General features: G+C 28.0%; 1 protein-coding gene and 1 long non-coding RNA gene across 4 annotated transcripts; one reads left to right on the forward strand and one right to left on the reverse strand.

The window, feature by feature from the left end:
* Positions 1–3,304: 3,304 nt before the first annotated feature.
* Positions 3,305–55,252, reverse strand: LOC136969996 (homeobox protein Hox-B4-like). 2 transcript variants are annotated; one of them, XR_010879905.1, is made up of 4 exons: positions 54,375–55,252; positions 47,040–47,932; positions 36,872–39,761; positions 3,305–3,726 (listed from the first exon to the last, which is right to left on the reverse strand). XR_010879905.1 is itself a non-coding variant. In XM_067264356.1 (2 exons), the coding sequence occupies exons 1-2, from the start codon at positions 55,105–55,107 to the stop codon at positions 47,523–47,525; spliced, it is 1,143 nt and encodes a 380-aa protein (XP_067120457.1). In that variant the 5' UTR covers positions 55,108–55,252; the 3' UTR covers positions 46,538–47,522. The 2 variants fall into 2 exon arrangements, 1 of the variants encoding a protein (XP_067120457.1); XM_067264356.1 differs by lacking the exons at positions 3,305–3,726; positions 36,872–39,761 and having other exon boundaries at positions 46,538–47,932.
* A 1-nt stretch (position 55,253) lies between these two features.
* LOC136969999 (uncharacterized) lies at positions 55,254–92,816 on the forward strand. 2 transcript variants are annotated; one of them, XR_010879912.1, is made up of 4 exons: positions 55,254–55,371; positions 72,079–72,253; positions 88,969–89,093; positions 92,466–92,816. It is a non-coding gene; the product is annotated as an uncharacterized lncRNA (long non-coding RNA). The 2 variants fall into 2 exon arrangements; XR_010879913.1 differs by having other exon boundaries at positions 55,276–55,400.
* Positions 92,817–141,722: the final 48,906 nt, after the last annotated feature.

Here is a 141,722-nt window from a genome sequence, read left to right on the forward strand (position 1 = left end):
TGCGGTGGAAGTCTGCATAGCGCGATGAGAGGTTACACTGAGTTGAATTGTCATTCCGGACTGATTTGTCATATACCAGAGCGTGACATTACACATACGTGAGCATGAAAATTCAGACGTTGAAGCCCGTATCCGCCATGCCTCTATATGCCGGGTGTGCGACTGAGAACAGGTTGACAGAGTTAACGGCGAAAATACAAGCTGGCAGGAACTGGCGGCTGGATAAGCGGAACGTGCTGTACAGGAATAAAAGCGAACGGGCTTATGCGCGGTATTAGTGTGCGTACTTTGTGTGCCCTATGTATGGCGGTATCGGGAAGTCAGCTCTGGGGAGCATGGGGTGGTACGAATTCCCATCAACTGATTCGTGACTCGCACGCGCTAGGCAACACACGGTAAGGCTATCGACGGTGAACGCTTCTGGGGATATTAATTTTAACGGGAAATTTTAAAAAAACTTTCATTCGGGGGTGTTACATTAAAATATTTTATCAATTTAAGCGTATATATTTATACAAAGTAAAATATAAATGTGTGCAAATTTCTGCTTATAACTTTTAAATTTAGGGGGAGACTAAATACAAACGAACCAATAAGAGAACACGTTTAAACTACGTCCTATTGGTCAGAGATTAACCAATCTGGATTAACGCAAGGATGTTACGCTTGTATTCGTTTCCGCAAAATTCAAATATTACTTCACAACAATTAGTGCTTCATTTAATTGATTAACCATAATGAATAGTGAAAATGTATTTTAGAATCCCCGAAAATCAATCCTAATAAAACGGAAGAAAAAATTAGTAAAGGAGCAAAATTAAGTTAAATGAATTAGAATAAATGTATGTTGTGTTATTGTATTCATTATACTTAGGAAGTTTAAAATCACTAAAGGAAGTTTGTCACTTTAAAAAATTCAAAAAATGACCTATATTAATTTAGTTAAACAGTTCTAGTTCGCTTTCAGAAGTTTGAGAAACTTTAATCTCCTGTCGGGAATATACTGTCACCAGGTGGTCAGGAGAGACTCGCTAATCTGCAGCTCTTATTAAAGCGACGTCACTCGCTACAGCTCCGGGGAAGGTGAAGTAGGGAGGAAAGGCAGTCAACGCTACGTAAACAAACCACTGTACTCCACAACGGTTCGTCTCGGCCTCAACACTACCTCCTTCATCTGGCGTGTGATTTATGGACAGTGGAACAAACCCGATATAAAAGCCATTAGGAGGATTTGGTTCTGTCCTGGTGGCTTTCTAAACTTCCGACCGTTTAATGGGATTGTTTGTTAAGGAGTGTCGTACATACCGAGATTGGATTCCGTCTGGTTAGATAGAACGGAAATTTCGTCGACAGATTCGTTTATCGTTTGCTGTTTATTGATAACTTTATTTTATATTAAACTAAAAGATTCTTTGAAGTTAGGATCAAAGGACAAATTCCTTGGTACGAGTAGGATAAAGATTCTATACGGATACCATTTTAACTGAAAACAACTCTATTGGTTTAGCTTTCGGTGGAATTTTTGTTAGGTTATTAGACTACTTTTAACTAGAAAGCGCCAATAAATATTATAACTACCAAAAAATTACCTCAAACTCCATACAAAAAGAAATAGTATAACTTAAAACAATAGACAAACTTATGCTTGTAAGTTTTATTCAAACAATTCAACCAATAACACTAAAATTTAGAAAAATCTCTAAAAATGAATTATGGTTAGTTTGGTAAAATGACAAATTCCAGTAAATTCGCTTAAAAATCTATTAATAAGCTATATTTTAAGTTATTTAGCGAAATTTAAAGATATACACACATTCGCCAACATTCTCAGAAGCCGCTAAAAACGTCTATGATAATTTCAAAAATAAGCACAGCATTTTAAGCATTTTAAGTTTATTGTCCACATCAGCAAGCATTTATTGTCTTACTTCGTTTATGATACGTCAAAAATATACATAAAACACACACATTAATAAAAATTCAAATGTATCTGTTTAAAATTAATAAAGTATTTATATTCTGCAGATAAACTTGATATTATAGACGATTACTAAAAAATTTCGAATTTTAAGCTATATTAATGGCTACTGTAGTGTAAGATATGTTATTTAGTCATTATATAAGTCTAATAAAATTAGATTTAATAAAATCTATGAAGTCTGTAATACATTGATCACTTCACTTCACTAAGGAAAAATAAATTAATGCTTACTATTACATAAAAACACTATAGAAATGCCATTATAACAATATAATTACAAAAATTCTCTCCTTATAATATTCATATCTTACTAAAAGGAAAAAAATAAATATTTTAACTATTGAAGAATGTATTATTAATAGCATTTGTCCATTACTTCAGCATCTAGTCTATTCATAAAGATATGGCGAAGCTATCATGCTAACATATTAAATAAAAAATAAAATCGGAATTAATCATTTATATGAAAGACAGTGAGAATTTTAAACAGCCTAAATATATATGTAAATAAGTATCACGAAAATTATCGCTAATTATTAGATGATCTCATACCGGCGTATGTATGGCAACTTATATAATTTACAGTAGATTAGGGCATTTGGTTTGCTCTTCAAACTCTGCTTTAACAAAATAATCATAGAATATAATATTAATATATTTTTCGAATAATCATAACTGTTTATAAATTTATATGCATGCATAGCATATATTTTTGATTATAAACTAAAAAGTTTTGTAAAAATTAAAGTTAATACAGCAGAATCCTAGAAATATTCGAGGAAACCATATTTATCGACTTTCTCACGTTGTATTTCGAATAAGCTGCAAAGTTAGCATTATATTTAATATAGATAAAATTAATTCGCAAGATAAAACAGCAGTTAAGCGCTTTCAAATCAGTTCAACGATTCCATAAGCCAGTTTCAGTGAGCACGAATCCAAGGAACAAAGTTATAAATTAATTTGATTACATAGTTACATAACCGACCAAATTCATTCTATTAAATTTAGAACTTCTCTCATTAGTTACACATCTTTCTTCTTTAAGATTTGTTTGCAAGAATTAAAGACAAGCTACCTTTGAAGTTCCGACATATAAATTATTATATACATTATTATCAAACTAATTCAAGCGTGAAGACTTCAATAACCTATAATTCTATCGTGAATGCATCATAAAGTTTAATTTACTTTCATTAGAACTTTGAATAGTCTTAAATCTTACAAAGATCACGACGTAGAGAAAATAAGGAATAGATCTACAATAGATCTTATCGGGATATTATTTTTAAGATTTAAAATTAGTAATGAAGAACTTAGGAGTTAGAAAATATGACGTAATATCTTTATTAAGCAAAATATATTAGTGAGTAACTTTTCGCCCATGTTAGAGTTGGAGCTCATTGGGGAAAGCAGGGATAGGTAGGTATGTTTGAAGGGCGTTACAGACGTATCCAGTGAGGGGATCGAGTTAGACCCCACATCCTGTCACTGCAATTTCTAGGAATGGTGCAGCTGGCATCAAGTGTCGAGGTGTGTCATTATTGTATTACAGCAGACACGGCGACAGCTTCATTGTGTTCGTCGTAATTATAGGGCTTGGCGTTTGCAGACCGACGACGATGGTTTGGCCCGAAGGATTTATTCCAAATGTAACACGTGTGTTCTTGTCTTGATAAATAAATCTTTTTGTTTCCTTTGTTATACTTTAAAATCTTTATTGGAATGCGGATGAAGCTAGTCACCTGAAAATATAAATAAAATTATGTGTAACATATACGTCTCTATAGGCCTATCATATACACATAAAAATCAAGATTATCACGAGATAAATAAATTTCGAGGCTTGAAAATATATTAACAATCACAACTTTCTTTTTTTGCATAAATTTTGCAAATTATTTTATTCGGTCAAAGCATTATTATAAAACTAATAATAAATAATATGCAAATATAATCGTTTTGAATGTAAAGTTCTAAACGTTCCTTGACAATTCAGATTAATTTATATAATAAATTTAGTTTTATTTATTTTTTTAATACGTTATCTTAAGAAACATTAAAAGAATATATATGAAAAATTTAAGTGCTTCTATCGATAAAATTTGAAAGATTAATAGGCCTATAGAGTTAATTGAAAAATATGACTCGTCTTTATTTGGGTCTAGACGTTTACTATGATGCTTTTTTTCCTCTTTGCTAGTGATTTAACGCTTTATAACTGTGTAGTAAGAAACTCTACAATAACAAATGATTCTTTGATTTATTTAGCTGTTGTGTCATTGAAAAATTTTATGTCTGAAAATACCATATTACGATGATATAAATAGTCACAAATTGCTGTGGGACCGACTAGAAGTGTCTCAAACCACAACACCGCAGTCACGTACCATTACACATCTATATAACCCATAACTCCATTCTCAGAGGACAGTAAATGCTTTTTTATTCTTTATTGTGCTTAGCTCAGGTTGGAGATAACGTCTGTAATGACATCTCACGGGTAAGTAACAAACCTAATTGAAATGACTTCATTCAAATCGATTAATACATTAAAAAGGTGAAGAGATAAAAGTTACTACTATCATTTGAAATTCAAATTTATTATTCTTGCACACTAAAGTATTTAGATTATTTTTAAGTTTTGATTCTGTGTATTAAATATATTGAAATCATTTTAAATATAGTTCTACTTAAAATACTTTAGAGCTTATCTAAGATAATTTTGAATGGTCCGTATTTACTGTCATACTCAGCTACTTATACAATTTTGGTCAATGAGGTTTTCAACCGCAAAAACTATGACCATCGTCGACTTATAAACTTAAATTAGGTGCATTTTTATGGCACAACTATTAGCTTCTCTCAACAATGACCAATCACGATAAATTTAAACGAAGATCGTTTGTAATCATCGTAGAAAACAACCTGTAATTGGATGCGCCATAAGAAACAAGTATTAAATGATTGAAACGTGGTCGAAAATTGACCATACACCTACGAACGTGCCTTTTGTGACCGTCTTTCGAACAATCACGTAGGAGAGAATGAAAAGATTTATAATTTTGGAGGTGGTCTTCAAATGCGGATGAGAAATTGCGAGATCTAATAAGAAAGTATCGAGGACGTCATTGTTCTCCTTAACTCTCTAATTAAGTCTGTGAGAGTTCCGCACTGATGGGTCAACCTCTTCCCCCTCCATGTCGGTAACCTGATGGTCGACTCTGAGCGATAAGAGTCCTGAGGGACGGAGCGATAATAGGGAGATAGGCAGATAGTAAGAGATCTTGTCAACCTGTTTTTTCTTTTCTTAGTAAAAAGTTCGTTGAAACTCATTAAAGTTTCGTCCAGATATTCAACCATGCAATAGATTTAAGATTCTGGTAAAGAAACACAAATGATTCTTAATGGTAACTGAGTTTCTTGTTTAAAACAATAGAGTTAACGTAATTAGCATAGAAAATTGTAGGCTAATAAGTTGTGTTAATTCAGGAAATTCTTTAAAGTATAAAAATTTTTAAATCGTCGATAGCAAATAATTAAAATGTATGAAATACACATCAAACAATTATAAACAACGTATGATTCAAACGCGAAAAATATTCATTTCCTAGTTATGAATCGCATAGCTTTTTCAATACTATCAAAGAGCATTTATTTAAATAAAATAACAAACTTATAGTAAATTTAGTAATCATATTAACAGCTATTTGTTAAATAAAAATATTTCCATAATTTTTAGATGTGAATAATCATTTTCAAAATTAAACTCTAGAAAAATGTCGACAAAATATTAGCAAAATTTTAATTCATCTTAAAGCTAGCTTTAACTTTATTAAACAGTTTTATATATTTCTTAAACTATGTTATTTCTACCTTAATTATTTTCATATAAATTTTTGTACCAATTTTTAATTTAACATAAAGTCTACAATTCATTCTCTGAATGTATTATATTAATTCATAAATCATGTCTTACGTAAACACATTTATTATACAAAATGTAAGCAAATGAAAAAAGCATTTGCATTAATTTTAAGTACTGTATAGCACAGTTTATAAAATAATTTTAGTATTTTCTTCCATAAGTAATTATCAAATACAGATTATAATTTTACTTTAAGAAAAAATTACAGTATTAATTAAAAACAAATGAATTCCAGGTCACTTAATATCTGGCAAAAATCATTAAAAAATAACTTGAAAAAAAGTCAACTGAAAACATTAAAAATGCATAAAGTTTCTAAGCAAATTATAATTCTTAAAATTTAGTTTAAGAATTAGATTTATAAATGATAAATAGAAGTTCACAGATCCTTATAAGAAATTCTCCACCGTTGACAAGGAAGATAAATAACAAGCGAAAGATGTGTGTTTAGAAATACAGAATGAAATTTTGTAAATCTAAACAACTATTACGAATGTTGATTCGTTTTATTTCATAACTTAAGACTTTCATACAATAATACAAATGAAATTTTCATTAGGGAAGAAATTTATGAATTATGAGCTTTCATCCCAGACTCACATTTAAAAAATTACATTTTCTTTTTATAAGATATATTTTATTAACTAAAATTCTTATTTAGTTAACTTCAAATAAATTTATAACTTAAAAAAATATAAAATTATATATTATTAATAGTAAATTTTATGCTTTAAATTACATTAAGCTAAATAACAGTCAAGTAAACAATTTTTATAAGACTTATTTAACGTATTAAAAAATAAAATTTTATCACATTAGACTTATAAATAATAGGAAAATAAAATGGAAAAAAAAAAAATGGATTAAATATGTTGGCCTATAGTACAACACGTAACAAAGTGCAATGGAAGCTTCGTGTAATACAATACAACAGACTCTTATTGAATAATGCGCGATTTCTTTCTATTTAATGTAAACTCGTCTGCTTAAATGCTTTCACTAATTTATCTTGTAAATTATTACGATTCCTTAAAATTTATAATTGCAAAATAAATTTATTAGACTATCACAAACATTGCCTATAAAGTTATTTTTGCATCTATTTTATAAGATTTAAAAGAAATGATTAGATTTATCCCTTTTATAAGAACAAAATTCTATAAACAATAAAATTATCCTACTACAAAATTTTGACTTCATTTCGCATTGAGTTCTAAGTTTAATATAATTTAAAACTCATTAATGGCTCGTTTAATGGACTTGACGAGTTATGATTTTTGTTTTTCCAAAAAAGAAATAAATTTAATCAAAAATTCTTTACTTTAATGCAATTCTTCCGCAAAGATAATTATTCTAAAAGTGCACTAAAATTTTTCAACAGATGAATAAGACTTTTATTGGTTTTAAATCATATAAAGTTTTTCATCGACATGCTAAATAGAACTACATATGATCTATTGAATTATTTCAATTTTATTGTTTATATAAAAATCATTATGATTCTAATTATAATTTTCTTAAATATTCTTTTTAAGACTGATTTCAATAGTTCCTACTTATAAAATATAATTTTATTTGGTTATATCAAGAACTTTAAAGTTTAATGTAATGTAAAAGACGTTTGGATATTGAAACATTGCTTAATATTACACAAAACTGAACTTAGCAAAAGTTTATTTCAATTCTCTGTAGAGCCTAACAGTTTTTATCTATAGGTTATAATAGATGTTTTATTTAAGAAATACAATCATAAATAGTTTATATAATAAAAGCAAATAATTAAATATAGCCTACTAGCGATACTTTTACGAAGGATTTTTAAAGTAGTATAAATAGATTATAGACTAAAATATATATTAATATTTTTGCCAATTTTAGATAAGTCGACGGACAATAACATTAATTATTTATTTAGTTAATAAATGTTTACTTAAAACCTCCAAATAATTTATAACATATACATGTACTGTACTGTATATATTTCTTAGATATATTAAAAATAAAGAAAATATTTACATATCACAATGTTATCAGCAGATCCAACAAGTTTTATAAATATAAATTAATGAGAAAATTAACAAAAAAAATCTTTGTTACATTATTAATGTGTAATAAATAATGACTAATTATTAATCAATAAGTGACTTTGGATTGAAAATTTGTCATTGGTTTTATAAAATTGTTACTAGTTTTATGACGGTATTTCGTGACCGTCTAACAAAACAAAAACTAGAAGTATTGAAATCAATTTTAATTTAAGATCTGGAGATAAATATAAAACTTAAATTCTTTTCACAAACAAATGTATGATTCTATTGTTTAAAAATCGATAAATGATATGGTGAATCCTAAGTTAAACAGTAAAATGGACGAACATACATTCTAAGTTTCGATTGTGATATTTCATGTTCAAAAGTTTTTATTCCTATCGAATGAGATATAAGTATAGATTTGCATGTAATATAAAATCTATAAATCTATCATTTTTATCGTTTACTATATTTATATTTTGAAATGTATGTCTATCATAATAAAACTGTGCTGTCTGTAGTCATAATCAATATCTGTATTCCACTATAGTGTCATCAGCAAACATTTTTCTATTCTGTAGCCCTTAGGATATTATACTTTTTTTCATTTTTTTAATATTTTTTAATAACTTACAAGTCATTTATTTTAATAAGACAGAATATAAAATATTGCACAGTTAAGAAAAATTTACAACTATTAACGTAAAACATTTATTAGTTTCGCAGTTATTATAATCAAATAATTGTCTCTCATTAAGAGAACTTCACTGCTAATTGATCATTTGAAACTTGCCTGTCTTCATAATCATAAAATCATGTTACGAGTATTTGTATTTTCGTTTAAAAATAAATGATTGGTCTAGCATTTGAATATTAAAGAGTTAGTTACTTTACCCTAATTATAAGGCATTTACTTAATTTTTTTCTTCCAGATGGCGCTAGTTGTAATAGTATAATATGAATCAAATTAATACTTTTTAACTTCTTTTTTCATTTAACGTTCATTTTATTATTACAATTTTTCTAAAATAATAAGACAGTTCGTCGTGTGTTTTCTACTGTAGATGAGAAGAAACGGATTTCCCGTTTGGATATAAACTATTAACCTAAATTTTAATTATTTATTAATAAAAATTTAACTTAGAAGTTCGAGAATATGAGAAAAATCGTTATTTGTGTAATTTTAAGTAACAAATTGTTAATTCTTTATTTGTAACTAGAGCTTCAAACGTGACCTTTATAAGTTTTAAAAATTTGTATAGATTAAAACTTTTAACAAAAGCATATTTTTAAAAAGAAAGTAGAAAAATCTGGCATTATTACAAAAGCGAAGAGTTTATGATATAAAAAAATTGCAAAAATGAATACATTTTGTTTTTTAAAGAAAATTTTCATAAACTAGATAAAAACAAAGTCTGAAACATTGAAAAATTGCAAAAATGAAACGACCAGAGAAAAATTTTTTAAATGTGACTTCATTAAACTACAAAATCTATAAAATTTTTAAATATTTATATTTAAAATATCAATATATAGATTTGACATTGTTCTTAAAAACTAACAATATTTAACCTATTACTTAACCTATATATACTGTATAACTTGAGATAAACGTTAGACTTTTTAGTATTTAAAAGGTTATCCGACACTAGTCTAGAATTACTTTATCTTCTTAAATAAATGAAAATCGTAATTTGTACATAAAAATTTAGCAACTATTCATATTAACTTAAATATAAGCTATATAGAGATAGTGTAGATTGTATACAAAGTAAAATAAAACATATAAAATAGCAAATGAAAGAAGGTCGAATAAAAACCTAAAAATTTTACACGGAATTAAATAAATTTTTATTTTTAAAATGCAAGGTTTAGTTTTTTCTCAGAATTCGATAAAAGTGCTGACTTTATACAAATAATCATTATAATTACGTTACACTGCTGAACTTACGTCGTCAACAATGGAAAACTACTACTAAATATTCGGACAACCAATCATATCTTAGAACAGTTGAATGACATAAGGTGGATTTGTTTTTAACCAATCGGGATTGCTTCTGAAAACATTTTCAAAGGTGTTCTAACAAGACAAATATGTTTTTCCAAGTAAATCTTTTTAATGTTATTTTAATGTTACAATGTTACATAAGTGGAAAATATTTTATTAGAATAGAATAATTCAGTTTTATCATAAAAGTAATAAATTATATTCGATTAATTTCAATAAAGATCAATTCGAAATTTATAAAATATCTTTAGAATCGGCTTATATAACTTATAGCTTATAAATTTTACGAAATTATACCTATACATCATTCTTAATTTTGATAAATAAATTCTTAGTTTGAATAGAATAATGTAAACAGAAATTTTCGTATTCGCATTCCTTAGCATTTTTACATTCCACACAATTTATGGAATGTGAAAAATATTACAGGATATTTGCATTAACTGCACTCATTAATAGCCTTAAATTGTGAAAACTAATATCTCGCTGCAACCTATAATTAGATACAACATAATTCTAAGAAAATAATTAGTCTCTTATTTTATGTTGCGACCGACTAGGCGTTAAGGCTATAAGCATTATTAGGTTCCTGTTGAAATTGCATTTTTTTTTTATTCTATACTTTTTTAGATCGATACTAATGATATGACATCTATTGTTATCAATAAATAACCTTAACCTACTTCAAAGTTTAAGCAAAATATAATAGTAAGTTGGAGTAAATATTTTGTAAGCTGTTCTAGCAAAATTAAATTTGGTTTGGTCTTCTAATTAAAATACTAAAGAACATTAAAGAATGATACTATCGGTTATCGAAAATTTAAAATCCACAGTTCAAAATTATCAAATGACAGTCGTTTTTTATAAATTTATAGAAAAATGTTCAATATTTTGCTTATAAAAGAATATTGGGATCATATTTTTATGGACAATTAGTAATTATTTAGTTAAAAAGGTCATAATTAAACAAACTACGTTTCAAACTTCAAATTATTTGAAGGGAGAATTTAATTTGCGAAATGTTTGAATTTAGAAACTAGAAAAATTTAGACAGAAAAATTATTACTTGCAGTTAGAGCTTAAATTTGAATGTTTTGTAATTATATTCTGATATATAAGCTATTAATAGGTTTTATATAATAATTAGATAAGTTATACACTAACTTATATAAAAATAACACCTTAAAATTTCTAAGATAGGGTCGAACGGATTCATTAAATTCATATAAAAGCAATGTATGAAAATTTTCAATATTCATAGACTTCTATTTATTAATATATAAAGAAATCTATAATTTTAGATTCGTGGAATTACAAAATGTTTTCTACATTTTGTTGTTTGAATTCCAATTCAAGTTCGTGTTTAAATCCACATATAACTTAAGTAGTTCGACTTTTTTTGTATATTTATCAGAAAATATAATAAATTTTATCTTAAGTTTAGATGTATTATATACTGTACAGTGCATGTGAACTGTAGCTTTACAACATATCTACTCAGAGTAGTAGCACATTTTAAAAATAAATTTATCTGTATGCCTCCTGTAAAAATAAAAGATAAAAAATAAAAAAGTCTTGAAGTTCAGAAAAAGATTATTTTGCTTAAAGCAAATAGAATTGACGAACATTGAATAGATTTCAAAATATTTTTTGAGAGTCACAAATTTATACGAAAAGCTTTTAACAGACTGTAAACTTATCTTTGTTTTTGTTTATATAGATTAAAGTTAGAAAGGCGACGTCTTTACTTAAGAAGATAAAAGTAAAGTTGTATGAAGACTGATCAAAATGTCGTCTGATTTTCTTTTTTTCTCTCTTCCATCCGAGGACACGAAAATAAAAGAGGACACGGAGCTGCAGCGACGGGACCGACATAGAAAGTGCGGGGAAGAAAACAACACCTCCCTCCACTCGCTAATTACCGAAGGTTCCGCAAACAGGCCGGACGAACAAGGCGACAGCCGTGCCGGGACCCAATGCAGCAGTAAGAAGACGACCATCCATCAAATTCCGGCGACGAAATGGGAAAAAGAGTGGCGACGGAATCGAAAGAAGAGAAAAGAGACTTGGGTGGCCAGAAAAAACCTTCTTATCGACCCGTCCTTCCTTATGTGCCACTGATAGACATAGGCCTTTCCAAACTCGATCCTCTTCCTATTGCTTTAACCATATACTAACCGAATTATCCATGAAATTTGTTTATATATCACACGAAAATCTTATTTACTAAGTAGTAGCCGGAGTAACTCAACTTATTCTAACTTTATTAATTTTTTATCTATTCAAACTTTTAAATGAATTTGCACTTTCGATTCTAGTTAATTCTCTTAGATGTTTCATCTGATTCTTTATAAAAGTTTTAATCAAATTAAAAGGAACATTTCTAAAACTATTCACTACAAACTTTAAATACTTCATTTTTAATTGATAAATTCAACAATAAGTAACTTACTTAAAGCCTATTCTATAGGTAAATAATGTATTAATTTATTCCTAACAATGCATCTGTTTTATTAGGCTAATAGAAATTTAGATCATACAATTAAACTACATTTAAAGCTTATTAATTTGTTTTTATAAAACCCAACAAAGTAGTTCATTACTGAATAAGTAGCGATCTATGCCTTCCCTACTTGGCTACATGTTTTATTCTTAAAAATAAATTAATCAACTTTTACTCTAATTAGAGATAATCAATCTTTTATAAAGATATACTAATTCATCTAATGCAGTTAACTCATTAAATGACGATTTGTCATAAAATTTTACCGTACTCTTTTGGATTTATTAATGTGCTTCACTTTAGTCTTTATAATAACCATTAAATGAATGCCAATACAATTAACAAAGTTCTGAAGAAGTAAACTATATTTTAAAAAGAAGCAATCAGCATCAATAAACGAATAAAAATTCACAAAACTTGGTAAAATTCTATAGAATATTAAATAATAATTTATTTATGTAACCTTAGAATAAATGAGGAACAAACAAAAGTAAAAAATTATTCAAGTTTTTTTCTTAGTAATTATATTATAATTGACTTCCAATTAACAAAAAAATTCTTAATAAACTATAGTGTAATTACATAATGATGTTTTAGCTTTACTTAATGATTTTAGAAAGCTCAATCAAACTTTAAATATTTATAATTTGTTAGTTTACGTATCAATCATTATAATTTCATATAAAAAGATATACGAATTAAAATAATAAGAATGATTCTGAGAGCGTAAACTTATAATTTGTTTATGCTCGCATGAATTTATACTTGTTGTAGATAAGCTATAATTTTGATTTTTCTCAACAATTTAAATAAATTAAAAGAAAGAAATGTTTCGGTTTACTGCTTTAGAATTCATTTTTAAAAAAACTAAAATTATCACATGAATAAATTAGATTCGAAATTTTATATTAAATAATAATTTAATTCTACAACTTTTTCTGTAACTCTGTTGGAATATACTTTATTATTATTTTGTGTTTATGCAGGCAGAAACATTTGCGAAACATTCTAATCATTTTCTTAAGAAAAAATTGAGAGTTTTTCGAGATAAAATAATGGAACTAATGGAAAACGCTTGTCGGAGTTAAGCTACTGTGCACTACTTTGAGGAACAAAGAACTAATTCAGAATTTGTGACACTCTGTTATAGGCCCTATCTCTGTAACCATTATATATTATTTTATTTCTGTATAAGCCCTACTTTTTCTTAATTTTTATCACAATTTTATTCATTTTTATATACTAAATATTCCTAAAATTTCATAAAATATAGGAAGTAATCAATTAAAAAAACAAATAATTATTAAACATTCGGAATAGATACACACCTAACCTAGACTTACATCAAATAATATTTAAAATTTCGATATGTTTAAATAATGAAACAGACCCTATTTTAAATTTAAAAAAGTTATTTCGAGTTAATTTAAGCTTGCAAATTAAAAAATCTATTAACCAAGAGTTCATAAAAAATGATTTTCTTGTGATAACCTCATTTGAAAATCCCTGTTATAATGCGGTAATTCAGTTGTTTATTAATTGAAAAAATTTATGAAAAATTCCGATCATACTTTTAAAATAAATTAATTAAATAAACCGCCTAAAAAACTTAGATTTATTAAAATTATCAAAAATAAAACTAAATTTATAATATTTTATTTCATCGTTTTTCTTTTTAGAATCATGCTTAAAAATTTTAAAAAGTAAAAATGAATAATATCTTTATATATGATTGGATTCCTTTAAATTTCTTAAATTAACTTTATATAAAGATTTAAATTTTATTAAATTCTAGTAAACTATTTTTAGGAATTTAAATATGAACCTATGTTTAAAAATCATTCGTAACTAACCCAATAAATTGTTATCTGTATTTAAAAATATTATATTTCTGCTTTATAACTTCTTATTATACCTTTATTATTCTAAATCCAAGTTGATATATTTTATGCTTAAAATAATCCTTCAAATATCAGAGCAGAGTATGTTATAAACGTTATTTTTCTAAATGAATTTAATTAATCATTCTTTAAAAGCAGTTTTACGTTGAATAATCATACACAAATTTTATTCAAATAATATATTCTTACATTTTTTATATAAAAGAAAAACTACGGAGGAATGCAAATAGAAATAGAATTGAAAAACACTTCATTGTTTTCAGTTTCATTCTAGACTGAAATCTATAAGGCGTAAGCCTAATATGTTTTCTCAACAGCTATCTATCCACCCGTACTTACTATCAAGAGATGAAAGTGCCACAAAGGGATGAAGAGTTAAATCGATCTTATCGACGTTATGAAGGTTTGTTTCTTCTCTACGGCAGAAACTCTATTGCTATAGTTTAATAATGATTCATGGGATTTTCACATAATAGCGAATTGAAATTACTATTTGATCCTACAGTAATCAAATCTGCGCTTTCCTTGCACTTCTTTTTTTTTTTTGACAAATAACACCACCGAGGAAAATAAATACAGCTCGCAACATAAAGAATGATAAATTTATAGACAGAATCTCTTGCCTTTAGAAGAGCGAAGAAAAGAATTACATCATAATTGATTAAATATAGGCCCACTTAAAATAATTGCAAAATTAAATTATATAATGCATATTTTTTTAAATGAAGGAATATAAATATTATAGGTTATAATTTAGATATCCTCAAGAATAAAGCTGCATTTTAAGTGCTTGCGTAAGTAACATTTTGTGACGAATTATCAAAAGCACTGCAATGACAGTTACGTTTATCCATTTTCTAAAGAAAATGAAGCATCATTTTGCAGATCAGCTTTATTTGGACCACGAAATCATCTGATAAAAAAAAAGGAAGTCCGGCTCTTAGACATTATAGAGATGGTGAACACGTAGCCTCAGGCCAACAATATGAAGAATATAATCTACTTGAAGAATCAGTTACACATAGCCTTTATACGTAAGCGTCCTTTTCACACGATTTTAAAACCGATAAAATATTTAACAAATTCAATTATATTTTTTCCGGACACTCCCTCCACTAGATAAACATAGAATGTAGAGACATGATAACATCTATGTATATTAGGATAAAATCATCTCAAGATATTATAGCCGAGAGGACATCAAACCCATACGTAACAAAATTAACAATGTTCATCGTGTTCATCGCTTGCTGCTTAGACTCCAGTAACTACATTTACATGCTCAACGCAAAATTATTTTCTAAATTATCACTTAATTTTCGTTTAATTGCCAATATTTTATGTGCCTACGCTACTTTAACACAGAAAGAATGTTAACGATGCATCATAGATACGTAACTTGTGTTCAAATAACGTATCAAAATATCAGGATATTAAACCAAATTTCAGCATTAAATAATGTTAATTATTTTATTTAAAAAATTATTTTTGAAACATTCCAAACTAGTGAAATCATGGAACAGTCAGTCTTCATTTGTAATGGTTTCCACAGCGGGCATAACAACAAAGAAAAAATATTTAAGCATAAATCTTTGAAATTATCAACATAATTTTTATATCACCAAATGAAATTTATGCCAACACAAACGTTTGAAATTGTGCAATTAATTTTCTAAAGTTGTCTTCATAAACCGGATAAACTTTAGTGTTGTGTTTTGTAAATAAGCATGAAAGAATTCATTATGAATTATTTAAATAAAATATACATAAAAATATTAATTTTAAAACTTTATCTAAGTATTAATCTATTTAAGTAAATGTCATAAATTTGCATAAAAATTATTTATTTGCATGCTACGCGATGTCAGAAGTTTATTTTTTGAGATATACTTAGTATGTAACCACAGTTGTTTATTGTTTCTGTTATTTTAAATAAAATGTTTAGATTAATTACGAAGTTATATTAAAGCTTAAAAAATTATTATTAAATAATTATAAATTTTCATAATAAGTTATACTTAATAACAGAGCAAACGTTAAGTCTTTACCGCATATCTCATATTGCTACTAATGTTACCAGAGGCTTATTTTAGCATTTAGAGCAAGATTATCAACAAAGATTTCTTCTAGATAATCTTAAATATCGTTTAAATATCAATTATTTTAATTATATGGGTTAAAACACATTAAATTAAACAAAATTTTATTTTACTAGAATGCGAATTCAAACGTTTTAATTCTAAGCTGCATATAAACTGTAGTTTAAACGGTAATTGATAGTTAAATTAGAAACAAATAGATAAAATAATCAATTATATGTTACTGCTTAAGCATAATTACTATAAGTTTAATCTATTGCTACTTCATTTAAATAATGCTTGTTTTTTACTTTTGTAGGATATAAATAGTTAAAAAAGATTTGCAAAGTATTCCACTGATCTAAATATGATTAAGGAAAATTTCATGAAAATCTTATTTTTTCTGTATTAGCCCATTCAAATAGAGTAAATAAAGTTCATATTAATTTTAAAAAATTTAAAATATGAATTTTTCAACTGTTAAATAATTTAGAATAGGCCGACGGACGTACTCATTTTATATAGGTACTGATTTATTTCAAAATGCATAATTTTCTATAATAATAATTATTGTAGATTACTTTTATTATAAACAAATTCTGATAATTTAATTAACCCTATATATTGATAACTGAATTTACACAGAACTTATAATAAAAAAGATTGGTAAGACTAGTTTTAATTTAGTTTATAACCGAATTCTTTGTAATTTTGTATCTACTAGATTTATTCTAGTTTTACATGAAATAATAAAGAATAAGAGAATAAATAATTTAAATTAAAAATAAGTAAATATTTTAACCTGCTCATATATTTTCTTATAACACATTTTTAGGCCTATAATCTAGAGTAGCAAATTTATGAAAAAGCAATTTGTATTCTAGATTTGATTATAGAGTTTAAAATGAATATAAACCAAACACTTATTAAGTTTATAAGAATAAATCAATTTTCTAAAATATACTTTAAAAAATTTCTTTTGTAAAGTCTTTAATTTTTGTCCACAATAACGGATTTAACAAATATAAACTCCTATACCAAATAATCAACTTCAACATTACTTTAACGTTTAAAAAATACATTCATTGCGAGTATCATAATTATTACGAGTTAAAAATAAAATTAAAATTATAAATTTTAAACAGGAAATTAAAAATATTAATATGTAGTAACAATCAGATAAGAGAATCAAACTATTTTTCTGTAAATTAATGATTTCTATATGTAACGTTGTGGAAGCAAAATTTTAAAATTTCTTTTCCGCTATTAAATTCCTATTAAAATGATAAAATAGAACTAACAAAATAACTAAACATTTAGGAAAAAATCGATTCTCATAATTACAAAACAATAAAAGAAACAACGAATTCTAAACATCGTAAAGTAAATATAAAAATAGGAATAATATTAAAATACAAATTTAATCGCTAATAAAATAGACTGAAAGTTTGGATAATAAACAAAAGTTAACTTTATTGAAAAAGTTGAAATTCAAATAAAATAAAAAAATCCTATTGCTTTTATTAAATAAAGTAGTTAGTTAGGTTATTCAATGTACGAAAATTATGTTACTCTATACAAGCTTACATAATATTCATAAGCAGATCTCATTTGCAGAAGAGGTCCCAACAGTCTATGAACTACATGTTCTACTCTATGGCTCTAATATTTTAACAAATTACATTAATTTAAATTCCTACCGAAGTTTAATCTGTCGTACTCTACACCTTATTATTCAATATACTACATAATATATAATAGAGTCTATTATACTTATAAGCTGAGCAAATATGCTATTCTCAACATAAATGTAGCTTTACACATTCTATAATATATTCTTACATTTAATCATTTCTAACACATAAAACTTTTGTTTATTTAAAATGTTTATTTTCAACTATAAATCTTTTAAAACGTCGAATTATCGAAGTTCTAGTAGCTTAAAGTATATTATTGTATGTTTAAAACCCAATAATGGCTAACGAAATTAGCCGAAAATGTTTGTCTCAGTGTACACTTTATGGAAGATAAGAAAAGAAACTAAAACCTTAACTAAGTTGTAATATATTTAGTTGTTTTAAAGATAGAATTTTCACGCCATCTTAATTATGTGGGCAGTAAGATAAGTTTGCTTTATATAGGCCCTATAATTTAAAGATACTCAAAATCTATCCTTATATATCAACAATTATAATATTTACTCCGATAGAACTGTATTTAATTTAAAATAATTGAACAGTTATGATACTCTGATTACTTTTTAAGAGATTTAGTGTAAGTTAAAAGCAATATTCACGTTCATTTTTTCTAAATTAAATATGATTTTAATTATTATTCTAGGCTAATATAAAAATTAAGAAATGTTTAAAGTTTATTTTAATACCGAAAAGATCCAATATTGAAAAGAAATTTATAGAATTTTGTTAGTTCTTTAAAAGTAGAGCTTGTTACATCAAAACTATTGATATTTGTCTATTGGCGGCTTTTATGTTAGTTAGGCTCTAACCGATTGTATACTACAATTACATTTAACAATTTTTTCATTATAAAATCCCATTTATGCAAGATTATGTTAATATTTCGTTTGTATACTAACTTAACGTAAACGAAACGTTCAATACACGTTATCGAAGCTCAATATAATCAATATTATAATAAAACGGATAAGATCAGAAAATATACTTGATTTTGTTTGAAGTTTCGTCCACAACAACATGGTAAATAGTGTAAATCAATATAGTTTCTATTCAAATGAATAAATTGTAACGGTATCTTGATTTGCCTAAAAAATGGTATAACAATTGAATTGTACTGTACATACGATAGGCAAACCTATTCTAAAAGAGAACATGGCCAGCATGACACCAAAAGCTGTCCATTTGAATAATTCAGATCTTGGTAACCGCCTTTGCTTCTGTCAAACCTCCAGATTTGCATCATGTGAAGACAGTATACAACCGACACTGATCGGATAAAAGATGCTTTCAATCTAGGAAGAAACTGTCTCTAATATCAATCGAAACATTGATGCCACTCGATTACATCTTGCTCTTAGCTTGTGAGGAAGTTTTTGATCAGAGCGCGGCTTTATTGAATCTTTATTTCGGTTGGTTTATGTCTCGCATACATTTGAATAGTATTGATAGCAACGTGCTTCATCTGCATGGTACATAAGCCATTGATTATACTTTTATGTCAGCTATACAGACTTTCTAAACAAACCGCAGAATGAAGTCAAGTTGGATAGAAATCTATATAACAAAGTTCAGAAATGAAAATTTTATGGAAATATCCTATGAATATCATAATTTGTTCTACATGAACAGAAGCATGTAAGAAATATTCATAAATAATAGATATAACCATTTTTCAGTATTAATTCGCATAAACAAATATATTCGATATAAGTTATAGGTTACCTCATCTAAATGTACATAATTTTTTAAAACTGACATTTGTATTTCGAAACAAAAGAAATTTGAAATTCTGAACATAAATATTTCCAATTGATACCTCAATATACTTAAGAATATTTATGCTTAAACGTAAGATATTAAGTATATCGAAGTAAGCTATCAATTGAAATGTAACTTTTTTGTAATCGCCTTTTTATAATATTCCTTGAAAATGGCACTTTTCTACACAATTTTAGTATAAAGACAATATATTTACGGTTTAAAAATGATTACAACTAGCATTAAACCATAATCTATTCAGCTATAAGTTATGAAAATTTAGATATCAAAGATAATTCGAATACATTTTAAAGTGTTATCATAATAGAATGAATTCTCACAATGGCTCGACCTTAACAATATTTTTACTTTACACACGGGCATTAACTTTTCTACAGTTATATGTAGCTGAAATTTCTGTAATTATTATAAAATCGAAGAAAATTAGAAATTTTCGTTTGATAATAATAAAAATCGTAGTAAACAGAATGCAGATTTGAAAAATAAACTCAAACGAATTCGTTGTTTTGAGTGAAACCACACGAATTAAAATATAGTTTATATCATAATTAATATTTTGTTCATATTTTTAATATAAAATTATCGTAAAAATATCAGTAATGCGTAGATAGCAAGTGAAATTCTCAGCGCAACATTTACGTAGACTGCTTGTTTCTAACATTTTAAATATCAATCAATACGACACTATTTTTAAATTAAAAAATAGAAAATTTACAAGTAGAATACATAAAGCACTTAAATAAGTTATATTTTTAAAAAGAAATTAAGTCTATTGAGGCATCAATTGGAATGCTCAACGCTTCAGTAGTCAAGACTACGGCCCATTTTATTTTTGTCTATCTTGAAATCGGAACCATTGCGATTGTATGAAAGTATCCTGGGACTCTTCCCAGCTATGCTCCGTTGGGACTGGCTATCCATTCATGGCCAAAGACGGAATAAAGCGGCCATGGACGACAAAGTCAGGCTGAAACAACAACCGCGAAGCCAAATAAAAAATATTGACCGTCAGTCGGAGAAGAAAGAACAAAGAGGAGGAGATTTTTATCACGTCCCAATGGAAAGCGAGATGACAGCGTTAGCATGCTCAACATCCAGCTCTTAAAACTAGAGGTTTCTCGGCTCTCGTCCGATCTTATCGATCATCATCAAGGAAAGTAGCAATCCGTCGTCTCTCCGCCATTAGCCGATTCCACCTCGGGACCAAACTCTTGATATATACAGAGCTACAATGCTGTTTTTGGTTTAACCGTAGTCTCTCAGGTGTTTAAATCAGAAAACGAAAACACATTTAAAGTAAAATCAGGCCGAGTAATCGTTCTGCTTGCCGCTAAATGATATATAATTTCTTTCTGCATGCATTAAAAAGATTTATGAAACTTTGCAGTTAGATACAAGATATTTAAATGCTGTAGCAAGAAAACAGAACCCCCTTCCAATTTGTTCGATTTACTACTAAAGTGTTCATAAATATATGAACTTTTACCAGTGTAAATTCATTCTCATTTACAGAATAATTACGAAATCAATGATCTATTAACGTATTAGATAAAGCATCGTCGATAAGTGCATAATTTATAAATATATGTTATTTTATTTACAGAAAGTTAAAATGATGATTATGTAAAATAAAACTATTTATCCTCTGAGAAATATTTAAAACTAAAAATAAAAAATAAATTATTTTTCAGAATAATACTATTAAAATTTTCTATTCAAATAGAATAAACGGACTTTATGATTATTATTTTAAAAGTATATTTACTATGATTTAATATAAAATTGTTGTATTTACATTCTCTTCAAAGCAACATCAATTTATTTAAGCAAAATATATTTCTTTCTAGGTAACAGTAAACTGCATTTCTATTAAATATATAATTTGATGAAGTAACCTAATTGTATTCGAGAAAACCTCGTTAAAACTTTCATTTTACTCCAAAACTTTGCAACTTAGTCTGATTACTATCAATGAATATGAAGCTTACATGATTAGACGGAAATTAATGATGTCTTTCCAATTATTTTAGTAAACAATCTCATTTCTTTCGCTTTGTTTCATAGTTAACTCAAAGAGAAGTTTAAAATCACAATACTTTTTAAAATAAATGTAATCGAAAATACTAAAAATAAAAAAAAATTCTCTTATCGTATTCTTATCCAAAAATAATCGAGTATAAAATTGAATAAATTCAATTTTATTAATTAGATCGATATATACGTTAAATAAATCTAAATTTATAATAAAAAAAAATATTAAAATATTTAATTTAATTCTATATTTGAAATCCAAATTTAAATTGTAAGGCCGAAACAAGAATGGTATCTCATTACATAAGTCTAACAATTTTTCTGGATCCTGTAGGCCTATTTACAACTCCTCTAGATAAAAACTAAATTTATATATTGATAAATATCAACTATGAAAATATATTTAATTACATAAATTCGAAATAATTTTATATTTATTTTCAAATAATAAATGAAAGTTTAAGATACAATATTAACATTAAAGATGTTTACATATAAAGTAAATGTTTAAAGCTAAAATAAAACACTAATTATTTAGTTAATTCATCAAAATTTAGGCTCGTATCATATTTAAAATAATTTTGAGTTACATCCACAACGTATTCTGAAATGCGGTTTTTGTGTTTTTAAAATTGCCACAAGAGTTCTTATAAATAAATGGAATTATTTAAATTAAAAGAAAATATTTAAAACTTTGAAACTGTACAAGATATAATAACATTTTGAGACTATCGGCAGAGCAAATCTTGAGAAATATTCTTACCTAACCATCTTCATCGGTAGGTCTAGAGGGATTTGATGGAGCAAACTGCTTCGCAGACCGAGGAAAGAGGTGCCTCATGGACGATTGAGGAACCTCTTCCGGACTTAAGTATTCCCTCTCAACAAGGGCCTTGTCCACTGCAGCTGCCCTCGTGGACAGTTAGTCAGAGGGGATCGAGCTTAGAGATTCTCAGAGGGGTCATAAACATGTCAGCGTAAGTCCCTTTGTCCTGCTGTTTCCATAGAATAAGTCAGGGACGAACCCCGTACCCTTTTTGGCCGTAGTTATTAATGATCTTTTGCACTGCAGGGACTGTCAGGATAGGTATCTGGGAATTCGTGACATATGGTGGTCTCGAACAGGGCCCTCGTCATCGCCAGGGACACCTGTCAACTTCTCAAATTGAAACGCCACCCTGTGTGAATGCGGGGAGGGTCTGCATCTGAAGGGATCTCAAGACTTCGTCTACAAGTCAGATATATCAATTTTTCTCCCCAACCTCTTTGTAAGCTTCAAACAGATGAATTATCAATAGAGACGACAAAATTTGTAAAGAAGAATTTCGTTCTTGATTTATGTTTCAAGAACTCTTAGAAATTTTTACGGTACTTGTTTCCAATTCATACAATCCTAAAATTATGAATTTATTTAACGTAATATTTTGTTAGCATTCTATTTAAGTGTCGAATCGTTGAATGAATTTTAAAATTTGCTTTAAAAATACGTTAAATACAAAATAAAAACACATTTCAGATGGATAGTACTGAACAGTACATCTATCTGAAATGCATTTTTATTGAATTTAAGTAACTAAAAAGTATATTTATATATAAAGTTATTTAATAAATATTGCAAGAAAAAATTTTGTTGGATAAAATATTTCAACTGTTTGAAGAAAACAAATATATTCTGAGGTCGATGCATGGCTAAGTTGATCATTATTTAACGATGATGAAAAAAAGGAAAGATGTTAAAACAATTCGCATATAGTTCCGTGTCTTGACAACCAATAAAAAGAATGAAAGCTAGTTTAAAGAAGTGCCCAAGGTCTTTTAAACGTATAGTGATAAACAGCGACAGTGTTGAGGTCTTCAGTAGCTCGGGGAGTTTTAATAGTCCTTGTTCCCGACTCTATCAGTAAGTTAACCGCTCCTTCACTGATGGTGCGAAGACAATTGATAAGAAAAGTTGACGATATTTTCATCCCTTTTCTATCGAGCTTCAAATGAGATTGTTTGTTTCGCTCACTTCATTTTCTATTGATGGCTTTTCCGTTGCCGTACTGATGTTTAGTGGTTATCTCAAGCTTAAATCATTTCTACAGAAGCTCCTCTCGAACAAAGCCTGGTCGTAATGGTCAAACAATAGCTTGGTATCTGTTAGAATATGATCATTGTGTTGTAGAGCTTAGATTCATATGTGTTAATAATAGATACCGTATCTTTTACAAAGAGAATACAATAGAAATTTAGCGAAATTAATTTTGACATTATGCTTCCTGTTTAAATTCGGTAATTGCCAAGATCAAAGCAATTATTAGACTATGAAATGAATTATAAACCATACCTATAAATTAGTTTCATCCATGGTGTTGTCAGTTGCTTTAATTTCTGTCCGAAATAAATACTGTGATCTAATCTTTATTTATTATCTTTAAATTGAAAGATTAAGCTACGCAATTAATTAATACAATGTGTGAATCTATTGATATGTTACATAATTATCTTAATAATAATTTTAATTTCTAAATAAATATTAAATTCTTACATACGAATCAAGTAAGAAAATACTTTTGTTACATTCGAATTTAGAATTTCGTATATGCTTTTAATATTTAAATATATTTTATAATCATATAAAATAATAACGTTTTTATATATTTAACCCTTTAAAAAAAAGCAATTCGAAAAATGCACCTCAAAGTGACGTTAAATCTCGCTAAAAATATCATCAATAGTGGATATTTTTACGCTCTCTATTTTTAAAATAAGGGAAAGAAAAAAGGTTATAACGCTTTAACATTTAATTCTGTCGATATCGTCTTCTTTAACTCGACTATCAATGCAATTTATTCTCGAATATAAGAGTATTCAAAATTCCTTTATCATTTGAAACAATTAGTCTTGACACTGATTTAGAAATGAATGGACTCCAGGCTATGCACAGTTAAAAAACAATTAATCAAATATACAAAGACATAGGATCTATGTTTATTTTCTAGATCATATTTTTCTTGATTTTAAAATTAATACATAATTTATTTCATGGTTACAGTTTAAGTAATTAACCTTTTCGTAATAATTTCATAATAATAAATAAAATTTTAATTTTCATTAGCAGGCTAAGCGCATTCGTGCTATTACAATGCGTAAAGAAAAATGATAATTATCTGTAAACGGCAATTTTTTTTTTAAAAATGTTTTTAATTCCACTCTCACGTTGCCATTTTCTTACAGATGTTATCAATAAAAAGAAAGTTCCTAATAATATAAATTTCTTTCCATTCATTAGAACAATCATCAGGGTTAGGTATGTTACGAGTTAGAAACGTTAAACAGACATCAATGAATTAGTAGCTTTCTAACTTTAGAGGCCACCGACGGCGAAAACATGCGTATCGCGACATGTCCAAGATAAGAGCGATGTGTTAGCAGGAGCGTCGATGTGACTGCCATAAACTACTGAGGGAGAGACACACAATGAACAGTTTGTGTCAGAACGGCGCTGCAGATAAGAACTTGTCCGGATATTGCCAGGCCGGTTGGACCATGCTCTGCCGCCGGGTTAGAAGCTAGCTGACTCGTCCAATGGCAGACTTGATCCGTATTTCGTTGGCTGTGCTCCGAATAATAAATACAGAGCGGGGAGCCAACCACCTGTTACTCTGCCTCAATCTGGATGATGGCTGGGGAATATCGACACCTCGTTTAATGCCCTACTTGTCGGGATTGCTCTTTTTATCGTAAATGCAGCGTTCTACTAAAATAAAAGTAATCTTTATTACCTTTTAAGAGGTTGTCAAATATCGCTCTCGCTCTCTTTAACACTTTCCAAATTAGCGGCATTTATCCTCTTATGACGTTTAACGAAAGATGCTTCCAACTCCCCAACATCCTTCTTTAAACGTCATAAAAGTCTACTAGTTTTTATAATCATTATTCGAAACGAATTTACTTCCTTAATGAACTAATTGGTTAAACGTATTGAGTAAGAAATAAACTGTTTTAAATTTTTAAACAAAGAAAATACTTTTAAATACAATCTTTACATGGAAAGATCAAGTTTTTATAAATAAAATACAAGACACGTTTTTACAATTTATATAGTAAAAACGTATAGAAGTCTTATTATTCTAAAAAAAATTTAATATATCTGAAATAAATATTCCATAGAGAACATTAAATTTCATCAAGATCGGTATTTTTCCTTAATATAGAATTATAAGAAAACTTATTTTAAGCTATACTAAACTTGGAAAGACTTCTTAGTTTTCAATAAAATAAAATGAAAGTAAAATTAAATATATAAGCAAAAAGTAATGAAATAATATATAATTTCTCTTGTTCGACATTTTTAATAAACTTTTCCTAATTATTGTTTATATTCTCTTTCTTCTAAAGAAATATGATTACAGGCAGAGTATCTTAATTGTTAAAATTTCAAGGGATTTCTTTTCCCAAAGGCAATGTTAGAGTTTAATTTATTATTTCTCGAGTTTCCTGTCAACAGTATTCTTCCGTTTTGTATATTTTAAACGATAAAATTTGCTCATTGATAAGGGGAAAATCTTGCGCTATTAATCTCAATATAAGAAATAAATTTATTAAATATAAAATATAATATTGAGCTAGTTTAATAAATTATGATATTTTACTTTATTGTAATAAGTTGTTTTCCTTATAAAGATTTTATATGCGGCTATACTTTTCTAAATTTCTATAATGGATTAAACCAAAGAAGCCTAAAAGTTTGATTAAATAATTTTTTTATAAATTTTCTTTCTATAGCTATTTTGAAAACAGATTATTAAATATTTAAATACTAAAATAAAATATTAAAAGATAACTAATTTACCAAATATTCCTTTAGCAAACTATTCGAAAATATCGATAATTTATTAAAATATATTCATTTTCGAAGTTTCAGTTTGGCAAATTTTACGTTAATTTCATTAGCATTAATCTATGACAAGGAAAGTAACTGATATCACGTGACGGTAACCAGACCGGAAAAAATTGACAATGCAATAGACGACGTGCCTAGAATATAGACATTTCTAGAAAATGACCTCGAGCCTCGACAAAGATGACCCGATTGATAACCATCCCATGCAGAGGGCACACGTGGGACCAATTTCACCCCTTTATTTCTAATGACAGCCGAAGACAGAATATTGTTCGTTAGCCTCACCTACATTTTAAACTCGAGGGAGTCACAAATGAGCAGAGAATTGTATAAACCTAATTGTAGTGGAAAACTAAATACAGACCGAGAGTTTGTCCCCTACAGATCCCTGCGAATTTCTCTTCCTGATAACCTCTTGAACCTCGTGATTTTGCTCTCCTTTTCTGAGCCCACTAATAATCATCGAGAAGTTTCATTTCTTTTTTTTTTCATATATATATATATATATATATATAAGTTATTGCTGAATTCTAAGAATAAGGAAAAAAAAACAAGCCTACATAAAATTTAAGGAGGATCGATAGAATAATAAATGATCGATTTGTTTGACTAGAAAAGCTATTTTTCTACATCTAATATTTATTTTATGATTAATCTAACACGTATTTAGGCTACTGTTATGCCAAATTAAGTTAGCTACTATCGAAAATTAGAATTTGGTAGCGATTTATACTGAATGTCCTACCTTTAACAGTAACGGGACAAGCGGTTCTTGTTACTTTCGAGCGATCGGAACGAGTGGATAACTGGAGAATGTATCTTTTATAAAGGATCTCTCACAATCATTCGCTTAGTGTACTTGGCCGCAAATGGCTCTACTAACCCGTTTCTGACAATATTTATGGTTATTCTGGTCCTCGTGACTCCGTTTCAATGGCACGTCCAAGAACGTGGTTGAAATATGAGACGATGGGCACCTCACGTGGTTCGGGTAATAAACTGCAGAGACGTGACGAGAATAATGAATTAGTGTGAGGAACCTTCGGCCACCTGCCAGTTGGCAAGTCATGGACGTCATAAACGAAGAAGAAAGTATTATGACAGTTTATGCTTTCATAGTTTTTATGGGCTGCTATTTTACTAGGCCAATAAATAGAGCAACACAGCTAAGTGTGGGGAGTTAAATCTCAGCTATTCAGGATTCACTTTAATTTATTATTATTATTTTAGTTAGATCGGATTTAATAATAATCATTCTATTTTTAATAATGCATATTTTTTAAAATGCATTATTAATAGACAGAAGGCACAAGTTTGCTTTCTAAGTTACTTATTAATAATTCACTCCAATGACATTTTTATTGCCTATAGACGTGAAAATAATCAATTGAAATAACATTAATAGCATACTATACGAAAGAAAACTGGCAAAGTAGCGCTTTCCACCTAAATTTAAATTGGAAATGACCATTTTTAGCATTACTTTTTTTTAATTTGAAGCTTTAAAATGCATTATAAATGATCTGATATTTAAGTATGACAATTTATAACGCTATTATAGTACAACTGAGCGTTAAACTATACCCTACAAAATTTGTATTAGTTTAAAAATGACATTATTATAACACTTTGTAATATTCAAAGAAATGTCTTAGAGCTATTTAATTACAAAAATACATTATATAAAACTGTATACATCCAAAACATGTAAATATAGAAGCCTATTTTCTTAATTTAAAGTAACGAAAAATCACACTTACAGCATAATGTTTTGCAAAATATAATTTTTATCATAGAAATTGTAAGCTGTGATTTACGAAATTAAAAATAATTATTCTTATTTATGACAAAAAAATATCATAAAAGCTCTTGAAAGTTCCATTTAATCTAAAAATTAAACAAGTCTATATTTGATTCAATCGCAACGATAAACTTCTGCATTATTGAAATTTGATTAATACCATCGTATAAACCTTAATTCGATAGTTCTAAAAGATTAAAAAAAATTAATTTTCAATGCTTTTTTTTCTTATCCGGATGTGTTTTTTTAATATATAAAAGAGATATGAATCCGCAGAGGAGTTCTCTTCGCCTCTTCTGCTTTAGTACGAAGGAAGACGCTAGGTAGACTTCATCCTCCAAAGATTACATAATCAATCCACGGGAAAATGGGGGTTCTATCGGAAAAGGGGATAGAAAGCCCGGGGCGGATAATTTCATCCCCTTCATCCAAAGGTTCCCTTATCTCCCTCTGCCTTGCCAAACGGAATCTTCGGCGCCCGGCCGCCCGGACGAACAGACTAGAGAAACGTTATCGAAGCCTGTGTGTACCTCGTCACTAGACTGATGATAGATGATTCCATCTGTACGCATCGGTAGGCCTAATTCCAGTTTTGCCAATCTCGACTGTCGGAATCTGCCGGACGATTGTTGCCATCTCCGACCATTTGTTACACCTAAGCCTAATACTGTTGGCAGCCTTTCATTACACAGGGAATCTTAGGCGGGTGAGTTTCACTCTCATCCATACTTTTCTTCCCTAGGATGCAGGGATGCTAGGTTCTTATCGGTGGCTCTTCGCCACGGCAACCATTTAAGAATTTAGGCTTTTGCAAACTACTAAATTTACTTTAATTTGGGTCTATTTATAATTTAAATTATACTAGATATATAAATCAACAAAAAAACAACTGCTATCGAACCGTTTTTAATACACACGTTTAAGTACAAAGTTTATATATCATAATATTGAATTGATTATGAATGTTAATTCTTTTTACTTCTATGTCCTTGTTCTTATCAATTTCTGTTTGTATTCTTACCTACTTGGATCTTGTTTATTAATAGGACTTATTATACTGGTGTAGTTTCCGATTAGCAGGTGAAAATAAAGATATTTTGTTTTGACTTTTTGACTAAGATCTCTTCTATTTACTAATCGGAGACTACACCAGTATAATAAGTCCTATTAATAAACAAGGTCCAAGTAGACAAGGATACAAACAGAAATTGATTATGAATGTATTTAAATTAATTATGTAAATTTAATTTTTCCAAAATACATATATTTTATAACTTTTAATTATTACAAAATCTATTAAAATTCTCGACAGATTATGTTTCAATACAAAATCAGTATCTGGGCGGAAGAATGAGAGGAACTACTGTCTGTGGGAGGAGTATCATATTACATTCTGTATTATATCTCTATGTTTATTCTGTTCTGTTATCTCAGTAAAATAAACTAATGTTATAAAAACTTATCTTTCAGTAGCTGGAAATTATGAGTCCTTACAGATATTATTTTTCAGAGTAACAGTCTAGGATTTAGTTTAAAAAAAAGAAGAAAGTTTCTGTTAGTAGGCGTATACTAGAGGAGGTGTTTATATTGACTGACAACTGAAATCTAACATAAGCTAGACTCTAGTGGGTTTTTTTGTACTTTTTAAAGAAAGAAACAAAAATGATCAATCTTCTGATGATTATACTTTAAGAAATAAAATAATACTCAATAAAAAAAGTTTGTAATGAGTTAAAATACAGTGAACACTACTTATTTCAAGTAATAAAATTGCTTACTTACATTTATATGAATTTATAATGAAAATTATACTTATATTTTTTGTTTTTTAGATTCATAAGCTAATTATAGACTAAGAAAAAATTTCTAGGATGACAAGATGTAGTGTGTTTAATTACATTCCTGAAACTACTCTTATAAAAATAAAATCTATCAATCAGGAAACAGGTTATATATATATACATACATACACTCACATATATATTCGAGAAGCTATTTTGATATATAATTAAATAAGAGAAAGAGGAATTATAGACGAGACAGAATAATATAATCACGTTCGGCAGACGTAGGTTTAGGATAAAATTCTAACGACCTCTTGCGGACAAGGACACACCTTCTTTTTCGCAACACACCCTTTTAAAGAGCCATCGATCAGTTAGGGAGGAAAAGGGCTTGACATCACGTGACGAAGATCTGTGACAATCTGACAGGTTGAGAAGACACGCCAATCACTTTCTGTTAGCATATATATTCTTCAATGTATACTAGAATGGATAGGAAACGAATTTTTCTTCTGTTGTGCTTTATCTGTCACCAATTAACGTGATGACAGTAGCCTGTGCTTAAGCGAATAATTTAACGAAGATTCAGGATAACTATCCTCTGTCACACGTCATAAAAACAGAAACGGTAGCGTAAACACGTCGTGTCCATTCGAATATCATATAAATCTGAAATTCAAAACAGATGTGCCCTCTTGTTAAGTAGATTATATGTAAACGCATCTGGAAAGTGACTAATAACTATAAAAAAATAAATAAATAAAAAGATTTTAAAACTGGTTTCCATCCTGGAAATATGAGTTTTTCACCAAAAAATATGGATCTTATTTGATAATCTTAACGATATTCACAATGTAAATCATATCCAAAGAAATTTTCGAGTTGAGTGAATTTATAAAGAATATTCTATACGTTCAGCAGTCCATCCAAATAAAAGCTGAAAGTAGTGACTGTCACATAATATATCATTTATTCTTCTATAGCTCTATAGCGTGTTTTTCAAATGGTATATAGCAGCGTGTTTCCAAATGTTTTCCAATAAGACCTATTTGAAAATTATATAGCGCGCACACACACACACACATATATATGTATATACAGCAGAGTGTATAGGCCTATATTATTTTGATATTTTCGCTTCGTAAACATTTCTATGAAAATTCAAAAAAGGGAGTACTTTACACAATTGATTTAGCTAAGATTATTTTAAAATTACATTGAATTTTTTAAAAATAACTAAATGAAATACATTTAGATTTTAACTGTAAACGAAGAATAATCCTATTTTTGTAATAGGCTTATGCTTAAATTATTCTATATACTGACTGATATTTATATGAAAAATGATTTAAGAATTATTTAATAAAATTCAATAATTATTACTAGTATAAATCTATATGGATAATAAACTATTTTCATAATAATTAATCAGAAAATTCAAAGTGAATTTAATACAGATAAAAGCCTGCTCAATTAGACAATGCAATAAACCTATCAGAACTTATTGAAATTGCATCTAATACTTAAAAAACTTGATCATTTTTAACACATTTAATTTAAAAAACGTGAATAACGGAAACCTGATCCTACTTTATCATTATACCTTAAATGTTCTCAAAGAATAAAACGAAAGAAGCTACTATTACAGAGTTTACATATGACGTTTCATATAACAGTCTTAAAGGAGATATAAAAATCATTTTACTGGAGTTTATTCCCTTAAATTTGAAACTAATGCGGATTTATAAGTAATATTTTGAATTAGCTTTAGTTCTAAATCGAGAAATCAGCGAAAAATATATAAATAGATTCTACAAATAAATTATAACCGTTGGAAATGCGGACTAAAAGAAGTACCGACCGCACCCAAACTTCTTGATCCTTTTCTCGATCGAAGCATTGGATCGATTTGAAGTACTCAGGAATTAGGCTTATCGTCCTTTCGCACACACACTAGTTTGACGTGAAATATTCATCGTCTTTTCCAACATTCCCCACTTCATTCTTCTTCCCCTTCTCTAGGACACAACACCTGTCTTGGGCCGCAGGTGCACAGCCTACCCAATATCTCTATCTGTACACCGAATGTCGTCCCTCCTGATGTTTTTAAGAGGTGAATGGCCGTAGAAATCGGATTATGAATTAAAAATTTTATTATAATGATAACATATTAATAATTCATCATTTAATTAGAATTAATTCTACATGTATTTGGGCTCCATTGCAACAGTTTTAAAGTGATTTGTAAAACATTTAAATATTAAATTTCAAGTAATCTGATGATATATTAAAAAGTAAATATATTTTTCGGCTTCAGAATTATTTTACTGAGAGCAGGAGAAAAGATAAATATTCCGATTCAACTGTGAAGATGGACATCACTTGGAATGAACGGGAGACTGAATGAAATTAGGAAAATGTGTTGCGTACCATGTAACATAAGTTTGGAATTTTAAAAAAAGAACAACGGAAGTTGTAAGAACTCTACATGCATACAGTACAACGAATTGCGTTGTAACCGTGCATGTTCGCCAGATGACCTCGATACGTCATGGGGCATCACTCCACGTGACCAAAAGACGCCAGGGTCACGTTCCGTGGTCACGTTTCAGGCTGGGGATGGAGCAATCCGTGAGAAGGCACGGCTGCACGTTGTATATAAAGTCTCCTTGGATGCGAATGGTTGAATCGAACAACTCCTTAAAATATTCTGATACATGACCTAACATAGAAATAAATCTAGTTACACTGTGTAGACAGTGCAAGGAGTACTTAACTTTGTTTTAAAGTCAAAATAGATGAGAATGTTATCGGTATCGTGTAATTTATCGAAGTGATATTGTGTATTTAAGGCGTATTTTTTTACTTTAAACATTCTTTATACACTACATTTTATTAATGATTGTAACGAGCCTTTAATAGTTAAAATTTTAACGTTTTTGATTTAAAAATCTCAACATTTTTCATCCGCTTACATATCTTTTTCAATTATAAATAAGTTAAGTGCTAATAAATATATTATCTAGAACTTCTAAAGTATCAGTTCTTAAAGTATAAACTGATCTATAATTATCTAACAAACTTTACCAAATAAAAATATACTATAATTAATATAAAAGCTAAAATTAAACAGGATATAAAGTCTAGTTATTCTATTATAATTATAATTCATCCTATTACATCCCTCTTTTATCATAAATAAAGTAATGAACACTTCCTAATATCACTTTTAGGAAAATTGAATTCTTCTAGCAATTAGTTTATGTTAGCAGTTTAAATAAGGTTTATAGGGCAAATCAAAGAAAAGAGAAAGGAGCCTGTTAGGTAGCCTATTATAAGTTTACATTTACACTGCAATTATATCTTACGTAATTTCGATCGAATATTTGAGTGCAATTTCGCATAAGGCCGTAAGTGGTAGTATCAAACTACTTTTTAATAGGAACATAAATATGAAAAGGGTTAAAATTTCACGTACGACGAAGATAAAAGATACGGCGAGTTTATTATTTAGCCGGTATATTACAGAAAACCAATTAAAGGAGGAAGGAAAATTGTGTGTTCGTGGAGAGTTCAAGTAAAATGTATAAGCTTCAAACAATCAGACACACTGGAACCGCCTCACGGTACCTTACGATTAAACAACGGATACGCCCAACAAGAGGACCGTTGATTCTTCTGACTTAGTCGGCGGGGAGTAGGACGACCCTAGAAACCAGTCTTCCAGATTACCTGTCAGTCCCAAATCCCCGGACATGTTGTACATCCCTTGTTTTCATCACGCCCACCCATCCCAAAGTCCTGGAGTCTAATCCCCCATTTACCCTCACCGGCTTTTGGTCACTGCGCATGCACAGTCGATTAGTTGGCGAATTCCCCGTAGCCTAGCTGTCTCTCACTGGAGGGCCTCCATGGTGCTAAACCGTCACCAACTATGGCACAAATGGAGTTCGTATTGGATTTGACAAAGTGACAATTCGTCCCGCTTCTTTCACTTCATTTAATACCTGAGGGAAATTTGAACGGCCTTTAATTAAGTATGAAATGTTTTTGGCTTTTTGACTCCAGCGAATTCAAGTCGAAAATTTCCAGTTTTCATCTTTTCTTCCTTTATTACATTACAGAAACAAGATTAATACTCGTAGTTAACTTAAAACTGTTTACTTAAACTTTTAAAATGCAGTAAGTCTTTTATTAAAACCTAAAAATTCCCTATTAAAATCGAATAAATATTCAAGCCAGCGGAGATTTTAAGACTCAAAAACAACTATTAAAACTATTTAAAAATTATTAAATAAAAAAAAATCGAATATTAAATTTCTTTATAAAATAATTCTGCAATAGTAAATGTACAGATATTTAAACAATAATAATTTAACGATCAGAATTTTTCACGTTTAAATATTCAAAATAAGTTCTGTCATAGCCCAATATAACCTTTAAAATCCCGTAAAGTATTGCCTAATTATACAGAGACTATAAATTTAAAATAAATCTGTTAATTATTTGCAATCTCTATTCATAAGTCGCCAGAAACTTCGTACAAGGATCTATTTTCCGCACTCAAAAACAGTCAAAATATTTTTTGTTTTAAAATTTCGTAACCCGTACGTAATAAATAAAAAAATAATGAATATTTTCCGTTTAAAAAAATCAATTATTAAACTTTATTAAATAAATTTTAAAATGTTTTTAAGTTTACATTGTACTTTAACTCTATTTTATGTGTCAGATAAAGGAAAATGATCAAAACCTAAAGTGTTAATCTCCATTAATTCCTTGTATATTTTCTTATCTGAAAATTGTGTATTTTTCCTTACTGAATATCGAGACCGCGCTGTCAACGTTATTAGCGCAGTAAATTTACATATTAGTGGTAGGGCAGAGAACAGCTAGAGACAACAACACGCCGAAGTGACATTGATCTATGGATTGTCGGTTTGCAAGAGGGGAGCTGCATGTCATAGGTGTGACGTAAGTCCTTCCAAAGCACATTTTGAGACCAATGCCTCCTTATCGTCGGCTTCAAACGGAATACTTATTATTTATGAAAGTATCGTTGCTTAGAGCTTGGACAATTTAAATTGCCTGATGACTTTATTCTTAGAAATTTCAGAATGATTATTAAATACTCTTTAGCTTATACCATTTAATTTTATTATCTGTGACGGTCGATACAAAACAAAATAGAAACGGTTTTCGCCGTTAAAATCCACCTTTTTATATTATTGACGAAATTGAAAAATCGTTAAAATACTTTTAAATAGATTTATATTTTTATGTAGGCCTATATAAATCCCGTTTAAGTACAAAACTCTCTTATTTATTTATTTTTTTAAATACAGTAACTATCAAATATATATTTTTATGAATAAATTATTTCGCTATACTAAATCTAAATTATTTAATATATATACAACATATATACAAACACATACAGTATATATATTGTGTGTCTATCCATTTGGGCCACATGTCGAAAACTCAATGATAAATTAAGGTTATGGCTTACGACTAGACCAAGAATAAGGACCGATGAAATATGGTTATCTGATTAGTTTCAGAAGATCGAAAGAAAAAAATTGTTTTAAACTTTGACATCTGAGCAAATTGGGTGGGCTTGAATTATATAGACATATATTTCCTCATAAAGTTTCGGATAAAAATGACACAGCGTACACGCTTAAATACATGTTGTAGCCTATGTAAATGCACTTAAACCTAATAAATATTACTCAACTTGTTTTATATAAATTATTTTCAAACTATATATTACATAAATTTTCATCAAAATCTTATTTTTTTTTAATCTGGTGCAAGCAAACTTTTCAAGTATAAAACTCGGAAGATGCTATAGTCTAAGTAAATAATCTTTGTTTTTATAAAAACAAGTCGAAGATAATTTAAATGTATACGCTTAAAATTACGAAAAACAAAACATATGCTCTTTTTATTTGAAATTTTAGGTATTCGTAATTAATGATGTCTAGACCTATAATAATTATGGCTACTCTAATAAGTAGTTTGGATTATGTGAATGTCATAACATAAAATAAAACCATATATATATATATATATATATATATATATATATATATATATTTTAATAAAATATAAATTTATTCGTTAACATTTTAATAAAATTAACTCTAAAATAAACCAGAACTTTTATAATAGGACAATAAAGAAAATCTATAATTTTATTTTGAGAACAAATTTAATTTCATTTAACTTACATATTAATTTATTTCAATTTGGCAAATATATAAGAACTTTTAAAGTTTCATAATGATTTTGCCAAAATTATAGACCTATTTTTGGTCACAATTTTAAAAATTAAAATGCAAAACAAGAACAAAAACTCCATAATTCTTCAAGTTTTACTGTTTAATAATCTGACTAAATATTTATATATATATATATAATTATGAAATATAGAATTTAAATAAAAAAAATACTTACTTTAGTAGAAAAAAACTGGCAAAAATTCATTTAAATGTATGAATCGGTCTTTACTTTTCTTAGAGGATTCTCAACCGCATCACTTGAAGTACTCGAAAACATCAGAGAAAACAGCACCTCAAAGATAATATTTATATTTAGCAAGAATCTTAAACTTAAAATAATTTAAGAAATATTAAATTTTTTCATAAACAAATCCTTTTACTCTATTATTCAGTCTGTATACATATATTTAATACAGTTAAAATAAAACTTACCTAAACAATTCATCACTTAAACCTTTGTGAATAATTAGTTTCATATATATAAAAGAATGTAACGTATTTGTTTAAACAATGGCAAAATATGTCTCGATAAATGCTTAACATTCTACAGAAAGTGTTACGTAGAGTATATATTTTTAATCTATAAATAGTCGTGTTTTAAATTTCATAACAAACAAAATGCCTCTGTTTACATTTTAAAATCTAGTTTAAGTAGACAAGTTTACTGTCAATGTCAAGTGTAAGGTAATAAAATATAACATAAAAGTGTCGTGTGATGACTTACGTAATTTTAAACTTACCTGTGGATTTAGTCTAAAGCTGGTGCTGAAATGTTTATATATGATTGATAAAAGTTTCGGTGAAAACATCATTAATTTCTCTAGTAATCATTTATATTTCCGTTATTTTCCGCACACAATATGGCGTGAGTATAAAACTACCATCTCCATAATTTAGAATGATAATATAAATTCGTATTTAGAAGCGGATAAGATTTTTAAGTTCAATAATATCCAGGTTAAAGTTTAGAATCGGTAAGCTACACGAACAAGTTTCTGAAACTGCAATCGATTAATCTAGTTAGATCACTTTCAATTGAATAAATGTTTAGCTGATCGAAGGAATTTCATTATCGCATCTCGAATCACATCATTAACTTTGTATTGATATGCAAAATTCCTCATTTAATTATAAATTAAATACGAACTTTCTTGACTATAACAAACGTATAATTCATAAATAATTAATTCGTACACGAATATTTAATGTTATCATAGTAAGTGTTAAAGATTTTGCAACATAAAAAAGTAAAAAAAATGTAGTGATAATAAATCAACAAGTTGTCAGTAAGTTTAATGTTTTTATAAGCTGTCTGTCTGTGTGTATGTTATGCGAAAAAAATTGCATCTATATCGACATCGTTTTCAGGAAGTGTCGTTTTTATTGCATTCTTCTCTGAAGAAAAAAAAATACAACGAGTGTAAGATACTCCTCCCAGATCAGATGTACACATACAAAATGGGAGAAGATGCAGTTGACATAAGTTAGACCTAAAATGGGGTATCACTTCAAAATAACACAACAGATCTGTAATAACAATAACAAGAAAATATGGGCGTTGGGGTAATGGCTTGATGTAAATTGGGGGGTCACACAGTCAACACAGCTTCGTAAATGCTGTTGTTGTCGAAACTTATAAACAACATAATACATACATAATTTTGTTTTTTTTTTTCCTTAACCTTTCATCACTATAGATCACTAGGCGTCTAAGAAATTGTGCATTAGACGAAAACAGAAATGAGAAATGAAAATAATTCTTTTTTTCACAACCCTTTGCAACCTTGACAACAATATACAAATGCGCGTAATTCCATACATTCTGAAAACCGTACATAAAATATACAGTACATGTAAATTGATTACATACATACCTCCAGGGGAAATTTATACACGGACAGTCAGGTAGTCAGTGTGAGAATTGAATATTTGAAAAACACACGAACGTAAATCTATCCATACAAACCGGTATGTATGTACTGTACATACATGCATATGTGATACAAAAGCTACATACATACAAATTAAAGAACATTTTTATCTCTTCTTTTTTATATCATCGTCAACTCGTGTAGGTAGATATGCTTATAAAATGTTGAAATATTTATTGACTTTAAAATTAAAAAAGATTTAAACCGTTCCTTTCTTTTCTCGTGAGACTGTCGCCGGAAGGGAAACTTGGGCGCTTGTTTTGGTGCCTCTTTACGTAGAATAGTGCAAGCGGATGTTAAATGTATGAGGAGAACATGATCGATCAGTAACCGCGCGATAAAAATGTCCATTTATATTCAGTAAACGTCGTATATTTGGAAAGCACATATTGGAAAATTCTGTGATGCATGTTGTGTCCACTCAATCCGATTTTAAGCGGTTTGACCAATAGGGCTTCCTATTCTCATACATCCTTTTAAGGGAAAGAACATTTACATAGCTTAAAGTGCGATAGAAAAACAATTTTGGCCGCGATTTTCCCTTGAAAATGTTAAAAATATGAATCTATTTAAGCTACTCTGATAAGTGTTTTTTAGTAAATATCCTTTAGTACAAGTAAGATGTTGATCCCTAAATACATTTTCATCTTATAAATTCCTTCAATAATGCTATCTATATCAAATTTAAATGTCACATATTTTTGAATAAATTTAAAATAATAAATAAACTTCGATTATTTTATCATTAGCATTGGCATATTTCATTTCTAAACAAAAAAGGAAAAAAGACAATTTAAAGTAAATTTATTTTTGACAAAGTTTCTAAAGAAAGTATTAAATCATTCATTTTAAAAAGCGTGGTTATGATCCTTTCATTTAAATTTAGATCCGTACTTAAATGAAAAATTCGCAGCGTGTTTCTAAATATCCTTAAAGATTCTCCCCCTTTTTAAATATACATTTATGTATAAAAAAAAATGTGGTTAGATATAAATAAACCGTTAAAGAAAAAAAAAAGATAAAATTAAATGTAAAATTCAAAAAACAGTATAAAATTTTACATATATTATAAAGAATTAAAAAGAATTTAAAGAGCAACATACCTGTAAAACGAGCTTACTAGATGTAATATTTCTATAAAAAAAGAAATTATTGTGATTTTATACAAGTGAATACAGTGAAAGTAATACATAATAATAATATACATGTCTGTTCTAAAGATTAAAAAAAAATTAAAAATTTAGATAGTGTAATAATATATAATTTGATTTATTGCCGGTCATTAAATCAACAAGGAAATTAAACGCGAATAAAATTGATAAAGACGTCGTTAAAATTTGGTACTTTAGGTAATTCTAAGAATGGATCCATTTAATTTTGGAGGACGCAAAACTTACGTGACAAAATGCATTGGTACGACCATTTACAATGGCTGAACGTGTAATAAAAATAAATCATAGAAAAGCAGAAAAACCAACTCTTTTAAGCTATAAAATAAACAGACAATTTAAAAATAGAATACGAGCCAATTAAAATTATGGAATACGACAATTTTTCTAAAATAACGAAGGTAAATATTGTTTTTAAAATTTCTCGACAAAATTAGAAAATAAAAATAAACGAAATATATTACAAATAAGAAAAACAAAGCATGATTCGATCATATAAACGCAAGAAAACAAATGAACATGAAACAAGACACGTGGGTAGCACGTGGTATATCCATTTACAAGGTCGTAGTTCCTTCATTTCCTTGCAACCTTGTCAGCTAAAGTCATTCGTTTTGATAGTTTTAAGGACGGGCAACCACGGAACACTAGCTGCGTTTTTCACTGATATTGAAGGAAGAGATTAATCGGTTATTTCTCTTGTAGTCGGCGGGTAACGTGGTTTCATTAACACAAATAGGAAGAGAAAAAATGTTACTATCTACTTAATGTGATCTCCTATCTTTAAGAGCTGTCGTTTTTCTTGTCTGTGCGTTAATCATACAGGCATGCTTTGGAAACGATCGCTGTTTTCCGTATAAACGATAATACCAGTAGGTTAGAAGCAATCAAGAGGTTTTATTATTGCCGAGGTTTTGAGAAATGACTAATATCAATTTATTAATTAGACTGTTATAATCCTAAGATTTATTGATAAATATTATTAAGCTTCATTTAACCAATAAAATAAATCGAAAAATACTTCTATAAAATATTCTTCACGTAAACAATGAGAAAGGAGATTTAAATCTATACATCAACATTTTACAATTTTTCCTTTATCTATAACAATGATTTACATTACGTGCTGAAAAAAAATTAATTTTTTTTCCTTTTTAGGAATTTAAAACGTATTTTTCTCCGTAAAAAGAAAACTCAATGCCAAATTTTCAGTTAAAATTCTCAAATATTTTATACTTATAGCAACAAGATTTTTAAATTATTATGAAATTATTCATCTATTGAATGATATAAACGTAGGCCTAGATCTAGAAATAAACTCATTTAAGGAACATTAACATCAAAGGCGAGTAATTCAATCGCTGTTGATGTCACGTAAAATCAACTCTTCAATCTACATTCATTTTCATTTAATGAATTGACATTTCAAGAATATAAAAAAGAAACTTGACAGATTTTAATAACGATAAAACTATCAAGAAAAGAAACTAAAAGTTTCTCTTTTCTTTTTTTTTGCTAGTTTTGAAAGATCTATCTTACAACAATAGAACTATTAGCAGAGACGTGTTTATTTATATTATTGATTGATTATTGATCGAACTGACTGATTGCCATTCAAATAATTATAATTATAATGTTAATTTAATTTTTTTAAAGCTTGTTAATTTAGAAAGAGGAATAATTTTTGTTAAATTGTTTCAATTCTAATTAAAGTAAATGATAAATGTTATTTCTTTACAGGAAAATAATGCGAAGAATATTCGGATTTCTTATATAAAAAAACATTGTTTTAAAATTTAATATTTTTTAAGCACGAATAAGTTGGGAATTATTTTTAAAATCGTATCACTATTTAATGCGGATAACACGGATATTAAGACAAAGTTTACATTATAAACGTGAGATCGGCCTTAATGTTCGTTGGGTACAGTCTTCTCTCCATTAAGCGACGAATATTCAATCAATAGTGTTTCGTAGGAGAAAAGAAGAGGGAAAAAATTTACAGAACAATCGATGGAAGGCATAAGAAGCAAGTAACGACTTTAGACAGGGATGACCTGACCCTAGTGTTCGGCCGCAACTCTGATCCAGGGAAAATAATGAATGGTAGGATCGGTAACCAAGACAGAAGCCTGGTTAATTGTGTCGTAAGCCTGGAGACTTAGGCTGCCATCAATCAAGCCAGTGTGGCTTGTCGTTGATGTTGTCGACTGCTACTTTAAGCTGATGCTTCAGTCACGTGATTTAGTGACACAATGAACAAAGACCCGGAATTTTCATCAATATAACCTATATAGTTATTTTCTACGTTTATTCTGTGCAGATCTATATACACCTTTAGGTCTATTATTCCTTTCCTTACTAAACTCTATAATGTTTAAATGGAAAAACCACTTCTAACTAATTTAAAGTTAAGATTTTTATAAACGATTTACTGGAAGAAAAACTATTTGTCACAAAGATAACAAATTGATACTAAAGTACAAAATAATCTACAACAGATAAAATCTATAAGTCTAAATCACACAATAAAATAAATCATCCGGTAGGCTTTAAACAAAAACTACAACTTGTAAATTTAAAAGTTTAATTTTAGTCAATTTAAACGCTTAAATTTATAAATTTACTCCAGTTAGAATCCAATTATATATATTTTTAGTCTATATTTTTGAATATAGGAGAAGAAATCGAAGGTTAAAGTTCATACAGTTGTTAGCATAGGTTCAGACATCGCCAGTTAATCAATATTATGTTTTGTAAAGATATAACGATGTTTATTATGATTTATAGAACAATGTAAATCTACTCTCAGACTGATTTTATCATGTTATAATTCACACATTTTAACATAAATGTACAGATAAGACTAAATCAGATTTCATGTATTAGTTAACACGATAACCTGTAACATGAAACACACGAAAAAAACTTAATTTAACCCAAATGATTTTAATAATTATAGATAAAATAAATTAATGAAAGATAATTTTAGCGTTTTTCTTCCCGCATGTCAAAAATACAGCCCAAATTTCGATTTTATAGTTGTTAAATAAATTGGATTCTTTAAAAAATAATCGCATAATTTATGTTTAAAGTTTTCTGTTTCTTAATATCGATTCAAACCTATAGATTGTTTAATATTTAAATTTAAAGTTATTATACTCCATTCTGGAGTAGCAGTGAATACATTATTTAGTTAGTGTTCAGTGGCTGGAAATTTCCCTACGCCGAACTTTAGCCATCGTAACTTGCAAGAGGAGCAGGCAGCTACTTATTATGTAAACCATGTTCCGGGGCGGAGGGAGGTTAAAGTTGCCCACTATAGGCTCTACCCAGAGAAGTCTCTGCATTAGAGACGGCCTTTCCCTTCTGACCTCTGGCCCATAACATAAGCACTGAACTATTTCGATAAGTCATTCCACCGAGCCACTTTCAAATTAAACAACAAAAATTTCGACATTTTCTGAAATTAATTTTAATTTGAAGAATAAATATACGCTCAAGTACGATGAATAAACCATTTTTAAATTAAAAAACTACACAAGTTTCTTAACAAGCAAATGAAGCATTTACAATCAATTATACGAAACCCATAGAAAGTAGGAACAAGTGAAAACTTTCGAAGCTGAACTGAAACACATTTTTTGAATTTGTAACAAGGCGTTAACATAATAAGTCGATTCAATGCCAATAAGTTGTCAAGTTTAGTTCCAATAGATTTGTTATGAATAGATTATTCAAGGCCGATTTCCATAAGCCTATCAAATTGCATTATCTGGCTAACAAAACATCGCTACTTCAAAGTATACAACCTGTTTGAATTTAAATGTTGTAACGTATACCTTATTTCATAATCATCGTGTAAGTTCGTATTAACTTGGCATAATAAAAACAGTAGCCCACATCTAGAATTACAAAGAATAGAATCGATATAAAGATAAAAACACCATTCCATAAATTGTAACCTGGATAAGTACTAACTTAATTCCATTCAGATACGCGCATTTACAAGAATTGATAGGAAACGGCTAGAAAATTAGTAATATCTAGTTATTCTTATTCAAATTTTCGATGTTTAATAGTTAAATTTAGAATTTAAGTTATGAAATTGCGAAGATTGAGTATATAAATATTATTGTAAATACGTGGAAATTACTAAACTTATTCATCATTTTTATAGTAAATGACGGCAATTAAAATAACTTACACATGAATCTAACATTTTAGTGTTAAATTTTTATAAGAAACGTCATATATTGCCACTAATTTTATAAAATAATTATAAAAATAAACATATAAACCCTATATATTCTTATACATAGACATAGTTAAAATTACTTTTTAAGAATAATATGTTTTAAAAATAATAATTTATGAATAAATAAGCTTAAAAATGCATATGCCAATGCTAACAGATAAATAATCATCAGAAAATGCGTATTTTTACAAAAATTATCATCTTTTTTTCGGTTTTAAAGTTTAGGGCGTAGTTAGAAAATATAAGTAAATATTTTTTAGGAGGGTAGAAATTTAGATACGTTCAGGTTTATTTATGGCTTGTAAATGACTTGTGTCTTTACAATGTAAGGCGATTTTCGGATATAATTTACGGAATAATATAGGTAAGATATAATAGGTATTAAATATAATATATTTATACTATAAACTTAAAGTATTAATTGTATTTTTATAGAACAAGTTGTAAAAATGAGAGAGAGAGAAAAAACATGGGCGTAGATAAATTTTTCTGAATAGGTCAAAACAAAATGCTAAAACCAACTATACAGGTTATAGAGGTAGTATTTCTAATGTTTCCCTTTCGAGTCACCTTCACGAGAGAAAAAAGGATCGAGTTTAATTAAAAATTAAACAAGAAAACAGTAGAAAGTTTACGAAAGTTATAAAAAATTCTAACGTATATAACAATACAGTTGGTTTTTTTACGTATTTTCAGGTATTAGGCTTACGAAATTGGTCTACTAACTGCATTTTACGTATATTGAGGTGTATTTTACAGTCTTGGAAAAAATACTAATAGTCTACCATCACTCTGGTCTCATCCTGGAGGATTGATGCGTCCATTCTTCAGGGAACTGAGAATTGGCTCTATGAATAAATTTCCACTTGAATAAAACAATTGTTATTTAAGTCGACAGATCAATTTTATCATCATGGGAAGAACAGGAATACTAAATGAAATTGGTAGCACTATATGCAATATAAGACACTTGGATTGGGAGATAACTGTGCCCTACTACAGTACTTTTAATATTTGAATAGTATTAATAAGTAAGAATATCAATGAATAATGTAGTTTGGATTGACGGTAGAGAATGCCATCTGGATGCACAAAACTACATGGAAAATTCACTTAGTAGCCTAAAGGTTTATGTAAATAGTTATAATCTTATATTTATGTTATTATCTATCACTTTGAAGTGGCAAGAATGAAATTTTGATAACCCTCTTCAAGTATATTTTTACGTATTGATCTAAAAATGATCATTCTTTCGATCCTTTCTGTAATGATCCACTAGAGTGATTAAGTTAGCCACACCATCTGTAGTAAACAATGTACAGACCCTGTATCACAGCGGAATTTGCCTGGTGGATACAGACAGAACTACCAAGCATAGAACTCTATAGGCAGGATACGAAACGCGGTTTGTAATAACGGCTACCTTGGATATCCAGACTGGAACGAACTGTAGATAGGCCTATCTGTAAATAAAATCATTGTTGGAAAAAGGTTTCTGTCGACTTCCTTTCTTCCAATAAGTCTTATAATGGAAGCTCATAAAAGCCTATACACAATTATTTTCCTGATAGAACTGGAAGATCTGTATCATTTGTTGATAAACTTGAAAGGAGATGTGAATAGCTAAAAAAGCAGTTATTTTACCGAAGATAAAAAGTGAAATTAGCATATCTTTTCATAAAAATGATAATTTGTTTCTTCTTTCTTTCTTAAAAATATCAAATTTTGATGCACAAAAAGATTGCTAAAACAATTGTGCACGAATCTCTTCTATGTAAATGTATTCACCCCTTGCTTCATCGTAAGGACGAAATTTTTCTCTCCAATAGGCCTATATGCTTTTTTTATTAATCTTTTCAGAAGCAGTCTTCTTTCTTTGCTCGTTAGCTACGGTTTTAGATATACTTGATAGCTTTTATAGTTGAAGAGGGACACTGTTCCCTTTTATAGTACTGCGAGCTCGCGAGACAGAGTTTATAATTCTATATCTTTTCTGGAGTAGGCCTATCGTATCTTTTTATACAGGCTAAATTTATCCGAAATACATTCAAATCAATATAAACAATAGAATAATGAACGTAAAAAATGTATTTATGATAAATTATGCTCGTAAAATTTATGAATATAAATAGATATTTTCTTAACACAGGAGAAATAAATTCTCTTCCATGCTAAATTGTAAATAATTTGAAAGATAACAACTGTTTAAAACATATTAACAAGTAAATAGATCTATTGCCCCATCAAAAATATTTTAACATAGAAATGTAAACAAATGAACGGTAAAAATATTTTTTAACTTTGTATATCGTATACGTTTCGACATCATTTTTAAGTTACACAGGTTGTCTAATCAATAAAGTACTAACAAATGCGATTCATAATCTTAAAGAAAGTTCTGATTTGTACGTATACTTCAAGAACATGGCAGGTCCAATTTATCGTATACACGTGTAGAACATTCTACCCACTTTTATAAACAGGCCTATTACTGCATAGTTTAATAGAGATCACTTCTAATTCGGATTTATTAATCGTATTGCCCTTTCTACACAGAAGTTCCCATGATGGTCATAAAAATACCGGCATTATCATTTAACCGGTAACATGACAAACAGTATCCTACTACAGATTTATGTACAATATAGACCTCCTACAACGATGTTGCTAGAGCACACATAAGTACAACACAGAACGTCCTAAGCAAATACCTGAAGGAATAGATTCAAAAGATACAGCGTTTAAAAGAGAAAGAGAAAGATATAGGCAACAGAGAAATAGATAGATAGATAGATAGACGCTCTGATTACGCCTTTCGTAAAAGTCTCACAACTCGACGAGATTCTTATATCGAAAAGATGATGGTTAAAGTTTTGCTCAGCAAAACTCCACCCAATATAATGTCCAAAATCAAGAAATGGAATCTCTGGAAAGCAACGCGGTTTATATCTTCACTGGATCAACAGATAATCCAGATCTACTTACATATACTCCAGGAGCAGTTATTGGACGACAAGGGTAGAATCTTAGGTTCTTCTATGCTGACCGCTTTGCATTTTCTCCACATTACAAACCTCTTTTAAATAAACAATTTTCTCGTAGATTTTTTACAAAAGAACAATTTGAAATCAATATTATTTTCGAAATTTAGATCTTTTAGCCAAAGTTAAGTCAGCAAAGTCTGAGCCTTTGCTACGACTGTGTCCTGTGGTTCCGCCTGGTATTCATCGTGTAAAATCCCTTAGCGTTATATTCTAGCGACTACAATCTCCTGACGGCGTCACATGCACAGCAACAAACTATTCAGCTTCTGCACTTTGCTCCTGAGTACAGTACACTGCGAAGATATATTGCAGGGGGCGGGAGTTTTGTGGGAGAGTTGAGAAGGGTACTCATGCCCCCTCCCATGTCCCATATACTTCGCATTCTGAGAACTTGTAACTGAGTTGGAATGTTGAGTAATACACATCATAGCTCTGTAAGACCATAGTCGTCTTTTGGATCATGTGTTGGTGGATGATGAGGTGGCGGCAATGTAGATGGAGGTTGCTGTTGGGCCTGTGGTGGTGCTTGATGTCGCTGTTGATTCTGTTGATTACGATTATTGATAGCAGCTAAATTCTGATTTCTATTTGGATTCTTTTTAACATTTTTCGTGTTCGGTAATTTGTTGTCTTTTTTCCATTTCATTCTCCTATTTTGAAACCATATTTTAATCTGCCTTTCACTGAGACACAGGGAATGAGCTATTTCGATTCTTCTCCTCCGCGTCAGGTAACGGTTGAAGTGGAATTCCTTTTCAAGTTCTAAAATTTGATGTCTAGTGTACGCTGTCCTCTGTCTTTTAGGTTCCATTCCAGTAAAGTTTCCATTTGCAGCTAAAGAAAAGAAAAACAAACAACATTAGATGACATTCGATATATAATTATTATTCGGGATGATTGTACAAACAAAAGTAAAATTTCGAATTAAATAATTTAAATACAGAATACGTACTTCACACAACTTTATATAAAACATTCAATTAAATTAAACTTTACTCTTAAAAAATTGACAAAAAACTAAGATATAGCCTAAATTAGCACTATGCTACTGAAATTAGATCTAAAAATTAGAATTTTACGATAAAATCAGGAATATTAAAGTACAGATATTAAATTTTACTTATTCTTTCACTATTTAGCATAAAGTTATGGCGAATAAAAAGTTATTTAACTCTCTACCGGTTTACTGTATGAGCGGCCTAAACGTAATGACTATACTAAAAAGTCATTCATAGTCTACAATTTCAATTAAAGTAATAATAAATTAATTGTTTCAAACATAGTTGGTTGTCACTATTCTACACAAGCCAAAACGTAACGTATTTATAATTGTGTATAACTTTAATTAAATAAACAATTTGAAAAATAATTTAAACTGAAGCTAACAACAAGCATTTAACACTTATTTACAATAACAATGGGACGTATGAATCAAAAATGCTCGGTTGTATATCAACGATAGTGACCTGTTTTTGAACCATTTCCTTCAACAAAATTTATTTTATTTTGTAAAATATTTGGCATGTTAAATAATGAAACGTTACGTAGCATTACGACCCAAAATTATTAAACAATCTAACAAACTAGACTATAAAAATTTAAATTTTACTCGTACTCTTTAACTTAGCACATGAAACGATAATAAATAAAACTTGTTAAAAATATATATTTAAATTTTCGTCAAGCATACTTTACATTCTTAATAAATTTATATTTTTATTCTCATTTTGATTAAAAATGTCCGACAACATTATTAAACTTAATAATTACAACTAATTTTATAACCTCAACAAAGAATAGAGATGCTAATAAATAGCTAACTGGAGAAAAATAGCTGCACCGGATTCCGTGAATGAAATAATGAATTCAGTAGGATATAATTCTTCTTGGTGGACGCCTGATATATAGCGACACTGACAGAAAAGCTGTTTAATGGCTGACTTTTGTGATGCTATAACTTGTTTACATTCGTATGAGGGTAGAAATGATGAGCTTAAGACTATCAGTCACATTCTCACTTGTGTCAACAAACATCGTGTAAGTAGACTAACGTTGATGAAATCGGATTTAATGATTGTAAATGGGATAGGTCTACGGATTTATGCCTGATCTAAACAACGCGCCACGGATGTCTACAGCCATGTTTTCTGCCTCAATGAGGATCATTGAATAAGACTGCTTCAAACAGGTAATTTATTGCTGGCTTGTTAAGTTTGAAACTTATCGTCATTAATTTTATTAAAATTTTATCAATTCTCTATAATATTCCATAAGATAATATATTTTTCATTTTGTGGATTATGATACTAGATACAATATAAAAACTATAGATATTTTTTTTTTTTACATTAGGCCACGTATAAATTTTTGCTATTTTTGAATATTTAAACTTAGTCTATAAGTAATTATTAACGACAGAAAAGAACAACGAATGTGAATCTCTCTAATGACAATTCCAATGTAGGCCATGATCTAATTATCAATAATAAGCCTATCTACCAAACTCTTTCTCTTAATTAATCGACTAAAATCAATGATTTTAAGTATTGCTATTATCTAGCTTTATTCTTTTTCAAGTTTACTTTGTATAAAGTATAATTACGTGCTTTATATCACGATTAACAGAGATTAAAAATCAAACTGATATGGAAAAAAATGAAAATTTTGTTTCATTTTTTTTATTCAGCTGATACTTTTATATGAAGAAAGAATAGGATTAATATACCCATTTACACATTATATAAAAGAATCGATGATATAAGAGATAAAGTAAAGTCTCAGAGAAGAATTTATAATATGAAACAAATAGCAGACTTGATTATTTTTATGTTTGTTTCGACAGCAACCGCTCTTTTCCCCCGTTTTTTTTAAAAGAAATTTTAACTTAAAAATTGAACAATGCTCGATAATGATCTATTGTTTGAAGTCAATTACGTTAAAAAAGTTAATCGCTAATTTTGTTTTAATGGATAATTTTTTTTTCCTCTAATGTGTGTGTGTGTGTGAAAATTTTGTTGCAAATTTTATCTCCAAAACTGAAAAACAAAATGTAAATTTTATGAAAAGTGTTATTAAAAATATATTGCCGCATATTTTTTTAATAATATACTTAATTATTTTCACAATAAAGTTTGATAATTAAACATTGTTGAGCGAGAAGATGATAAGCAGGGAATTTGAATTCATCGCTTAAGGCATCATTATACACTGGCCTATATAAAAATGTTAATTTATCACTAATGTAATTGAATAACTTAAAGTATATTAAAAAGAATCTACTACATTTTAAATTAATTTAAAATGGTGTAACGTGCGTATTATTCATTGTATACCATTGAAAGGGATAGATATAAATTTTAAAGTTATTATTCTACTGAAGTCGCGTTTAATAAGACAGATAGACAAACTGTCAACTTAAAAAATTATTAAGAATCTTATTATAATTTTCTAGTCTAAAATTCTCATATATATTCGTGTAACTTGAGCTATAAATTAAGACTATTATTTAGCTAATAAATTGGTTAAGAGAATGTTAACAAGTAAATTTTCAAACTACTCCTTGACAAAAAGTTTCCTTTATTTCAGATCATTAGAGTCTAATTAAGAAAATCTGACTATTTAGATAGCAATTCCTAAACTGCTAGAAAATATTCAATGGATTTAAAAAAACGACAGAAAATGACGTTTATTTAATCGATTCTAGCCTAATTAAAGAAGCATCATTTTACTTAGAAGAAGTTAAAAGTCACTATAGAGTAGAATTATGACGTATCATATTTTTTTAACGTCATCTAGGTTGTAAATATGCAGTATCATTCATACAAATTAACTGTCTATAGATCCTGTATAAAGTCAGCATTATAATTATTACATAATTTGTAAGATATTTTAAGCCTGTTTTATAATTTCATCCTATCCGTAAATCAGGCCTAGGTTACATCGTTTCATTTTCGAATTACGAAAAGTTAAATGCGATGCCAAACGCGAGTGATCAATTGTCCAGAATATCATTAATTCCTATATTTAAACATTCTCTTCTATTAATAAACGTTTTATAAACTGAATGTAATATTTTTGTACGTGTGATTTTTTTTTTATTATTTTCGTTTCTAAACAATGCATATTTTCGATATTATTTATGCTCTAGTAGAGCATAATAAAATTTAAAGGCCTAGCAAGCATGCTTGAAAGTATTACACAGGACATACATAACATGATCTTAAAAATATATTATAAATTTTTACTATAATTTATAATATTTTCGGGTGTTGTGAATTTCATATTTAAACTGATTAAATTTAAATTAAATCATATAATAATAATAATAATAAATTGAACTTTGTAAATTTACGTTCCTTCTCAAAACTTCTTTTAAGATACGTAAATTTGCTACCGTACTATTAATTTATTTCGAAAATATTTAAAAAATGCTCTCTATGACAGATTTGACTGGAAAACAATAGATGCAAACAATGTGTATTCAGGCACACGCCGCAAGTTATTCACAACGAGTTCATAAACCGAGATGCTATGGAGTTAAAAAAATCATCTCCAATTTGAATCCTAAATCAAAACTGATTATATTGGTTTTAAAGTTAAAAAAAATAATAATAATATTTTTGATATCTGTTCATTCACTCCATAATAGTTTCCGACATGTTCAAGCTTCTGTGTCTAAACAGCTGCCCGGGGGAAATCAATTCCCCGCTAGGTCCAAGTAGTACAGTTAATAGATCCCACCATCGGAGAACTTTGTGATTGCATCTATGTGAGGTGGAGAAAACAATTTGGCTTTACAGGAAAAAGAAATCCCTGCTGTGTTAGAGATTGACATTACTGTCACTAACATTTTATATAGAGCTGAATTTCGATGATGATGATGCCATTGACATTTCACTTTTCCATTTATAGACTTTTAAATTCAAATATAAATTTTCTACCTTTAATTGCACTTCTTATTTACATCGGCTAAAGTTTACTATACGGCATTAATGTTATGGTAAGATATTTAGATTAAAACGCATGTAAAGTAATATATTTACAATAGAAAACAGTAAACTTAGAATGGTTCTGAGCTAAATGTGTTTGTCTTTGTTTCAAACAAAGTTAGTTACATATTGCTGGATTTTGAATTTTCTAAGTTAATCAACAAACTTGATTAAGTTCCACCGGGACGTAGCATGACTGCAAATTAGATTAGAAAATGTCTTCAAACTTGATTCTTATGCATTCTTATTTAAATGTTAAGATTTACGGAAAATTCGAAAGATATGCTAAAATTTTATTGTATAAATCATTAAATTTCCATTTAATTTTAAAATTAAAAAAAACGAACGATTTAATGATTAAATAATGTTAGCCATAATAATTTAATTTTTAAAATTAGATGAAGATATAAAGAATTTAATCTTTAAGGTTAAGGATGATTAAGTAAAACTCGTATTCCCAGTTTAATAATAAGTAGATAATAATTATTATCATTTTTAATTTTCGTTATTATAATAAATTCTCTTTTTGTAATGTTAAAAACATAGGCCTAGGTAATAATGACTTTTATATCATCTATAAAGATTCTTTTATAGCGAGACAAACACAGAGAATATAAATCATACAGAAGCTTATCCATTGCATCATTTTTCAAGTTCAGTTTTAAAACTGTAAACAAACAATGAACTTAGCAAATATATTATTAAATATCTAGATTATCTTGGAAATTTCTGTTAAAAATATATCCATTTTCATATAATTATTAATAATTTGATACCAAATTAAATATTTTTATTTTTCATTTAGCTTTCTTTATCGTAAAAATATCCTTAAAAAGTGCAGATTCACTGATTTTGCAATATTTACAACGTAAATTTTATAAAATTTAAAGAGCATAAAGTAAAAAATTAGGTCTGTTCCTGTGTAATAACGTAGCTTATATGAGATGAAAAATACAAAGAGCTCTGTCATATAAAAATCCTTGTTCTTATCTTGATATGGAATCGCTAACAAAGGAATAAACTTCTAAAACAAGCGGAACAATAATGGACTAGTTGAGTTCTCCTTATTTTCTGTGCGGAGGAGGGCTGCTTATGAGAATTTATCTGTACGGCACATCGCTAACATTTTTTGTCGTCCGAATAAGAGGACATGTTGTCACAACTAGGTACAGTCTGGTACGGGAAATATGTAGGACATGCCTGGGGTGCTTAAATGGGGGTTGGAAAATCGGTTCGCAAATTCTCAGGTAAGAAAACTATGTAGCAGATTTCTTGTGGGTTTTTGAAGATAAACTGTTAATTAAATACATTTATCTATATGTTATATCTTAATATTAACCTTGAGAGAAAATAGAAGATTACCAGGAAAAAATGATACTGTAGTATTTTATCTAGTCAAGTATCTAAAATGAAAACATATCCAGTTAGGATTTATATAAAACCTCACTTTTATCTGTTGTCTTGAACGCATGCAATTTATTACGTTGGTTTAAATTCATAATTAAGTTTGTAGACTTTTCAACAAAATTTGAGCTAAAATATAAATTACCGGAGGTGTAACTTATAGGACGAAAGGTAGAGACTTAGAATTATATAATAAATTTGCCTCGGTCAATAGTTTGGTAAATTCTACAGGTCTCGTCACTCTTAATAAACTACAGGCAGAAAGAAAACAATAATTCTTACAAACTATTATGATCATTTTAATGCCTATTAATCACTCATCTGAGTAATGGCTTATCCAGCATATATAAGAATTAATCGATAAGATAAAGATCATTTTACGCCCAAAACGAATGTTTGGAAGTTTAGCATCTAATTAATATCATAATCGAGCGATTAGTTTATGATTGCGGAATAGGGTCGAAACAGCGATAACTGGAAAGGAGAAACGACACCTCATAAAACGAGTCGGTAGCACACCGTGCTGCCTCATTAATCGCGCTTAAGGGACTCTCCCCACCCTCCCACAGTCCTTTCTTTCGTTTCCCACCTTCGGAGACCGAAGTTACAGTCCTAGTCTAGTCGAACGTAGATAAGGTGAAAAGACTCGGTGGTGTGAGGCACCTCGGTACACGGTCTTGATTTATTGTTATTACCCTTGCCTCCTAACATATGCAAGTGCGACGTTTGTGGGACAAATTTTATAATTTATGGTTATGGATGCTATTTATCGCCGTTTGGATTACCCTTGTCTCTTTATAGACCCTCCTATTCCATTACATCCTTGTTAACCTTAATCATGTCGCCGTTTCTGACGACACTAATCGTAATAAGGATTTCCTTACCTGTACCCACGTGGGCTTTCTTCATCCAGGGATAGATGACGGGCTGGCCACCGCCAGAAACGGCACAGTCGGGATTTCCCGTATCGGGCTGACTCGCTGCACTTTGATGGAGTTGTGACGGCTGTTGACTAAGTTGAGGTGGTTGTTGGGCTTGATTCTGCTGTGGCTGCTGCGATTGCTGGACCCGGCTGAGCCCAACGACGCCCGGTGGAGGCGAAGATACCGGTGATCTGCGAGTTGGACCGGGAGGAAGGATCGTAACGGGACTGTGGCTGGACGTAACGTGGTCCGGTGTCGGTCTTGCGACCCGGCTTCCGATACTCGGTGTCATGCTGCAGGAATGCTGGTAGTAGAGGGGAGAGCCGCCGTGATCGGGATAACACGGACCTCCACCGTTTTCCACAGGTCCGTACGTAACAGCGGGATGAGGCGGCGGTGGGTTGACCGCATAGACGTAAGGATGCGGTTGGGGAGCGTAATAGTCACCACCGTGTGTCGGTATATAGTTACCTTGCGAATACTCCTCACTTGGTGGAAACTTAGGATCCACACAAGACGGAGAGTTCATCAAAAACGAACTCATGATCATTAATTTCTGGGTGAATTGGATGGAAATAATTTTTCTTTGGGGTTGTCGTTTAACTGTACCGTCGCTCCGCCCAGCACTGGAAATTAGCATAGCACGTGATGAACGTCGGCCAATCGGTTGGCTGCGTATTGACCCAGGGCGCATACGTCAAAATGATGGATGATGGCGGTGCTAGCGAAGCCTCCGCAACATGGCGTGCATGTCCCGAGACTACAGGCTTTGGATACCTGTCCCGCTGCATAGGCACGGTGGAGGGAGGGGGGTCGTGATTTTATAATTTGCTACGAGGAAAGAAAGACGGCGAGCCTACAGCGGACGGACTCATACGCTGCTACCAAGCTAATGAAACAACCCTTCTCGACTCGAAATCCGGTGGTTAAAGTTCTGCAGACGAAGAAAAACATCCAGGTGAGACACAACTGCAACAGCCCATTAAGGTAATTTTCAGGAGGGAAAGAAACTCGCTTCTTCTTCTTCCTTTATTTCCTATCCCCATTCGTCCTCGCGAGCACAAATCTGCTTCAGCGTGAGTGTTTCTGACCGGGTCCCCAAATTGGTCTGGGGCCGTCACTACTCCCTCCCCTCCTGGCTTTTTTCCCGTCGTATTTATGTATGTAGACTTGATGCACCCAGCAAGGCGTGGCGCGTATTGGATAGAGTATTTTCTTTTCTTCTCACGATCGAAGATCGATGTCCGAGTCGGTGGGACATCGTCTCCATTCAATCGAAAGTTAAGTTTTCAGGCTGAAGATGACACGGATGTAGGCCTAACAAAGAAGAACACAGCTTGTTGGATGTGCACCGTATTGGCAGTTGGGGGTTCGCAGGCCATTTTCTTACATATGATTTGATTCCTTTCATTCAACGCGACAAGCTTTTCTCTCCTCTAAGAATCACTAAGCCTATTTTTCATTTCACCTTTCACACTTTTGATACTGAATCTCCTTTCTATTTTCCTTCCACTTTTTTTTTTTTTTTTAATTAATCAATTTACCAAAAGCTTCTACTTTACTATAAATTTATTTAAAAATTTAATCGTAGAAGACATAAAATTATTATCATATTTTACTATTTTAACTGATGATTATTTCTGAAATATTATATTCCACACATTTATCTTTAATAATTCTTTATATATTTTTTGAAAAATAAGTATTAAAAAATTGAATTTTTCTTTTTAAGAATAAACTTTAGACAAAACAATAAATTACAGTAAAAATTTTTATTATCGATTTTACAATATCATAAAATGTTATTTTAATGAAAAATGCAATCATAAAATAAATTGTTTATCTACAAATATTACTAAACAAACATACAATCGGAAATTTTTTCATTTATTTTCTCAGAAATTTAGGCATAAGGCCTATAATTTTTACTTAAATAATGTTTTTTTCTTATTATTTCGTTTGTGTTTCTTTTCAAATTTTACAATTTTTAATAAGATTTTAACAAAAAATTATATAGAAAAATGTATACTTTGATAAAAGTAAATTTTGAAATTCTCAGAACATTAATTATTTGTTCATTTTTATTCTTACGCTTGTCTACTTTTAATTTTATAAGAATTCTTTTTTTATTTTATTTTCTAAACTTTTAAAGATTATAATTATTTTAAAAATTAATCAAATCTCTTCTGAATTTTTTTTAAGTTATAAAATGCATTAAATTCTTGTTTATATTTTACAATTTTCATATATTATTATTTTAAAATAAAAATTTAAATAGTAGACTGGCTTAAGAATATATTGATTATTCTTTGCACTAAGAGATAACATTTATGCAGATTAATTTAAATACATTAAAAATATATTAATAAACTTTATTTTACATCATATATTTTTTAATCGTTTATTTATAAACAATTAATTATAAAACTAAACTAGGTGTACAGTAGGATTTCTTCTAATGAATAGGGCTTATTTATTTCATTTTTTTATTTACAGTTTATATGAAAATTAAAATATAAAATTATTTTTTAAAACTAGTTTAAAAACAAAAGGTACAAAGTAAATTAGTTGTCCAAACATAAGTAATTTGAGTAAAAAAATTTCAAAACAAATCTCTACAAGAGATTGATAATAAGTAAACGTTTAGACCTTGTACAGGTTTACCTGTTGATCTAGAAGATTATAGATAAACCAAATTTATTAATTGTCAACAAAGAAAAGATTTTTTCAATGTAAACAAGTTCAAGTCTGAGTAATTTATAGATGTATGCCATGAGCTTAACTCTATGTAAATTTAAAAATTTCAATCCCTGTACATTGATTCGGAGCTCTTTTTCAGAATAAAATCGTTTTTAAATGTAGATAAACATACATTACAGGATTAAAAAGTAATTTTAAGATATTTAATCAGTCTTATAATAAGATTAAAATTGTTTCTGTTGGATTAGCGTACGAAATATGAAAATTTAACGTTACGTTGTTCTTTAGTCATAGGCCTGAAAGTTTGATGTTAAAATAAGATTTTAATAGAATGCTTTTAAATAAATTCGGTAGTAGTTTTTCTACGCTATAATAATAAGTAGAGGGTATCCCTCTTGAACTTCTATTGATTTCAAATACTGCTAAGAATTATACGCTTGTTAAAACGAACTTTCTAGATAGCATAATCCACAACCGTCAAACCGACAGCAATTTTTCTTCCTTTCTTTATCTTCGTCACATCCGCTTCGTACTATCGATTGACGTCCGAATGCTTTCCGATGCGAAAGAATTCTTTCCCCCAACCCCCGTGCGAAGGTAAAAAAAAAAAGGAGAAACCTAAAATGTAGAAAGCAAACTGGACATGAGACACAGAAGGTGCATTTTCGGTTGAAAGGAACCCTAGAGCTATCCATCAATCCGAAACTTCGACACACTGCCCAGGGGGTAGTGAGGGAAAAGTAAATTACGGAAGTTCTTCCCCCAATCCTAGTATGGATTTCGGCAGTAGGACCCGCCAACTAGCAGACACAGAGAGACGCAGACTACGTGAATTATTCACCCCTACTCCCCTTAAGCAATCCAGTTGGTTTTCCAACCCTCATTGCCTTTACAGATCTAAAAGGGGCACACAGAGGTAGGGTGTCTCTCCCTCATCCCGAGGGATGGAGGTACCCGAATGGACCAATCAATGGTGGTTAGAGATCACAGCTCCGTTGTCTTATTCGCGTGGCTCTCATGCTAGTACCGCATGGGGATTTTTATTGTATTCTGAATCGATGAACTCCTCTATAGACATGGTCGAACATAACTTCTTTACCAATTATAATTGAATATATCGTTCTGAAAATATCCTCGATTTTTGTACGATATTATAAAATATTTATTAACTAGGAAATAAAATATGTATAAAATTCCATTTAGAAATTATGGACTCATACTTTATAGAAGAGAAGTTAAAAATTGATTTTAGTAAAGTGTAATTTTTATTGTAGTGACATTCTAGAAAACTGATTTCTAGATAAAATATAATTGTTTGATACGTAAAATATAACACATATCATTTTTTTTTAATTATAAAACAATTTTACTGAATAATTTTCACTTAAAAACACTCAAATTTTAAGTTGAATTAATCGATTTAAAATGATATTAATGCCATTTAAAAGTAATCGGATTTAATTATTATGTTTGTAGATTTAAATTAGTCCTTTTAAAATATTATTTGAAGTAAAATATGACTGTATACAGTAATATAAAATAGTAGAGATAGGCCTGTATATTTAAAATATGTCCTAATTTCACTCCTATGCTACAGCATATAATTAACCCTTATTTTTTTTTTTTTTTTTTTTCCTTTTATACAATTCTACTTATTTAAAAGTAAAATTAACATAAAGTAGCTAACATGAAAACTTTAAAAACTTAATTATTTTATTTAAACGACAGATAATACGAATTCTTTATGAGATATTTTATATGACATTAAAAGCGACCGCCCATTGTTAAAACATTGTAAACAATAACTAATGACTGAATAAACTGGTAATAACTATAATTTAACTTTACGTGTATTTATAATTATTAAAAAATTATTACGCTTAATCTCGTTTATTATTAAATAATAGTTAAATCTTATTGTAGAGTAGAAGATATAATTTAAAAGAAAAAAAAATCCACTTTAAAATATTTAAATGTAGATGTAACTCTTAACCTGTTTCCAACAATTAAATTGTGCATTTCATTTACAAAAAGAATAATTTATCACGAGTTTCATTAACAATAAAAATCATATATGATAGACTACTTTATCTTCATTTAAGCAGTGTTCATTTTCAGCCCTTTGACCTCTGCTCAATTTAGTCTGAGTGAAACACAAATGTAAGCAGAGATCGTGAAAAGCGTCTTTTCAAACGTAAAACCACTAATATTTAGGTGTCACATAAAATGAATTTTGTTGCTAATTTGTCTTCACTATTTAGAGGGACTTTAAAAGAATGTGAAGCAATAGGTCGTGAATGTCAACAACGTGTTGGCATGTTTGGGTTTAGGTCAAAGTTATTTTCTTGTCTAAGAGGCGTACCCAAAAATTTTCTGAAAGCATTTTAATGACGTTAGGAGTTTGTATTTTAGGCGATCGACTACATTTTTCATAAATTTTATTGGTAGAATATTTTTTAAGTAAAAAGAAAGGAAAAAAAAAAAAGGAAAGAATGCCCGTTAAATCTATTAACGCTCAAGAAACCGCATTAGAAATAATAACACTGAGAAAAGGGAAGAGAAAGGGGGAAAAAGTCTTCACTTTTGTTTGTAAATATTCATTTCGGAAATCGGAAATGCAATCTTGTGGGTTTTTCTTAAAGGCAAAAACGTGATGATGACCATTGTTTCATGTGTCATTTTTTTTCTCTTTGCATTTCCTCTGTGAATAAAAGAAAAATGGAATGACGTTTTTGTGAGCAATAAAACAAATCCTTTCTTGCTCCCAAATGCATTCGCGTACATCTAAGAAAAAAAAACCGCATCTCTTATTTTTATAAATTTAATCCTATAAAAACAGTTTTCTGAGAAATACTATAATTTTGTCAATTCGACACGTTCTGTTTCCCTATATATATATATATTTTTTTTTTTCTTTTACTTGTCATAACGGCTGATGACCTCGATGCAGCGGTCACTCAATAACGATGAGGATGTCAATTTTTTCCAGGACCTAGTATCACCTTTGTGTCACTCAATTGTTTTGCCAAAAAGCAATTCTAACTCGAAGAATAATATTTCTTTTAACAACTTCAGAAAAGTTTTTTTTTATTATCGTTTCGGTTGGCTGCTATATTTTCGTCATGTACTGAAATTTATATTCAGTTAAATTAATCTAAATATTAAAAAAATAATAATTAATAGAGAATAATCGTGATTAATATTATTCTGAAATGATGTTACATCGAATCGAAATCTGGAGTATCACCTATTGATATATAAGATCTATAGCATCTTGTCTAAGGCATAATACATTACATAAACCAGACAGGTCACAACGTAACAATGCAGTGACATCCCGCAGAGAATCATTTTCTTCACTACGCAAGCCTCCTCACAACCCCTACATGTTATAGTACTCAGCCTCTTTCAGCAATACAATGTATGACAACTCTTTGTAGGATCCTCCGGGTCATCTTTATTTATTGCTGTTATTTTGAACACCTGTAGGCTTCGTCTTTAGAACGTCTCTTTAAGAAAGGGTGTCTAAGTCGATGTTTTATAAATGTAAAGTTGTTGTTGGAAAGTTCAGATTGATTTGACTAGGAGATAACCTTCGTCCGGTGTAACAAAAAATGAAATTATGAGCCCTCACTTTACACATATTCTTTATGAAAATGTCGATTATATAATTCTCTTTAAAGGAGTAAGATAATGTATAATTTTATATAAATTGTGTAGATTTTATATAGATTGTTTTATTTTGTCCATAGTTAATATCATTAATGTAGACATCTAAAAATATATTTTAGATTAAAGAAGCGTAGAATAAGTTTATATTGAACTTTAAATCGCCAAAAGAATGCCGGAAGAATGTATATGTTACAGATATATTGGAAAAAAATTTGATCAACATTACAGCGCTGAATAGCTATTGATTGCTGATTGTATTGTTAGGTGTAAACAAAGTAATTACATTTATCGTTTTCTGATAAGCGAATGTGGTACAGCATCTCTTGGAATCAATCTAGTGCTTCCAATAAAACGTTCTCTCCGTCAACACAGTGTACCACCGTGCTTCCATTTATATTTCGAGGGATATCCTATGTTAAAAACGTGCACACGGAGCGAGTCATCACGGACTAATGTTTGAAGATTGCGATCCTAACCAACAGAAATCATGTCACGTACAAAGTCAGAGAACGGATACTTTGTTGTGGCGGACAGTAAAATTGAGATAAATACATCTGGAAAAAAAGGGTGGATTTAAACAACCATTTATAACTCAACCGCTTCAGGCTAATGTCATTTACAACACTTAATGACAAATAGACTCTTCCGTTTTCACTGCAAGCTAGGCGCAATCGACTGTACAATGTTGTGGATGCAGACATGATAGCCTACGGTTCATGCAGGAACTAAAGAATTTCATACTGAAATAAACAATCGAAAGTATGTAGGCTTTCCTTCGCTATTAACCAACATACAAACATAACACATTTCATTTATGTAGATGTGAAACGTAGGTCTGTCATGAAATGCATGACATGACACATTTTTTAGAGGACGACGATTAAAAATTTATGTTGAAATAATTCCAAACCGGTAGAAAGTTTTAGTAGCAACATCAACATAGCTAAAACAGTCATGTTCAGTCATATATGTACTGTACAGTACAATACAATACATGACTGAACATTAAACATAATACTCAAGGCAAAATTAAGCTTTATGCCTAAATTTTAGAATATATAACGTATTGAATCTATGAAATTTTAGATTTCTTCTTGGAGTTGCTTTTATAATAGTTTACAACAATGCGAAGAGGATTTTCTAAATTGCATACTATTGTAATACTTTCTTAAAAAGATACGTCATAAATTCTATTTATTATAAAGAGATTATAATTTAGATTTATTTTAAATTAATACTGACGATTCGAAAATAAAAATCCTAAAGATATTCTGATCAGAATTTTGTCGTTTCTAAAGTATGAAATTAGAATTGAGGCTAATTATACGTATGCCTTCTCTTACAATTTGCTTAAAAGTAATTGTCAATTGAAAAAATTGATCTTTAATTCAATAATATGTTGTAAATTAAAATTTATTAATATATATTTACATTTATTAAGAACTTAATGTTTAATTTTTAGCTATAAGTCAAATCAAAAGACAGAATTTTATATTAAAACAATTAATATGTGTAAACTTTATGACTTATGATACTATTGTAATATGAGCATCGATTTATTCCTTTTGTGATTTCGATTATTTAAATAATTTTTAATTAAATTAACTTACATTTTAAGTGAAGCCAATACAGTCATTAGATATAATAGACAAAATATTTTTATTTGTTTAATTAAAAAAACAATAAATTGAAATTTTATTTATAGTTTATAAAATAGAGCATATTGTTGAGTTATATCTAAAAGTTTAAACCAGAAATTATATAAAAAGTTAGTCCATATTTTTCTCATTAGTTGTAGATGCTTATAGAACTTATAACAATTTAAAATTACAGACCCTCTACTATAAGCTTTGGCTAATGATTTATGACTAATGCTTTTCTTCAATAGACTTGTTTAAATTAAGAAAGCTTATTAAAAAGCATTATTTATATGATTTTAACAGTTAATAATATCAGAAAAATAATTAAATATATTTTAATTTTATAAAATACACGTAACACTAATGTAAGAAAAAGATTTTTTTTTTAATTTAACATAACTAAAATATTTTCTTGGCTTTATTAATAAATTATACAAAAAGTTATTCAATAAAACTAATTTTCTCTCTCTTTTTTTACATTTCTTAATTACTTAAAAAATAATTCGTTTACGATTTAAAAATTATTCTATATAGTACATTATTTTTTTTACTTAATCATATTTTCTTACTTTAATTATATTTTCTGGTTACGACGTGGTTGGGTTTTATCCTAAGTAGTTTTTTTCTTATCGTGTATAAAGAGCAAAAAATTTCCCCCCCAAAAAAAGATCTTTAACGAGGTCATTGTAAGAAATGTATCATTTAAATAAAATATACTTAGCCTTTAGTATTTCTTTGCACATTATCTCAGCGATTTAATATAAGATGGATTAGGCAAATATAACCCAGCATCAATTCGCGTCCTTCTAGGGACTTTTTGAAACTCTGCATTATCAAAGTCATCAGCTACGGTAATCAAACGAGATGCATTAGAAGCTTTCTCCCTTCATCTCGCAGGTCGTCAGTCGGCGACCTCAATTTTCGTCATTCTGTCAAAAGAAACAATTATTTTGCTGCAAGTCTTGCTGAAGAACCGAACAGAAGAAAGAAAACAAGAAAGTATGAGACAGCTTCTGTGGGTGCGGAAGACGAGAGCTGGTTTCGAAATGAGTTTAGCGAAACTTAATTGTTCTTTGATTTCTTCTGGAAGGTCTGGCACTCAAGCCCCAGGCACCAGATTCGGCTCAACTCTACCACTACCTTTTATTCGCCCAGAGGTCGTAATACGTGACTGTGGATGTTGTCTATCTAAACACGTTTAAATCTTGTTACTGATCACGAGTTTCATTTATGTAACGTATAAGCATACATCCGTATACCCAAAGGTGTACTTAATAGTATAAAAATAAATAATTATATTAAACGTAGATCCAATTAACCCACGATTAATTTTAAAGGACGGATGTAATCCACCAACGAGCTTCTCCCCCCTCAGTTGTATATGTGCAATTGGATGAACGAATAAAACTATGACGTTTTGTTTAATCATTATACGTCATTTCAATGATTGTATATAAATATATATATGTAAAAAAAATATAACACAGCGATTACATCAGTGGAGGGTGCGACCATTAATCAAAATTCTAACAATTCTTTGGCCACATCTCGAAGAAAAACTGAACTAATCATTGGAGAAATTTATTAGCAAACATTATCTTTAATTTAAAATCTAATATGAAACACAATTAGAATTTAATTAACCCGAAATTATTTCTCATCATTTATCGGTAACGGTTTTCGCAGAATACCGAGTTTTCCCGTAAATGATTCTTTTTACTATTTTTTAAACTAACGATACGGTTTAATGTAAATTTATGAACTATTGAACACGAATACGATAAAATTAAATTATCCAAGCTTCGAAACTTAGAAAAGTTTTTTCACAACTTAAACGTAATTAAGTTGTTTCCTCTTCTTAAATTTAGTAGAAGTTTAATATTTTCGTGAAATAAAAATCTCGTAACATACTTTTTAGCGTGTAAACATTGTGGTGTTCAATTTTCACACTCCGTACTAGATTATAGAGTTTAAATATTAGAATTAATAACATCACGCCTTCAAAATAGTACAATTATAAGTTGTTTTATCTGAAATGGGCCTGTGGAATGAGTAGGATAGAATCTTATATATTTTTTTACTATTATCTTGTGAAGATTTTTGTTGATTTTACTTCATTTTCAATCCGTACAGCTGACATCAAGGGCCGCTTTGTGTGATCTTTGTTTAATAGACAAAGACGACATTCTCTGTCTATGAAAATTAGAGTAACTACAGTCACGCAAAAATATTTGAGAGAGAGGAGTAAAAAAAAAAGGAAAGGTGTGGTCTGATAGAACAGTAGAAAATTTTCCCACCCCTCACGCCACTAGCGACCAGCAGGGTCGGCGAGGACACGCCTCGGGATGAAGGAAGGCGAATACCAGAGGACGTGATGCCATACCACGACAACCAACTCACGACTTGGAACATTGAAAGAAAAGAAACAAGTTCTAAAACCCCCCGAAAACCCCCAGATGTCTTGAATCTTCGAGTCTGAGATCGGTAGAGCGAAGGATAATTTGTACTTTCATCCGAATGTATATTAATGGAGGTTAGAACTACGGACCGGTCTACCATACCTGTGATTACGCGAATCCCCATTGCCTCCCCTTATTCGTCCCTTTTTTTCTCATTGGTTAAAAACAGTACCCAATAAATAGATGTTGGGAGGAAAATAGAATCGCTAAGACATTGCCAGGTGTTTCAATGTAATGTGCCATGCGAAACTCTTTAAAATAAAATGAAATTTGCGTTTAAAAATGCATTATTGAAGATCTTTCTCTAATAATGCGATTTTAAAAGCGAATTATAAATTTGAAATTTTCAAAGCTTAATTCTTTGTGAAGAAACGCATTGAAAATGATTATTGATAGACTTAACGTAGCCTTAAGATATAATTATGATAAAAAAAAAGAAGAAAAGCAAGATGAGATAACTTTTTAACTGTAGAATTTTAATGTGTTAGATAAATCTTACATCAGCAGCTTTGACGATGTAAATGGTTAATAAAAAAAAAATAATAATAATAAAAAAAGAGGCAATCTGAATTATTTAGATAAGCGAAGATTATTATGAAATAAATCTATTTTACCATTTAAGTTTAAAATATTAATTTTATGACTTAATCAACTTTATTGAATAAATTGAATTTGTAAACCTTTAATATTAATTGTTAAATTTTACATAATTTTTTAAATAAAAACTAACAAAATAAATTATTGGGATTCTTTTTCATCAACGCATATAAATTGCTAATTTTCGGTTAAGTTAAGAGTAAATTTTATGATAATTTATAAGCCGAAATCCTGATTAGCTTATGGAGATGTTTGATAAATAACTTATAAAATATCTACAAAAACATTTAGACTGTGCGGAACTAAATAAATTTTCATATAAACTTATTGTTAAGAAATTTAAATTGATATGTATTAAGCACAGGTATAGCCTAAAGACAATTTAGAAACATAGCGTTAATTTAAGAAAAAAAAATAGTTTTAACCAATTCAATTTTTTGAAATTTTTGTTTAAATATTAAATATAAAAAAATTCTCTTAAGAGAATATTGCAGATGGTTTTGATAGTTTTATAATATAGGCGATTTAAAATGATTTCTATTTTATGGGTTTATTTTATGAGTCTATATTCACCTAAATGGGTGAAGATAATGCAATTTTGACAAGATTGAAAATATTGTTGAATGTAATTCAGAATCGAAATTCTGACCGAAGGGACAAGCAATGAAAATAATATTAGAGCAAAATTCGCGTGATTTTACTCGTTTTCTGAACCGCTTTCGACTACAGATCTTTGATTAGATGATGATGTGCGTGTTATTGAAGATTCATTCTTTCGAAGCCAAGGTTTTATGCCATCAATCTTTCGAGTACGGAGAACGGTATTTACATGCAATTTTATTTTCTAACAACTATAGCCGATATTCTATGTAGATATTTACTAAAAAATCATTTTCGAGTACAGTAATTCTCTTCTAATTTATTATTCCGTTCGGCGCCTTACGAATTATAGAAAAACAATTTATTTATTTAACAAAAGAATCCACTTTAATATATTCGATACAATACAAACAATATGTATTTTAAGTACTATGAAATTAAACTTAGGTCATCTGAAGAAAAACATAATACACAAATAAAAAAAAATTACATAAGCATATATAATCAGAAGCACAGCTTTTGTAATATAATTTATAACCTCGCTGTCATTTTATTGGTATGACAGTCACCATTATTCATTTTAATATATATATATATTTAAAAAAAGTGGTACAAAGTCTATTTTATCTCTAAAGTAATTGAGACTAATCATTCAAACAATGAATGTCATTGTCATTAGGTTAAAGTTTTTTCACCTTTTCTCTCGTTTCAAACTAACATCAGTATCTGCTGTCGACTGTTTAAAGATTTGTCAACAGGCAAACGTGAGGAAACGTAAATCATTTATTATGCTAGACGCGCACGGTTGCGGCGTGGCACATTACCTTGACGAACCACGGGTGAGATACTAATGCATTGGTAATGACTTCGGAACAATAAACTCACGCTATATCACCCGAATTTAGTAGACGACGTTTCGGTGTTGCCGGTGACTACATCCTTCACCCTAAACACAATTAAGGAGCATCTTCTCTTGACCTTGCACGCGACAGTATTCACCCCGTTTTATTTTCGCGCTAAAGAACTGAAGGCGGCAAATTATCTAGCTTCTAAACTTAATAGCACCATCTTTTGTTTATCGTCTCTTCGTACTCTCAAAACACCCCTTAAGGGGTGGGCGTGACGAAATTTGCTGAATAGAACTCTCATGAGTGCCCCTCCTACCGTATCCTCGGGGACCTTATTTTCTTAACTTCGATGAGGTGTGGTTTCTAGTAATGCTTCCTAAGCAATGCTTATAGAGTAAAGGGGGACAAAGAAGCAGTAGAAGGAAGGAGAGAGGGAGAAAAAAAAAATGTTTTTAAGGATTAGCAATTTATGTGCATCAGCATTCATAATTTCGGTTTTGAAATTCGAGTAGATAATTGAGGAAGGAACTTTGAACCGGGACCATGAAAAGTGTGTGTGAAATTGTTCCCATGACTACACTTTACTTCTTTTTTTCGTGTCACGTACCGTTACCATAGCAACACTGCTAAAAAACATTGGTCCCATTTTTTTCTCGTCAAAATCACAAATTTCGCAATTTTCAAACCAATTTATCAGTCGAAAATTTAAAAAAAGAGAGAGAGTTTTATATAAGTTGATTTCACACAGTAAGAGATTTTTCTATAATTAAAATACTAGAAAATTTCATACATTATAATATATAGACTTGTGTAGTGAGTAATAAATGTCACGAAATCATAATTAAAATTTGAGATGTTATATTTAATAACTTATTTAATAAACATTGTTTAAATAGCCTATAAATATTTTAATAATTATTTTAAACATGTATAGTATTTAATTAAAAATAAATTAGGACAATTAAAGTTTATCACATCATGATTAAATGAGTGGTATTCTGTACATTGCTGTTAATCTAATTTGAACTAATTCCAACTATTCATACAAACTTAGAAGAATTATAATAGTAAATTTATAATTTAAATTTACCGATTTTCTCCTTTTAGCAGTAAAATTTATTTATAGAAAGTTTCTATTTTAAAGAATTTCTAAACATTTTTCATATAATTACAGATCACAATAAGTTACAAATTTACAGACATTTATATTTAATTTAAATATAAAACTAATACAAAATATTTTACGAATTGTGCTTTAAATATCGATAAAATATGAACGAAATCTTGATCAAGATGATACATTGGTGTTGATACATTTACGTTGTAATATTGCTTGTATTAAGTTAGAAAAATGTACTGTACAGTACCTGTACATACAGTACAATTAATTAATTGTATTTATTGAAATAAGTAATAACATTTATTTTCTAAAACAATTATATAAATTTTTAATAATTAAAAAATAAAAATATTTAGAAATGATCTTTAAAAGTTTAATATGGCATCTAAAATGTCTTTCTAGTTAATATTTATTATAGGAAAAAACCGTAGATTTTAATCTAGAAATAGATTTTAAACTCTTCACGATAGAATTTTAAAATTTTTGTGTACGTAAGTATAGAAAATTGGCAAAAAAAAAAAAAAAAAAACTTCTGTTTTAATATTACTACGGAAGCCTCAGAACAATTATCAGTCGTTGAAATTATCGAAATTCTTACAGAAACGAGAATTTATACTTAAAATATTTTATTTTTGACCTTTCAAAGTCTACAATTTTTATCATACAATTCATGCAAATCATGATTTCTGCACGACGTTGCTTTCAAAAGAGTAATTTTAAATGCTTATTTCAGCGTGCAATTGTTTTCAATGTTGTCCTTGTCTGTTATCAAATAAACAAACAATCTTTCCTTTATAGCATATAAAAATCTTTCCTTATTTTCAGGACATGTAACCTTTTTAAACAATGATATCTTCGAATTCGAAGGATAAGCTGAAGTATTTTGTTACATCATTTTTCGATTCTTAATTACAATTAACGTAATAGACTTTGTCTAATTTTTTTCTTTTATTCTGTTCTATAATTTTCTAATTATCCTTACCGAGAGGAAATTATATAATTTGAAATATAGAAGCTCGTAATAAAATGTAAATCATTTAGACTTAATCAAATTACTTTTAATTATTATTCTATACTCGATAAATCTTATACTGTATTTTGTTCAGAATATTTTAAGATTAAATTGATGTTAATTGTAAGAAATTAAAATTAATTTAATTTATCTTATTTACTTAATTTTATTTCTTTTTTTTTTTATAAATAAAGTACGCAGATAACATAAACTGAATCTCTTTTGTTAAAGAATTTTAATTCTGTATTCTTGCATATGAAAAAATATCTCGAGAAACAATTCAAAAGGAAGCAATTTCTTCAATCAAGTAATAGTTTGGATTATTAGAGGCGATGCACTGAAGTAGGAAATAAGGTAAAGTGGAAGAAACTCTCAGCACCTCATAACCTTCGCATCTGATCATATTCAGTGGAAGTTGCGTGCTTAACTAAAAGAGCTTTGCTGCTTGTATGTAACACAACAGCTGTGCTAGGGGCACGCCATATGTTCCTCGCAGATCTAATATTTATTCTAAAGTGTAAAATTATGAAGGTACATAGCCTTCTTTAAATAAAATTCCGTGCAGAGACGAAAGAAAATTTGAATGAATCAAATATAGATGCAAATTTACTGGAAATGATTATAATTTGCAAAATTTAAAAAAGGTTGTGCAAAAAGAAAAAGGAATCGAAATTTCCAGTTATAAAAAGAAAGATCTCCTGTTTTACATTTGAATTTTATATATTAGTTTATTTCTTATCTAACTTGAAAGAAAATTATTTAAGATATTGCAAAACCTCCGATGCCAATTGATAAATAAGTTGGAACTTAAAATCTAAATAAGATACGCGAAAAATTATTGGCCTAATCTAATATTTTACAACGGTAGATGTTCAAATTTTCGATTATTTTTCTGGATGAAGAGCATCGGTGAATCGTATGCACCACACAAACCTCTCTAGAACCGAATTTGTTGTCAGATACCCTGACAAATTCGGATCTACAGGGTAGATGTAGAGCACGACCCTTGAAGTTATTTGTATATCTTTCAAAATTATGAAAAAAAAAAAAAAACAATATCTTACTTTAAAAGCTAAAACCTTTCTTCTTCCGAATAAGAGGAGGAAAAAAGGAATAAAAGTTTGATACGGTTGCCAGAAACAACTCGAAAAAGCAGACTTGCATAGGTTTACCATCAAAACATACGAGCTTCACTGGTCTTGAGAGAAGGTGAAGACAAAAAACGATGTAAGAAACTTATCTTAAAGGGAAAGAAAGGAGATAAAATGAATTTCTTTTCAACTTCTTGAAACTGAAGCATCATTAATCTAGTTAGGTTCGGACCCCGTTACACTCGAAAGGCTACGAATTCAAGATTCAAGAAAGAAGACTGACAGAAATTCTCCGGAACCGGAAAATAAATAAAAACAATCCGGAAAGAGTGTCAGCCAAGCAGAGACGCCAACTACTTTTGGAATATTTCCAGAAGTTTCGAGTCAAAAGAAAATTTTGTAATATTAGATTGCTTCTTGGCGTTTGATGACAACACAAGACTCAGCATAACTAAATACAGTAGTTACATTTAAACCGAACTTGTCTGCAGAATATTATACGTCAACGATTAGATTATTAATATAAAAATTCTACTTTTAAAAATCATAATTGATGAAGATAACATAAATTAATAGCAAACTATAATGAGCTTACCTTCAAAGAATTATATGTGAAATCCATTTTCATCCATCATTCTTTCAATATGGACAGTTGAATTATAAAAGATTATTATATTTTTTTTTAATACAATTTACTTTTGTTTCCTCTTGATAGCATTTTTAAATTTGTTCCAATATATTTAAGCTTCACTTAAATTGAATAACGTACCATTTATTAACAACTTTTAAATAATGATTTTATTACCTAATGAAACATTATCGTGTGAGCACCAACCTGATAGGAGATATAAAATTATATTTAATTATAAACTTAAGTGTAACTCTTTTTTTATACCGATTCTTAAGATTTAAAACTCTTTTTTTTAAATAGTCTATGGTGTTACTTACAAATTTACATGTATGGATGCTCTAGTAATCATGCATGCTACAAAATGATTAATCAACTCACTTATAGATCTAGATCTACAAAGTGAAATATGTAGTTCTTACATCAATTATTTTGTTTGTTAGATTAAAAAATTTTTAAATCATAAAATTATAATTTAAAAAGTTTTAATATTCCTACATATTTCCAATTGGAATTTTTAAAAATTAATTTTGACTGTAACGCTAATAATGGAGCATCTAAAAATAATTTACAGCTCAGCACTTAAAATTTGCATAATGTCTTAATTAAGTATTGTTTTACCATTAAAAAAATGATTAAACCAATTGGTAAATAGAATAATTTTCTCTTTTTTAATGTTGTGAACAATCAATTATTCATTTGTACACCTTTTTTATTCTTTTTCTTTTAATGTTGTAATTCAGAAAGACTGCAGAATTTTCATAGCGACTAATGATGCCAGTTTTGATTGTATAAATAGAAATAATCACCTATTAGGGAAATCAAAACCCAACTGACGACTATACAAGAAAAACATAGCCATATAAGTATAAACAAAAATTATGAGTGGGTGTTTAGGGATATTAAATCGAAAAACGTCTTCAGAAGACAATGGGATAATTAAAATTTATAAAAATTATGTGTGTGTGTGTGATTATACAGCCTATATATATGTATTTTAAAAACTTTATTTTAATTTAATATAATTCGAAATCGGTTTTTCCTCATTTCTTGCTATTTAAAGAGTTTATTTTAAGCGTTAAAAACTTTTTTTAATACCTTAAATATTTAAAAATAAATACTAAACCTATCATTGAGATAAAATTTACTTTCCAGAAATTTCAACAAAACTATTCGAACTAATTTTATTGATATAAAAAAAATTTTTTTGTTGTTAATAGCATTAAAATTTACTACCGTGATGAACTTTAATGTTTCCGTTGTTTATTGTATGCCCTATTAACCGTCTATAATGAAAGGAAGAAAAGTTTCCAGCTTATCCAGAGGCCTATAGCAGTTGATTGTTCATCTCAACCTACCTAACCGGATCGACCGGAAATAAAAATGCATCAACGGAAATGAGTAACTCTTCAGTGAGAAAGAAGCAAGTAGATCCACAAAGCTAGAGATTCGTATAATATAAATACCTTTAAGGTAAGAAAAAAAATGAAAAAACTTCTTAATTACATTAGTTATATATAACTTTATGAAAGATAAAATGAGTAAATTAATTATATTATTTTTCCCTAATTTTTATTTCTAATTTTCAGCTTAAACTTTTCCCATTTCTCATAAAAATTAATTTTTTTTTCAATAATAATATAGCTCATTTTTAAACTAGACCTAACTTTATTGACCAACTTCAATAATAAACTCGTTATATAGGTCTATGCATTTAAAACTGCACACCTTAAAAACTAGAAAGGGGCTAAACAAACAGATGTTAACCTCCTTAATATTTGAATATCATATTTAGACGCATTTTTCGGATATTTTTCCACTTTTTCGTGTATGTTTAACGTAAAAAAACTCTTCGGATTATTCCAAAAACATTATTAAAAAAATACAATAATTTATGCAGGTGTATCTCGTTAATATCTAAACCTGTAGAATTATTTATAATTAATTATTTTAGACACTAATTTTGCGTGATTAAATATATATATAGGCCTATATTAAAAAAAATTCCTGACAAAACACTACGAAAAGAACCATTCACGCAACAGTCTACTATATAAAAGGAGGCATCATTTTTATATTTAATTGCTATGTAATCTAATTAGTATCTCTATACTTTCATCAAAAAATGTCATATTTATAAATCATGAAAAATAGTTTTTGAATAATTAAAGAAAACTTTCGAAATGTACAAAAGCTTACTTATTTTTTTTATATATACATATAACTAAGTTAATATGGGCTCAGATGTTTTTGACATTTTCACGCACATCTGGTTTCCAGATATGTCTTTGCAGCATAACAATAATAAAGAAAATCTATTTTGAGTTATGGAAAAAAAAAAGGAATAATTTTTGTACATAACCTATGCTTATTTTGTTTTACGAAAGTTATAAAAGAGTTTTCGTTTTGTATTAAATCGATTTACAATTTTTACACAAGAAAACAATAGGCATATAGCCTATATATATACATTATTCCATCCTTCAAGCATGAAAATTCCAATTAAACTCGGAGTTGCAGCAAAATTTTATTAGAATTATGAAAAAAATAATAATAGTTGAAAATTTTTAAGTTTATGGAGCCTAAATATCGTTTGATTTTAATTGTATTTTAATCAAAATTCATTTGTATATTCGGTATTTCTTTTAACTAATAGCAGATTTCTATTGTGAGTAATTAAGCTGCAATAATAGGCTATAGGCGCTATTATCAAGTGGCTTGCAACTTTTATTAATTACTAAATATTTAACGAAATGTATTTTCAGTTTGCTTTAATTGGTTGATAATAACTGAAAGTTTTTAAAATATGATTTACAAAATAATTATTATAGTAATTTCACTCCTAACATTTAACTGGAGCTTCTACAAGTTTAATTTATTCATATTTTTATACACAATTTTAAATAATTATCTTTTATAGTTAGAATAAGTTATATAGATCTATTTAATTGAGATAAATTCATCCTTATATCAGAATTAAGTCTTAGGCCAATACAAAGTTTAGGCCTGCTATAACTTTCCTAATAAAATATTCAATAAATGATTTTTTGATACGAAAAATCTAACGAAATGTATTATTAATAATGCTATAGATAACAAAATACTATAAAAAAAATTTTTAAAAAAACGTTGAAAACAGAAGCAATATAAAACAGATAGCATGAAGGTTGGCCTGTATTGCGATCTATCTTCAGCATTGAGTAAGTTTCCGGGCTTTCAACAAAGAAATTTTGAATTTCCATTAAAACTGATCGTGAAAAATTACTCGGAACTTCAGATAATTTTTTATCTCGATATAAAAATAGCCCTATAGTATAGTAGTAACAAGTATTAAGTTTGATTGATATAGCTATAAAAATGTTTTCGGTGGATCTGTTGGACATATAGCACGAATGATTCCACAATCCCGAAGCAGAACTTTTGTAGTTCGCGCTGTAAATATAATAAATAAATAAATGAATAAACGATTAGTGCGATATAATCGGTAGTACTAATTAAGTAAATTGTTAAGATCGACCTACCTTGAAACTAATGCTTGAAATTTTGCTTAGACTATTAACAAGAAAGTTAATCTATATTGCACGGTCTGCTGATCGCTTTCAGTCGCTATAGCACTTTTGGGACATTATCCTCGCATGCCTGATCTCATTATGCTTATAACTGGCTCTCGGTGACAACGCATAAACCCTCACGTAGGGGGGCTAAATGACTTTAATCAAATTTATATTATATCTACACATAATGCCTGCGACTTAACTGTGAGCTTAGAGTGTCGACATGGTTTTCTCTTTAATAGGGCCTATTAATTTACATTCCTTTTGATATCAAATTAAAAATACGTTATATTATTCAGATGTTATCTACAGGATACTAAGAAATCTATTTTATAAATGCTTCTCCAAAGGATTCTTTTCTTTAGAGAATTTCGACATCTCTTTTGTAATATTTTGTATGTTTTTACTTGCAAAATGAAAATTAAATAATATAAAAATATAAATGAACATTTAATATAATAAAGTCTTTTAACATAAAGTTTCTATAAGTTCTGAGATGAATTTCGTAACTTTAAAGTTACTTTGAGTCTACGAATTAAATTTCTTTCAGGCGAAAGATTGTTTAAGGTTTGTACAGTACGTGATAAACAGTTCAACCTGCAGATTATCTATAGAAATTTAAATTTAAAAAGGTTATTTAACATTAGTTTTATTGCATTGGATGAAAATATTTAAGTTTTTCTTTTGTCTTTAAATACCGAATACGGAAAGAAAGTAAGAAATTTGAATTATTAAATAAATTTCTAACATAGCCTACATGTTAATTTAAAAATGAATTTATAACTTAGTTGTTTTTAAAGTAAGCCTGTACGACGTTACTGAAACGAGAAGAAAATTTGGGAAATTTTTATCTAAATTGAAGGTAAAACGATTTACCACGTTCAAGAATACCCCACTTTAATGAGGTTTTTATAACCCCTCCCAAAGATGAAAAGGCCCTTTTTCATAATAATATCATATATTAATTCTTAATTATTTTAGTAATTATTATTATATTAGGTCCTAAATGCTCATCAATCATCCTAAATAATCTACCCATCAAAGTATCGAGAGTTTACCTTAAACACGGAACGAGACATCTTAAATCCTTAACATTTTGGACAGGTATGGTATAACTGAAGCTGATGAATTAAATTATGCAAATTATGTTACTTATCTGTGAAATAAATCAAAGAATTGTATTTTATCGGAAAAAGTTAAATATAAAGAAACCAGAAGAGAATACAACGTAAGCAAACGAGAAAGATTATCGATTTCTTTCGATCCAATTGGATGAATATCCGTGATAAAAATGGTCCATCGGATCTAAATTTCATAGTTTTAACGCAGTTTAATTTTCGCTTCCAGTTGCAACCATTCAGATGGTAAAAAAGATATCTTCTGGATTGTCAAACTCATCACGTATTTTCAAACCGGAGTGTAATCCGATCCCGACATTACCGACAAAGCATTTTCAGAATCTCTTTTGTTCTTAGTCTAAAACCGAATTTTATCTCAAAAATGGAGACACGAACGATACAAAAACGAACGTGAAGTACCTGGAAGGGACTTCAAGATGCGCCTGCAAAAATTCCAATCTAGTAACGAGCCAGGGGTGTTAAAGAAGAGCCGATATTCAGTTAGCACGAAGAAGAAGTTTTTTGTTTGAAGAACGACTAGACTCGAAGCGAGCGGGGGTCTAAAAGACGTTGTCCGCCATTCGTTTGGGTACAGAGTACGCGGCTGCGCCCCCTGCAAAGTCTAATTTATGAAGCGGTTACATATTGCTTGTCACTTAAGTCGTAAAGAGAAGAGGTTAACGACTAGAAAACAAACGGCGTTTTGTGTTACGGTAACCCGCCACATAATGGCAGAAAGGTCGCCGAGGTGGCGAAAGGTTGGCGATCAGTTAAATAAATGACCGAAGAGACGATTTGTCTGGACGCTGTGTTCTCGCCCTCTCTTTGCTAGAACGGGGAAAATGTTGCGCCGACCACCATGCGCCAAGTAACGGAAAACTTAAGCGTTTTGGTGGCACGTGCCACATAAAAAAAAGGGGGAAAAAAGGGAAGAACCACGAGAACTTTATTAATCTCTAAAGTAGTCAGTGCATAATGAAGACATCTGCTATTTCTTACAGATTAGCGTTTATAAATTAGACTCGACCAAATCGTAGCGGCCTACTTTACATCGACACTAGTCCTGGAATTAATTTATGCACGCATTGCTTACTCTGCCCGACATGCCACAATTTAATCATCGTCGCTTCAGTTTGGGTAAAGCATAATCTTATCTAATTTAAATTTGAGCACAATTGTATTACGAATTGGATTATGTCCAACTATTCTCAACACATTTTAAATAGTTACGCCTATTTTTGAACCTTCCAAGTAACGAACTTTTACGTCCGTTACAGTTTACAGCTTTGGAGGAATTTTTTCTGTTTTTTTTCTTATGTGTTCGTTTCATAAGTAGGTCGAGTTTTCTCTCATCTGGTAATATTGTGTCCTCTCTCATCGGTCGTGGCTCCAATTTAAAAATTCTTTCTTTATTATTATTGAACGAGGGCCAGACGGACGGGGAGGCGGAGGATGATCGACACACCCTGTTTAGCACCCCGGTTGTACCTCGCAGAAGGACCGTAGAAAGTACCAAATGCTCACGCTAACGTCACTTGAATTGTGAACGTGGATAGACCTATAGCCTATATCCATGTTAGTGTGGTTAAGTATGCGAGGGTGTGGTCTGTTTCTGCACACGAAGACCAACACTATTCGTGCACCGACGGCAGTTTAATGATCGCATCGAGTTACGTAAATTATCTGCCACTTGAAATTGCGAAAGGTTTTATTAAATAACTATGAAATTTAGTTTTATTAATGTTATTTGACCTTTTCTTTCTAAATAACAAACTTAACATCGTTTGACCTACACTTCATGCTTCATTAGTGTGGTACTTGATTAAGTCGGACTTAACATAATACAAACGAGCGTTAGAATTATATCAAAAATGCAAATTGTATACCATTTGGAATAGCAACATGAACGTTTTCAATACAGGCCTATATAATTTATGCTGGAAAATAATCAAACTTTCGTCTATGTTTCGTTAAAACAGTACTCATATAACAACAGTACAACAGCGAAATTTTATTATTAGTTCAAAGAAAAATTCCCTATAGAATATGAAAAAACATATGTTTTAGCATTCATATCAAAAGTAGGCCTATTATAACTCAACTTAATACCATTTGTAGCGATCGCATCATACATAATTCGCTTCATAGATTTGTCATAGTTGAATGAATACGCACAACTTCGTGTGACAAATCCTCAAAAATTCTGATTACAATAGAACATAAATATGTTGTACTGTACAGCAGACATTACAAAGAATCCATTTTATCAAATAACTCGAATTGTTTTTGATGCGCTTTACGTAAGTCATGACAGCTACTATATATCGAGAAAAGCCACAAATCTGATCAAGATTAAGTTCTGTAAGCTCAAGAATAATGAAGATATCAGATGTTTAACAGCCTGATACAATTTGTTGTTCAGTATAGAACAAATATAGAACTGCCGTAAGTGAACATCAGAAACACGCTAGTGAGTATTAAGACAACCATGACTAACGTATCAACAGTCACAGGAAGTTGGTACTAAAATCCGAACAATTGAAAAAGATCTAGCGCAATTACCTGTCAAAATGTTTCTAGTGATAGTCGCCAACTGTAAGTTTATGTATTTCGGTAGCATGAACACATGACAACTAACAGCTGTTATTGCGACAAGTCATGCAGTGTAATCGTATCGTGTAAAAGATAGACGAGTGTCAGTTGAAGTGAATCAATTAAAACCTCACAAAAGATAACATTAACAACTAAACAACATTTGTAAATATCAGCGATACTAAAATAAAAAAATACAGCATACCGTTTAAATACAATCAGTGGTAGAAGTTTAAATTTATACCCCTACACCTTACAATGTACATTTTTCTAAGAATATCTACTCGACTAGAAACACGTCGAATCTATAAACAAAATTAACTATTCCGACAAGCTCGAATTTTAACAATGATGCTTCGATACAATTGCAAAAACCCGAATAGAAACGCACAAACATCGCAAAAATTTATGGTATTTCAGCCACGAAAGCCGATAAGTCTTGGCAAATTACGATTTAACATCGACTAAAATTCGCAGTTTTACTTGTTAAAAAAAAATTCGTTCTCGCATTACTTAAACACGATTCGTTGTTGGCACAAGCGGTGACAGATTCCCAAGTCCGATCAACGAAGGAGTGCCACCAAACAACGAAAGAGCGAAGGGAAACAAAAGAGGAATAAAAGGAAGCCAAAGTCGTAAGATATGCAGGCAAAAGATTGGCAGCCGAATTATCGGGCGAGCCGACAAGGAAGCCCGTTGCCGTACAGACAGCAGCAGGCACGTTCATAATACATTGCAGGTCACCCGTTGAGTGTCGCGCGGCACGCGTTGCCAAGTGTTAAGGACGAAATAAATCTTTCGGCGGTGGCCGCACTACCGAGCTAGCTACCCGGGGACTTGCGGCGGAGGCCGTTTTACGAGGTACCAACGTTATTTATATCCCAACTGCTGGCTTTACGCCGCAACCATTACTTCGGTCCGGTCCTAAATCGTTTATGTTCTCCCTCTTCTTTCTATCCCCCTTCTCTCTCTCTTTCTCTCTTTCTCTCTTGCTCCCGACAATTACCTCGATAGCGGAGGGTGAAGAGTTATCAATTAATCGTTGAGTTATATTCACGTCCTTCACTAAGTATATCCAATACGAGAAGGAAAGATTTCGTAGCCAAGAAAACGCGAATAATGATGTATAGTGGTGTAACTTGTTATCTCGCCGATGCTGGACAACATCGCTTGATAAACGAATAAAAATGCGATTCGTTCCACAATATCTGGACGTATATCATACTATACGTCCCATTCATTATTTGGAGCAAATATTTCTTCGGTGTGTTGCTATTTATAAGCGTTTAACGAAGGAAAAACCTACTCGTGTGTCCGTTACGCCACGTTTACGTAAACGGGAGCGTATCTATTAAGGTGAGATTTCGAACTGAAAACGATCTACCGTACTACGTTTCAATTAAGGGGGTTCGAATGGTTTAAACTCTTAAAATTACATCAAATTTTTATTCTAACCCAACATGTGTCCCTGACAGGGTTATTAATAGCCGGTAAAACAATCTAAGGTACTTATATATCGGGCCGAACTATCGTTTCCATTTACAATAAGTAGTCGTAGTCGTTCGATTTTTGCCGTTTCCATCAAGAGAAATAGTAGTATTAGTAGTAATAATACCGTCAGAGTATATTGACTCGGTTCCGAGACAAGTTATCTTTATTATTGGTAGAATAATCGTTTCATAAAAGCAGTAAAGCCGGGTATTAAAGGTAAGTTTGCGGCATTTTCCAACCCATGGATTAATATTAAGAAACGGATAAGGAAATTTAGGCGCGCTGCTGGGCAATATCGGAGAAGGGATGCTAGCACAAGTTAAGAGTATTAACTTTTAGGCAACTGCGAGGGATATATATATATATAAAAAAGGTGAGTTTAGACTAGGGCTGAAACACAGTGTATCTAGCTGTCCGCCTGTGTGCCTAGGACGAGATAAGGAAACAATGGCTCAGAGAAAGATGTCTTTTGTTCGTCGAAGAAATCAATGAGACCTCCGACCGACCGATGTCTTATCGTCTCTTCGCCCGGGAGCTTTTGGCTTTGTCTGCGGCCCAGCCTCTGGGGAACAAGCGGTCTCATCTCTTTCCACGCTTCGGCAATACAGAAACGCAATGTGCCGTCAAACGGAGCCAGTAAACCCCGTTTCTGACGCTAATTGGTGCACAAAAATCCTTTTCCGATGCCCAAAACACCATAAACTAGAGATGTGGACTGTAAACAGGGCGATACCCACATTACAATAATCAGATGACGTTTTGTGCTCCGTAAACGAATCCCGGCGTTCGTCACATAAACGAATGCTCCTAAATTTTATTTATATTTCATTGCCCCCTCTTTTTTTTTGTTTTTTTTTTTGCAAATCGAATAGTGGTTGGAGTAATTATTTTTCTATTTAATTTTCGCTATTAAACAAATGAAGTTCATTACTGCGCAAGTAATTACCAGATCTAGCTTATTATTCCTTTCTGTTTACTGATCGGGATGGCAACGATCATTCTTAAACCACTTCTAAACGTAGAAAATACGCAGAGTTATAGCTTTAAGCTCGAGAAAATATTTATGTATTTTCTGAAAAAATAAAAATTTTATAAATCTAAGTTGTGTTTTATATTTAATCCATAATTCCTACAGTTGTATTCGGTTAAAAGTGCTGAAAATTTAAGCCATTTTTACTATCATCTGTAATATTAGGCCTAACTTTCTAAGCTAAAATGCTAGAAATGCGTTTATTTATTTAAAACGTTAAATGTATATATATAAAAACTGAAGGCTTACAGTATAGAAATATATTATCTATTTGTCAAGAAGCGGCAAGAAATATGTAAATTATATAATTAAAATCATATATTTTGATAACCAAACGCAGTGATTAATGACGTTTAATAAATTACAATGCTAATAAACCGTTGGCAAATTTCTTATTTCCAACATGTTACAACAACTAAATATACCTGTAGGCCTATAAACTTTCATGCGCAGACATATATATTTTTTTCCTTTCTTTCTTTCTTTCCTTCTACAACCGCTTATTCCCTAGCTAAACTTTTATATACAAAAACATTTTTATTTTACCTCGGTTCGCTTGAAATCCCTGAACGTAGGCCTAAAACCGTTTCGATAAAAATAACTAAAAAGTAACGAGCGGTTATCATATAAAACCCGTTATTCGTTTTAAGATCCTATATACACGTCAAGCAGTCGAGGGTCAGATATGATCTGGCCGTTCCGACCGACTTGCCACATGAACGCGACATAGGCTCCACCTCGTAAACCTACCTCGTCCTATCCGGCACATCTGGGGATGGGCTAGAATGACGTCACAGAAGTGGATCGAGATGGACGCTTGCGCTGATGCTGGATGAGAGGCGTATCCCCGAGGGAAGAACAGTATGAGCCTTTTGACGCAGGTGTGGCTAGCAAATCTGGCGCGATGTTTCATTGGGTGCAAAACTATGACCTTTCTGACCCTATTTCGTTTTTCAAAAAAATTTTTGTTTCACTTTACATAGATATATAAAAAAATAATGCGCAAAATGAGGTAATTTTTTTCGATTTTTTTTCATTGCGTATCTATTAATTTGATTAATTTTATCTCGAATGTATTCTCATAACAATAAAACTATCCATTTCATTGTCAGTCAGTTATTTTTCTAATAAATATAATAATGAAATCAATAATACATCTAATGTAATTAATGGTTGTAAACAAACCTAGTTTTATAGAAAGCAAGATTCTACTGTTACTAATTATTAATATAATAGTATATAATTATTTATTGCTACAGCACATAAATAATTATTTAAAATATCGTAAATAAAGATAAAAATTCAACTACGTTTTAAAAGTATATTTATAAATAACAGGACTATAATAGAACGTTAAATAATAGTGGCTAAATATAGAATTATAATTAATTTCTTTGGCACGACAGCGCGATTTAAACATAGAAAAAAAAGGTAAAAAATCCTCACTTAAAAATTTTTTATCCCGCTATAAAATGGAAGATATTTCAAATTCAAATTCCACGGGGGCAAAAACCAAAACAAAGGAATAATCTCTCGCACTATGGAAGGAAAAAAATCATTAGAAAAAAAAGATATTATCACTTAAACTTCCATCTTCGATATTGCATCTAATGTCAAAAAATGGCTTGAATAAAAACAATCGATTTAAGATTAGGACCTGTAACTGTTAGCTCAACGCAAGGGTACGGTGTGCCATCTAGTGGCGAATGTTTCGTGTTCGATGAATAGCAAAATATTTTCAATGCCACACCATATGTATGTATCGACAGTATTGTAAACAGAAAAACACATGCTTTGGTCCTTTCGGATGCTTATCACGCTACTTTTGCAGCTTCAAACATTCTTTACACAAATACGTGACCGAGTATCTGAAAGTTCTGAATGAATGACATCACTCAGCTGCGTGCACGAATTCAGGGTTCCATGAACTTTTTGTGTCATCTTGATTTTGAAAAGTCGTTTTATATACGAATTTAAACACGCTCCGTCTTTTTCTCCTTTTTTTTTTATTAAAATGTAATAAGCTAAAGTTAAATATATTCTCGAGAATGAAGAATATTTTCAGATTCGAACATTGACATTTTGAAATTTATTTATGCTCCTGTTCGAAGAAACATTACAAATTTATTTCAGACTAACCTTACTACATCATAAGTTATAAATTAATTCATATTATAGTTTCCTATAAACGTATAGGCGGATATTATAACAGAATCTATAAAGAGCTTCCTGAAACATCCTATGGAAAAAATAAATTGCGTTTACTCTTAGCGTTATGCAAGATAACCCGACGTAAATTAATGTAACTCTAATAATCGAGCTTTTTTGAAATCTAAATAATATATATTATAAAAATTTGTAGATGAATTAAACGAAAAATCTTAAATTTAATAACTTCTACGCCATTCGTCCTTATCCCAATAATTCTTATACACAAAATTCTAGGTTAGGTGTGGACATATTATAGATTGGGGCAAAAATCGAGCTGCAATTTCTAGATACAAATTTTCTTAATATCCTTATAAAACTACCATTTACAAGGCTGTATTTTCGCTGGAGACTATCCTAACCCAGTCTAACTCTACACCTGGTCGAATAATAAGTGGTTGATTTTATGCACCTCATGAATTTTAGTCGCTTATCAGAATTGGCGATCGTCTTTCAACCAAAGTGGATTAGGAGAGAAAGTAAATTATAGACCGGCAATTCGACGATAGAATGATAACGACATTACTTAGTTTTCTACCCTAATTATGACGTGTTTTATCATGTTGTTCCTAGATTGAACTCAAATCGCATCGAATAATTAATCATTTCAACTGATAGGCTGGGCAATTTTCGATTAAAAAATTTTTCTGTAACACTAATAAACAGTATATATACAACATTTTTTTCCAACGTCGTTCGATATTCGGTTCGATTATTTATGCATTTGCTCCAGGGAGAAATTAAACAAATTCTCCTAATTTATGCACACCATTATTTTTTTTAGCCCAATGTAAATGAAGGTTTTTTTTTCATTAAAAATTAGCCCGATTTTAATTTTTTCTAATAAAGATTTATCAGAATTCGATTGATATTAAATCCCTGAATAAATTACACGACAGTTTAATAAGTATTTTCGTACGTAGCAAATGATAAATATTGAAAAATTACCATGAAAAGTAAGCAATCTTTAAGAGGGAATATTTTATTCAGAACTAAAAATAAATGCACATAAATAAATAAATAAATAAATACTTTAGCAATAATTTGCATACGAAAGTAGAGAATAAAATTTTGAATTTAAATTATAAATATAAAAAGCGCAAAAAGTATAAAAATCTTAATTCAATTCTGCATTTCATTTAAGGAAAGAAAACAAACAAATTGAAATGAACAAGGGAAAAAAATAATAATAATAACATACTTAATTGTTACGTAATAAATGATTTTAATTAATTGTAACTTAAAGGAAAAAAACAATACAATAGAAAAACGATGGTGTCCTTTATTAAAATTTTCCAAGTGTTAATTAACAATAAAAAAAACAATTAAAAATTAACAATACAAATGTTGCGTAATAATTCCCATTAACGTTTTAATTATTAATTTTTAAAAAATAATTAATTAATTAAAATTTAGCAATCTTTCACTCTTACAAATCTTATAAATCAAGTTAAAATACTGAACCTCTTCTGTAATATATTTTAATATTCAAAGAAGCATTCCTTATTAACTTAAAATTAAAACTTTAAGTTAAATTGCGTGATAAAGCGTGATAAAATTTACTTATTTTATAATTATTTATAATTAAAAGTAATTATATAGTTTATAAAAATTTCGTCGATAAAAAATGAAAATAATTAAAAATTTTTAAAATAAATTGCCGAATGAAAAGATTGTTCCGATTTTTAACGGGAGAGGGAGCCTTCGTCGATTTGGTCCAGTTTCCGGCATTGTCCGATAGATGGCGAGATCGGTGGCATCTGCTAACGGTTATTTTACCGAGCGATTCGGGGTAATTCATTGGTTTAAAAATATTTAAAAATAATGACGTACATTTTTGCTTACAATTCTATATTTACGGCAAAAATTCTTAATGAATTAACGTTATAAATACACGTGTTTTGTATTTTCTAATACAATTAACTACGTTGGCATTTAATGAAAATTGAAGTTAAAAAAAAAAAATGCATATTTAATTAAACAACCGATATAATTATATATATTATTGAGCATTCATTAAACCAAATTGTTTTTAATGCTTTTAACATCGATTCCCAAAATAAATCACCATCCAGAAGTAATTTTTCATTTGGTCTTAATTTAGTGCTGCGTTGAAGCAAAAAGTGAAGAAAAAATTCTCAATTCGTTTAGTTTTCTTACAAGAAGAAAAAAAAAGAAAAAGAGGAGAGATCAGAGTTTGTCGAACCGACTTAATTAAAATGCTCTGTATAATGTAAACTACCTAAAATACTGGAATGTACGCCACAATGGTTTACTGTTACCAAAATAGAAAAATTAGCAAAGATGATCACTCACCCTCTCATTCTTTCTCTGCTGCAGACACCGACAAGTGGGTGGAAATTAAAAGTCGTTAAGAATACATGTATCATCTTTTTGCCTGTAATATATTTTTTAATTTGTTCTTTCTTACTAAAAATCTTCGCTAGCGTTTAAAAACTTTCGAATAACAAGTGCTCGCAATATTTCTACATCTAAATCTAAAGGTTTTTAAATGAGAATGTCAGAACCGACTGTAAAATATAATTAGCCTTACAGAAAATTATATATTTTTCCAGCATTTTTCCTAAAGCATAGCAGCATAAAATTAGCTTAACGTGTCTTTGATGAAACTGAGAATTATAGCCAAAATGAAACTCGTAGTGAAATTAATTTATAAAATTAATCTTTTTAAAGTTAGGCTATATAATATATATTTTTAAATATATATTAAAGTTAAGTTTGTATGTAAATTTTCTTCCAGAAGAGAAATGGCAAGGCATTTTTATTAATCTTTAGCTTAATAAAATAGCTGGTAATTTCTCTTTTAAAAGTAAGCATTGATAGATTAATATAATTAAAATAAAGTTATGAATATATAATAGCATATTATTGCAGAAATGTTTCTTTAAAATCTCTTAAAACTTCTACTTTTAAAGCTGCAATTATCTTAAAATAGTCTCCTATTGTAAATAATGTTTACAAAGTAACTTAAGTAGGCTACATTTGCCAAAGGTTATATTTACTAATCCTCATATTTTACGCACAATTATAAGCCTTAAGATAAAATCACAAAAGATTATAATAAATTTAACATAAATTCTAGTAATAAAACTTCGAATAGTTGCATTTATAGTCTTAAATGACCATTTAGCTAATAAGAAAACGTATATTCCTTAGTTCAATAGGTTAAATTTTTTTATTTATGCTTTACTTTGAGAAAATTCTAAACAAGTCAAAAATACTGGGTTACTGACGTTTCTGCATTGCAACATGTCATTTGTTGGCAGGAAATGATGAAGCACCTAGCTCTGTGTGACATTTCCGTTCAAAAGAAGAAACGAAAGATCGGGTAGCATCCACAGGATATTTCAAGATGTCAAAAGTCAAAAGAAACTATTTCCTTGAATTACTTTAAAGATTGTGGAGAATATATCGCATTGAAACCGGTATTTCTATGTAATAAAACGTCTTCTAACCGCTTTATCTTACTCAATTAACTTTGTCATCTTAGGAATTAATGTCCATTAATAAAAACTCCACTTAAAATTTTGTAAAATTTGAATAAAGTTAAATTAAATATAGTTTTATAATGTAGAAATTAAGCAAAAAAAAAAAACAACGTTAATTTTGTTTTTTGCAAATAAGACAATTTTAACATTAATAAGTTTCGAACACCATAAAATCTTTAAAAAAACAATAATAAAACTCGGCCAAACTCAATATTTTTAAAAAACTTTACGGTTAATCGAATGTCGATAATCTTTTTAATCTAATCTTAATCCGAGCAAGTGTAATCTGCGCATGTTCTATTAAGTTTACGATATCGGCCACCGTGAGGCGCCAGCTCTCGACTCATCCGGAGACTAATAAATTATTTCTGAACTCTCTCTCCATATGGCCTTTCAGAAAGTTCAGAAGCGAATCCAGGTATTGGACAGCAGGGAAGAACACAATAGCTGCATCAGATAGGTCTAACCGCATTGCTACAGAATGGATAGTACAGACTTGAAAAAGGATCCTATACCAGACAAGAGACGGGAAGTGAACGCAGGGCTTATCGCGGTCGTTTTCACACATCCCCTCTTTCCCGCACATTCTATCGATTCTCTTCGAAACGGAAGACTGAATTGGGGGATTTGGCTCCTTAATCTGGTTACCCTCCGTCTAGTCACACTGGAACAGACTTTAATTGATTTCAGTGGAGTGTTCGGATGACGTCAGGCGACAACAATAAGAGATTTTAAGAAACGAATAAAAACCGATTCTATTTTTCAGACTGGGGGGGAAAAAACTTAGTGTTGAAATTTTAGAAATTTACAGTATTAATTGTAAATATACGTAATTACTAAGTACAGTACATTATGGGGTTATTTTTAACTCTCTCTTAATCTTTAATAGTAAATGAAGTTCAATTAGATTAATTTTAAGTGTGAAAAAAAAAATCATTATAAATCTCAATTAATCGGATAAAGAACAATAAAAAGCATTGATTCTAAAGCAATTTAAATACTAAAATAAACAAATTCTAATGCTAAACAGTAAGCGAAAGCAAAGACATTCTACATCTAAACAGAATAAAATAATTTTAATTATGATTAAATGGAAAATTCTAAATCTGTTTTAAACTTAAAGCAATTAAAATGAAATTTAAAATGTGTTCCTTTTAAAATATGATGAAAATTAAAAGAATTCGATCTATTTGCGCAGGAATAACAATAATTTTAATCATAAAAAGTGGCATAAACTGAGCTGAAGTTTAGTTTTCGTACAAGCTGTAAAAATCTAGGATTAATTATAAGCATTAGTAATTCTAAATCAATTTATAATCAAATTATCTAAATTAGCTTTTTATAATGAATGAACAAACAGCAGCCCTCCGTGATTAACAGCAATAAATTATAGTTAATTGAATAATAGATGTAAACTTAATGACAAAATTATGCCCATGTCTACATTGAAAATTCATAGTAAAATTTTCATTCAGAAACTTTTTGTTTCCCTCAATTGTTAATGATATAAAATTTGTAGAAATATATAAAATTATTTTTTAAATAAATCTAGTTAAATTGGGATTATTATTATATATTTCGATATAAACTTAAATTTTTGGGTCTCGAAATTTATTGAATATCTTAACCTTCCTGAATTTGTTGGCTCGTTCATAAATTTGAATTCGATAAGACCGGTTCGTATTTAGAAGCGTTTCTTAATTTAATCCATAATCCAATGCTTTACGGTCATTAAATTATTTGAAAACGAATACAGCAGACCGCTTCCAGACAATAAACTTTGAAATTGTAAAAAAAAGAACAACAAATTGATTGGCAAGCGTCTGCCAGTTAGGCTTTCCAACGTAGTACTTGGCGTTACAAATGATTCTTCTCAACTTCCTTGATATTTCTAATCAACTAGAACGCAGCCAGTTTGTTCCCTAACTTAATCACGCCTTTTCTCCTCCTCTGCACGTCTTCATCTGCTCGTTGTCTCAATGCTACCAAAGCCAGTCGAGTAAAACTAAACATCATCGGCTTGGCTGAATGTCCCCTCCTTTGCTAACACCATCTTTTGTCATCGTAAAAGCCAATAATAAATCTACGGTTATTTCTTTTTATCTCGTGATAAACTTGACTAATTAATCCCTATCTAATCTAATAGATAAATAAAACGTAATTAAGTTTTTTAATAGACTCCACCTCGGCTTCGTGTTGATACCATAGAAGCAATGGAGCTGCGAGCGTTAATCATCGCACATTTCATTAGTCGAATTGAGTAAAGGATGTGCTGATATGCTTAATTAAATGTTTTATTGCTCGAACTGGTTTCATACCAAAAAAATATATAATTTAAGTTTTTTAATACACAATCCAATCTTAACTGTTAATGTGTTGCTTATTTGCAAAGAATGACAAATAGCAGATCTAACGTTAGATAATTAACTTATTATATATCTTAATTTAGGAATTAATTTAAACTATAACTTAATAATTATTAAAACTTTCTAATCTTTTTAAAAATAAATACTTTATTCGTTAAGAAACTAGAAAAATAACGTTAGAAACTCATATTTAACTCTTATTCTGATTTAAGTAGTTCTTCCTTTAGTGTTTTTAGTTAAACATCATACTTTTAATTATATTTCTAGTTTTAGTTGTGTTATTTTCATATTTTTAGTTCAAAATTTTGTAAATTTTCTAGAAAATTGCAAATTTGTTGGGAGTCTGCAGCTGAATCTCTTGATATGGAGAAGAGGCGCCAAAGAGGAGAAGAAAATATTCCTCATTCCTTTAAAAATTTTTAATGTGGATCGATGTCACACAATGGTTCGTACCATTTAAATTTTCAAATAAATTATTTCTATAGAAATTAATTTTATCTTCTTATTATCCTCTCTTCAAACTGGCATCTAGTCTAGCTTGATAAATTAGTATGATGGATGCAAATAGTAATACATCTTGTGCTTCTATTTGTGTCATATGACTAGTCAGGATATCTTACTTTTAAATTCTATGTAGAATGATGAATTTTGTTATTTATAGTTTATATTTAAAAACTATAATTAGCTTATTATTTAATAAAAGTTATATAATAGATCTGATTCTGTTCCTTTAATTTATTTTTGTGTATTTTGTGATAAAAACTTGGCTGATTTTCTACACATTTAATCAAAATTTATTAAAATATACAGGAAAAAGTATTTAAAATTTACAAATAATTATCTCAGCCTATTTAAATAATTATTATTTTACTGTTAACTATATTTAGAATTATGATATCCGGATAAAGTCATTATGTAAATTAAACATACTGTACAGTACAGTATAGTAACTTCAAATTATCTTAAAAATTTTAAATTGAAGTTCAAGTTGTTTAGTTAATTTATTTTAGAGGCATTAAGAGATGCTTATCAGAATAAACATTCTTTAATGTTTCTTAAATATCAGCTCTTTAGGCCTACTATGAATAAAAGCATTATTTTTAATTAATTTTATCTATCGAAAATCTAGTTGTCGTTAAAACTTGATAACAGAATTATTCAATACAATTCTTGCAATTTGATATATTTTAAAAATTAAATTTATACTTAATAGAACAATTTAATCTTTTTCAGAATTAAATCATTTATTTAAAGTTCGTAATTACATAGAATTGTATAATTTATATTTTATTTAAGTGTAAATGAAGGTCAGCCTGCATATTAAATATCATATAAAAGAATTATCCATTTCTTTAAAAAAATTTGCATTAGGATTTAATTAAAGTTCCTTAATTTATGAGAATATTCTAAGTTTTATGCGGAAACATCGCATGAAACTTACTTTTCCTGACTTCAGTTAAGAATGTATTAAAGTTAGTGTTATGTTTGAGACAGTAGTCCTAACCTTAGAGTACTAACTTTACTTCTTAAGTAAAGCTAAACCCGTCCAAATTAGTGATTCCAAAACATAAGTTAGTAAATTTACTTATTAGAAGTGTTCCCAAATGGAATCACGAGCTAAGTTATTATAATGAAATTTCGGATTTACATTTACTGTAGTTAAGAATATATTAGGTTATCGAGAATAGGGCTGTGTTACTCTTCATTATAAAACTATTTAATAAAGTAATCTGGTTATTATTTTAAATATAATAGTAATAAAAATTACATATAGACTTTGCTTTTTTAAATAGGGACATAGATTATTTTAAACAATCCCATCAAAATGACTATTAACATACACTTTAACCGAGTTATTAGGTTAGCATAATGATTTGAATTTTAACAACTAAAGTATAATATATATAGGCCTATAATGATAATTAAACAGAAAAAGCCTTAAACTAAATTTATCGTTTCATAAGCATTATAATACCAAACCTTATAGGCTTACATTATATACAAATCCAAACTTATAGATAGACATATACAAGAACTATAATCCTAATCGTATGCCTATCGTAAAAATGGCAACACATACAGTAATGTATGTGTATGCATGCATACTATAAAACATGTAATCCAAATAATTACTTCCACTTCATTTATATCTATGAAATTATTGTAAACATTTGATTAAACTTGTTGATTACCGGCTAAAATTAAATGAAGAAATGTAATAATGCATACAAAATTACATAGAATTCATAATGCTCAGTTTTTAGTTCAATTACATAATACAATTTACAATTTTCATAATGATATTATGATAATCTGATGCTTTTAATGTTAATCGTATTAATTATTTTTAGCGTATTTTAATAACGTTGTACAGGAACAAACTTTTCTACATGTCAATGCGATAAGCATGGAGTTTTATCTAGTTTATCATTTAGTTTAATAAATATTAAACAGTTGTTACCTTATTTATGATCATTTTTAATACTGTTATCTTATCTATTACTTAAATAATAGATTATTATATGCTGTAGCTGAAACAACATTTTAAATTATTGAAAAGAACTAGCTTTTAGAACATGTAAAACAGAAGTTTTTCAATAAAATCTACATAAATATAGGTAATAAACATGTAATTTGACAAAAGCTAGAGTACATTTAGGTCATGTAATTTTACAAATAAAAAAGAAAATATATGTAACCCATAGCAAAATTGAATAATGTCGACATAGCCTAGAGCATTAAGATTCTTGGCATAAATTGTGTTAAATATTTCAAATATATAATAAATTTATGGAAAAAATAGTTTTTAGTAACTACAGCTCAGTTGTAGATTCAATTCTTATAATATACAGTACTTAAAATAGCTTAAGAAACATGAAAAAAAGCTTTTATTTGTTTGAACTTGTTATATATATACAGGCCTATTGTAAACAGGTAAGAAAATTGCTCGAACAATTTGCAAACAATGGACCGATCTCGTGTCTACGAATACTATTCATTTACTAACCATAGTGTCTGACACATCTCTTTCTATTGGCTAAAAACTTGGCAGCACTCATATTCCATGGCAATGAAAGATGAACGAGCTCTATAAGGCCGAGCGATGATTGGCCAATGTATTTATCTTGATTGGCATGTGACAAAGCTTTGGATTAAATGGTCACGCAGGGCAATGATAAATGATTTCTGATAGATATAATTTGGGATTATAAAAGCAAGGGAAAAAAATATTTCTACTCCATTAAATCTTACTTATCGATTGTGTTAGATTACAGGTTATTCCATCTCGGGGTTATTTTATATTCACTCAGAATTGTTCAAAAATAAAAAAAAAAAGAGTGTATTAAATTGATATTTAAAATAAAAGAAAACTCATTAAAAAAGAAAATCAATTTGTAATATTTCTTAACCAGAATTATATTCTTAAATGTCACGATTAATTTTTTTATTTTAAATTTAAATATATTATTTATGTGAATATTTATAGATAATTAATGATTCTAGATTAGGATATTAAAGCCAAATAAGGAAAAAAATTTAAAATAGTAAAATTTTAAAGTAAACTGAATGAAATAAAGCAACAGATCGTTTTATAAATTCTTCGGTTAAGTGATGAAATCCGTTAGGAAATTCAAAAATATAAATATTAGAAGGGCAAGGAAAAACATTAAAGAATATCCTTCAATTTTTTTAAAAAAAGTACTTAAACCTTAATTATTTAAACATAATCCATTGAATTACCTTAACTAATAAGCCTACAAAATCCTCGGATATCTCGAGATAATACTTGATCGAATTTCTCTGTTTTTGCTTCCAGATGGCGTAAGTGAACACAAGATTAGGGAGGAGGAATGATCAGAATCCCGTACGCATGCTCGCCCATTCATACAAAGAAACTACTGTTCTGTTCAATAAAACAGTAGTTCTTATTTAAGTCAAGTCGAACACGGTCAATGTGATCCGATATATTATTATATCAGAAAATGACGTCTCCCAAACTCTTAGCCCGTTTATTATACAGTTTGGCCCGTTTCCGCGGGCATTGAAAAAGACCTTTTTTTCTTTTTTTAACATTTCTCCCTTCAAAAAATAATTAGATTTTTATCAGATAGAAATTTTTTGGCTAATGGTTAAATTATTTTACACTAAATGGTTCTTGCTCCAACATTTTTTTTTTATATATATATGTACAGTACACTATACGAAGCGGTAATATCAGCAATAATAACATATGTTACTAAATAGAATTAATGGATTATAAAATAGACATTCTGTATTTTTGTAGCCCCGAGCTCTTCGTGAAATGAATAGAGGAGATTGTTCTAATTATAGGGAGTATACAGTTATTGTTGGAAGATGGAGCAATTATGAAATTCAGTTCATTATGGGAATTACTGACTTCAATAAATTATCTCGAAGTATTTACAAGATTGTTAAATCAGAAATGTATTTTATATGCTAAAGGCTAGTACAGTTAGTAGTAGAGTCGTTGTAAACCTCTAATAGATTTATATCAAGAGATTCAGTAAATGATGGAGTCCAGGTCCATTTTTCAAAATGAAATCGTTTCTTGGAAGGCATAAAAATGTTAAATTTAGATTCGAAATTTTCTAATAAATAGGTGTAGATAGTAGCAAATTTAAACGTTATTGCATTATGATATATATATATATATATATATATAAACAAACTATGAATTTATTATAAAAATCAGAAAAGCTCTTGCTTGTCTTTCGACGTAATACATGTGTTAGAAAATTTATTTGACCGAAATCTGGAATATTATATAGGCTACTAATAAATTAGTCTATTAACATATAGAAACAAGTATTATATTGCTAGTTCTATATATTCGCTCATCATGTTCCTGTCTATGTTTTTTTGTAAAATTTAACTATAATAATTACTAAGTAAAATAATAAATAAAGTGTACTATAATATATAATGTATGTACTGTACTGTACTGTACAGTATAGTATATCCAACATAGACTATATCTTATAGATTTAGGACCTAAACTTTGAGGTCTAAATTGGATGAAGAATCTATATAAAAATCTATAAAAATTATTGTAATATTGTTTAATTTTATATAGATTTAGCTAAATTCATTACTTTGTTAAAATTATAAAACAGAACAACTCAATTTAAAGATATATCTTACTTCACTTGCCAATAAAGGAGTAACTTAAAAATAGACAAAGCGTATCAATGATATATTTTGCTTATTTCTAATGTTACCTATGACACTTACTAATTTATATACAGGACCCCTTTTTATAACAATCGAAATATTTAGTTTTACTTAATACAAATTTAAAAACCGATTCAGTTCTTTCGCGTGTTGTAGAACATAAAGTAAATGATTACAGTTTACTTTAGATAAGCGGGAAAAAACAGATAAAAATTGTGTTCATTGCATGTTAAAATAACTAATTGACAATAATGAAAAGTCAGCAAGATCAATTAGTAAATTTACAAATTGACTACTAATGCTTAGTTTACAATTGGCAGAGAAAGTAAACAGTTCGATTGTTTTCTTTCTTTATAAATAATAAATTACAGCAATAAACTAAAATAACATAATTGAAAAACTTTGTATCAATATATTATTCACATGAGCTAAAAAATATAAATTTTAATTTGAAAAACCTAAATAGATAAATGATAAAAACAGAAAATACTCCAAGAACTTATCCATATAACTTAATTAATTTGAGTTCATTCCTAATTATTATTATTTTCTATAGAATGCAAAAATAAATAAATAAATAATAAAATAATTCAAAGTACTTTTCTTTTTTGAGTTGACTAAATGTTTGGCAATTATTGAATAGTGTTTTTACACCACTTATAATTTTTAAAAAACTAAAAACTAGTGAAAAATTAATATAATCAAGTTAATAGAAATATTTAAAATTTACATTTATAAATGAATTAACTGTCACTTAATAGAGTAATGTCTTTAACATAATTCTAGATCAACAATTAGAGCACTATATTAAATTAATGTGCATATGTTAATCTCACTTCAATAATGTTCTACTACATTGGACTATTCACGCCATTAATATTTTATAAAATTTAATAATCATAATGCTGTAAATGACATTTCCTAAATTAAATAAATTTTAAAATAGGTCACAAACTATAATTTATTAACTGACAGTAAAATTTAAGACTTTATAAATGTAACTAGCTCTTGTTATTTTTGGAGGATCACCAGAATAAACTCATTTTTTGAGAATAGAAATTCTAAAGTGATTAAATTAGAATTAAGTATTTTGCAAAGCTTGCAAAATACTTTAAGAAGTATTCAAAAATACAATTTCGCTTATCGATTATTCAATTTTTCAATTGAAATTTTAAACTTTTGAATTGATTAATCAAAATCACTACTTTATTTTTAATTCATTTGGCTTCCAATCCGCTTTATACTGTTCTGGACTAGTCTATATAAATTTTAATTTTCGCTTATTAAAATAAAAAAAAAAAACAAAAACAAAAATACATTATTTCTACTTCAATAGTTTGAATCATAGAAGATAGCCTTTGATCGATCAACACTATTTATAAACAAGTCAGCTGAATTCCATTTGAAACATCTGCTCCGGTGACATCTGCACAGAAAAGTGATAAATGCCTGTGCAATGAATGCTTCAAAACAATCCGTATTCAATTATTGTTTATTTTATGAACCGTTTATATACATCTGTATCATAAATGAGCTTAAAGTTTATTTTATTTAAATTGAAGCAAAACTATTATTTTTGTGAATTTTACATAATTTGTAATCGTAATTGAACTACTCAACCTTCATTAACCTTAATTACCTCAACCTTAATCGACTTAATTTACCTATTATAAGTTAAAACGATAAACGTTCTTAGAAGAAAGTCAACTGGGTCTGAAATATAAAAGAAATCTATTGTGCTTTGATAAATTAAAAAGGAGGAGAACGATGAAAATCATAACATTCAGGCCTACGCTCTTACCTAAACTTTATTTAAAGGGAATAAATAAAGAATAAAAGAAATAAATCTTTTAAACATACTGAATAAAATAAATTGTTCTAAAGATAGAATTAATTGTATGGACATAAAAATATAAATATTTAATGTATGTTTTTAAATTCTCAAAAATCACTTGTTTTTATTATTTAAATTTTATTATTAATTTTCTCCGCAGAAAAAATTTTATAAAGTGGATTAATTTGATTCATTTGTAAAATATTTAATTTTTGTAATTTAAAAAAAAAATCAAGGCTCTTTTATGCTATTTTTATACCAATTAAAACATTAGCAATCAATATATTTTTATAATTTAGATCGATTATCGGTCATCATTATTCTACGATCTTCAATAGTTTAAAAGACCCGATAGTAATTATCTTCTAAACTAGCCAATGCAATTTTTACTACTGTAAAGATAGTAATTTAAAAGTATTACAGAACGAATGAGATTTCTGAACTGCAATCATCATCAGACGGCTTGGAGTGAAGCAGCCATTTTGAGGCAGAATTTTATTGATTGAAAGATCGGAGAGAACTAAGTGAACCTAACCATTGACTCAAGTGAATGCTCTCTAGAGAGCAAAAATCTACTCAATCGCCGATTCAATTAGATGTTTGCACTGTAGATGTTACAGTACATTGAAAATATAAAAAATAAAAAATTTCCGTATCTCATCGTCAATGGAATGGATTCTCGGTTATAAACACAATACATGGATAGAACAATTGATAGACACTTTGGCATGATGCCAGTCGTGGTCTGGCGGGTTGTTTTAATTGCCTCATTCCTCGGATCAGAGTCATGTAGACTACTGTGTTATGGCAACAGTAGCATGTCGTTGTTGTTTCAATTCGTTACAGTAATGGATACAGTGCGGTCTTTGAACCAAACCCTCGGCCGATAGGTCTATTTAAGTCTACTTAATTTCTTTTTCCAGTCATTTATTATTTATAAAACGAGTAAACTGCTGTAATTACTTTTCAACTTACACACAGAAGAATTGTCGCTTATCGATTTCTGATAAGTTGGACTTGAGATATAATTAATGGTGTCAATAAAAACAAAGCTTTTTTCCACTCGCTAAAATTATCTTGAATGTCAAACTATTTCTAATTCTCTTAGTTCATTTAGATTTACCATTAGTGAGAATAAGTCTAAACTGATTATTATTAATACATCTAAATGCATTAGAAATAATTAATAAATAGAAGTACTGTAGTTATAAATAATAAAATGATGAGAATTCCAAGAAGAAAGTTTATAGACCCTTGTAATAATTAGTTGTAAAGAAATTATTCAGTACATCAACTAAGTTTTCTTTTTAAAATAGAAAAAACAAGTCTTTTTTTGTGATTAAATATCCAAAAAACATTTAAAGAAATACTTTTAAAAATTAATCTGAAGCATTGTTTCTGATAGAAAAATATTACATTAAAGTTTTTAAATTAAAATGGTTGATTAAATTGCATTTTAAGTCTCCAAATATCCTAAATGTACAAAAATATATATTGAAAAATATAATTAACAGTTTGTGTTCCAAATAGCTACAATTATACGTACAAAATGCATATTGTAAGCAACAACAAGCCAATAAAGCAATTTATAATATTTTTATTTCTTTTGTATCAGTTGGTCGTAAAGCGTAATCCTTCATTTTCTAAATGCGTTTGGACAAAAGAACCCCCTATGAAGATATGCACACTAAACTTTAAGTTTACAACTTCACCTGTGTGTAATGACACTGAATAGGAACAGAGTCATAAATCTGTTCGGTTCAAAGTCATAAATTCCTGTTCAATTAGGGAGTCGTTAAAATCAGCTGGAAGGCCTAACCCATCTTTCCATCTAACTTGTATCCACCCTCGCTGCCTATTCCTTTGCATGTCATCTTCGGCTGTTGTCGATCGTCACGAAATGCCTGCTGTTCATGACGTGACATATTACTAGAGGTCACGTACGAGATAAGAAAAGAATGTTGGTGTCTTAAGACAAAATGTCATGACTTCAATAGCTTTACTGGCACTAGGCAAACAACTACCGTATAACAGTTTATGGCCCAACAACAAACCTGTTGGCATTAGGCGCAAATCTTACAATAAAAATCAGAATTTTCATGCTTTTTCTTACTTTTATAGGTTGAAAATTTTATTAAACTCGTAATTAATCGATTTATAACATTAAAAAGCTTATTAAATGATATTTCAAATGGTAATGATTTGAATTTTTAATTTAAATTCATTTTATATACTATCTTCTCATGTATTGTAACATAAGCAATTTACATACTGTATTTTGTGGTAAAATATATTATAAAATTTAGAAATCATTTTAAATAGCTTTTAGACTTAAGTATTATTACAAGAATAAATATTCAAATTTTAATTCTTTATATTTCATGAAGACATATACAAGTAGATACATTTAAAAATGTGTTCTTTCTATCATGTAATACGAAAACTTTGAAGTATTTTCAAAAGAATTCTATACTTCTTTCTACTATTTGATAATATAATAGATATTGCTGTATATCATCTATCAGGAACGTAATTTATTTTCGGAAATACAAAAATTTCAATATGTTCAGAAAGTTTTGTCATCTCGATAAAATAAACATTCTTTTATTTATATTTATAAGTATTTGGAATCTATTATTACTCCATTATTTATGCATGAAAAGACATTATCTTCAAAATATCTTGTAATTTATCTTAGCAAATTGAGAACAAGAATGCAATGAAGAACAATACTCTATTGTATAGTGTATCGCTGTAAAGCATCTCCTACTAATCTCAGACATCTGAAGTATTTTTTTCAGAAATTAGGAGAAATTGTCATCTCAGCAGGAAACAACAAGTGATGTCAAAAAGTGAATGCCATTGAATACAGCCGTTTGTTGTGTACAGTTTGAGAAGCCGATTCTGTGAACCAATGAAAAGTAATATGCTGAGTTCCTCCCAACCACCCCAGGGACAAACACTTTGACCGAAATAACCTGGAAAGATTTCTTGTAACAAGGCAAGAGTCAAAAGAGAAAATCGATACACAAAGAAGCCGCAAAGTATTCATTCTACGTTAAACAATTAAGTGTAATTCTAAACCGAATATTCAGCTAATGTACTGTACCTAAGGGAAAGTAATTGAATGGAGAAAAAAGAAACAAAATTGTTTAGTTTGGAACCTTAAATATCTAAAAATACATTTCTTTTTTAAGTAAAGTGATGCTTTTTAAATACCTTATTAAATAACAATAGATAAAAATGCAATATAATTAATAAATATATTTAATACAAATGAATAATCTTATAGTGTATAAGGCACAGTGAATTAAAATATTATCTTTTATTAATTTTTACTTTTGCTATTGACAACACTAATTTATTTTGTTTATACAAATAAAACAAAATCTCAGAAAAAATCATAAAATATGCAACTTACAAGGAATAAGAAACTTAAATTCTTTAGCTTTTATATGAAAATACTTATTTCAGGAAACTGTCTTAAATAACTATAATCTTTTATTAACATTGTTAAATCCTTAATTAAATAATATTTTAAATATAATTAATTTTTGAAGGTAAGATTATACTCAAAATAAATGTTACAGAATAAGAAATTTATAATCAATGTAAAAAAATTTAAATAAAAAATTGCTTTAAAATATACATGGTTTTTCCTCCTTTAAAAATTTTTATTAAATAATTTTTCATGTCGTTAACATTTTCTACAATTAAAGAATTTCATAAAAGAAATTTTACAACTAGGAAAACGCAATTAAATTACTTAAGAATGAAAGTTCGGCTGAATAGAGGAGCGAGCTACTAAGAAATTTAACAATGAATCGGGGTAGACGAACAAAGAAAACAGACGTAAGAATTGAAAGCAATGGACCTGGACCTATATTCCCACCAAAGTGGAGATGACTTCGACAGCTGATAGCGAAGGGAAAAGACAAATTGTTCTATTGGTTTACAATTTATATGTTGTTTTCTATCCTTCGACATGCATTCTTGACCACGGATGGTATAGTATTACCACATCTGCCAATGTCGTTGTTTTGAAGTAGCTACTCATTCAAACCGCTATTTATACGCACGTGCAATTCAATTTTATAAACAGACAGATGTTGCTGTCATATGATTGTTTTATGGAACATTATTATAATCATTGTCCGCATAAAAATGATGATAGTGAATAAATCTACAAATTTTCAAATAATTCTAAATTTGTGTCAGTATTCTACGCTATATGGCTTACAATAAAAATTACTTTTCATGCTAGAAAATAAATTTTTACTTTAAAAAAATAAATAAATAAAATTCGCATGAAATAACATTTCTTTAATTCAAAGTGAAATAAAAAGGTTATAGAATAGAAGTAAAGTAACTTGGAAAGTTTAAATCCAGTTTTTTTGCTTTCAGTGATCATAAAGTAAAGGCATTAATGACAGCTTTGAAAATGAAAACATTAATGATTCATAAACTACCCAGTAAGATAATAAAAATTCCATCAACAAACATTAGTATACGTTAGGAGATTGTCCAAAAATTATTCTGGGGAAAAAAATAAGATTAAGGTCTAGCTTACTTATTGATTAAACTCCATCAAATCGCAAAAGATTACGAGAAAAATAATATAAAAGTAACCCAAATAAATAATTTACATTCGTGTGGTTAAATTTAACACTTATTCTGCCATATTACATTTTATTTTTAAGTATATTTATTATAAAAAACGAGGAAATGAACAAGCAAAACTTACATACAGAGTTGTAAAAATAATTTAAAGTATAATGAAAATGCGCTTTACTAAAACTAAATTAGTTAGTTTGTCTTTAATTTAATTTTTTAATCTAAATTATTTAGGAAGTAAGTAATTTAATATGTTTTATTTTGCAATGAAAACATGTCAGAACTATTAAATTTGTAATATTAATGATAATGATATTGAAAATATAATTAAAATTATAATAATATAGCTGTAATGAAAGGCGTTAATACATTCAATTAAAATATAGACTTATAAACAAATGAAAACAAAAGAATTTATAAATTAGTCAGTTTTTAATAAACATTAAAATATCTTTCTTTAGTGTACTTGTGATTTATAGTATATACAATATTAGTGTTTATACTACGGAGTTTATTTTTAATTAATCATTAGGTCTCGTATACAGAATCTTTTATAAACATAATTATTCTTTATTTGATTCCTGTTTTTTCTATACTAAAATAAAAAAATTAAATGACCATTTAAAAATAAAATATTATTATTTAAGAAATGAGATTAACTAATTTAAGCCTATAAAAAAACAACCAAGATAATAATTTAGATATTAATGTTTTACATTAGCAACAAAGTTTGAATTATAATTTTGTTTTCATTTAAATATTCTTAAAACTAAAAGTCTAAATGTTTAGTAAAGTTTTTTTTTTTAATGTTAACTAATTCAGAAAGATATCTAAATTCTGAATTTATTTATATATTAATATCCCAAAGAAAATAAAGCCATTCCATTAAGGTAGAGAAGAGATGAGACAGCTCTAACATGGTGAATGTATCGACATAGTGCTGACATTTGACATTAACTCTGCCTCAGAGAAAGAATGACAACGAATCAATTTGGAAAAGCGGCGATCACATCGTCTGCCAAATTAAATCGAACGAAGATAACGAGATGACAGCAAGGAGTGATATCATAGTGGTTATTTGTTGAGCGGAAAGAGACAAGAGGAGTGCTCTAGGCTTGTATTTTTTGTTCATCGAAATGCGTCATGCTTCATGCTTCTTCTAAGAGGACGGAAATTGACTGGTTATGAGCAAAATATTAAATAAGCATGACTAAAGATTGCGACCGATTTGCATTTTTATTATTCTCTCACAAAGGATTATTTTTACCTTGTAATGCTGAAATACATTTCCGATCCAATTCTGTACTTGTACGGATAAGTTTAGTACGAGTACACAATTAGGTTGAAAAGTATTTTAACAATATAAAATAAAAACCATAATTTGTAAAATAATGAAAGTACAAATAGTAAGCTAAATTAAATAGAAAATAATACTAAATTTATTAATAATTAGACTCCAATTATTTTTTAAAATATTCCTAAAATATGTGAAAATACAAAACTACTTACTTGTAAATCGAATTGAATTGCTGTAATAAAACGTTATTATACTTTCATTGATTAGATTTGAACTTATTAACAATCGTTTTCTAACAAGTCGTTTCTTTTGTTTAAATATCAATTTCTAGGTTTATTCAATTAAATTTGTAGAAAATCTTGCAGTAACCATTGTTACCATTAGGCCTGTAGACACTAATAGCCCTAAAAGATCTCTCCATCTATTCTATCATTAAGCAAGGGCCTCTTACAATGTTTAAATGACAGAGGTTAAGCTCATTGATATCCACCCATCTTTTCATCTTTACTCATGGTATTTGTCAAGAAGGGGAAAATATTAAGATTAATAATTATGACTTGGCTACAAAATTATGTTATAAATTACATGTGAATTTAAAAATATATTGTAAAGTAATCTATTACTTTAAAATTCTATTGTAATTATGTGAAATTAACTTTTTTCTGATTAAAAAAAAAAAAAACCTTCTCTCGTAATTATTCAAAATTACACTATGATACATTCTGTAGTATAAATAAATGTATTTTATTGAAGTTATTTCCTGTTTTTAATCAAATTATTAATGAAGTAATATACTAGATTATTTTAATTTAGTACATTAAATTTGTAAAATTAATTTTTGATTTAATTTATTTGAAAATTTACAAAAATGTTTTAATTAATGCATCTACTCTTAAACAACTTATTAATGAACGAATAGTCTGAAACAATTCGTTATCTGTAAAATATAATTTGTTCTGTTATAGTTCAAAGCTATATTCGTAAACGGAAGAAGAGTATCATTGATCGTTCTATGGTCCCTTCTGCCGCGCTTTCGAAAATTATCACAGTCAGCGGCAAGGGCGAGGGAGAATATTCATGAAGATTATAAACTGTTCTCTCGACATCATTGTGTAAATCTCCCCGGAGTTAGGAGATGAATAATCTATTTAATGACTGCTCTCTTTAATGACGAAACTCCGGGGTCACCGGAACTTTGGACGACGATCTGACTACAAACTTGTACAACCTAATGATTGGCTAGATATATAAGTTGTATATAAAACGATACTCGCCTTATGAGCACGTTGTTAATTCGTGCAGAGTTCCCAGCTCAAACTTTATTCTCTTGTGAACTAGCAGAGGACTCATTTGGGTGTAAAATGTCTTAGTAAATAATGATCAATACGTGAAATATCAAATTTTAACTTATGTAGCGTTATAATTTTTCATCTTTATTTATTATCTATTTTAAACTTAATACAACATTATTATAGCTTTATCGTATGTTTTATATGCAAACAAACTAATGATCATTAATTTTACACTGACAGGTTCAATAATATTACATTTCATTAACATTAACAATGGTTTTATAATATTAATTTCATTTATATTTATTGCTCGCAAAAGAGAAAATTGTACTAATTGTAAACAAGTTAACGAGTTATTGTTTTAATAAAAAATTATTGTCTTATTTCCTCTAAAAATATAACTAAAATTTAATCTTTGTGATCTATTTTGTATCCGTAATGTTGGCTTTCAGCAAGTTTTAGATTTACATAAATATTTAATTATCTTTGTTTTAAATTTAATCAGATGGTTTACATTAAAAAGTTCACAAAAACATTTTATATAAGGTTATATTGTTGTTAAAAGTTTTAACAATTGAGTCATACGTAAACTAAATACAATTCTTAAAAGGTAATGGTTATGCGCTTAAAATTATATCATATTCATTTTACACTCCTTAAAACAAAATATTTAAACAGCTCTCAGTTCATAATAAAATTTAGAATTAATTAAAAGTGGCATGTCATATGCTATTTAATCCCCGGTTATGATAAATAAAGAGCAATAAGAAAACATTAAACAAAATTATAATGTAATTAGGCCTTTACTAATTGATGAAAGATTAGAGTAAATTATATCAACGTAAGTAAATATTGAACTGCTTCAGTTTAAAAATATCTTTTCTTGCTTAATTACGGTAAAGTTGAATTACAGGCTATATAAATAAAATAATATTTTCGTACCTAAATTTATAATGTATAATACTATAAATATACCATAAGCTAAATTTCTACAGCCTATGAAATCTCACATAAGAAGTACTGTACAAGAATTATATATTATTTAGGTTAATGTAAGAAAGTTAATGTGAGTACTTTTATATTTAACTAAATATAATTTAATGAAAAGTACACTTAAAACAAAGTGTTATGTTATTTAGGTTATTGTAATTATAAAACAATGTCATATCCTGTGCATAGGCTTTCTGAAAAAATATTCTTCAAAAATCTAGTAATGTTTTGAATAATTTTTCAACCGAATAAAATTCTAAATCTGTTAAATACGTTCTTTTTTTTTAACTTGCAAGTAAACAAATAAATTTAAATAAACGTCACATCTATAAATCACATGAGATACATTGCTAAAGAATATAAGATCTATAATTTCTTATATTCTTTCTAATTTAGGCGACTGATCTTAATTAAATATAAGACCGCTTGTCTGTCTACAGCCGAATTTATATAGTAATTATATTGTATTTTCAGCAAATAATATGCCTGAAACTACAATAGAAACATTTAGACTGTAGTTAAATATTGAATAGACTTCTGAAAGGATTTTAATAGGTTTTAAGTTATTAATTTTAAAAAAATCAGTGTTTTATTCTCTATTTATAATCTTTAAAAATATTTCAAATCAGTAAGAATGTTGTTAAGATGGATCAAAGACTTTGAGAATGATTGAAATCATTTTCACAAACCATATATTATGATTGTACTATATCTATTACAATAGAAGATTATTGTTTTAATCCAGAGGTTAGTTATTAAGTCGTTTATAAACATTAAAAAAAACTTATACTTTATTAAATTTATAGAAATTCATTTATCAGTAATGTGTCTTACATACATACATACATACATATATATATATATATATATATATATATATATATATAGCTCTATTGATCTTAATTATAATTCTTAAACCAGATATTATCCAACTATATATTATTTAATACTTTTGTCGAATACTGTATCAGTTACTTTAATAAATTTAAAAATAATTAGAATTAAATACGATACTATATACAATCTACTGATAGTTACATTTTAAATATAATTTATTTGATTAAGATCAGTTAAAGTGCATAAATTAACATTGATCTATTTCCTTTTACGATGCTTCTCGTCTCTAATGGATCTATTTAGAACAGGTTTTATGACATTCTATAAGCTTTTAGTAAAACTATAGATTAAATACAATTTTTAATGGTTCAATAAATAACATCACATAATGGAGTTAAAGTAGCAGTTGTTCCTTAAAAGAAGTAAAAATAAATCGGATCAAATGTGAGAAATGATTACTACTAAAAGACCATGAAAACAAAATTAAAGAGGCAAGGCCGAGGGGCGACCCCAGAAAAACTTTATTTGCCAAATAGAGTTAGAAGAGCGACAACATATGAAGAAATAAAATGGCCATAGGCAGGATTAAATGGAGAAAAATAGCGATGATGCTGCCAACTTTCTTGACTGAAGTGTTGACAGTAATAACTATTTTTGGATGAAATTTCTACCAAGAAAATAAATTACTGTTTTCAACTGGAAAGAAAAAAATTGCTCTGTTAAGAACTAAAGTTTATTGAAAACATTTTTAAAATTTTAATTATTTATTTAATCCTTTTTTATACTCAGAATAAGATTATGTCATACTAGTTATTATTAATAGGACTGTAATATAGGCCCAAATAAAAGTAAATTTATAACAAAATGAATGAACAATTTCTTTAAAAGATTGAATTGAACAGAATTTTAAAAATACTAGAACAAAAATTATAGTCCTATTTGCCAATTAAAGATTTAAAAAATATATAAAATTATGTATGTAAATAATACTATGTTAGTTATAAACTATTCCCGTAAGAAAATTTATTTAAATAATTTTAAATTCATAAGTATAGAAATGACTAAAGAATACAGAATAATTTTAATTTTAAAAATTTCTTCTAAGTAATGAATAAACTTATTAGCTTAAAATCAATAAATTCAAATTATCAATACAGTCCTATCTATATAGATAAATTACAGTATATCAAGAATTTTCAGTCTGATAAAATCATTTTCAAATGGTTTAATAGTTGTATTTACAAATAACTTAAGTTTAAGAAACAATTTTCGTATACCCGACAAGAAAGATATTTGAGTAGAAGGTATTAACAGTACAGATCAATAACATGAAAGATGCAGGAGCTGTGCTTAATGTTGTATTTCAAATTAAGTTTTTAAATCTCTATATCTTAAGAAACAACAATGAAAATAATTAAAACGATTCCCAGTATGCAAAAGAAAAGAAACAAATTCAGTAATTTGCAACAGAAATTTTCGATTTTCCAGTAAATAAATTGTAAACTCTCTTAAGATTCATAAATATTTCAAATATAAAAATGAAGAAATCGAAACTATACATTGAAGAAGCTGCCATCAAATTGTATATCATAAAATTAGCCGGCAAATTGTATTTGCTTTGAGAAGAAGTGAACATAAAAAGTAAAATGCAATTCATTGAGACAGGCAGAAAATTAGTATTGTTGATTTCGAATGCTTTCCAAACATTGAGAGGTAATTAATGGTGCTATTGTCACATTTTAGCTGTTAAGCATCTGTCAGATAGGCAACCAAGGTCAATAGTCAATGTAAACTGCCTGCGCAACTTATAACCTACTTCTTAGTGGTTTGTACCTTCTGGCTGTATTATTGAATCCACTCACACACAAAGACACTCTCTCTTTGCACGGAAATTTAATAATATCATTACGGAATTTAAAGTTTTCTAACAATTACATTTAATTTTGCATTATCAAGTTTTACAAGATAATTATTTCGTAATTTATACTTTCTACACATTTAAAAAAAGAAAGTAAATGGATTTATCTAGTCGCCTGTTTATATGACCTTGTTTGTTTAGGTACAAAGTTCAATGAGTTTCGTAAGTAGGCCTCATACGTCTTTCTCATCACTATACATATTGAATAGTTATCTAAGTACGACTCAAACATATTTTTAATATATATAAATATAATATATGACCTAAAGTGCAAAATATAATACTAATAACGTCATGAATTTTGTACAGTAGTACTGATTAATCATTTCTTATTAAGATAGACGGGAAAATATTTATAATGATTAAAGAAAGAAGAATACGTGGTACAATCTACTTAACTGTTAGAGAAGATCGTATTATTCTTTTACTGCACTCAATAAAGAGAAGTAAGTTTCTAAACAACATCTAGGTAAATAGTCAATCTATAAAACACAAGAAGAAAGTAAGAAAAATAATAGAAAATAGTAGAATCTATCGTTAAATCGGACTTCCTTTCAAGGCCCTTATCGCTTTCTGAGATTGGTAATTAAGGAAGGATCCGCAAATAATTCCTACATAAGAAAAAAATGCAAAAAATAAAAATACTACTGTCAAGTAGCAAGGTAATACAGATTATCATACGAAAATAGATACTGTTTGACAGAGTAATAGACCATTGTTTTTGAAGAGTAAATGGAGACGGAATATTTATACTAAAAAAAAAAGTAAACATTTTCCCATTATAATTCTACAGTTGAATGTCATATTTTAGATTATGACATGACGAATATAAACGATTTTTTCAACTTGTTTACGATATATTTTGTTTAAATGATTTGTTTACTGAATAAAAAATCAACTTCAATTCTCCAAATGGAATCTAACGTACTGTACAGTACAGTATATTACTGTATTTTTAAAACTGGTAAAGTTAAGCATTATTTAAATTAATTAAATATAAAATATTTAAAATTTCTTTAAATTTATTTATATAATTTAGAAATGCAGCGAATACAATAAAATAATAATCTAGAAATAAATAAACTTTAAGAAATCGAGTGTAATAACAAAATGGATTCAATCTCTTGATTTGATTTTGTGTATAAATCTCACATTTACTTGCAATTTAATAACTTATAATATATTATTAAAATACAATTTTTTATTGCACTAAAACAAATTATAAAGCCGATATATTTGCTAAGTAATAGTTCAGAAATAACAAAAAATAATCAAAGATCAATATTTGGAAAAACCATTAACTACTTTTAAACTCAAAAATCAATTTATTTGCCTTGTTACTTTACCTATAAAATGATATATTTATAGTTTTTTTCCCCCATATTTCTTACTATTTGAGCAATCATTAGTAATTTTAAATGAGAGAAAAACCTACTCTCGTTTCATCATCAATAACTAAATTATAAAAAGATTAAATGAATAAAGTTCAGAGTAATCTAAATATTATTAAACTAGGCACAAAGATTTAATTTATTCAATAACAATTTTATTGATAAATTGCCTTCAGTTAATTTATATCTTATATATATATGTAATGGAGTTCGATTAGATGGACAGTAAATAATAAGTTAGACATAACAGGCCTACGTTATTACTATGTAAATCATTCTATATGTCTAAAGTTTGTTTACTAATTAATCTATAACTTTTAAAGGGTTAAAATATATTTTAAAATATTCTGTATACTATAAAATATTTTAAATGGCATTCAAATAATATTTTTGCAAGCAAATAATGTTTTAAAAATTAATCAAAATTGGCTAAATTTTGAATTTTTTAATACAATAAAACTTCCCGTAGGCGCGTGTAATTAAAACTTTAGAACAGGAATTAAATTTTAAAATTAAATTAGATTAGTAGAATTTTTACTGTACAATAAAATAAGATTTGTATGAAACGTTTAAATATTAATTTATTTAATAAAAATAAAAAAATGTATGGACTTCAAAGCCTTAAATATATTTTTCCACCATTTAAAGTAATGTATAAAAAAACAGAGAGAAAAAAAGAGAAAGAGAAATCACTCTTACGATATTTCCATTAGGATTGACACTAGTTCGATAGCTTTTTTCAATCGAATCAGAAAAATTCCCTTTTTTCTTTATGCGATTGATTGATATCAATCTATTCACTGTTTTTCAACTTCCATTAAGACAATAAGATCATAAAAAAAGGAGTATCAAAGTCATTGACAAAGATTGTGCATTGGATTCTATTTAGTGTTTCTGCACCATCAGAAGTTCATCTAAAAGTTTACAGCAAAGATTAAATTGGATCTCCATTAAACAATTCGTTTTATTCTCTCCTAATAGCTAACTACTTTTAAATTTTACAAACAATTCTCGCCAAAGGGGGATGCAGAATCTAGATATTTATCAAAGTTTCCTTCAACTCACTTAAAGTAATAGAATAATTATAGTAATAAGAAATTGTAAGCTGTATCAACAGCCGGCTTTAATAAAATTAATCTTAAAGAAACATTTTACCGCATCAAAAATGAAAATATCTCATTAACACGTTTAATTAAAGACTTGACAATTAATTACGATTACGTAAAAGATTTTTGTATATCTTATTTATTTATTTTTTTTTTTAAAGATTCTTTCCGCTGAATTTTGTGCTATTTAAGGAAAAGCGAATAACATTTAAGCTACAGTATAATATTATCAAATTAGTCTGATTCGATACAAAGAAAAATGGCAGTTTGCCAGATATCCAGTAATTCAGTCAGTAAAAGGTAGATGTTCCTATCATGGATTCAGTCAACGTTCATTACGTACTTGACTGTATCTAGGGAACACACAAATCGTTTATCGGAGAAAGTGCTTGCTTTATCACTTCATGTTTATCCGTCTATGTGGATGGAGTTCTAACTTTGCCGTGTTTACACCGATAATATAATTCCATAAAAGGACCAAAATTCCGTGCACATGAACGGAATACGATTTTTATAATATAAACTACCATTTGCCATACCAAACATATCTTTCAACCGAATATTTACTTTCAATTCTGTATAGATTTGTAAAAGTATATCCACCATTTTATATATATAATAGACGAAATGGGGTTAAATATTTTATAAACTTTTCGATAAAATTTGATTTTTATACCCTTACTTTTATAATGTATATAATATTAAATGAGTAATTTCTTTAAATATTCGAAGTAATAAATTAGACAAAAAATAACTTAGATAGCCTGCCTAAACTATGCTGAATTTAAATAAATTTTGATTTTCGTTTAAAAAAAATCACACAGATTTAAACATTTTTCACGTTTTATGTAAAATTAATATATCGCTCATGTAAGATATTCAAGTTTAAACTTTACCTTTTGAATATTAATATTTTTCTTAATATTTTACATTTTTAAAGTTAGTCAATAATAATTTTTGCAAAAGTTAAATAAAGTTGTAAATTTTATCGCCTACATTACCATGAACTTCATTATCTTAACTGAGTCTGTCTAACACCAAATTTATCTAAAACTCAGTAAATTTTTTTTCTCTTAAAAAAAGTCAATGGTTGGAGCTTATTTTAAATGAACTATATACTTTGCAACAATATATTAATAAGTTAAAATTTAACCTATTTTTTTTTCCTAGTTAAATAAATTACATTTTTTTTTTTCTAATTTAAAATTCGTTTGAAATCAATAAAGCAATCCTCTACTTGAACGACTCTGTTAAACATCAGTCTACCATAAATCGAGTAAGCATATTTTTTTTATTTTGTTTTTTTTTAGAAATAGGCATATAAAACGATAAAAGAAATATATGATCTTGTTTTATCATCATAATAACTCCAAATTACAGCTACGACATTCAAAAGCTATTAATCAAAATTTATTGCAAAACTCTTGCTATTAACTGTTTTTTCTCTTTGAATAATCAGTCAATCCACTTTAAAGTTATTATGAAACCTTACAGATCAAAGTTAAAATTACTGTTGGATTATATTAATAATTCTTTGACATAGATAGACTATTTAGCTTAACTATAATGTGCATTTTTCTACATAGTTTAATATGCTCTACAATTTTTGTAAAAAACTCTAAATAGCTTTTTTTTTTTTCCCTAGAAGTGATGCAAGAATAGATTTAAATACAGTCATTATACGGTAGGAATGATCTTTCAGCTAGTAATCTGCAGGATAATTCTCTTAATTAATGTTAGTTTTTTTTATATTTTAATGAGATCATAAACTGCCAATTGAGTTGAGAAAACTTTAAAACGGTTTATAAGAATGGATCTACATTTTAATTTTTATCGAATAATAATACCAGAATATTTGGCTTAAACCTAAACTAATTAGATTTAAAGCAGATTATTAAAGAACTCATTATCATGGTAATAGCTTAAATGATCCAAATTAATATAACTTTTACAAAAATTGTAGTCTATAATATATAATGCTAACCATTTTTAATTTATTTCAAAATTTTATTACTTTAAAAATGTTATAAAATAGCTTTATCGTAATTAAAAAGCAGAATTCAATTATGACGTCATTAATTATTATTTTCATCGTATAAAGTTAAAAACTGAAAGTAATGCGACTGTGCAAAATACATAATCATTATGTCATGAATTTATAATAGGCCAGTGAAAAATTCAATTTATTATTAAATATAACCGTATATATCAGTATAAACTTTTAAAAACATAATTTGTGTTTAAACTGTTTACAGCGGACGGATTATAGGCCGGTTTATACGCATCAACAGTAACAAGTATATAATCGATCAAATAAATGATAACCTCCATAAAACAGAAAGACCGAAACACAAACAATAGTAACGCCATCATCGTTCGACGGTTGCGCCACCAATGGAAAATTTCCGCTAGGCCTACATCCTCCTCTTCCTCTGCCAACTACCATGTTGCTGTATGAGAGGCAGAAACACAGCGTATCAACGTCCACCGAAACAACGGAACCGTAGAAAGGGGTTCCCCCATCCACCACCCCGAAGCTTAGAAGGTACACGTCCACACATGCTCAGTTTGTGTCTCCAGCATGTCGGCTACAAGCTCTATGATAATTAGCCTACCAGATATAGCCGTGTTTTTAGGATGGACAACTATCAAGGTCTTACCTCCTATACTTGTTGTCACCGCCAGTCCGACCACCATTTTGATACTTCTGGTTTTTAGTCTGGTTGGTCTACAATAATTACTAGCTCGGTCGTGTCATGATAAGCACATAAATCCACCACAAAACCGTGAAGATCCACTTTAACGCTTTAATACAGTACGATGCATCTCCGCAAGCAGCAGTCAGAAACACACACTCTCTTCTCCGCATTCTAGCTGCCTTCTAAACGTTGCAGCGCCTGGGATAACAAATTACGATAGCCTTCTGCCTTTGTCTTGATATATCGTCGTAATTTTTCCCGGCGCAAGTCATAATTTCTTCACTTTAAAGCTATCACGTGACGCTCGACTAACCAATAGTATTCCGTGTAGCTGGTCGTAAAACTTTCAGCTTAGCTAGTAGAGGTGGGATAGTGGGGGAGACAGACTCACAATCCGGCCCCAGGCCAGTCAGGCAGTAGGTCGAACGAGAAGGCGGTACATCGTCTGTGGGGACAAAAGGGGCACCCCCATTACTCAGAGATTTTTATGACAACCGTATCCTGTACCGTGTGTGACCGTAGTGTATGTGCGCGCGCTCCCGATTCATCCCTCCCCGCTTCGACATTTACTTTACTCATAGAAGTATCTTTAAGCACCCGTTTCCATTGACTGTTGGGATGGTCCGAAGTCGTTTGTACCGCCCTCTTCTGGGCTGTGGCGATAGCGTCTTGACGCCCTAATTTACATAAATTTACATGGCGGGTGTCCACCCATTTACCACGTCATCTCTCGCAGATGGGGATCCGTTTTATGAGCTTGGCGAGACTTGCTTTACCCGGACGGATACATTCTTCGACTAAGGGGTGGAACTTCGGAGGAGGGGCAATTAAATAAAGAATTTCGTTCTCTACACAACTTTCCATCATTTCTCATTCTCTTTTATCAATTTTTTTTACAAATATTTGCCTAAATTTAAATATTGATTTACATTAACATTTGACTTTTACTATCGAGTTTTCTTAATATTCCCATGTCCAACGACTAGGTAGTTGAACATACATGGGAGATTTTAAATGGATTTACTTTGTGCAGTAGCTTCAATATGGCCATAAAAGTTACATTTTATCGATCGATATTGTTTAACTGATACTGTTCAGACTACTTGTTGATTCCAGTCAAGACTTCATGAGTAGAAAATTTTGAACAAATGGTATTGCTAATATTTTATAAATATTTTCTCTTTTCACTTGAAAAATACATGAAGTTTTTATCAATATTTTCAAATTTAATCATATTGTTTTCACATATAATAGATGAAAATTTTATAATAATCTAAAATGTAAGCTCTATTCATCTTCCAAAACTACATTTAGTGAATTAGCTCATGAAAAATTGATCAATATTAGTTTATAATCTTTAATGACTTAGATAATCTGATAATAGAAAGCTTACTTTAAATAATTACAAATTTTAATTGGCAATTTAATTTTTAATTAAGGCTTCTTAATTTTCATTTCAGAGCATTAACAACAGCCTGTTTAATAATTTTATATACTATTAATCTATATAGGATAAAAATAATTGAAAGATTTAATTAATACTTAAACCGTATAACAGAATTAAATTGACAACATTAATCTATATTAATGTAATTTTTTTTTCAAAAATATAAATTATTAATATATTAATTTATATTTTTAATCTATTTTGAATAACTGTAGTTAAACTGTTATAAGTATTGAGAAAGAAATAGTCTCACTGCTTTATAAGTTATGAATATTTAAAATCGAAAATTAAATTAAAGGTCCCAAATTCAATTTTAATAAATTTTAACTCTGATTTTACTTATTACATTATGTTTTATTTATAAATTTAAAGTTAATTATACTATTAATTTAATATATTTTTAAAATAAAATGAGTAAAGTATAGTTATTAAAGCATTATTTTAAGTAAAATTAACTACACTTTAGCTCAAGAAGAGAAAATTCATGCAAAATATATCCTAAAAATTAGAATTACATTTTATACTTAAATTTTAGATTTAAAAAGCCCTTAATTTATTAACTTATAATACATAATAAATTATTCAGAGAAGGACTGAAATACATAGGCTATAACACTGAAATAAAATTTTCAATATTTTTTTGCAGTAAACTATTTTAATTTATTATTCTTTTTTAAAATAAAATTTAATTTATAATTCTATTAATAAAAATATTTAAAATATTTCTGTTAGCATTTTTAATTCAATAATTTTCCTATTATTGAATATAGTTACATTTTATCAGTAATATATTACATGCTAGATTTTAATTTTTTTTTTCCTTTCAAATTATTGGAAAAAAATTACATTTTAACATCACAGTAACTCATTAGAATATAGATTTAAATTTTACTTATTAGAATGTATGATAGGATAAGGTCTACAGAAATATTAATCATATAGACAGGTCTATCAATTCAGATCTTTCTGATGATATTGGCAATTAATTATATTTGACAATCTCAATAGTAATTGGCTTGGATATAAATTACATATTTAATAGAAGCGATTACATACATAATTACAAAATTATCTAAAAAGTAATATTCTTCAATGTTACTTCAAAAAATATGAATTGGAATTAAAACTAAGAAAGATTATGTAAGCTTATTTTTAATGTATTGATAATAGAAGGATAATATTATCAAGTTACACTTTATATAATGTATAAAATTTTAATTATAATAAAAAACTATATTATATCTTATTTTCAATTAAATTATTTTAAATATATCATTATTAAATTAATAATCTTATTTATTCAATAAGAATAAAAAATTCAAGTTATTTGCATTGTTAAATCATAAATAACATAATTTTATAAGCAATTATTCAATTAAATTGCTTATTAATATTAATTAACTTTATATTTAGTAACTTTCGAATTAATTAATAATTTACTGGAAACGAGTTAATTATAAAATAACACAATAAATATTTTTCACAATAAGTATATCACTCGAATTTTTATGTTACTGGTTTAAGATTATACCATAACTTTTTTTTATTATTTTTTAAAAAGATTTTTACAATATTTTATTTAAAATTGAAACAAAAACTATTAAAATTATCAATAAAAATATATTTAAAATTATTTGTAATTAGTAGAAGCAGCGTATCTACTGTAGATCTCCTGCTGATACTAAATCAAGCACCTGTATATGTGCTTCAATGAATGCAAATCACTTCTATTCAATAAATTTTCAGTAAATTTTAATAATTTATAGAAGAGTAAGTATAATAATTTATAATAAATAAATAATTATGAAATTCATTTGTATATTTTATGGAGTTCAAAAACGTTATAACTTTATTTTAAATTCATAAATTTTCGTTTCCAATAAATTTATGAATTTAGAATAAAATAAAAAAATAGTTTCGAATCCGAATAAATAAATAATTTATTCGAAAAAATTTATTTTTATTTCAAAAATAATCTAAAATTCCATTTTAAAATTTATTTCAAACTTCAAAACTCGGTTTACGTTAGATTTAAAATTTTTTTAAATATTTACTATTCAATTTAAAATATAAAAACAATAAGTTATTTCTAATATTTATTAAAATTATGGAAATTTTTAATGTATTGTAATTATATATCGTAAATAATATAATATACTGTAAATAATAATGCATAAAATTTTATTATTTATTTTTATACTACAGTCTATATGTATAAGATATTAATATACTGTATATATGTAGGCTTATATATATATTTATTTATTTATAATAAAAATTAGTGTAATTTATATTGTAAATCAGTATTGTTAATAATTTATTGTATAATAGATTAAGATATTTTATTTTTAAAGTAGAATAAACTTAATTTATAGTGTGATATTATAATAAAGACATTGTATATTTTTTTGCAACGTTTATAATTATTTATTTAATTATATTACTACGTAATGATATACCCATTATCAAAAACAACTACATTATAGCTTTAAAATTAAATAATTTAATTAATAAAAATCTATTTATGTTAAGTTAATTAAAGTATAATAATAACAACAGGCTTATAATCTTAGTTTACTTTTTTTTTTAATTTCAGTTATTTATAGTTATATACAGCATTTTATTTATGTAATAAATTAATTTATCAGAAATTAAATAAATAATTATTTTACCAATGAATTAATTCTAATGTGAAATTAACAATTAAATAAATTAATTTAAATCATACATATCTTTTTAATTATTTTATTAAGTTAGCAATATTAATAATTGAATATCCAAAATATTAATAACACTATTTTTTCATTATTCTTTATTCAACCAATTAATAACTGAACTATTTAATTTAAATGAAATAAAAATATTGAAAGTTATAAACGCAAAAATACTTTCTTTAAAACAAGTAAACTGTAATAAATATACATACATATATATATATATATATATAGGCTTACATAATTTTCGAATTTTTGTTTTCATTCCTCTTTTGAAATGAAAATCCATCTATGGATTACATTTTCATTATTCTCCAAGGAAAACGAAACTTCAAGGATTTCACTTTGTTGATTGTTTTCTTCAGTCGATTTGTATATTTTTGCGTAATAGTGAACTCGGCGAATAATCTGATATCACTAATAAAATCAAAATATTTTTATTATTTTGTATTATTAATTGTTTATTTTTAAAAAAATGTATTAAATATATTGTGCAAAAATTATTCATTTAAATTAGAAGTTTTTAAATTTTATGAAATTGAGACTAATATTAATTTTGTTACTTAATAAACAAATTTTATTCCTTTTTACACTTCCTTTTAAGTTGAGATTTATTACCGAGTACTCTAGAGTATTTTAATATTAGTATTAATATAAAACAACATTTAAAATGTAATTTTAAATAGGGATTAACAAATTTCGTAAAATTAAGACTATCTTATGTAAAACATCGCGTGTTTACAACTTGTTACTTGCTATAAGTTACGTGGAGATTCTGTTCTAGGTTAGCTTATTAATATTTGAGAAAATTCTTTTATCATCTTGTCAAGCTTTCAAATTAATTTAATTAAATTATTTCAAAATGGATGGCATAACTACTGTACTGTACATGTATTATATATGGATAAAACATGCACATATAAATTATATAGCCCATGCTTATTTTATCGCCTAGCGTCTAGATTGTAACTTATTCATTTCTTGGAAAAAATTTCAAAATAATAATTCAAACTTAGAGGACCATAACGGAAATTCCTACCTTATATAATACATTTTAAAAAATACATAAATCAAATGAAGAAACAATTTCATTTAAACACTGATCCTCCTAAACATTTCAAATATTGCCAAAAATATTTTCATAATAATAGCAATTTGAAGCTAAAACAAAGAATGGTTTTCATGGTTATTATAATAGTCATAGAAAGATACAACGGTATCGGTTTCTATCATTGCATGTACTGTACAGAATCTTCAACTATCCTTCGCTATGAAATGTGGAATTTCGACTATAATTGAGATGTGTGCACGTTTTAAAATTCAGTTGAAAAATTGATATTTATGTAAATTTTTCTTTATTTTCGCATTTCTTAAATTCAATACGTCCTGAAGAAGGATATATACTGTACGGTACAATAAGGATATAGAATGTAATACTGTTATCTTAACGTAAAATGTATGTAAAATAGAATATATTCTATGTTATATTTGCAAGTAGAACAATATAAGACAGTTTAATAACTTTTTCTAAGGAGACTTCTTAATTAATATTTATCTTTTTTAAATTATTGTAAAAATTAGATAATTTAATCTTTCGTTTCAATGATTGATTAAAGATGGAAAACAAGTGTCGATAAACATGATAGCTGAAGACATACATTATGTTAATTAATAAGAACTCATTTCAATTCATTATAACATAATATTCGTACGCGTGGAAAGATTAGATCATGAAACATCTGTATTGTTCTTTGTAATATATTCTGTCTCATTGAGAATATTACGTTTTGATTGCTATAACTAAAAAGTTCATCAAAAATATTACTTTAGATTTAAGTAATCTGCAAATAATCTGTTGCTTATATTATATAATTAAATATACTGTAATTACAATTTAGTTATTTAAGCTTTACTATAAGATTTTGAAATTTAACAAAGTTTTGCATTTGCAATAAGTTATTTTACAAGTAATTTAGTGTAAGATCCAATTAATTAAATAATAAAATAAAGAGCGTGTCATCATAATAGTTTATATCATCGAAACTACTTATGAATTGATTGAATTGAATACAATTCTATATTTGAAAAGCATGTTTATTACTATAAGTTTTCCTCTTTCATTAATACTAACATATGATATTTAAAATGCTATTAGCAAAATCTTTGTTATGAAAACTTATAATATAATTTCATATTACACATATGTAGAATATTAATTTGAAGATAATATCACAAAACTGTGTTTCTTTTAAGATATTATTTGTGTATTAAAATCTATTTTTATTTATTTTAATAGAGATTAATTTAATAATGCTTTAATATTTAAAAGAGTAAAAGAGCAAGAGAATTGATACATTAAGTAAATATTATAATATATAGAATGCTTAAAAATTAAAACAGAAATATACTAATATTGAAATTTATAATTAGTATAATATAATTATGATCTAATTTAAATATTCAACGTGCTTGGTGATTAAATTTATGTTTATTTATTTTAAAATGATCTTCGAAAATTCTTCATCTCAAAACGTATTATTTTGTTCTGCAATGTAATAATTTAATATAATTTATAACATATATCAACTATTTTAACTAACCAAATATCAAACTCAACTTTTTAAATGCTTAATGAACTATCAATGCCAATCACAATCATATTTTAATACGTTACCAATCACAACCAGCCTTGGCAAATGAGAAATGGTTAACAAACTTGATCACCTAACGCTTGCTGAGGAATAATTTAAACATTTAAATTTAAAATAAAGAATACAAAAATGTAAAATGAAATAAGTGAATAAAATAAAGCATAAAAATAGTAAGAAATAATTTATTTATTTTGCCTACTATTTTTATGTTTTATTTTATTTATTTCATCTTCCATTTATGTATTTTTTGTTTTAAATTTATATGCTTAAATTATTTGTATTAGAACGGTATATTAAGAAACGTCCCATTTTAAAAAAGTTCGAATATTAGTCCTGATGATAACCTGTAAAAATTAGATTGAGAAAGTTTGTGAAGATTTAAATAAATATTCCTCAGCAAGCGTAAGGTAATCAAAAAGTTTGTTAATTAATACATTACAATACATACAATAAACAATATTTTAATTTAACTGAGAAATTCAATAATAATCTGTAAAATTACATCTCATTTGTCTTTTTTTGTTTTATTTTTTTTTTCTCTTCTAATGAAATGAATTTATGAAAATGAACATGATTATACTCTAAAATTACTCTTACATAATTTTATAATAAATAATATGTTAATTTTTCTCTTAAATTATTTTAAATATTTTTAAATATATTTTTATAACATACAATAGAAATTATGTTATATATAATTTTATAATAGATTCAGAAAACAAATTAAAATTATTTTAATGAAAATATGGACTAGTAATTCACTTACTTTTTAAATTTTCTTCTCTTTTTCCCTTGTCCTATTCATTTCCAATCAGTTACTACCTGAGGCAAATTTCTTTATAAATAAATATATAGTTTGCCAAATCAATAATATAAATAACAGAAAATTAACTTTTAATATATTGAATTTACTTCTATCATTTATTTATTTTGCATTTAATTTTTAATAGCAATAATAAATTCATTTATGTTAATTAACATTAGAATATGTTTATTAAAAACTAAAACATTAATTAATAAAACAGTTTCACAGTTTAGACATTAGGTTATTATGTAATTTATCTTTTAATTAAATTAATCATTAATTATGATTGATTTTATCTTATATTGCAGAAAGCTTATTATATTTTGTACATTTTTTTCATTATATTTTTATTAACATGAAATGGAGAAAATAATTTTCGAAAACTCATGTTTTCATCTTTTTTTATAGATGCTAAAGTATTAATCAATAAGGTTAATGTAACCCTTGGTGCCAAGATGGCGGCTCGTCTCTGATTCCAGCAAGGAAACAGTGGGACGCACGTTCTAACCTAACCTAACCTATTCTAATAAATTACCATAATTATTAGCAACCAAATAATTATAGTAATTTATTAGAATAGGTTAGGTTAGAACGTGCGTCCCACTGTTTCCTTGCTGGAATCAGAGACGAGCCGCCATCTTGGCACCAAGGATTACATTAACCATAAAGGATATCGAAATAAAAAATTCATCTTCTATAAATTTTAAATTAAAAATATTAATGATTTTTAAGAGTACTTTTTTGGGTGACAATACTTTAAAAATTATAAGATTTTCTTATTATTTTATAGAAACAATGTTTTTTATCTTTATAAAAAAAATATATATAATAATTCATTCAATTGTAAATTAGCACTTTTACTGTTTAAATAAATGTACTGTACTTTTAATTGTTATATTGATTAAATAGTCCTTTAAAAAATTTATGATTTGAATATTATATTATGGATTGAATTATCTAATTACTTATATAAATTTTATTTTATATTTTGAATATTTTTATACAATTTTGAATAGCCTATTAGCGCATACTGTATTTCAAGAGATTAAAAAAAAATTTATGACAAATTTTAAGATGATAATTTTTACTTTTAATTATTTAAATAAATTGGAAAAATGAAAGACGAGTTTGAAAACTTAGTTAACTCTCTCCAAAATAGTTTGATATGAAATATAATTAATAAATGCCAATGACACTCGTACGGTACATTTCTTTAAGTTCATATAGTCTTCAACGTTATTTCATAACGTTTGTATATTATCTTATCATACCGATTCACAGGACATTCACTTCATACTTTATTGTGGATTATTGCTTCCTGTTTTCTACAAACTTCGGATATTTCAGATATTAAGTTTTGAAGAATTTCGGCATTCCTTCATTTAAAATTTCACATAAAAGGGATTGTTGTATATTGTGAAGTATTCATAGAATTCATGGAACTCTTAGGATGTTTCTGGAAAAGGTGATTGAGTTTTATCTCTAACCAGCAGCATCGTAGGAATCCTCCTATACTGTATAGAAGATGCCTGAGATCATTCATAAGACTAAGTAGCTTCAATAATTTATCATTTTTATACTATAGAATAATGTAATATATGAATAGTAAATAATGGTTTTTAAAATTAAATGTTTTTTTCTATCGGTTTTCTCATTCAAGAACTTTTTAAATCCTACATATTAATAACCTCTTTATATTTATTGTTGTGCATAGCATTACAAAATAATTCCAAGTTACATTCATAAAAATATTTTTAGATTGTTTTTAAATGAAAGATACAGCTAAATAAATTTCTTTATATACAGTATTTAATATGAATGCTGTTGTTGTTTACTTCTGTATTTTATTTTAAATAATTCATTTAGAAGATGAAAACTTAATGAACTTAAAGAATGAAAATTATTTTTTAAATTTATAAATGATGTCTAATCGTTTGGAGAGATTTTTTAAGATTAAATCTAATTGACAACAAAAGAAGAATTATTATCGAATGCAAAAATAAGTAAATTAAGATTTATTCTTCCGTTAAATAATTTTATTTATTAATACAAATGTATAATCTTAATTATTTGAATAACAAGATCAAATAATAATTAATTTCTCCTTTTAATTGCAATTTTTAATAGTAATTAATAATAGCTATCAATTTAATTTATAGTAATTAATACTGGACTGACTTAATTTCTACATTTAAAAACTTAAAAGAACAATCAATTAAATTAATATTTTTTTTAAATATTAACATTCTTAATTAACACGAGTAATAAATATTTTTAAAACTTGATTTTATACTTTTCATTTCTTTCAAATTTACAAGAAATATTTAATGCAATCCATTAATAATTTATATGTACTGTTTAAAAACTTCTATCGAGTTAATATTATTAGAATATATCATAGTTTTATGACATTAATTTAAAAAAAAACACATAAAAATTACATAAGACATAGTGGGTTATATTTTATCATTCTTATTGTATAAATTTAAGTGTGAAAAAAATATTTAAATTAATTTTTTTATCATTATTATCTTTTTGTAACAAGGACAGAAATCTTGTTACAGGAAGCATGGCTTTTTACCCTAGTATAAAAGACATTAAGGACTGAAACAATGTAGGTAATTCGGATTTATAAGTACAGTGTATAATAATAGAGAAAAGTAATTTCTAGATGAAATAGATGATAGATATCCGAAGTGCCTTGAACTCCTGAAAAACCGGAACAAACACAACTTTAAACAAATTTATTTAAAACTATTTTTTTTTTTAACTTTTAAATATTTTCCAAAAAGTTCAAGGTTTTTAAAAATCTTTTCTGAGAATATATTTCCTAAAATAAAACATTTCGTAAAATCATTATTATTTACCAAAATATGATAAAATTTAGAAACTTTTAACAGAATTTCCTTGTTAAAATCGGTTTTCGTCGAAGCTAAACTGTTGCCTTGAGCTTTTGATTTATAAAATATGGCTTCCATTTTTTCTGCTTTCCACAACATTATGTGGACACGAAAGTGATCCGAAGAATTTAAAAAATGAACTTTTAACGAATTACAGAAATGAATGATGTCTGGATAGCATATAATAAAGTCAATGACAGATTAGTTCATCGACATTGTGAAAAATCATTAACTCGATAACTATGATTTGTCACAATTTGTATATATTAAATTTCTTATAAATTTTTATAATTATCAAGCCTATAGGCTATAATAATAATAAATTCATATTTTAAATATTGAATAACAAAAATTTAAAAAAAATAAAATTTCAATTGATAATTTTTTCGTTTTTTTTTTTCATTACCTCTCTCTTACCTGTTGACATCACTAGGTACGTAAATAATTATAAGAGTCTTAATTAGATAAAAACTAATTTGTGCTCTTTAGAAGGAAATACCTGATTTAATGAATTGCATTGATGCATTATTTTTCGAATAGATATTCGACTGCAAACTGTATCCTTTTGCATTAAAATTTTCTGTCCATTTTGGCCATTACGCGTGCGCTGAATTCATTGTTTGCATTTACAAGCGTGACAACTGCAGAGAGTCACGTCAATATTATAGTTAATTTTATTATAATGGATTCAGGAATATTTTTATTACACGTAGATTTATTTTGAAAAGTTAGAAAAAACAACAATATTTAATTTTAATATGCAGCCAATCAAGATATTATTACAGTATGCAATTACCTCAAAGAAGACGATAGTTCAAGGGAGAAAGAAATTAAAAATAGATTTATTAATATTGATTCATGCAGTTCATTTGTTGGCCCTACTGTTTGTTTTCTATCTAGCTACCTTTTCGTGACAAAACGTTAGCGAATCATATTGCTGTTTACAAACGATAATGAGCAACAGAGAAAACGAATGAGACCAATAGTGTACGGGAATTACAATTTCCATTACAATAACTTTATCGTTGGTCTTATTAACTACAATAGTAGATGTTACAGGAATCGCGTGATAATGTACTGTACAGTACATTATTACAACTATCCGATTATTTGACTTTCTTAACTGATATATTTTAATGTAATACAATGAAAATAAAATAATTAATACCGGTATTAAAATACTTGTATTGTATGGCATGCATAACGGGTGAAGGAGAGATATGTTAATAGGAACAACTAGGAAAAAAAAACAATGGAAAGTCGAAGAAAACTTGAATAAATTGAATAAAGACATAATTGAGTGATTAAAAATGAAGATCGGAAAAACAGAAAAAAATGACGAAATATAGTATCAGATGTAATGGTGGAAAGATTGAAGCAATAAAAATACGAGTCTACCCACTCTGGGAAACCCAAGTTCATGTGTTGTCTGAAATATTCTTGGATGGACTGATCAAGATACATTAGATGGCCATCTCTCACCGCCCGTCGACTCCATTGTGGACCTAGCTGAAACCGTAATAGTTGTAAAATACCTTTTTAGAACTTCCAAGGCTGAAACAGTGGTTAAGTATTTAGACGTAGATGTTCTACATATAATAAGAAAAAACCTTTTAAAAAAAGCAAGAGGAAAAAGAACCACAAACAATAATATTGAAATACGATCAATATCATCATTTATTTCTGCAACGGATCTGAAAAGTTTTATAACATTTGAATATCAATATTATCAATATTTTATACATATAAACATAAAATCCCTTTTCTTGGATCTGTTATAAGTTATGGATCATTTCATAAACACATTAAACTTTCTTATTTAATTTATTTTATTCGTACAGTATATGTATACATAATTTAAAATTTATATAATTAAACCTATGGTACTGTAGTACATGTAATTTGATGATATACTTATTTTTCCAGGAAATCGAATAACAAGATCTGAAGAAAAGAACCTGTTAAAATTCTTAGTATCGAACAAAATTTTTTAAGATTGAAATTATGTGATTTTCATGTTATTTTATCATGAAACTTGATGTCATCAACTAAGATGAATATGTCCAGCATTCTTGAGTAAAAATAAAAAATGACGTTCTAGCCTTGAGAATATCGATGAAAAATGAAAGATCCGAACTAAATTCAACCTGGATCCTTCAATTCAGTTACAAAAATTTCTCTCAATTTTTCTTTAAGATAAATTTTTCAGCTATACACGTTATAAAAAGAGTTATAAATATTTGTAATGGTACAGTACAGTATAAAACTTTTTGTGATCTTCATTTAATTAATATCCAATATGTAAACTTGCATCTAATTTAGAAATCGAAAGAATTGTCGTTTTAATAAAGAAAAAACAAACATTTAAAAAATTGCATGTCATTCTTGTAAGCAAGGACAAATACAAATTACTCTCAGAACAAATCAACTAATAGCATATTACAGAATATTCAATGTAAGTGCTGCATTATCTTTCAGATAAGATAATTTATGAATTCACAGTAATATAATTACCTACAGAAAACATATTTCATATTACATGAATTTTGTCTTTTATAGTTTATTTTGAAACTGCATTTTAATTTATAAATTTTTGAATAATAATTATGTTATTGAAAACTATTTTGGAAATATTTGAATTAATCATTTCAATTAATTATTTTATGTGTTTAAAGGCATACATTCACAATAATTAAACGAACTTTTGAACTTCTTTTTCTATCACGCAAAACTTTATAAATATAAATGAATTTATTCTATATAATAAATCTTTATTTCTTATCCAATACATATACAAATATATGTAGATGTATATTTAAAATTTTTTGCTTTATATAATAGCTTTAGCTTAGCTTTTCATCATCATCATTATTACTGTTAAATCTTTTTGTTTTAGGAACTTTATCAGTCAGAATCTGCCCTATCGTGAGTCTGCAGAGTGGAACCTGATTCCCTTTCACTCTCTCACTTGAAGAACAAGGACAAAGGATTGATATTGTACGTTGCAAGTTAGTTGTATACTGAAGATACATTGTATATCTTTTCACTTATTATTTACAATTATTTTTCTGTTAGAACTTCTTTGTCTAATAGCAAAATTATACATTTTCAGAAATAATATCTTCATGTAAAAATAGGAAATTATAGCTTTGTTTACAAAACAAAAGTTGCTTTGACAATAAATCCAATTTAAATTCATAACTTATACAATTATAAAGTGTTTTCTTTAATTCACTTTTATCTTATTCCTTTTCATAAGTTTATTATTTGTTTGGATTATATTTTCCTCAATGCATTAGCTAAATTCATTTTCAATCGGCGAAATTAGAACCAGTCATAATGGGCGAATTGAATTAGCCAACGCGAATAAATGTTGACAGCAATGTCCCTGAACTGTCTACATAAACTTTTGATGGTCCAAATTACAGACCCAAGTCGTGCGGTACGGAGATATCTTATCATGCGATCATCCAATTATTAAGATGATGTACAAAAATTTAAATAATATTGCTCATAAAAGTTTCGATATCAGTATTTGAAAAACATTTTATGAAAATTTAATATCTAATTGAATTGAATATATTGAGTATACAATGACAGAAATAATAAGTATAACACATCTCAATATAAATTTTATTTCGCTTAGCGTAACGTTTTTCAATGATCTTAATAAAATAAAATAATGCATTCTTTTAACACTGATACTCTAAATGCCACTCAGTCATATCCAGGCATTGGGCCAAATTTCAAAGGAAATATAATTTTTCAACCAGAAAATGGACGTCTGAGTTACCACACCTCACAGGACCTCTCTTCGACGTCAACAGCTTGTCGTAACAGAAGAATGTTTGCTAGACAGCTCTCTGCAGAGCTTTCTTCGGCATTCGGTATAAAAGTTTCATGACAAACTGTCTACTTGCCAAAAGCCCAAGTACAGTACATGCGTTCCATTGACCCCTGTGCGCAGAAGAGCCTGATTTAAATTATTAAATGACAAAAAAAAAGGGGGGAACAGAATATTACGCTTAAAAAGTAAAAATGCGAGATCCAATGATGTTAACGCTTGCATGCATTATATATTTATATGGCTTTATAGTATTGCACAATCAAGTGTGCGTGAAGTGACCATAGTGGTGAATTTCTCGTCTAGCTAAGAATAAACTTATACAGATAAAACAACATTGCCAGACGTCACCATTCAAACTCAATTCAGAGTTTTGATAGTGATCAAAAATAGGAATTCGCGATTTATTTCATTAAATAAATTCGTAAGAAGCGCAAAACCCAAGTGGTGTTGTCGAAGTTGATCTTTGAATGAATGGGGAATCTTCTGTTCACCGATGAGTCCAGGTGCCTGATACAGTTCCATGAACATCGCGAAAAGTGAGGAATGTGGAAGAGGTGATATCATAGTATGGGGCAGCATTATGCTTAATGGTTGCGACTTCACGCTTTTTTAAGGGATGCCATTACTGCGAAAAAGTATAGAGACGAGATTTCGGAACTCCTTGTGAGACTTTTCCAGTGTTGTAAATGTAGACATAATTTTCCTGGACGATAATGTCCGCACACATAGAGCCACACTCGTCAATGACTTGACAGGAAGTTATTCATCTCATAAAATGGTTAACAAGATATTTGGACTTAAATCCTATAGAACAACTGTGGGGTACTACAGGGAGACAAATTGCATCCCGTCAGTCTCACCAAGAACATTGCAGGAGCTTCAAGATACCCTTGTTTATACTCCCGATAGGACTGATAATCAACGTTATAACCAGCATGAGCATCACTCTGCAACGCGTGTGCCTGCAGGAGGCAATCACACGTCATGTTAATCATTTTATGCACAAAAAAGTTACGAGAATGGTCAGTAGTTTTTCTTGTTGTTTTTGGTTTGATGTGATTTAAATTTTTGCTTTTAAATTGTTTTATTCCGTAAAGAATGCAATGTTCTGATTGTGTGTTAAGTTTAAAACTGTTCCGATTAGTAGTTATTTCAGATCAGATATGACTCTGAAATGAGATACAGACCAAATTAATGGTTAGGTTAGACATGAGTGTATAAGTAAGTACAGTACTGTACTGTACATACCTGCATATGTGTACTATTAACATATTTTCCATTGATTTTTAAATAGTTTTACAAAATCAATTATTATCTACTTACAAGCGAATCAAATATATTTTAAAAAGTTTAACATTATTAAAATAAAAATAATATATAATATAATTATTATAGAGTTCTAAATGTGATTATGTCGAGATTAATGTTAAGTGGTAGAATAAAGAATTGTGATATCATTTTTATATCATTAAATTTTATTATTTTTAGTTAAATTTTTATTAGTATAAATTAGAATTTAGACGAATCAATTGTATTGTGATGCGAAAATTTTATATGAAATGTAGATAAATATCACATATGCCATAAAGTATTGACGATTTCAACTTCCATTTTTGAGAAATATTGACACAGAATGTTGAATCGCTATGTTATTGTAAGTTGATTAAAAAAACATTTCAGATTACAAGTTATGTACAACTAATCAACATTTTAGAATCAAATTTCATTCAAATAGGCCTACATTTAATATTTTGAAATGTGTAAAAATAAAGAATTTTTAATTGTAATGTAAGTTTTAACAGTAAATTTTTCTATTGTTATGATTGATTGGAAATCGATCACACCCTTTGATTTTTTCATAAAAAATTCATATTGAGATGTTACTTACCATTTTGTATCAATGCCGTCTGGTCCTACAACCAGATTCTTGTCCATGTTAAAACTTAGCGTAACAAAATGGGTTAATGTTACCTATGGTTCCAAGATGGCGGCGCTTCCGGTAATCTCGAATCGGTGATAAGTTCGGTAATGAAGATAGAGGGAGCTGACTGATAATGTAGTGACTAAATATGTTAATTTGATAAACATGATGTATTAAGAGATTGCAAAGTAATATGCAAATTTTTAAGGCAAATCTGTGTGATTCGTAGTTTGACTTGGATTTATGCAAATTATCCGGTTGTAAGTCGAACGGGACAGTGTTGCGTTGTAGGATTATTGGATTTTTTGAAACTTTTCACATAATTTTTTTGGATTTATTTGTTAAATTGGTAAATATATTTTTAAAAATTACAAATTTCAAATATAATTTTTAAATCTAATCATAAATATTTGCAAAATTTATTCGTTTTAGATTATTGTTAATAACTTGAAAATGAGCTTTGTAGACCTAAATTCTGATGTGTTTTGGTCAGAATGTACTACTCGCAAATTCAATCAGCTAATGGAAAATGAATATTTGGAATTTGAGTTGATCATGATATTGATAATGCATTTAAATTTGCGGTGAAATTAGGAATTCAACAAATAGAATCAGTATGTAAATCGTGTGCTAATACATGTAAATTATACTATCGAAGTGACAGAAAATATTATTTTCTAAGATGTAGTAAATTTGGAACTAAATATTTAGCAATTGTAGGAACATTTCAGAGCAAATTTGGCAATATTTCTTGGGGGTGTCCTCTGTCCTTCATTTGGCACTATCTTTGTCTCGAATGTACTGCTACTAATTCTGCTATTGCGGCAGGTGTACATCTAAAAATGCAAGCGTCGATTGGTCAAATCATTTTTTTGCAAAACACTTGACTATGATATATCCTGGCACTGGAAAATCACCAAAATGGTTTGAACCTGAAACCGTTTTGTCTGCACCAGTTTCAAATATAAATAAGAATAAAACTCAGGAATTGGAGAAGAAAAAGGAAAAGTTAACATCAAAAATGAATACAAAATCAAGGAAAAGTTCGTCTACAAGTGTAAAAGAATCGACAAGATCAGTGAAGAAAAGACCTACAACTAGTAAAGAGGAAAATAACAAGGTCGGAAAGAAATGTAGGAAGGATAAAAAAACAGACGGATTAATGTGAGTAATATTTTGTTTAATTTAGTTTTGGAGTCACGTGATCTCCAATCAAATAACCGGTTACAGCGCAGTCTCGATACTAAGTCAAGATAGCGACCGGAAGCGGCGCCATCTTGGAACCATGGGTAACATTAACCACAAAATGCAATCCAATAAAAAGCAAATGAATTGGATTTGTTATGAGATAATTTTGGTTCACTATAGACGATGAATGAATTGATTTCAATTTTGCCTTTTATGAACGGGTATGAATTGTAAAAAAGTCGGTTAATTTAAATGGGAAATCGGTAATAATGTCCAATTCAAAATAGGTCTATATATAAATCGGAAGGGACCGAATTCGAATCTGGAAAGGAATTATCATAACTTACTGAATTCATTATTAATTATGTTGCCATCAGAATTCCCTATTAACGTTTATTCCTATAGGCCTATACAGTTGTTAAATTTTAAAAATTTTAAATTTTAATTATAATAAATATAAGAAGAGTTCGTAAAACTGATAACAAAACTGCATGCAAATAAGCGAACTAATAGTTTTCAAAATGTAGTACTGCTTAAATAGCCAAATAATTAAGGAGAAAATCGTTCGTTATACTTAACTCGCTTTCATGAATTCTTCATCAATTTTGATGATCTAGGATGGAGTTAAATCCAAATGATTTTATATGTAGCATAGGAAATATCTTCTCGGTGATACTGGAGCAACTATTATCAGTTAAATTCAAAAAGAAACGAATGAAATGAAGTGCGAACGTTTACGCGAAAATCTATACAGAATTTTATAAAAGTATCTACATATTTTAGAATTATAATTTTCAATTTTTATTCGAAATTTATTAACCTTTTTTTATCTTGTTTGTAAGAAAGGAACTCGTTTATATTTTTAATGACGTAAATTCAAAAATTTGTTATAAATTTAACAAAATCTCAGTTACACAAGGTAGTAAAGAAAGTCACTTAACATCCCTGCTACAGAATATAGAATGCATCCAAAATTAATTTGTTCATATCAGGAAGTCATTAGACCAAGGGAAAACAGATTGATGTGTGTTACACGCACGGCCGCCATCTTGAATGCAATTCCGAAATTTTAAATAAGAGGGTCATGTGACACATCATTTAGAGACAGAATTTCACAAGGAATTGATTGCTGAAAGATTTATTTATCTACCTCGAACGGTTACAGAGTTATTAATGTGTTTTCTTTGTTGTTACGGGTCGAAGAACAGACAAGGCAGGCATCGAAATTGTTTTGATGGCAGGGGAGAGTAGTTCCAGGGTGATTGCACAGGCCTGAACATTTCTTATCATGGACCGTTTCCGTCTTTCTGAATTTCTTGAATAGGTTGGCAACTGCTACGTGTGACACAGGCACTTGGTGTGGATGACATTGATGCAATCACCCTGGAACTTCTTTCCCTTGCCATAAGGACAATTTTGATGCGTTCTTCCTTTGTTAGGGGCATTGTGTTGTCTGGTCTTCAACCTATAACAACAAAGAAAACACATTAATAACTCTGTAACCGTTCGAGGTAGATCAATAAATCTCTCAGCAATCAATTCCTTGTGAAATTCTGATCCTAAATGATGTGTCATATGACCCCCTACCCATTTAAAATTTCTGAGTTGCATTCAATATGGCCGTTATCAAGATGGCGGACGTGCGTGTAACACACATCAATCTTTCTCCTTGGTCTGAGTTGCTGATATGAGCAAATTAATTTTGGGTACATTTTATATTATGTAGCGGGGGTGTTAACTGACTTTCTCTACCACCCAAGTTGTGTTTCATACACTTTAAATTGCAATATAATCATAAAAAATAAAAGTGAAATGACAAACATACAGATCAAAATCGATGAAATGCAATTTCTTAAATTACACTATTTAATATCAATACATAATATATAGCATAATTAATACATAAAATGTTTTTGTTTTTACAAACCTTTATGTTTGAATAATAAATTAAACATGTCTTGTGATTTTTTTTTTCAATTTATTCTTTAAATATTTTAAAAATTATAAAATGAGTATGTTAAATTTTTCATAAATTTCATAAATTTATGAAGTTTTCGCCATTTTATTCGATAAAATTTAAACTAAAATCTCTTTTATCTTCATAAAGTTTTTGCCTGACTTTCTGAAAATTTCTTCGATAATAATATTATATTTTGATCTTAAATTGATGTCCATTTCTTTCACACATTTCTCATAACTTATATCGATTTGTATACGATTTATATAAATGAATATAAAAAATAATTTTTTATATACAGTTATTTGTATTGTTTAACTTTTAAGATCAATAAGTTTGTGTGTTTCATTTAAAAAAAAATTGTAAATTCATTTATAATACTATTACCAAGAAAAATATTTATAACTTTCGTAAATTGTTTTGCATTACAGACTGTCTAGAAAGAATTTGTATCAATGTAAGTCTAAATACTGAATTTGTATCGTGTCATAATTAATATTGTGTTTACTCTAAGTTAACTGTGTTTGTGTCATACTGATTTGTTTCATGTAAGTCTTTATATCTGAAAATATTGTTAGTTTATACTAAAAAAAAAAAAAAAAAAAAAAAAAAAAACAGTTTCTTTCTCAAGATAAACTATTGATTGCTAATATGTTCAGATCAGAAAAAAATTTCATTTCAAATCGAAATAGTTATCTTTTTATCGGTATTTCACAACTGATTTTGATGCCTTTCAGTGGCCGAGTGGATAAAACCCTTGAACACTGGTAATTATTCCTAGATTCGTGCCCCACTAACGTGCTTGTCACTTGGAATTTTCCGGTTTCCTTCACATTAGTAACATCTAAGTAGGAGCCAGTTTCCTATAGGAAGTCCTCCCGGAAGGAACCACCCTCTGGCAATATAATCTTCTTCAGTAGAAAGTATACTAGGTAATGGTATAGCTATTGTACCATGCTTATCCTTGGCAGATCGTCTACGTCGTAAACAAGTAAACTAAACCACAACTGATTTTGGCGATTTATGTCATTAATTGTTAAAAAAATATTTAGAAGATTGTTTCAAATTCGATGCAATTATTATACATAGGGCTTTCGAGATAAAAAGCTACGTTTAAAACTCTTATTTCTTGTCTTTTTAATTGTACTACTTAATTATGGATCATATATTATTAGTATTTACGTACTATTAATGAAATCATTCAAAAAAATAAAATGGATAAAATTTTAAATGTTTTCAAATATTGTTTTACAAGAAAATACTAATTCGAATTTTCTTGTAAACAGGAAAAATATATTTACAAATAAAAATACAAAATAAACACACATTAACTGAATTCTTTATAGTTGTAAGCTTCTTGCCTCTAAAAAATTAATTTAATAATTATCTCAAATAACCAGTTGGTAGAGAGAGATATGAGGCTTATCAAACTGCAATGGAGCCAAGTGAAAACCGAAATGCATTCCACAAATAAAAGTTTTACTCTTGATGTGATCTCGATTACTCGACTCCATTGCAGTTTGATAAGCCTCGTGTGTCTACCAACAATTTGAGATAATTATTAAATGTATTCTTTATATTTACATTATAATAAATACGTGGATAATAATGATCGATTTTTTCTATTATCCTTAAAAAGAGTAGAGTTTGATATTCATATTTAAGCACTGTAACTAGTTTTAGCAAAATATTAATTTAAAATAAATACTATTTCTTATTTTACATGCATTTTCAAAAATTATTTTGACACTCATAAACATGTATTAAATCTATCTTAAATCTTAAAACAGATAAATCAATACAATTTGAATAAAAAACAAATGCTATAAAGTACGTAATGCCGAACAACTCTTTTCATGTTCTATGTACACAATAAATTTTCTTTTAATACTCCATTATAAAGTTGTCCCGAAGGCATTTTAAACGTTAAAGAGGAGTTTAAATTACGTGCTCGTTACTAACAAAGCTCATTTTAAATAATGTAACTGTTGAGTAATATAGCTGAAATTCTCTATTACAGGTGCACATTACAGTAAGTACAGTACCGTATTATAAGCCATGAATGCTGATTCTTATTTCAGGCTGCGAATGTAAAACGGTTGTAAGTTGCATCTCTGGTTAGGACAAGCAGTAAGTAAATAAATGCGTCTTAAAATCGAGAAATACGATGTTAAAACTAAACATTTCAGAATATTCATGTTTTTCCGTCCTGCGGGCACAAAGAAGGCCTTTTTATCATCTCATCCTAAGGCCATGTTCTGCCAGGCCTGAAGTGAGAAGGCCAGGTAATGAGGACATACTGTATCACTCTCCGAAAATTTTCTGGAGTTTTTCGACCCAACAGGATTCGTTTCCGGGTTTTCAGAACAGTAGGATAACGCCTTAATCGCTCGGCCATCTTGCATAGAATATTCATGTTAAAATGTTAACATGGTTAACCGGATATTCGAGCCTATTGTAGTACGTTTCTATCGCCTTAAGTGCATTGAATACGAGTTCAAATGGCAGAAATTTTTATTAGTGTGGCTGTAGTGTCACACTCCATTTCTCACCACCTAATCGTGCATGGAAGGTTTGGCCAAATCTCCGATGAGAATGAAAGAAATCTTAACATCAACAGAAGAACATATTTAATATATTTTAACAGGACATTACAATAACAATTCCCAAATGCATTTATAATTCGTGTACAGTATGGATTGACTAGAAAATCAAAACATTGTGAAAACATATATCTTTTACATAAACTTATATTTTTTATAGTGATTGATTTCTTATACTAAAAATATGAAATTTTTTAAAATGAATAAAGATCTGGAACGCTTTTTTTACATGTTCTATACTACGTCTAAATAAATACACCATGGTAGTAGAAAATTAAATATTATACTTAATGCATGTATGCTGGCTTTACGATCTACTATTCTGCCAATACGTTAAAGAAAATTTATCATTTAGAGGATTTACTTGGATCTAAGTGATCCTCCAAGATCACTTAGATACTGTGCACACCGTAAAAAAAGGCCAAGCATCTGAATCTGTAAACTCCTTGTGGTTCTTAATTTGTATATGAAGTATATATTAAATACTTAATGGATCTGTTTACATCTTAGGACCAAGTTAAAATACATGTTTGGATATAAATAAAAGTTTTTCATAGAAAATAGCGAAATGTTTACCTCTATAATTGAATATTTTTTTAATATTACAAAGTAACTCCGCATGAGATTGCTTTTGGATCTAATAGATTTCATTGTTTTGATATAAGATATTTCAAAAACATTTCTTAATATGTAAAGACAATATTAATTTATTTAAACAGATATGAATGTGATATAAATTCTTTTAAAATTAACGACAACCTGTTCAAATAAATGTATTACATAAAAAGATTTTTTTTAAATTTGATTAAATTTTTCGAAAATTATTATAAATAATTAAATATATTAATGTAAACTATAATTAAAATTACACATTATAAATTGTGAATAATTATATCTGTACATTTATAGTAAATCGTAATAATGAAAATCCTTTTATTAAAACTGAAACATGCAATAAGATTGATGGTATTTACAATATTAATCACAAAATTATCTTTATTGTATGTATTTGAAATGTTTCTTTATTATTTTATTTCAAATTTTGCTTTTCTTTTATTTAAATATTAATATAATATCTTTTACAGAATTCACTAAAAAATAATGTTTCTTACAAGTCAGCTTTATAAAATGGAACAGGTCATGTGGCTTAAGTCTTGCAATTAGTAATGATGATACGTTATTTTTCTCCCATGTTTTATACATAGATTGTAATTTTAATGAAATGAAATTTTTTATTCTGAAAGATTATCGAACCGAATTAATACAAGACTCTGTAATTTGTATACATTCATAATTTATGAAGAATAACATTCACATTTTAATACATAAATAATTAATGTCTTCTAAATTTATATTATTAATATTTAAGGAAAATGAGAAATTAATTATCAAATATTCTTCATACAAATCGCAGTTTTATTAAGCAATATTTCGTTTTAAATATTTCGATTCTGTAATCTAATGCAAATTTTATTTAGATTTTTAATATTTGAACCAAAATTTTGTATAGAATTACTAATTAAATATTAATATTTATTTGATATATTATAGCATTGATGCTATAATATATCAAATAATATTATATAATCAAATTATATACTCTGGATATCGATATTTCTCACTTTTTCATGTGAAAAATTGGTTAATGTTACCTATGGTTCCAAGATGGCGGTTCGTCTGATTCCAGCAAGGAAACAGTGGGGACGCCTAACCCATTCTAATAATTCTGTTGGTAATAATTACGGGTAATTTATTAGAATAGGTTAGAACGTGCGTCCCCACTGTTTCCCTTCTTCTATTTGCTGGAATCAGAGACGAGCCGCCATCTTGGAACCATAGGTAACATTAACCGAAAAATTTTATAGTTTTAAATGTTTATTGTCAGTAATTTGGATTTGATAATGTTTAATTTATCTAAAACGTTTAAATTAGTATAGCGCATTTATTAAACAGGATATGAAGATAAGAAACAAGATTTGCAGAATAGTATTACAGATATTAATTATAAAAATACAATTGCTTTTTAATGTCCTATTTTTACAATAATTAATAATGATTTTTATAATTTTACTTGATTAAGATAAACTTTAATTTTCAATTTAATAAAATATTTGAGGAGAAAAAATTGAAATAAATTTATATAAATCTTAGAATGAAGACGTATAAAGTCAAAATTAAAGATAATATTTGTCAATATTTTCACAAGATGTAATAAGAAATGAAAGAAACATTCAGAAAAATGTTCTCGATATTAAATTTACTTTTTATAAGAATTTTAATTATGGATCTTTGAGAAAACAATTGCAGTAGGTTATATCTAATTACGTTTAATATCGCTGAAATATTTACAGCCATTAATTAAATAAATAATAAAAGAAATATGGCAAATAATCTTATTAAAGGAAATTTTTTCAAATAATGATTAATATTTTCTTCTTTCATTAGATTTCTATTTGAATATTTTATTTTACGTAGAAAACATTTACCTTTGAAAACAAAACTTAAGTTTTGAATAATCGTGAATGTGTTCATTTTCCTCTTATAAATAAGATAAAAACTTTGGTGTTAAATTGATATTAATATGATAAACACAATTATTTATAAATTATTTTTTTATGTAATACTTAATATTTGACCATTTGATATTTATTTTTCGTATCGAAAGTATAAATTTTACACTCGTTAAATAAATACATAAAAGTACATTACCTAAAGTAAATTTCTTTTTTTAATGAATTTCTCTTTGGAATAGCTGAAATAAAACATTTCTATAATCATCAAAATTTAAATTAACGTATAAAAATGATAGAATTATCTGATTATTGTTATTTTCTAATTACTCATTCATAAGTAAATTTCACTTTACTTTTCAAATTGATAACATTTTCCATAAAAAGTATTTCGTTTCTTCTAAACATTAAAATTCAAAACTGTATTCTTATAGATCAATACTTATACAACTCGAAATATTTTATTAAAATATTCTTTATTTTCAATGCAGAGACCCATTTATTTATTTTTATTTTTTCCTATCCTACGCGTTTACAAAATAACTTGAATTTTAAAAAAAGAAAATGCATTTCCTTTAACGATTACGATAATCATCTTTAATTTTCTTATTTATCTAATTTACTTATCCTTATCATAATAAACTAATTAGATATAAGAAATTATATTTAAATAAAAAAAAATTTAAAATATCAATTAAAGTTTAAGATAAAATACAAAGCAGCTGTTTAGTTTTTTGTTAAATTTGATTTAATTTCCATTAATGAAATTTAAATCTTGGAAACTTACGACAAAATTTAGTCTTGTAGATAGTTTTTACATTTAAAATTATCTTCGAGGCAGACTTTATAAAAATAATATTTTTTTTAAATATCATTTTAAACTGAATTCCAATTTTGAAAGAGATTATGAAGACCACTCGATCGTCATAATCTCTTTAAAAATTACCATCAATTGTCTTCATTCTATTCCAAATACAACCATACTTCAGTGATTAATGGGGTGAAAAGATAAATTTCTACTTTTCAACAACTTTCCTAATGAAAGTAATCCTAATATTAATTTCTTTTAAGTATTTTTTTTTAATTTTTTAATCTTACGAGATCTGTCAACATTCTTTTCAATTATTCACATCATTTTTCTGTATATCTTATTATTATTTTTTTCATTACATAATTTCTCATACAGTCTCTTCTTATCTTCTATAATCTTCTATATCGTAGCTTTCACCATAGATATTTCTTATTATTGTTGTTTAACAATTAATATATTTTTTATTGAAATATTTAATTTTTTAAAAGTTTTATTTGAAAAATATTTACTGTATGTAACATTCTATTCTAAAGAATATCGATGAAATATTCTGAATATTCCATTAATATTCTTCACAATATAATCAATATACCAGAAAGGTAACTTTTTTAATATCTAGTTTAAGGAAAATAGAAATAATTTCTTCGAAATAAAGTAATACAGTATATAAAGTTAACTGATGATATAAATTTTGTATCTTTATAAGAAAGCCAATGAAACACATTGAAGAACAATCTTGTATCATAGACAAATATTGAGTAAATTATAATTATAAATTAGTGTTAAGTATTATATTAAATATTATCAATTTTATAATCTATCGAATATATTTTAAATTATTTAATTCTTTGTTTTATTCTAAATGTCTTATCCATATTATTCACCCGTTTAACCATACAACAGAACAAAAATTGAGAATAAAATATAAAATTACACTTAAATTTTAATTTAATTGTCTATACGCATATTTTATCCAACAGTTTCAGAAGAAATATTTAAATATTTTTCTACCTACGCAAAGTTCTTTCATAAATTAATAAATAATGATCTTCGTTTACAAGTATTTCAATGCTGGAGGTGGTATAATAAGTATCTCGCTCTTTACGCCCACATTTACTGAACGGAACCAGATATCCCACTAAAAAAAAAAAAAAAAAAAAAAAAAAGATAAATTTTGAACCACTGGCAGCTGAACTCACGTTTTACCAAATAACTTGAAAGTATAACGACCAGTCTAGAGTGGTTGCAACAGTAGCTTTTTTCCCCTTTTGTTTTTAAATAAATCTTAAAGTATTTTACCGATTAAATTCGTTAAAATTTTTATTTAAGTAATGAAATTAAATCTTTTATAATTTTTTCCAATTATAAGTAAATTATTTATTATAATATTTTATTATATTAAATACACACGAATAGTTACATATAAATAATTATTATTGCTTAAGAATTATATTTTTTAACAATACGATCTTAATCATACCTTAGAGCTAACTCATAATTTAGCATTATTTGTTGTTACGATCAGTGTTATTTGGGTTAAATATCGCTTACTTACCTTAAATGTCATATATTTTAAATTATACAGTAATTTTTTAATAATTTTTTTAAAATTAATGGTACTGTTCTGGAGATTTGTATTTAATTTTTGTCCTAAATATTATGGCTTAAAGCTCGTAAATTTGGGTTTTATGTCATTAAAAACTTTTCCAGAAGATAAAATCTTTTTAAAAACCTTCTACTAAGTCACATTATATAACCTTATTCCATAACCTAGTTAATATATTTTTAATGAAAAATTATCTAAAATATAAATGTTTTTATGTATATATTTTAATCCTTTTCTTTGAAACTCTAGAAACATTTTTCTATTCATTATTCGCTGTCTCTTCTATTCGTTTGCACTTACTCGCTATATTCTGTGATTGAATGTTGATAGAATTTTGTATATTATTTTATTTCTGGTTGTGTTGATTCTGTATATTAGAATACTTTTAAACTTTTACAAAGAAAATAAGTGAATTTTCGATTTCAGTTTGTATCTCGTCTCATAAATTTTTGAAGCGCTTCGTTTTATTTCAATGCAGAGTGCTACTCCTTCAGATTTGATTCGGAATTTCTAAGTTTTACCGTCTGATTTTGAATTCTAAGTTTTATTTAGATAAAGTTTTTCCAATTTTTAATATTCTCAAGTGTATATCAATAAAAACAAAACTGATACATAAAAGTGTCTAATTGAATGATTAAAAATAAGTAATTTCATGATTTTCTTTTGCAATTTATCATTTTAAATTTACTTTATGATAAATTTATCGAACATAGTTTGTCTCATGCTTGTCACAAGTCTATGAGTTTCATAATTTTAAATTAAATTATTGTCATAATTATTATTAAACACTGTTATAGTTGGATTTAAAGTTTATTTTAATATTTCTTAATATGAATTAAAAAGAAAAATGAAAAAACAAAATCGGAGAAATAATTAATGAAAACTTCAAGCACGGAACATATTTTTCAATATTTTTCCTCGAGTTTAAATAAATTTTTTTAATTTACTAGACTTTTTCTAATCCGGACATTCCTTGCACGGAGAGGTACCGGATTACTGAGAATATATAGGCATAAAGACAAAATAAATAACGTGACCTGTTTTTGTTGTTATGAAATTATGCAGTGTGATATAGTATTACGAGCAAATATTTATTGTGATATCGTCACAATGCTGGGCTGAAATTTTTTATCATATTTTTTAATTTATTTAATTTAAAATATATGCTCTCCATTTTCAAATTAGTAGTGTCTTGCCCCTGTACAACATACTTTTCCTTTAGCAATGGAGTTGTGCCAGTTATGTATTTAACTTCTTTCGGGAGAAATTTTTGAATTGAAAATAACATGACTTCCGGTTTCATGGGAAGTTTTCTTATATAGTTAGTAGGATCAGATGCCCTTGCACTTTCTATATCTATTCTCGTCTTTTATTTAGCTAACTTCGTTCTCGAGATTAAGGAAGGACAGACAGGCAAACAGACGGACTACAGTGGGAATTTATAAGTCTACAATTTTTTAAAATTGCAATCCAATAAGTTAAATTTTTAAATAAATTTAATGATACAATTTTACTGTGTGTGTACTTTTTAAAAATATGAATAAGAAGGGAACACATTATAATAGGATATGCCGGATTATTGAGGGAAGGGTTTGTAGGCGTGGACTGTATTTTAATTTTTAAATGTTTTTTTTGTAAAACTGCGAAATAAAATTTAAAATAGGGTTTTTACAATTGAAATGATTCGTTTATAAACCATTGTAGTTTTTATATTTGTATAAAAATGATGTACAGTACAGTAACACCTCTGAGCAAACGGCTGTTGTTTACATACTTTGTATGCATTTTTGTTAAAAAAAAAAAAGTTCCAGTTTATAGATGACCGTTGTTAGGAGGTTTACATTATTTTATTAAGAAAATTTTATGCGAATATTTAATTAAATTGTTAATACTTTTAAATGAAATTATTATTTAATAGGTGGTTGTCTCTTTAATCCGAAAACATTCGGTAGACTAGCTTACAGCTAAACAGGCTTAAAACATTTTTATTTTTTTTTATATAAGAAAACTTTATAATTATAGTACTACTGTAAACACACGGGAAAATAGGAATTAAAAACGAATATGAAAACAGATACCAGTGAGAAATGTATAGTTAATAAGGAGTATACGAAGAACTAAAAAGGTATAAAAAATGTATTTAGTTAAAAATGTTTTTTAAGGAATTTTTTGTAAATCTTATTATGTACGCACTCGCGTCACTCATGTTAATAAAAAACCTTTGGTTTCCTGTAGCACTGATGAGGGACTAGGACTCATAAAACTGGTCCGAAATGCATTTGATGAAGAAACAATAAAAAAGTTTTAAGCCTGTTTTAGCTGTAAGTTAGTCTACCGAATGTTTTCGGATTAAAGATACAACCACCTATTAAACGTATATACAGCTACTAAACAAATTTAATTGAAATTATTATTATAGAATTTCACAATCTCCATACTGTTACATTGAATATAAATTTAATCGTAAATGTTTTATTTGACTTCAAGAAAATCCTGAAATGACATCAAACGTGTAATATTTGAAATGATATGAACGTGATATCATATCTCCACGTATCAGTTTAAATAAAAATGACACTCTCCAATAATAAAAGCAGGGGAAGGAATATTTCTTAAATTGTTCGTGTTGATAAAAATTCGAAAGATTTGAATGTATTTAAATAAATTTTTGATCGTACACATGTTAAGTTATGAGTCACAACAACAAAAACTCTTTCATTTTTCAATAATAAAATAATAAAACACATACTAAAAAAAAGTCATGTATAAAATTCAAGATATTGTTTCAATATAAGTCTATACATTATATAACATCTTACATCGTATATTTATTTAAATAACAGAAAACATTATTAAATTTTATTTTAGAAATTAATATATTTATATAAGTTAAACGGAATGAATTGTATTTAAATTAAAAATTATAGTAAATAAAATAATTAA

This window comes from Centruroides vittatus, unplaced genomic scaffold (genome assembly GCF_030686945.1).
Source record: "Centruroides vittatus isolate TY-2023 unplaced genomic scaffold, ASM3068694v2 contig_1863, whole genome shotgun sequence".
NCBI lineage: Eukaryota > Metazoa > Arthropoda > Arachnida > Scorpiones > Buthidae > Centruroides > Centruroides vittatus.

What these genes read in the sequence shown, in the direction of transcription:
- LOC136969996 (XM_067264356.1), bottom strand. Translation starts at nt 55,107, where the DNA reads ATGCGCCCTGGGTCAATACGCAGCCAACCGATTGGCCGACGTTCATCA. An exon ending in GAAAGCCCACGTGGGTACAG is followed by an intron (nt 47,933 to 54,374) that starts GTAAGGAAATCC and finishes TCTTTTCTTTAG; the next exon opens with CTGCAAATGGAAACTTTACT.